The 144,179-nt window shown below is 39.9% G+C and overlaps 1 protein-coding gene across 1 annotated transcript; it reads left to right on the forward strand.

Annotated features, from left to right (window-relative positions):
* Nucleotides 1-35,780: 35,780 nt before the first annotated feature.
* HMGA2 (high mobility group AT-hook 2) lies at nucleotides 35,781-106,765 on the forward strand. The gene is made up of 5 exons (XM_063445139.1): nucleotides 35,781-36,189; nucleotides 38,263-38,352; nucleotides 65,421-65,471; nucleotides 92,981-93,007; nucleotides 105,585-106,765. The coding sequence occupies exons 1-5, from the start codon at nucleotides 36,085-36,087 to the stop codon at nucleotides 105,627-105,629; spliced, it is 318 nt and encodes a 105-aa protein (XP_063301209.1). The 5' UTR covers nucleotides 35,781-36,084; the 3' UTR covers nucleotides 105,630-106,765.
* Nucleotides 106,766-144,179: the final 37,414 nt, after the last annotated feature.

Raw genomic sequence — 144,179 nt, forward strand, 5'->3', positions numbered from 1 at the left:
CTTTGAGCGTTCCACCTATTGACAGGTGCTGGTTCACTAACCACTCAGTCTAATATCATATGTGTTTCTTTTATTGTTTGCTACAACTGAGTTGTAGAGATGTAAAACAGTGATTTAGAAACCTTGCATCATCATATTATACAATATTTAATACTTTAACCTCTTCACTACTAAAATCATATATTCAAAATTATTTTTTACTTTTATTTATTTACCTTAAGATATTCTACAGGAATGATTACCAGTTTGAAGAATTAATTTATCTGCCAGAAGTCCGGTTCACCAATTTCATGTCTGCAAATACCCTGAAAATTATACCTTTCCCCTGCCTTCTATACAGTAAAGGAAAGATCTCTACACTATGGCAGAATGAGTGGAGTGATTTGTCATTCTCATATGCATCTTAGCATTACATAGATTGCCATAATACTACCTTTTAAATATCTTTATTTGCAAATTAAAATGTTTAAAATATTTTAACTGCACTTACTATACGTGGGCCTTACACTCAAATGCAGACATCATTTTGACATTCTGTTGCCATTTATATCTGTACTGCTAGTAATGATAGCTGGATTCCTGTGAATACCTTCAGTCAGGGTATTTATTATTATTATTATTATTATTATTATTATTATGATATTTATATAGCGCCGTCAAATTCCACAGCGCTTTACAATGGGTGGACGAACAGACATGTAGTTGTAACCAGACAAGTTGGACACACAGGAACAGATGGGTTGAGGGCCCTGCTCAATGAGCTTACATGCTAGAGGGAGTGGGGTAAAATGACACAAAAAGGTAAGGATAGTATTAGACTAGTGACAGTTGCAGAAGAGGAATCAGTTGGGAGCTATTAACAGTTTAATTGATACGCTTTTATGAAGAAGTGGGTTTTCAACGATTTTCTGAAGGAGTGGAGACTGGGTGAGCATCTAACGGAGGAGGGAAGCGAGTTCCACAGGAACGGTGCAGCCCTCGAGAAATCTTGAAGGCGAGCATCAGAGGTGGAAGTACGGACAGAAGATAGATGTAAGTCTTCAGCAGATCGTAAGGGCCGAGACGCGACATACTTGTGTATAAAGGAGGATAGATAGGTGGGAGCAGCATTATGTAGAGATTTGAAAGCAAGAACCAGAATTTTAAATTGAGCTCTATATTTTATAGGAAGCCAATGTAGGGGACTGACAGAAGGGTGAGGCATGGGAGATGCGGGCAGACAGCAAGATGAGCCTCGCCGCCGCATTCATTATGGACTGTAACGGCGCAAGTTTGGAGCATGTAAGACCAATGAGAAGTGGATTACAGTAGTCAAGGCGAGAAAGGACAGTGGAATGGACCAGCACCTTAGTCGCATCTGGCGTTAAGTAGGGGCGGATGCGCGCAATGTTTTTGAGATGGAAATGACAGGATTTGCCGATAGATTGAACATGAGACTTGAAGGAGAGGTCGGAGTCAAAGAGAACACCTAGGCAGCGAGCCTGTGTGGTGGAGCTGATGGTAGCACCGTTGACTATTTTGACTATTTGACTATTTGACTATTTTATTCATTTTTGTCATACCACTGGATGGAAGGAAATTTTATTTTTGCTTTTATATTAACATTAAACATCCTGAGTGAAATGTTGCAAAATAACAAATACTTTATTCTCAGTAAATCTTTTCATATCTTCCAAAAAAATAAAAAATAAAGGAAAAACAAATAAAACTATATACATTTTCATAATTGTATTTCTTTATGTTTGTATGAATAGCAACCAGACACAAAATTACCGATATATCATGTAAGTGCTAGCGATGCCACTATATTTTAAATAAATTTTATGCTAATATTTTTTTCAAAATAATTACTTGCTAGCAAATGGGTTCAAATTAATACTACTTCTGAGGGGCGGGGCTTAGCAGCGGTCCAGCACAGACACCATTTCTGGACCTCCGAAAATCCAGCACAGAAATCCGAGCTTAATTCACATTTCTGTCGAGCATCGACTTACCTGCGGACTGGAATCGGCTGCAGGAGGCGAAGAGGCACACGCTGATGCCGTTCTTTCAGACACCGGGCGCTAAACACAAACGCTGGCCTACTAAGGCCTCCCACACGGCCAGCCTGAAAAGCACGACGAATGCCTTTGCGGCTTGGTGGGACAAGGACTGGCTTACACTCGATTCCCAGCAGACACAGCCCTAAGAGCCTGATGAGATGGGAAGGAAGACCCAAAAATCTCGGGTGCAAGCACCCAAGGAATCACAGGACATCGGCACGCTGCTCCAACATACACCGCAGCATAAGGGGCTGGAGCAGGCCGAGACTGAGGTCTATAGTCCTCAGGAGGAAGAAGGGGGAGCGTGGATGCCCCGGGGCCTCCCATAGCTGGGCACCCAGCCACAGATACCCAAGCAAGTATGGGCCCTGCAACAAAACAGGACATTGAGAATTTTCAGTTCGGTTCGGGATTTTCGCAATTCGGGACTTCGCCAATTCGGCACTTCAAGACTTCAGAACTTCGGCAACTTCGGAACTTCCGCATTTCTGCACTTCGGAACTTCGGCACTTGAGCGGTGGGTGGGGGCCCTATAGTAAAATAAGGGGGGTACCTAATGTCCTCCCCCCTGGCCCCCACCCCTGAGCGGTGGGTGGGGCCCTAAATACTAATAAGGGGGGGACCTAATGTCCCCCCCCGGCCCCCACCCCTGAGTGGTGGGTGGGGGCCCTACAGTAAAATAAGGGGGGGACCTAAGGTCCTACCCCCTTTCCTCCACCCCTGAGCAGTGGGTGGGGGCCCTAAATTGTAATAAGGGGGGACCTAGTGTCCTCCCCCTGGCCCCCACCCATCAGCGGCGGGTGGGGGCCCTAAATACTAATAAGGGGGGGACCTAATGTCCTCCCCCCTGGCCCCCAACTTTGAGCGGTGGGTGGGGGCCCTAAATACTAATAAGGGGGGGATCTAAGGTCCTCCCCCCTGGCCCCCACCCCTGAGCGGCGGGTGGGGGCCCTAAAATAAATGTCTCCCCCCACAGGTGACTAGGGGTCCCCAAACCCCTAGTCACCCGCCCCCCCAATAAAAATGATCCCCCTACCTACCCCCTCACCTTTAAAACTAATGAGGGGGGCCTTTAACTAACTACCTGTAAAAAATTAAAAAAAAATTAAAACTTACCATTCGATGTTTTCTTTCTTCTAAAATCTTCTTTATTCAGCCCCAAAAAGGCCAAATAAAAAACCATAATAACCGACGCAATTATAAAAAAAAAAGCGAGCGCCAAAAAAAAAAAGCCATCTTCACCCATGGAGGGCTCCGCGCAGACTGAGCTCTGCAGGGCGGGGCAAGGCTTATAAAGCCTTGCCCCGCCCTGCAATTAGGCTAAGAGCACTCTGATTGGTGGGTTGAAGCCATCCAATCAGAGTGCTCTGACAGGTAAATGAGGAGACTGACAGGTAAGTCTCTACATTTACCTGTCACAGCACTCTGATTGGTTGGTTTGAAATCCACCAATCAGAGTGCTCTGTGTCATTTTACACAGCGTGGGAAAGTTCTTTGGAATTTTCCCACGCTGTGTAATTTGACTCATAACTCTCTGATTGGTTACTTAATCCACCAATCAGAGAGTTATGAGTCAAATTACACAGCGTGGGAAAATTCCAAAGAACTTTCCCACGCTGTGTAAAATGACACAGAGCACTCTGATTAGTGGATTTCAAACCAATCAATCAGAGTGCTGTGACAGGTAAATGTAGAGACTTACCTGTCAGTCTCTTCATTTAAATGTCAGAGCACTCAGATTGGATGGCTTAAACCCACCAATCAGAGTGCTCTGAGCCTAATTGCAGGGCGGGGCAAGGCTTTATAAGCCTTCCCCCGCCCTGCAGAGCTCAGTCTGCGAGGAGCCCTCGCTGGGTGAAGAAGGATAAAAAAAATTTGCGCTCGTTTTTTTTTTTTTTTTATAATTGTGTCGGTTATTATGGTTTTTTATTTGGCCTTTTTTGGGGCTGAAAAAAGAAGATTTTAGAAGAAAGAAAACATCGAATGGTAAGCTGTTTTTTTTTACAGGTACTTAGTTAAAGGTCCCCCCCCTCATTAGTTTTTAGGGTGAGGGGGGTAGGTAGGGGGATAAAAAAAATTTGGGGGGGAGGGGCTGACTAGGGGTTTGGGGACCCCTAGTCACCTGGGGGGATTTTTTTTAGGGGTGGGGGCCAGGGGGGAGGAACTTAGGTCTCCCCCTCTTATTTCAATTTAGGGCCCCCACCCGCCGTTCAAGGGTGGGGGCCAGGGGGGAGGACATTAGGTCCCCCCCTTATTAGTATTTAGGGCCCCCACCCACCGCTCAGGGGTGGGGGCCAGGGAGGAGGACATTAGGTCCCCCCTCTTATTAGTATTTAGGGCCCCCACCCGCCGCTCAGGGGTGGGGGCCAGGGGGGAGGACCTTAGGTCCCCCCCCTTATTTTACTGTAGGGCCCCCACCCACCGCTCAGGGGTGGGGTCCAGGGGGGAGGACATTAGGTCCCCCCCTTATTCTGATTTAGGGCCCCCCACCCACCGCTCAGGGGTGGGGGCCCGTGGGGAGGACAATAGGACCCCCCCATTATTTTACCTTAGGGCCCCCACCCACCGCTCAGGGGTGAGGGCCAGGGGCTCGGGAGGGGGGAACTTGTTTTTTTGGGGGGGGGGGGGTTTAACAGTGAGCAACCACAGACTGCTCACTGTTTAATAGACATGCCCCTACTCGCGGTATAGCGAGTAGGGGCATAATTTACTAATAGTAAGTAATTTTTACTTAGTATTAGTAAATTTGGCTGAAAGACCAATTTAGGTCTTTCAGCCTTTTAGTAGATAGCTCCCTAATACCGTGGGAATTAGGGAGTTATCTACTTATTCATTCCTGTCATTACATTGACTGGCTAAGTAACTTACATTTTATATGAATGTGTGTTACTTGATTGTTGTAAGTGTTGCAAATGCTTACAGCTGAATCCTGGCTATGTTTGTATACTTTTTATTTAAAATTATTTACAATGTAACATTCTTCTTCTTTCACTGGGTAAGTATATTAGTACTTAGGCAATACTGTGCTTCGGCACTTCGGCACTTTGACACTTCGGAACTTCGGCTCTTCAGCACTTCGGAACTTCGGCAACTTCGGCACTTCAGCACTTCGGAACTTCGGCACTTCGGCACTTCGGAAATTCGGTAATTTCGGAACTTCGGGACCTCTGCAATTCGGCACTTCGGCAATTCGGACATTCGGAAGTACCTGAATGTCCGAATTGTCCGAAATTCGTCCGAATACATATTCGGACCGAAACGAATTGCACATGCCTAGTTATAATACACCCTATGAAAACCCGACGAGGCACTTACATCTGACTACACGTCACTCTAACAAGCCCTGTTTACCTGACGACAAGATGATGTAATATGTCTGTTGTGTGAGGCACTGTCTCATAGTATAAGACCGAGTCTAATATAACAAAAATACAGGTGAACATGTCTACAATGTTACAACATGTCTACAACATGTCTACAATGTTAAGAGTATGTAACCATCGCGAACCAAGCTTGTATACTTGTTTTAAACAAATGTGTCATAATGCTTCACCTGCAAAAAATAAAGAATCTAAAATAAAACATTTTTATATTACTACTTCTTACTTGAAGAGGGGGGTGGTGGGAATTTTTAGAATGGTTGTGATGACTTTGGGGTGTTGTGTTCTAAAGCTGTGATGAACATAATACATGTAGACAGTTCTCATAAAACACCCAACTGAAAATAGACTCACAGGAATGCAGGGTAGCATATGGCTAATGTAATATAAATTCTTATGTAGCTGATTACTCAGTGGTGTTTCATCTAGTAAAGGTGTAAGCTATTTCATATTAAGGTCTGGTCCAATGGTCAGGTGCAGAAGACAATACATTTTAGACCATATGCACGTTGATTACATTGATGAAGGACATATTCAATCCATCATTGCACAGTAACTTTCAAAAGCTGTAATAAAACAAAGAATCACAGAAGAACACAGGTTAATAAAGAAAAAAATAACTCAGATATTACTCATACCCACATCTAGTTACAATTCCAAGTGGCAGTGGTTTCGTGTGGTTAATCCTTGGTTAGAAGGCATTGAGAGCATAACACAGAGATTATGACTTACTATGCTTCTCCATTAAAATGTGGAATATTTTATGACATACTCATAGTCACAAAGTCTGTATTTAATAGGTTTTCTTGGACAATTCAGTAGGTTCTTAATTGTTTTTTTTTGTCAGGGACCCAAAATATGCTCATGGGATTAATTTGGCCACCCCATTCTTCTAATGGAAACTCTACATAGAAACTACTTGTTAGAGAAGGCACCTGTCTACAGGTGCTTGACCAGTAGGTGGAGCCTGTTTTCAGCATGTATAATGTGCCTTTTTGAGTTTAAATAAGCTGGTGGGGAGAGATAAGTACCCGGAGTCTTGGCCAGTCCAATCAGCCTTAAAGGAACACTATATTCCTGAACCTGTATTCCTGACCCTTTAGTGAAGAAAACTATTTAGGTGGCCAGACCCCCTTACCCACATGTCCTTGGAAGAGAGCATCAGAATTGACAATCACAGCCAACCAATGCTTTCCTATTGGAAAACATTGGATTGGCTGAAATTGTCAATTCTGATGATCTCACAAAGGTAGTTGACGGGGCGGAGCCAAATTCTGCCCTGCCAATCAGCATCTCCTCTTAGAGATGCATTGAACAAATGCATCTTTATGAGGAAAGTTCAGCATCTCCATCTGAGTGACTGTCTGCTAATGTCTGCTAAGGATCTGCTGCTAATGTCTTGGTGCCAGATACCACAGGACATGTTCAGAGGTCTTATGGAGTCCCATTCAGGGCCGCCATCAGGGCATGACAACCATAACGGTTGTCATGGGCCCGGCGGTCCTGGGGGGCCCCGAGCCCCACATTCATTATGTGCATATATATATATATATATATATATATATATAGCGATTTTCGCTATACATATGTGCACAGAGGGCCCCCTGCTACCTGTACAACGAAGAGAGGGCCCAGCAGCACACTCTGTCCTCCTTTCCAGCTGCTCTCTGTCTAACTTTCCTGCACCCTGCGGCCACCAGAGCATTGCCACGGGTTACTATGGCAACACTCCGCACAGCACGCAGGCCTGTCTCATGAGAGTTAGTCAGAGAGGAGCTGGAAAGGAAGACAATGTGTGCTGCTGGGCCCCCTCTTCAATGTACCACAGCTCGCTCCCTCCACCATGCCACTGGATCAACAGGAAATGCGATCTCCCCCCTCCCTGGCACGGTAAGAACCAGGGAGGGGGGAATAAAATTGAAATATCCACAAGTAAATAAAAAAAAATAATACTCCCCTCCCCCCTATTTTACACACACACTGAATCCTTAAAAGCACACACTCTGCACTACACACACACACTACATTCACTAAACACACTGCACTACACACACACTACATTCACTAAACACACTCTGCACTACACACACACACAAACGACATTCACTAAACACACTCTGCACTACATTCACTAAACACACTCTGCACTCACTACAAACACTACATTTACTAAACACACTCTGCACTACACACACACACTACATTCACTAAACACACTTTGCTCTACAAACACACACTACATTCACTATACACATTTTGCTCTACACACACACACTACATTCACTATACACATTTTGCACTACACACACTACATTCACTAAACACACTCTGCTCTACACATACAATACATTCACTATACACTCTCTGCACTGACTACAAACACTACATTCACTAAACACACTCTGTACTACACACACACACTACATTCACTAAACACACTTTGCACTACACACACACTACATTCACTAAACACACTTTGCACTACACACACGCACACTGCATTCATTATACACACGTTTCACTCACTACACACTACATTTACTAAACACGCACGGCACTACACACACACACACTACATTCACTAAACACACTTTGCACTCACTACAAACACACTACATTCACTATACACACTACATTCACTATACACACTACATCCACTACAAAAACACACACTCTGCATTCACTATACACACCCCTACATTCACTACACACACACTCTGCATCTAATGCATGCATACAAACATTACATACATTACACAAAACGTACAATCTGCATCCACTATACACACTGCATCCATGACACACATACTGCATCCACTATACACACTGCATCCATGACACACATACCGCATCCACTATACACATTCTACATCCACTATACACACTGCATCCATGACACACATTCTACATCCACTATACACACACACACACACACACACACACTTCATCCTTGTGGGCGGACTCTTGAGCTGTGTCAGGGGCCCTAAAATTTATGATGGCAGCCCTGTTCCCATTACATACCTCCTAACTGCAAAATACATTGCATTTTTTGGCATGTTGTTGCAAATGCCTTATTCAACCAGAGCTGTTATCAACAGTCTGTATGTTTTAGGTTTTAATACAGTGATGGCTAACCTTGACACCATAAATGGTTTCTGGACTACATTTCCCATGATGCTCAGCTAGCTTTTTAGAGTCTAAAAGCTAGCTGAGCATCATGGGAAATGTAGTCCAGAAAAAAATGCATGGTGTCAAGGTTAGCCATCACTGCTTTAATATCAGGATTTTCATGTGATTTTGAGAAAGGCCAACCCCCGGAGTGGATAAGGAGGGGGAGCATGACTGCTGCCCGGAGAGGTTGCCATGGTGACAAAAAATTGATACAATGTTTGGGATGAACTTGGACCGGGGTCACTGGGAAATACTTACCAGACCACTGGAGAGCACGCTGAGGGAACCTAGCAGGGCTGTTTCCCGCCCACCCTCCCTGGGTTGGTGTGAACACGGGATATGTTATGGTTATATGTGTTGTGTTTGGTGTGTTTTCTTTTCTGTTTCTTTTGTCACAGCTGCGGTTTGTCCTTCGCCAGCAAGTGGAACTGAGAGCAGTGCCCGGACGGGCTTGGGGAGTCGCAGCCTGGTCTGGTTGAGGACGGACTTCAGGCTGAAGAGGCTCTGGAAGATTTGTTGTGTTAGCTGTCTGCTGGGAAAACCCAGCAGCTGACAGTTGGTTTAAATTATGCTGGCTTAATAATAAAAGCTGTGGCCGTTGCCCTTACCCACAATTTGGTTGTCTGTGTTTTATTGGGGGGAAGGGTAACGGAAGATAAAAAGGGAGAGGGTCAGCAGTCATGTACTAAAACGTACTAGCATGCAATGTTCCATTTCATACAGTATTTGTTTTTTTATTTTGTTTCTGTTTTTTTTTTATCTTAGTGATAATTACTCATCAGCCATTTTATAATTTAATTTCATTTGACTGTCTCTTAAAAAATAGAAATATCTAGGAAACAGGAAGTCCGAAAAGCTAAAAATAACAGGGTTCAGTTCAAGAGGACATTAAGAAAACTTCTAAACAGATTCAAACAAACTTCTAGTCAAAACACTGCCCTCAATTTGCCCTGAGTATGTTAACATCTGCTATTTCTCAGTAACCATAGATACTGATAGTATTACATTTAAGCAATGGCAGTAGTCTGGTGTCTTATTAATGATGTATCAGTAAACATTTGCAGCCATTTCTATAAATTCTGTAATCTAAGCAAAGAGATAGTCTGTACTGTCTTCTGTGTTCTTCAAGGCAATATATAGGCTCACTCTGCAAATCATCTACCACTTAAGTAAATACGATAATTCTCGCCTATACAATACTGTATTTAATAATAATATGACAAAAGAAAAGTTTGTCTGTATATAAGTTGTAATGTCCTTTGCAATGACTTTTTCTTTAAATTATATACTTTTTACATTCATTATTATTTTCAGGTCGGTTTGCAAAAATCCAAATTTTAGCAAATTAAATCTGAATTGTGAAATTGAGGCTAAAATACCTGATTTGGAAATAGTGTGGGAATTCTGCCACCTCCACTGAATCGAGAACTTCTGATATCTTTAGATTGCGCCATCACTGGCGATCTTCCGAAATGGCTACTCTGTTAGTATATCATGCGACTGTTGGCATTACTGGGTAAGCAGCATATCCGAGGAGTGGGCCTGTCGTATGTCTGTGAGCCTTACTCTAGTCTAGGGCCTTAATGCGTCCTGTTAGGGTGTGGATCAATTGCTGGATTACAAAAAGCCTGTTGATGTCTTGCAGGAGATCTTTAATATCTGCCTTAGTTGCAGGAATATTATTTTCCCTCTCAGATTGTGAAGTCTTAATGTCCCCTGTAGCTGAAACTGGGTCTGGAATGTCCATCTCATGGTCCTCAGAGAAATCAGAAACAATTCTGTGTCTTGGGGTTGCCATCTTGGGTCTCTGCTGAGAGTGGAGTAAATCCCCAATATCTTGGAATCTCTCGCCTTTTTCACGTCGGAGCTTCTGGTAACGTTTCCTCGTATTTGTTGGTAATCAGCCCAGAAAGAAATAGAATAAATTTTGGGATGATTCTGACAAAAAAACGGCAAATAGTTATAACAGATGGATCTTTAACCTTAAAAAGTCTAGCAAAAGCTGCAGATCTCTTGTCTGCTGCTTTTGCCAGCCATCCCTTTCTAACCCCACCAGACTTTATGTGGCTGTCCAATTGTAGACTTCCCAAAGCAGCTCAATGAGAAGTCTTTAAAAGGCAAGTGCTCTGAGACATTGACTGCCTCTTGAGTTTAGCTTCACTGATCTACAGTAACAGGACTGGTTGTCTGATTGAAAGCCGAGGGGGGGTATATTAATGTTCATTTTTAAAAGTGCCAATTTTCTATTGAAACCTTTGCAAATTGAAAAAAGAGGACACATGGTTCACACATTAAGCATCTCAGCATGCTAAAGTGCTTTAGGGGTCCGAGTGTCTGTTTAACTGTATAACAACGCCATTACGACTTGCACCATTGACAGCAACCTATAGAATTCTGGAGATTTATTCGCTATGTTTGTGTTCTAATTATTAAAATCATTTTAGGATCATCTTCATCTGACATAGTATCAGTATATGGCAAGCAGGCTAGGCTATCTCCAGCTTGTCCATATAATAGCTGTCCATTCAATCTCCATCATGCTATCTTTGCTATCACTATATTTATATCTGTATCCCCCTTACACAGAGTACAGCATCATCGGTACATCAAATATTGCATGATTTATGGTTTCCTGTGTTTCCTCAATAACAAAACTGCCGGTCCACCCATGGAAAGGAGAGTACAAGAAGGTCACTCAGATGCCCATGCAAGACTTCCAACTTGCAACTTCCCCAGAGATTTTGCTAATGAACAAGGATGTTCTTTGTCATTGTGAAACAGCAGTACTATATTATTGACATATTTAAGACTTCTTACAAATGAGCTCTATGCTAACTATATAATGTAAACTGTAATGGACATTGTCACTCTGACCATCTGTCTCTTACAAATTTTAACATATTCCTACACAGATCATCTTCATTAAGATATGGCAATAAATCTGGCAACGTGAACTTTGCAAAACATTGAGTTATATTTCATATGACACTATATATGATCTTCTGTCTTCCCTTTTTTCTGAAATACACAGATTATTATTGTGTCCTGGGTCTACTGTCTAACCCTTTCTGCGGAATATCTGTTGGCTATGCATCTTTGAAATTACTGATTATTAATTAACACCTCTTAAAAAAATTAAATGGAAAGTAATTTTGTGCTTTTTATCTGGGGTTTGTTTACAAGGCAAATATCCAATTTAGCTGTTTTCACTTTTTAAATTTGTTTTAATATGTTGTTGCCAAGAAGTTTGATATTTTTTATTGTTTTTTTTCTGTATTTTCTGTTTTTAATTTACCCAAATTATAGATCTTGTAACTTTTTTGTTTTGTCTTTTGCAAAATAAAAAAAATGATTTGACTTTGTGATATTGTATACTTTATTTTGAGATCCTATTTAATATTGACATATATTATGATATTATGATAATATTGACATGATATTACTACATCTAGATGTGAAGAATGTTATTGTGGCAGCCACCCCGAGAGAAGAGGGGTTTCCGCCGCCAGAGATGTCCTTTCCCCCTATTATGAGCAATGCTGAAGTATTCCCATGCAGTAATCCAAGCGATACAAAGCAGGTATAGCGGTTCCCTACAATCATGAGATGAGGCTCTGTGTTGAGGGTAAACAGGAACTGGTTTTAATGGGACAACACACGGCCTTTTATGTGAAGAGTTGGTCGTGTCCCCCTCGTTTGGGATTTTGTTTCTACTGAACACCACTCTATTGAGTCGAACTAAACCGAACATACTTGGGGTTGGAAGTCCTAGCGCCGCCGAGTGGCCGATTTTAGTTCCATACACTCGACTCAAACACCGCTGTATGCGTTCGCGAAACCAAGATGGTCGCCACCTCGTGTTCGTCCATAGGAACGACAGCCACCCAGTCGACCAATTAGAATGTTGGTAATTGCGGTTTGCTAAAGTGTAAAAAGAGGTCAAGCAGGTTAATGAGCGACACATGACTGTTCTGGGTTTGTATATCCGTTCGGTATATAGTTCGGTATACGAACCAAATTGGTCAATCTGTTCAAGGATGTTCGTATACCGAACCAGTTAAATGTACAACAATAATCCAGGGGCATGGAATCTGTCACAGTTATGCTAAAAACTAATTATTTCTACTATAATATGATCTCCATGTAGGTTTGTTGTATTTTCTTTTTTTCTACCCTATCACCCCTTTTTGCTTTCTGTATCTGTAAAACTCTTTAATAAAATGCAATTGAAAAAAATAAATTATTAATGGTGATAAACCAAAATGATTAGTCTACCAATACCAATACAAAAAAAAAATCAGTAGTATTATGTTATATATATTTTAGGGGTGTCTGTTTGGGAGAGTGTTACAAAATAAGTTCCCCAATGTCCCTACGAGGACATACAAATCACAACTTATAGTGGTTCTCTGGCCTCAAACTGATCTTTCTCCCACTGTTTCCCCATCTCTTCTTATTTCCAAATCTCTTCTTCATTCTTGCTCTATTTCTCTATAAGACACAAGACAAAGTATGGACTACTTTGTCTTGTGTATTTTTCCAAAGCTTTACAATTGTGACAAAAGGGTGAAGCTAAAGGCAAGCTGCGCTTCCTTTCTCAAGATAACTTTTCCACAATACTTACCTCTATCATGTCCTTCCTTTGTTGTCTCGCAAGATTTTCGAGTGCTGCACATGCCCAGTTTAATTTTCATCACTCATGGCTAACTTGGCATACGCAGCTGTTTCCAAATTACTCCCACGTTACATATTGCGGGCAAGAGAAGGCAGTGATGGGGGCGGGGCCTGACTGCCAAGATGGCCGGACGTGCTTTCTAAGCGCTCCGACACCAGCGGACACTAAATCAATAATCCTGGACAATCAAACAATGTATGCAACACCTGCTGCCCGGAAAATGCAGCAGGACACCCGGCGGATTGCACCGATATGTGTCTCGCGACTACCTGCATCACGAGCGACCAAACCGGCCACGAGGCCTCCACGGGAGCGGAGACTGGTGCCTGGGGGAGGCGGCCGCTCACCCGGCATGGGAACCGCCCGCAAACAAGAAGCATACGCTGCCCCGCTACCCCCCCTCTGGACCGGCGGGGGATATCCCGGTCCCTGCCGGGGCAGACTACCCCCGCAAATCAACGGGAACTAACGACCAAACCTGCGGTGAGGCGAACTGGCAAGGGGACCACTAAGATGGAGGAACAGGCACGGCCTACGACACAGAACCCCCGTATCAAGCCACCCCAACATACTTGGGCATTCTTTGACCGGCTCTGTGCAGGACTCTGGACTGAACTCAGCGCCGGGCGCCGTGCCTTCAAGATGGCGAGAAAAACGGCTGCGGCCTGGATTCGCCCGGCGGTCCGGCGAACCTTGGGCGGTCTCCCGCCAAAAATCATCAAAGTGGCCTCCCGACTAAAATGGCGCCGGAAAACGAGGTGTCCGGAAAAGCCGTCCTGGCCCACGAGCGACAGCACTCACCCATACTCACACCAACGCAAAACTGGCCGGCATACCCGACCTCACTCGGAGACATCCGACCTGCATACCGCACTCACCAACCCCCGAGCTCTAGCACGCAACGGAAGGACCAACCGGCCGAACAGGACCACCAAAAGCACACAAACGCAAAAAGGGGTGCCTCACAAGCACCAACAGCAGCTGAGACCAAGACACACACACAGCTTGATAAGCATGAACCGTGTTACCACTCAAGCTTGGAGCAGATGGAGTAGCAAGCTGCGGAAAACTGGGACTTTCACCAGCCAAGGAGGATGGCAAACGAGACTAGGGATAGGGTGAACTTGTTAATCATTCCAGTTACTGCCTTATTCTACCATACGCATCTTATTTTTATTTGACTTTACTTAGGTTTTACGTTAATTCTTAGGCACTTGCTTCCCTTTTATTTTCTTCTATCTTATTCAGCATGCCTTACCTAGCCGAATGTGACCCCATATAGATAGCCGATCCCAGGCTAGATTGCTATGGGTAACATGCATAGCCTGCCTACACTCCCGGTGTACCTAGGTTACCCCCTCTTGACCGTACCACTTTCAGTCCATGTAAGCTCATTATTAAATATTCCTGATTTTAACACTTCCGACACCCCTATAAAGATTATTTTGATGTTGATAAAACCCATGCTGTAAACTAATGCTATGCAAATGCTTGATACGTATTATATCTAACCTTTACTTAATTCTATCTTACTCGGACAAATCAACCGTTTATTTACTCTGTTTACTATAAAATTTGTGCATATTATCATGCCACTGTCTACCTTGAAAGAAACTTGAATTACGCTGTTGTGGCGCTTGTTTGAAATACTGTGTTTATCTGCACTACAAAAATAAAGAATTAAAAAAAAAAAAAAAAAGAGAAGGCAGTGATATTACGTAGATTGGACTTTGTTGTACCAATTTCAAGACCCATGCAAGGGGTACATTGACCATACGCATGTCAGAGCTATCTTTGAACTATAGTAGAGATTGAACATCTTCAATCCCTAGTATGGGCGAATGGCTCTTCTATGTGGGGATGGCATTATCTCCTGTAGGTGGGAAGAAGCTAGGTCAATTCAGAGAGAGACAAGGATAGTAAGGCATATGCTTGTTGAATGCCTATGCTTCTCAATGTTCTGCAAATAGACCATCTGCAACATGGTTAGAATGGTGATTACCAGCATAAGATGCACTTTCATGTCACAAATTTTCTGAAGGAAAGTCACATATAGTGCCGGAGCACAAGTGTCAGCAGTATCAAGGCATGGATGGTAAATTATTTCTTAAGTCCAGAGAGCAAAGAAGATCATACTAACCATCTGCCTCCAAGAGTGGCTTCTGTAAATCTACTAGAATAAACTTGAAAGGTGCTAGATAGTGTCCTTGTTCCATACCTCAACAAAATCGCTTAAAGGAAAACACTTGGGCGGATTGGAATGGCATAATGGTGAGGAGAATCTCATCACTTGCACCGCCCAAAGGAGGCAGAACTGCCTGGAAAAGGGGTGGGTGCTCCTAAAGCATTGGTAGGTCAGCCGGGCTGACTGCCAGTCAAGCAGATAGGTACATTAAGCGCTATATGCATGGTCCTAGTGCCATGAGCGTAGTGTGAGCAAGTTTTATGATGCACTACATTTTCTGGAGACGGTTTGCTAATGTCCCCCATTTTTGGGGACAAGATCGGAGCAGTGGGAAAGGACCTTATAATGGGAACTGTCAAGCCGAAATCTGGACTGTTTGGAGGCCTGTATCCAGTGACAGAACTAAAGTAGAGAGACTCATGGTGGAATAATTTTTTTGGGCTACCCCTATTGCAAGGATGGCCAAAAGGAAGATCCCTATCTGTTGTACAACTCCCACAATATTTTGCCAAATGGGGATCTACTATTTACCCATCCTTGTAGGGTTGTATTTAGCACTGAGCAGTGTTTGTGTTTTTAATGAAAGAATGTTTTTATTATTATTATTATTATTTCTAAAGCGTCATCAAATTCTGCAGTATGTGTGTGCGATTGTAGGGGTTTATTTGTGTAGTGTTTTCATGTACAATTGCCATTTGAAGCAGTGGTTTACTTGTGTGTAGTGTTTGCTTTTGAATGTAGGGGTATATTTGTGTGTAGTGTTGGCATTTAAATGTTTACACTGATACACACATAGACATAAATGCGAATACAGATATGATGATACAGATACATACAGATACACACAAACATACAGATACACACACTGACAAACATACAGATGTGTATACACACTGACACACAGAAATACACATACAGACATGCAGATACTCAGACACACAAAGACCAACAGGTGCGTCTGTGTATCTGCATGTGTGTCACACACTGACATACATACAGGTATACAGACACATACAGATGCACAGATGCACAGTTACGCACAAGCAGATGCACAGACACACACTAACAGTCCTAAAAATAAACAGACACACACACTGACACACATGCAGATACACAGGCACAAAGATACACACACTGACATCCATGCAAATACACAGACACATACACTAACAAACATATAGATACACAGACACACAAACAAAAAACAGATACACACACTGACACACATGCAGGTACACAGACACACAAAATGACACTCATACAGATACAAACAATGACACAGATACACAGATGCATATACATAGAGGCACACACTGACACACATGCAAATACACAAACACACAGATTCACATACGGATACCGATACAGGCACACAGATACATATACAGGCACACATGCAGATGCACAGATACACATACAGACATACATGCAAAACGTACATTTTTTTAGCCACCTTCTTATTCACAGTCACACACTCACTCACTGACAGACACAAACACACACATCCACAGACATACAAACACTGACAGGCATACACAATCACTCAGACACACACACATTCACTGACAGACACACACGCTCACTCACAGACACACACAATGACTCAGACACAAAGGCTCTTTCACAGATCCACACACACTCAGTCACAGACACACACTGACAGACACACACAATCACTCAGACACAAACACACATTCACTGACATGGAACACACTCAGTCACAGACACACACTGACATCCATGCAAATACACAGACACATACACTAACAAACATATAGATACACAGACACACAAACAAAAAACAGATACACACACTGACACACATGCAGGTACACAGACACACAAAATGACACTCATACAGGTACAAACAATGACACAGATACACAGATGCACATACATAGAGGCACACACTGACACACATGCAAATACACAAACACACAGATTCACATACAGAGACCGATACAGGCACACAGATACATATACAGGCACACATGCAGATGCACAGATACACATACAGACATACATGAAAAACTTTTTTTAGCCACCTTCTTATTTGCAGTCACACACTCACTCACTGACAGACACACACACACTCAGTCACAGACACACACTGACAGACACACACAATCACTCAGACACAAACACACATTCACTGACAGGCACACACTCAGTCACAGACACACATTTACAGACACACACACACTCACTCACAAACACAAACACTCACAGACACACACTGGCATACATACACAAACACACACACACTCCATCACAGACACAAACACTCACTCACAGACACACACACACACACAATCACTCAGACACACATTGACAGACATACACTCACTCACAGACACACTCACTCACTCACTCACAAACACACACTGACAGATATACACACACAGACTCACTGACAGACATACACACACACACACACACTGACAGACATACATACACACACACACACACACACACTGACAGATATACAGACACTCACACACATACACACTGACAGACATACAGACACACACACACACACACATCTCCCCCCCAACACTCACAGATCAGTAGCCTCCCTACCTTTGGGAGAGCTGGGTGGATATTTTACCTGGGGTCCAGTGGGGCTGCTAGCCGGGCTGTTTAGGCAGGCGTGCAGGTAGGCAGGTGTCGGCTCCTGGCATCACTCTGCGGTGAGCTCAGAAATCAGCGCTCCCTCGCCACCTGCCTGGACCTCAACTAGCTGCCTGCCCCGAGGCTAACAAGGCACATGCATGGGCATTTGGGGGGGGGGCCTTTTTTGCCACCCAATGGAAAGTGCCGCCCAATGCAATTGCCTTGTTTGTCTCGCGGCAAATACAGCACTGGGTCCACGACTGCACCGGCGGTGGTTCTTGCTGCCTGTGCAGTTCCCTTACAGTTGCCTATAACATAAAGAGGTGCTCTACACTCTTTTCTGTTTAAAGTTTAGAAAACCAGTTCTGAAACTGGACACTATATAAAACTGATCCATGGATATATCATATATTTACATATACATTATTTTTTTTTATTACTTCCTAATTGCTCTTATTCCTTAAAAATTGTCATAATTAAACAAAGCTATACTGAAGCAAAGCGGTAAACCGTACATTGTGTCAAATGATTTGACGAAGTAGTATTGTGCTGTTATGATGCACAATTCCCTACATTTGCAATATAATGCATTCATGTAAAAAAATAGATATGATGTTATATTTAAACGTTGTTTAAATTGCTGTGTCCTGTGTAAAGAATGGTTCTATTTATATGAATTTTGGACTTTTGCCTTTTGGGACATATGACATCTGGACCTAGAAAAAAACACCAGGGACTTGAGAAAAAAAAAAAAACCTGAGAAAGCCAATACTGTATGATGAAACTCTATAAAAAAATAAGAAATCAGGAAAAAGCAAAAAAAATAGCATTAAGACTGTGTGGAAAGTCGGCTTCTCGATCTGTTTACTAACTTAAAATACATGTTTTTTATGTTCTGAGTGATGAATAACCATCAGTCATGAGCGTCAGAGTCATGAGTCACGTATTTAGTCATCCCAAACAAGTGAAACAAAAACATGTGTATTTCTAATGTGCTGCATTGTTATTCCCGGGAGGCGAAGGTATATGTACAAAGTTCACGGTGGACCACTGCCATTTACTAAGGGTCACATGACACGCTTAAAACAAAATAGAAGGTACGCATCGTAAAAATAGATTTGACTGTTTATATCTATAACGGAGGGTTTTTTTTGTTTTTTTTTTATGTTGTTTATTACTATGGATGAATCATGGAGTGCACCAATTAATTGTTCTTTTCGTTAATCTGAACAAACAAACACTTTCAAAATGTTGAATAAACTACGGGGATTCTGATATTTGGCTAAAAGATAGAGGCAACGTTCTGAATCCCCTGCACATGTATGTATTTATGTCCTTAACGGTTTTTTTTTTTACTAAAATGTGATTTGTCAGGATTCAAAGTGAAATCAAACTGACAGGCTTATTCACCAGAGTGAGAATTAAAGGTTATTTCAAAGTGAATTTTAAAATTTAAATTCAAAATAGCCGAATTAGAAAAATGATCTAAGTTAGCTATGCTATCACTTTGGCTACTGTGTCCTTAAATGCGAAATTCTATTAGAATTCACTTAGAATTCTCACTTTGAATTTGGAATCCTAGGTCATTCTAGGTCAAAGTATCTGATCTAAAAACATAGCTAACCTGACTCATGTTTTCCAGTTTGTATATTTTGCTCTAAATCATGAAGTTTACTTTCAATTCGCTTTGAATTCCTGACGATTGACAGTTTCATGAATAACCGTGTTATAATTTAGGAAATGTTCTTCTCTGAGTAACTTCTGAAAAATTTGAATAACAATAGCAAGCTGCAAATAAAACAGTTACAGGGCTGTTCACTAGACTAAATTAATTCTGAGTGGCATATCTGAGATAATAATAGCTAATCTGACTTTAGTCGCAGTTTGGCTCTGTTTACCTTCATTTTGCCATACAAAATTATTTCACAAAATATCCCTGTTAGTATCCCCTTTCAGTCACCATGGTGATTTTATGACCCTCATATGGTAAATTTTCTTAGCTTCCTTAATTAATTGCCATCTTTTAAACTTTATTTAAAGGCATGATTACACCTTTTCATAAAGAAACAAAACTAAAGGCTCTTGGCATGAGTATATGCTCTCAAATGTGTTCAAATGTGTAACAATCTAATAAAATACCCTTCACGTTGCCCACTTCTTAATATTGACCTTATGCAAAAACCTAGGCTAATCCAATTACAAAACCTTAATACGAAAAAAGGAATTCACCTGATTGTCATGGTTGCCTTTGGAAGACAAATTTATATAACCTATTTTTAATGGATTCGATTTCTTTAAGGATATTTAAAAAGAAAAAGCACTGAGTATGCTTGTGTAACCCCTTACCTACCAAAATTACGTGTACGTCGTTTTAGATTAGCTTAGTACTGTAACTAATCTCACAAATGAAATATTTATCTTAATGGCATGTATGGCTTTTTGGTTTTATGTTTATATATGAGATGATTAAATATTAAGACATTTGTTTTTGGCTGTTTTATTCCTTTAGCTTGGAAAAGGCAGCTATATCCAAATATGGAATCATGGGCTATGAAGCTACGTATTCTGTGGAGCCACTCGACATTTGGGCACCAAAAATTCTCAAGAAGAGGCTAACTTGCTTAAAATGGAGCTGTCAGTCACATTTTCATAATCAATAGATAAGTTACCAATATAAAAGTTTACTAAAAGTTAGCCGTGGATGTGCGTTTTATGTTATTTTTTCCCGAGATCAGTTTTTATGTTTTCATTGATACTGTTATAAATTATTTTAACCCGGCGGTGCTGTATGTGCGTATGACACTGGTGAAGGAATGCCCTAGTTGACATGCACTTGTACAGCATTTTCGTGAAGATGCCTAAGCACATGAGTAGCATCACAAGGTAAGAATGTGGCCATCAACACGAAAGTGATGCTACTCACAGCAACTCACTTCAACAATGTTTACTGGGGCGATGAAATGAGGAACTGTTACTTCCAAGACCTAATCAAACAAGATCACCTCTTTAGAGGTGTATGTACGTCGCTGCATTGGGATGGTTGTTTCTGGATTTGTTTGTTTCCATTGATAGGTAGCTTCTGCTCCCATACTTTCCAAGCAGGTTTATTCTGTAACACAAATATCTATTTGCTTTAAAAAAAAAACAAAAAAACAGAAAGTCCTTGAAACCAGAAGATTCAACGGTTAAGCAAAACATACATGTGTGGCCTGTTCTTAGACATGGAAGGGTGATTTAATTTGAGTTTTCTAGTAAAGATATATGAAACTTGTGCATAAAATCGATCGGCAGAAGAAACAAAATCTATTTCTTTAGTGTCTTAATTAAATTGGTTTAAGCGTTTTGCAGTTGTAAATTGAATTAGAGCCTTGTCTAATAAGGCATTTGGGTGAACAACTTGCTTTCTCAACTGTTCTCAATTTCAGAAAAAACGTTTTCCACTATTTGGTTTTAAATAGCTACAAAAATGTCTGTGATACCATTTTTATTAAATATAACTTGCTGTTTGTATTCATATTTTCTGGCATTATACGTCTGACAATAATTGTCCTGTTTCATAATTTGTATATTACTTATTATAGTCACTAGATGTGCAAAGGTGCCGTTCTTTATTGGCATTTCATTTGGCATTTGCTGTGTCTATAACACTATTATATACACTGTTCATTTTGCCTTTCACACTGGAATGTAATTATGTTTGTTTTTATGTTATTGTCCACATCTTTGGAGAAGAAATATATAGGTCAGAAATGGACGCTCAAATAGTCTTGATTTCAACATTCTACCATAAATCCAATCTGCATCTAACCAAAGCATCTTGAGTATAGTTATGTTTATTCTAGTCAAGTTATATTTTCTCGTACGGTCAACCTGGAGCTACTGGGTTGTCCTATATCATAGCAGATATCATACAAATGTTTGTATTCCAGGTGGTTGTGATTCTACGTCACACTCACCTAGATATCCCTGTTATAACATCTACAGAAGTATTCCACCCATAACTACTTAATATTTAAAGTTTGGATATTTTCAATATCAAATCATACTGGTACTGGTGTTTGTCTCAGTGAGGTGTCTTATTTGAAAACCATTACATTATACAGTTCAGATGATCTGATTTTTATTGAAAGTGATAACCAGTACTATCATCTACATAGCTGTCACATTCCTGCATAATTCTCTTTCCTGTAGCTGTAGGTCAATGAGCCACTAGGTCAAACCCAGGCAGAAGGTTTGATACAAACAGACATTATCCTTTGGGGTAGGTATGCAGCGTTACGTGAACTGGAAATCAACTAGTTTATAGTTTTGACAAACTTGTCCCAGTCAGCTATATTTGAGTTCTATATTCACGTTGCCCAGTAGAACTGTCCAAGGATTAAATCTCTGTTTGCTTTTGGTTCCTTTGCTTCATATTGGACTGAGCTAGATAGCGTACTACATGCTGTCTGCATATTGAAATTAACAAAAAAGCTTCCAGTTCAATGATAATGTGTTTTTACATCTACCTTGCCCCTATCCTAGTTTACAGATGTTTTGTTTTGGATGGATAATTTATTTTGTTTAATATTTATTTTTCCAGCAGGTTTCACACCCCTTACAGTTGTCTTCGCCTAAATTTCTTGATATTCCAAACCAAACCGCTAATTAATGTTTGAGAAAAAAAAGTTTATTTTGGTGCATTTTTGTTTGTGCCATTTCTGTTCTGTTTCTTCTCCATTTCCATATATCAGACCAGGTTGTTGTTATTGCGTACCTTCTGCTGGAGACGCAAAACTGCTGGCTGGGTGGAAGTTTACCTTGTTTTAAGTAGATATTTTTATTGTAGATATGTTGTTTCGTTGGGTTATATGATGTGTCTGTACGATTGAGAATTATGGTCCAGTCATTTATGGAGAAATATTGATGTTTTCATTCCCTGCGAGAACAGTATTTTAATTGACCAGTTTCTAAAGTATTCCTATGTCCCTTGCGGTTCTGGTTTAGCATGTGTATTACGCAATGATTAATGCTGCCATGAGTTTATCAGGAATAAGGAAAACAGTTTTCATGATTGACGGAATTTACTTCTCCTGATTATTTGTCCCAGTGTCAGGATTCTCCCATATCTTCCTTCCGATCAGCATTACCTGTATGACTTCCGTTTTTTTGTCAATCCGACTTCGCCCATGCGTCTGACGTCACGCACTTCCCTTTCAAAAGGAAGCCACGACCGCATCCATATGGCTCGATAAATTTGTGCCTCTCGCATACCTTGTTACTTCGTTGCTGATTGCCGACGGAGTTCTTCTATTTGATTACCTGTGCACCAAACCTCTATTGATTGATCCTGACTATGCTGACTTCTCCCCTCCCAGACTAGGAACAGACTTCACCACATATCCCTCCATACCTCCATATGCTACAGAGAACCATAATCCACACTATTCCGGAAAGGACTTCTATGCTCATCATCCAAAGAAAGCAAGATACGTTCTCAGGTTACTGGATTAATAATTGGTTCAATCCTTATGTTTATTTGGAAGGATAAAAAGGGAATACACTAGTCTGCCCTCTGGGTTCCAGTTACTCCTAAATTGCTCTATTGAAAGTAACCATTCAGCTGATTACTCTTTTCTATTTAATTCATTTATTGCCAGAATCTAAAGGACTATGATATATTTTCCCAAAGCAGGATCCATTTTATTTTGTGTTACTATTGAAGTCTAATGGACATTGTTACTCAATCCTAATCAGGATTCACTTTATTTTTCATTATTGAAGTCTAATTATCTCTGTGAAGCAATCCCAAGCGGGATCTATCATTACTTTATGCATTATTATTTTCAATTCATATTGATGCAGAGGATTATTAAAGTGGAAATACAGAAATTCAATAAATTATATTTTCTTAAAGTGACGGTATCAAATTTATTCTTTCATCTGCAGTTGTGTTCCAAATGAAGTTTATCTAAAAGTATCACACCCAGCAGCATTACGTTCCCACTCTTCTTTTATGGAGTTAGGCAGCTAGTTACTAAGCGTGTTTGTTAAGGAAGGGGCTGTCCTATTTCAGAGCTTTATATCTTGTCCTTTCTGCTGTGGGTGGGCAACGCAAACAAATAGTTAAAAATGCCGCCATGGTGATTGATCAGGAAAAGAAAATTACAGTAAGGAAACTATTTTCCTTTCTATATGCAAAAACACACACACAAAAAAAGAGTTCTTAGCTTTATAATTTGTGTAAAGGAATTGATTTTTTTTAGAGAAAGAAAAAACAAAAATTATAAATCAAAATTGAATTTTTTTTTTTTTTATTACAATTTTATTATTTATGCTGTATAGATTTTTTTAATTAACTGTAGTTTACAATAGCCTCTACAGTAGTGTCAACTTCTCAATCTTTTTAATAAGTGGTGTCTATAATAGCCCCTATCTAAACTTGGGATTCTGATGCTATGAGCTACAAAGAAAGTATTTTTTAGAAACTATATTTTTTCTGGTTTCATACCATTTTGGCGTGTTTCATTTATTACTGTGCAACCTCATTCCAGAACTGATTTTTGTGTGGGTTTGTGCAAAGGCTGTTTTTTGTTTTTAATCCTTGCAAAGACTTTTCTATGTGGTTAAACCTATTCCACAATTTCTCTCTAACTTGCACTGGTTTTAACTACAAACTTCCCTGTTTTGGTCCCTGTGTTGGAATTAGTCATCAGATAAATTAGGACAATTGTCACTTTAAAATTATGTTTTAATATAATAATCCTTTCATTAAGTTTTCAAAGGAAATAGCGTTTTTTTATTTTATTTATTTTTTTATTTTAAGTATATCTAAACAAAATTAGAAAAGGCATCCCTTCCTTTAGTATATGACAGAATCCTTCAGCCATATATATATATATATATATATATGTACCTTGCCACTGTATGGTCTTCCCTGCTTCACTCTCCGCACAGAAATAGGGAAGACTATGAAGACTAAATGTGTGACCCATGTGCATGTATATAGCTGAACGACCCTGTCATGTAGTAAAGGTAGGGTTGAGTTTTTCTAATTTGTTTACATATACTTTGTTTTAAAAAAAATTACAAAAATTCAGAATTTAATGGCAGAATTGGTGTATTAAAAAAATGTTTTGAAACAGTTATTCCTCAAGACCGTCTCTTTGAGGCATTGTTTTGCGATCATTTAAGTGCGTTACCTGTTTAGGATTGTTATGGGGGAGTCATAATTTAGCAAAAATGTGTTTATTTAGTAAGGCTGAAACTGAAATAAATATAAATCCATAATCAGCTTTGAAAAAAAGGCTTGTTTGAGGTTTGTGTTAATTAGTTATTTGTAAAATGGACATTTTTTTTTTTATCAGACACGTGAAGCTATATTCATTATAAAATCCTTGTAAAGAGAATATAGAAGTTTTTTTTAGTTATAATTACTTGGTGGATAGTATCCTCATCCTCATTGATAACCCCTTGTGAGCAGTCAACAGCCATACCGTCATCAATCTATATGACTCTCTTAGTCATATTACATATGGTATTTCTCCAAACTATATATCCTCCTTCCCTAAGTTATTTTCCATCACACATTATTCGATCTCATCCCGATCTCATCTTCTCTCATGTCAACATATTGTCCTTCTCATGTCTCCCCTCAGCATTTTATTTCGTTTTTCATTTTCCTTCACCCATTGACCACATTCTACTCTTGATTTTAACATGGAAAACATATTTTCATGTAGGGTTCTCCTGATATTTTTATAATCTCCATGATCCACGTTAAGAAACATGTATCCAGAAATTCATACCACGGATTGAAAATTGCAACTGCATGTTGCACAACTACCAATAATCTACTATTTTTATTTTAATAAAAAGAAGGTCTTCCTTAAGTCAATCATAAACTATAACAACGTATCTGTTGTCTTTATTCCTGATCTATACGATAAGCTTCATGTAGCAAACTTGTTCTCATACTGGGCTTAATAGGGGCATACAACTTGAAATCATTAAAAAGGCACTCAAAAATAAGTTGGCATTTCCCCTAAGTACGAGAAACGCACACCCATGTTTCCATAAAGGGCTCAGGAAGACAGGGTTATAGCAAGCTGATAGAAATAAGGTTGTTTCATTATTAATAAGGTAATTTGATTGTCAATACTGTACTTATGTCACCCACATATTTCCATGGAAATGTAACGAAAAGTTGGAATGGATTGTGTGTGTGCCCTCATGATGATGATTACCTTTTCCCCCCCTCAACCCTCCCTTTTTTGATTTCTGAATCTCTCTTTTGTTTTATTTGAAAAAAACAATAAAACAGAAATGCAAAAAAAAAAAAAAAAAAGTAAGATGGCATTTAACAGTAAAGAAACAGGGTTTTCTTAAATACTTAGGTCTTCTCTTGGTCACATATATTGAATGTAAAAGTCTTTACAAAGCCCTTTCAGTGCCAAAAGGTTGTCATTTCTGTCATCCCGAATAAAATGCTCTGCTTTATCCTTTTTTTTTTTTTTTAAAGGAATAAATTGTTGGTGAGTGTCATTCCTAATTTTGTTTGTTTAATACCCCGACTGTAAAATTAAACCAGTTTTATTCTTGTTGAAAAGCCAGGCGTCCATATTTCAGACACCCCGGTGGCATCAACTCTGACACTTTTTTTGATGATAATGTTGAAAGGTTCTTTAGAACTCTGAAACTCAAAACAATTTTTAATGGTGTTGAAAGACAAAAAAAGTGATTTATTTATTTCTACTGATATGTGTAGTGCTGTGTTAATTTGTTTTCTGGAGGTGATATTGATATATCTACACTCTTTCTTGAAGGTAACACGTATGCCGAGATAAAAAATTATTGAGTTGTATTTGCTGAATCCAATCTTGACCACTGCTGTCACTATGTCGAAACAACTGAGGGGATAATCTAAAATCCAAATAAAATATTATCGAACTGGCTAACAAAAGTTGGGCACTGGAGGTATAAATAAGACAGACTACATTCATGAGGCTTAAAAAGATTTCATATACAGGATATAAAGGCATTGTATATAATCTGACTGATAAAGATTTAAATAATAGTCTCATATATTTTTATCTGGTTTCACCCGATATTTCACGAGATCTACAAAGGCTTCCAAAGATGTGGCCAACAGCAAGTCAACTCTGCAACCACTGTCTATTTATAGACAAAGTCCTGCAAAAGTTTGTTAGGAATTCTAACTCTGTGTTTCTTGACACTTTCGATATATTGCAGATAGTTATAGATCTAGTTTACACAACTTTAGGTTGGACAAATTGGGACTTTTCTGTACATTATCAGTTTTCTTTTTGGATTTTCCCAGGATGTGCATCTGACTTTTTATTTAATAGAATTTTTGAACAATATTTTAATTACATTTTACATTTATTTGCAATGTTTTTATAAGATATCAAACCTGCTATTCATTGATACCTATCTCATTGAAGTGGTGTGGGTGAAGTTCTCCTGTCCGCTTAACCGTGCAATGTAAAACATTGAAACTGCATATTTACATTGCAGGGTTAAGAGAGAAATTGCAATGTTTACATGGTAGGGTTAAGACAGCCTTTAGTGGCTGTCTTCCAGACAGCCACTAGAGGTGCTTCCTGCATTTTCACAGAGTTTAACTCCATGAAACACTGCTGGATGTCCTCATGCTTTACATGAGGACATCAGCGGTCTCAGTATCCCCATAGGAAAGCATTGATTTAAATACTTACCTATGGGGAAGGTCTAATGCACCTGCAGCATTCACTGAGCATGTGCATTAGTTTTCCCCCTATCAGTGGGAACATGCTTTGCATGAGGACATCCAGCAGCTTTATAATCCCCATAGGAAAGCACATTATTTTTTTTACATTGTTACAGCAGTATAACATGCTTTCCTATGGGGATTTTATATGGGGAAGCTGTTATGTAAGTGAAATAAGTGGTTTTAACCCTTTAGTCACTGGGTGGGGACCGCAGAGGCCACGGGACACTATAGCATTAGGAATAAAATTGATATAAATGGACAACATTGATATAAAGCAACTTGTGTTCTGTGCTGCCTGTTGACAGCTATGACATTTAATAAATTGCTGTGGCTGTATGTATGCCATTCCCATTCTCAGAAATAAGAGTGGGCTCATGCTGCTAAAAACGCCAAGCACTTTGGAGAAATGCCTTTTAAAGACCCTTTCAACTAGAAAAATGTTTGGTGTATCAGTATGATTTTATGATATAACGGTCTGCATTAAAGGGACGCTATAGTCACCAGAACAACTAGAGCTTAATGTAGTTGTTTTGGTGAGTATAATCATTATATGCAGTTATTTTCATGCAAACACTGCATTTTCACAGAAAAGGCAGTGTTTACATTGCCCCTAGGGACACCTCCAAGTGGCCACTCCTCAGATGGTCACTGGAGGTGCTTTAGCATAGGCAACTCTGCTGTTCAGCGTCCCCACGCTCTGCATGGGGATGCAGAATTTTCCTCATCGAGATGCATTGATTCAATGCATCTCTATGAGGAGGTGCTGATTGGCCAAAAGAGTGTATGACCACGCCCCCTTGCCGATTTTGTGCAATTCTGTTTATGTCACCAAGGGGGCAGGGCCAGTGCCATCAAACCCGCACGGCCCTGGAAATAAGGTGAGTTTTATTAATTTTTAATGAGGCTAAGAGGGGGAGGGGGGTAAGCCACATAAATGGTGGGTTAAACACTATAGGGTCAGGCATACATGTTTGTGTTCTTGACCCTATAGTGTTCCTTTAAGTGGCTTACGTAATGGCATGGTGTACAATCGCAGCAAATAATTGTCTTATTCCTAATTTTTGTAATATATTCACAAAGTACCTGACGTCCCATTCTCAAATCATCATCATTTCCACTACTTGTAGAAGCCTCACTAGAGTTAATCAGCAACAAACTCCTGAGGAGGCTGTTCCTTTTATATAAGGAAAATATTTTAATGTTTGGATAGACGTTCCTTGCAGCAACAATCTCTGGGACATTGTATGCTTTCCATTGTCCTTTTACATATCCATCTCCGTCTTTTAAGTAAATATACAAACGGCTTTGAGATGTGAATTGTGATTCATTCTTACTCACTGGTGGTTGGAGAGAACAGAAACATGATTCATTGTTTAGTCATTGATTTTATACTAAGTACAAGACTGCAGGAAGATTGTAGCCTAACATTTATAGAGTGCGACTTGCTGGCATCAAATTGACACTACGGAGTTCTTATCCGCTTCTTTGCAACAGGATATTCATAAAGCGTTTTCAATATTTTTTTTATTTTTTTTTTATGAAGGAAATATTTAATAGCATTATTTCTTGTATATAGAGAGAGAAATATATATTTGCTTTGGAATAACTCATAGCAAATGTGTACATGAGTCAGATGGTTTGGCAAGCCGCAAGCTAATATGCTTCTTAATATATACTCAAATCTAGCATGTAGCGGTGGTGTGTTTTCTGCACATATAATCAAGCACATGAGAAATGTATCATGTGTGTGCAGGACGTGCATGTCAAATTCAAAATCTGGTCAGTGTCACAAAATACATTTTAATTTATTTAAAACATTTTATATATATTTGAATATATAGTCTATATAACAGATATATATATATATATATATATATACATATATATCAGTCTCTTCTCCCCTTGCTCTGATTTTTCCCAAAATGAATTTCTGTATTCTCAAAAAAAGACCATTCTACAAACCTTAATCAAATGTATATGTCTACTTGAGAATAAGCATCCTAATGAACCTGTTCCTTGCTGTAGCAGTGTATAATGTACTGGAAGTGGACTGGAGGAGATGGATATTGGGGTAGGCACCAAAGAAAATTATTTACTTTTCATAACACGTATGTTCCCCTTATGGAGAATATATTAAATCATGCAGATTTTTATTGGAAAAATTAATCACTATCACTGGGAAGGTGATATAGAGTCCTACTTTAGCTACCTGAACTCACTGCTTAATATATAAACATATGCAGTTTCTCTGTAAAAATGATTATTCAATAAACGTCTTTTCTAATTTTTTTTTTCATTTAATGTGTTTTAATATGTTTTATTTTGTGTTTTATTTTTTTTTCATTTTACTTACACAGTAAAACATGTGATTTTAAAAGTGACACCCTCATGACCAAGGGGACTTACTACTCTCATCATCCCCACACCAACCTTCCCCAGATTTTGTAGGGAGAGCTCTTAGGGCTGTAATGTCAATAATGCTCGGCATCACTATTAAAGTAAGGTGGGGATGGAATTAATATTTTTAAATATTTTCTGGGTACCGCTGGTGCTATCTCAAAGGGCAGTGCCACTCACGAATTTGCATTGTGGATCCACCTCTTCTCACGTTTCTAATGCTCACGTATAAAAAATTAAGGGCAGTACCTTACTCATGGTATACCAAATCTTGCTCTAGCCTACATGTCTGCTAGCTTCCAGTCGTTTATGACGTCCCTTAATAGTTATCTCTTGGTATCATCATCCTCCTGGCTAATTTCTCTCCACCAATCTTCCCGTCTCTCCTTGCACAACTGAAACGTCCACATTGCATTTCACTTTGTCACCTTTCCAGTCTACAGCTATCGTACACAGGTTTTTAAAATTATTGTCATACCTAGCAAGTTTTCCTCTCCCAGGACTTTCTCTCGCGCTCTTTTACTCTATTTTGTAAGCTTGTCTGCGCAGTACTCTCCTTACCTTTTCTTATTGTACACTTTCCTTTGCGTGACAATTCTTTACTGCTCTAGATCTCTGTTCAAAAATGGTGAAACTCTGCGGAATACGTTGGTGCTATAGAAATAATAATATATAGCTCAAGAGGCAAACGCAAACAGAACAACATTTCCGGGTCAATACCCATTTGTGAAGAACTAAAAAAGTCCACTATTGCACACAGATTCCTGTTTGTGTAACCTTTTATATGCTCCTATACCAGGGATAGGCAACCTTTGGCTCTCCAGATGTTGTGGACTACATCCCCCCTAATGCTCTTACACACATAACGCTGGCAAAGGATCATGGGAGGTGTAGTCCAAAACATCTGGAGAGTCGAAAGTTCCCCACCCCTGTGACCTATACTATTACATTGATTGAGTTGATGTGCGAGTTAATCAACTGCATCGAAGTATGAATGCTCCATACAGTCAAGGTATAAATTGCACATAATATAACACTACCTTTCATAATTTTTCACAGATTGATAATCTAGAATACGGTGCGAATGTCTTGAAATGATGGCTCATTCTTTTTGTCTCACTTGCAAATTAATAGATTGGTATAGTTGGGACATTAATTTGGTTCATTAAGGTTTGTTTTGTTACATTGCCAAACACAAAGTGTTGACTCATTTGTCTGAAGAATATGATGGTAAATCCAGTATCCCATTAATATATAGATACACAGCTCAATTAAGTTGTCTGTGAACACTTTTAGCACTAAAAAGTAGATATATATGTATGACAGCATCTTAGTATGTGCTAAATATCCAAACACACTAAGGAGTCCAGGCTAGAGTTGGTTCTTTTTGTTCAAATTCATTATAGAGATAATGAATTAAAAATATGATAGAAAACCTGAGGCCACACTGCTCACGCTGATGGAGTTATTACTTCCGTTGCCATTTCTAATGTTACCTAAGACATCGAAGTATGAATGCTCCATACAGTCAAGGTATAATTGCGTGTCCTATTTTCCTGCATTTTGATATTGCTATTGAACTCTAATAGAACTTTAAATCACAAAAAATAAAATAAAAAATATGATACAAAAAAGAAAATTTAAAGAAAATATTTGGTCTTCTTTCACTTGCTGCAAATCCCCTTGGTTTGCATTTTCCTGATAGCTACATACACAGTTTTTTGAAGAGAGCTGCTGTAGACTAGGCAGTGGATCTGGATTATTCATAGTAAACGGTGAAGCATCCTTTATTTGGAGAAGGGAACTTCTGGAAGGGGCATGTCATAGAATCTAGCCAGGAAAAAAGAAGAATAAAATTCCTTCGGTGACATCGGTGAGTGAGAAAGTAGGAATATAGCTACAAACATCTCTGAAATGAAGACACTGTGACAGAGATCCTCGTTCCATAATACACTGTGCAGGGAACATAGGTTGTGTTGGTGCTTTGAGTGTCTCTTTTTGTTTTACCTACATCTTTCAGTAAAGCGTGCGCTTACCTTATACTGTATGGAAACTACGATAAACGTACATGAAAGTGCACTGTGTCATCTTAAGGCTCGTTCTTTGCATTTATCTACATATTTTCTCCATTGCTGCACAACAGACAGACAGAGGCTACCTGAAAGAAGATAGAAGCTGGAACAAAAAAATAAGGAGAAATTGTCCAGAAGAAGCGATATAGGAGATGAACCAATCACATCCAATCTGTCTTCACTGTATTGTGTGCCTACCACAAATGCAATGGTAAAAATGATTAGTGATTATATAATCTGCTAATTCCTTATTTCAGAATTGATAAAATTGTGCATGCTGATCTGTGAATTAAATATCCATGTCATGCACTTTGAAAACCAATAAAGATTATACATAGAAGAAAGAAAAAAAACAACAACAAAAAAACAACAACTTATTGGCCGCTGCTTGAGTGATGCTGTAATAGGTCTGCATTTATATGAACAAAGCTTTGTTACATCTCTATTCTAAATGGAGCTGATTTTCATGTTGCCACTAGGGTTAATGAGTAATTAGGGTTATAGTAAAATTGAGAGATTATTTAGGGAGGAGGGTATATCCTCATTAGTTTCAAGGAGGCCTGCACTCGGAAAGCTATTGAGGGTAACATCAGGAGAATCTTGAATGAGCGAGAGACGAGCAGCTGACGCTCTCAGTCAATCAGCGGCATCCCTGTCCGCAGCAATCCAAGAGGCACAAAAACAGAGGCAGAGCTAAACAGCGATGGGGAGAAGACTTAGGGATTATACATTTGTGAAGGGTATAGCCACTAAAGGTAAGCCGGCGCCAGGGACCTCCTGGCACCATAACTTCATTGCAATGAAGTTGTTAGAGTGCCCAAAGGTTTCCTTTAAAAATCAACAAACACTCTGTTTTAAGGTTTGAGTTGTTCTTTGGCCCCAGGTGACCCCCCAATAAATGTAACAATAACAATTACTTACCCTTTTCTCCACGCTGGAAGGTTATCAGTGACCACAGTCTTCCTTCCTCTCCAACCAAAAATGTTCACACGTGCAGCAATTGTTGAAAATTTGTAGATCGCCCAATAGAATGCTTCTCACAGTGAAGAATTAGACGAATCCATGTATGGAAGCTCTCACTTCTCCTTTAACAATTGTTCAAGCAGAGTCACGCAAGAAACCCTCCTGGCTGTCAGCTTGATTAATGGGAGGAGGCATTTCTAAATCCATTCATAAAAAAGTGCAGATTTCTTATGATATAGACACTTTTATGAATTGGGACAAGGGGAACCTCCTGTTAACCCCTAAATCCCTTTAGCAAGTTGAAACGCTTGAGGGGTTTTTATTGTCCCTTTAAGTCTCTATTTGACCATGGGGTTAATTCATAAACATTCCAGATTAATCAATATGAGAGAAATAAAAAAAACTAAAATTTGAAAATATTATAGACTTTATTTTGTATAAACATACTCCTTAAATAAAATATATATATAAAAAAAATTGATGCAGTGGATGGTCAAAAATAGGATGTGACATTAATGTCTCTCGGTACCGTTAAATTAATCACCCAGCATCTAATTGTGACAACGCCATGTTTCTGTAAGACATCTTTCAGTATAAGTTCAAGGAAAGATGCTATCTAAATATCTGTGTTTTTTCTATCCCTTTTATTGAGGAGACAGTGGATACTTTGCATATGTTCACAGGAAACGCAAGACATATACAGGGAGATAAATGACAAATGAGAGCAGCCCAGGTTAGATTTGATCCCCCATTCATAACATGGAAAGATACGAGGATACTATTTCGTAAGCTGAAAATGAAACCTATTCCCCTGTCTTTCCTTGTGCATGGTATGTAAACATGTCTGAATGGGCTTTATACATGTGAAGGAAAGAGGAGAACATTTTTTCAACACATGTAGGCATGTACAAACTAGTCACAACTGGGGGAGTGGGGGGGAAATACACACACAAAAATGACAAAGTCACGTCAATTGATTGTTCTATTTATTTTTTATTTTATTAAATGTGCACTTCTAGCAGCCAAAATTAAAATGGCTCAATATATAACCTATATGAAACCATGCTGCTGTGATTATTTAATAATTTAAAAAAAAAAAAAAAAATGTAATATAGATGAACACAAAAACTATCACTATGCCAACGTACCCTTACATTACGGAAAAAAAAAAAATATATATATATGAAATTCTAAAATATTCTAACAAATGTGCTTGATTAGTATATTAATATTGCTGATAAATGCAAAAAAAATATTTTATACGGAGTTATTTAGTGTCACTTTATGCACAATTCCATTTTTACTCATTTTATACTGAAATGTGATTTGTGACAACATTCATACACCTGATATAAGTCAGTGTATATCATTATTAGTAAAATGTTAATATTACCTATCACATAGAGGCTTTTTTTTATCAGTACTTTACAATTTCCCAGCAGGCCTATAGAACAACAAGTAATTGACAGACAAAAATAAACTTGACACATACAAGAGGTGAAAGGGCCCTGCTCAAACAGCTTACAATCTAGGAGTTAAATAACAGACAGCTATTAACTTACTGACTCATTTCACTTTATTTTTATGAATGAAACTATTCAGAACTACATAACTTATAAACGTTTGCTGCAAATGGCTTTATGGAATATGCATCACACTTGTGTGAAAAAAGGAGGACCAGGATTGGCTGTAACTTCCTGGTATATGGGGTTATCTCCAGTTGATATGTTACATGTGGCAGAGCTGACTTAATATACACTCACCCCATAGTATTTCAAGGGATGTTCCAAACTTGTGATAACACCCCCTCTTTAATGTAATGAAAAGCCAATACATAACCAAATGCAAAATAAAATAAAATCACAAAAGAAATGCCACTTTTTTTTTCTGCAAATCTTCTAAAGACCAGAAAGTGATTGTGTTTCTTCAGCCAAACCTGGTTGTTTTCCAAAGCTTTGCAGGTTATGAAGTGCAGCTTGTCACAAATCGGTTGATTTGTAAAAAGAACGTGAAATTGCTAAATCAATAAGCTACACACCGACATTTTAACTGGTGCATTCCACCAGACCAAACATTGTGTTACTGCAATATAATACAACATTATATATATTTATTATTAATCAACATATACACATTTAATCCATGTATGCTCAAACAGCATCCTCTATGCATCATTCATCCATCCAGGTGTACCCATACACACACCTACAGGTGAAACGTGGGCCGATGGGCACTAGGATGATGCTAAGAGAGTCAGGGATTCCCCAGGCTGTCCCTTTAAACTCTCCTGGCTCAAGGCCACTCTGCTAGCCACGTGGGTTTGTCTCCATGTATCCTCTCCCCCCAGTGCTGCTGGATGTCTGCTCTATCTGGCTGGGCTCCAGCCTCTGATCGCTGGCTCCTTCGCCCTGCCTCCTCCTATTTTTTCCACCCACGGGTAAAGGTGTTTTTTTTTCGACCCATCCCACTTTATTAATCCGTGGGCTGGCCTTGTATCACATGCCCTACTCACACCAACACAAGACCTCCCTTACCCCCAATCACACACGTGTGGGCATATAGCAATACTTATACGTTGAAATAAGCTCTGCTAACACTATTGCTGGAGCCAGTGTAGGGAAGGAAGGGGTGTCACTGTTACCTCCAGTGCCCTATGACCTAGTTTGTCCTTAATCCGGTCAGATCACACATTGTTCAGGTCTGCCCCGAGCATCCCCCTGCTGCTCATTGTATAGGGGGAACCCCGCTCTCGCCCGGGCACTAGCAGGACCCTATCCGGACGGCTCCTCGTGTGGATTCCTCCAGGTGCAGCAAGTCGCTGGGGCTGAGCGCAGCATGAGCTCGAGGGAAGGAGCCCGCCAGTCCTCCTCGGTGGAGCAGCCTGCCTCCCCTTCACAATCACCGAAGAGGGGACGAGGGAGACCCCGGAAACCGCAAAAAGTCAGTACTGGATCTTCAGCCGCCATTCACAAACCGCACACAATGAGGCATGACCCTCCCGCATGCTGCAGCATTCCCATACCATGACCCCCCCATGCATGCTGCAGCACTCCCATGCTGTGACCCCCCATGCATGCTGCAGCACTCCCATGCTGTAGCACTCCCATGCTGTGACCCCCATGCATGCTGCAGCATTCCCATACCATGACCCCCATGCATGTTGCTGTACCCACACCGTGACCTCCCATGCATGCTGCAGCTCTCTCCATGCCGTGATCCCTCATACATACTCTAGCACCCCATGCATGCTGCAGCACTACCACACTGACCTCCCATGCATGCAACCGCACTCTCATACATGCTCTAGCACCCCAATGCATGAAGCTGCACTCTATACCGTACCCTCACCATGCAGCCATACAATGAACTCCTTAATAGACTCTTGCAGTTGCACCCCCTTCATTTCACACAGCTGTACACTTGCACCCCATATACAAGCATGCAGGGAGGCTATTGCACCCCCTTAATGCGCGCTCTATGCCTGTGCCCCGACTCCTGCTCACCCGCCACTAGCACCCTGATAAATTCCCATTCATAAAATCCCTCGCATCGTGCCCAGTCCAGTGCCACGCCGTGTACACACAGATCTGCATTGTGTGAGCAGGCACCATGTGAGTCAGTGCGCTCTCTCGGGGGTCTCCTCCATGAACTGACTGAGGCTTTCCCTCCGCTGGTGGGGGCTATGCCGGCCGGCAGGCAGCTCATAGAGCAGACCGACCTGATATGCCCCCGGATCCCAACAGCCTCTGGCTTTGTGGATGAGTTCAGCCCCGCGCCCACACTGCACACAGACCGGATCTCTGCACGTTCTATATTGGAACGTTCATTGTATCCCTTAATAGCTCCACTCAAAACAATGGCAGCTATCAGTCAATTTACATAGCATTGAAATCACGAGAAAACGCAAATCCTTTAACCCTTGCAGTGTGGGTGGCTATTCGAATGATTTTGTTATTTACAGAAAATGTTTTGCATTGCCTCTTGGAAGTGTTTTTATTTTAATTTTTTTTCCTTCGTGCGAATGCAAGCTATTTTTTTTAGATCTCAGTCTGTGCATTTGATGGGTGTTTTTTACCCATATTAGATCTCTCAATATTTGGTAATGGCATTTTAATAAATAAAGTGTTTTTTACAAACAGCCCAACACGTCCATTGGAAGCACGTGTGGGTGTTTTGGCCACAGCTAATTTCTATCAACATCACTAGCGATTGTAGTCGCTCTTATTGTTTTGCTTTGAACCTTTTGATTTATATAATTATTAAAAAAAAAAAAAAAATAAAGGAGAAAATCAGAAACCTAAGTTTTTTTTTTTTTCTTTTGTTTTAGTTTTTTTTATGCTTATTCTTTTAGGAAGTGATAAAGCAGTCATAGGAACAACATTGGGTCAAGTCATCTTCTCTAGTCAGCACAACTATAGTATTTATCTTTGATAATCCATATTTTCTGCCAAAACCACATTCCACGTGATTCAATCTAATCTATCCAAACCATTCATTCTTAAAAATGAGAGCCCCTAGGGTGCTTTAAAAGGGCTCTCTGCCTAGCAGTGTGTTTTTTTTTTTTAAGAAAAATGTTATTATTTATATGTACATTACTTTATGTTAAGAAAAAAAAAATGACTAAGGTGTTCGTCTGTTTTTTTTTTTTTTTTCTTCTGATTTGCACGTACATTCTTCTTGTGTACTCTGTTATGCAGAAGTTGTCTTTAAAGGTTTGTTTTGATCAAATGTGAATGCATGCATTTCAGGATAGAGTTGTTTTTTTTTTTTTTTTTTTTTTTTTTTTAAATACATCTAATGTATTTACAGGTCAACTTTAAAAAATCAATTTTAAGTGCATAACAGCATTTTATTGCCTATCTCAACGTGCAAATGGTTTATTTTCCTGCAAGTCGTTGGATTTGTAGTAAACTACAGGAAAAAAAAGGTTTAAGTTGCATTTGGAAATCAAAGGGCATTTTTTTCCCTATATTGCATTCTTTCCACTTTATCAAGTTTTATTTCTGTGTTTAGGAGCCTGTAGCTGGGGAACCCTCTCCTAAAAGACCAAGAGGAAGACCCAAGGGAAGCAAAAATAAAAGTCCCTCCAAATCCGCACAAAAGGTGAGGTCTTAATAAACATGTTCAGGTACCATGTGAATGTGTGGTCACAGTGTGTTCTCTGTGGTTGTTCTAACCTGAGTGCTCCTCAATGCTCATGACCCATAAAGGTTTGTTCATGTTGTGTGGATTTTGTTAGATCAAAAATATATCATAAAGCAAACGCAGCACATGTTGGTAACTTTAGATTAGTTGTTGTGAATGACTATGCTCCTTCTGTATTAGGAGGAAACCGGTGGATTTCCCACATAGTCTGCAAAAATTCAATAGATGTTCCATGAACCACAAATGGTTTGCATTTGTGGAACCTCTCACTTCTTGAATGTTAAAAATAAAATCATGCATATAAGTAATCATCATTCAGAGGTCTGGCTTGCTATTGAATGGCAATCCCCCTCCTCCCAATGCAATTATGCCAGTTTTAAGGAGAACAAGAACGTGTAAAACCTTACATGCATGTTCATAGTTTTGTAAACTGTTTAAAATAAATAAATAGAAAAAGTAGTGTAAATCCAAAAGTGTTCTTTGTTCATGTGTAATATAGAGGTTTTAGGAGGCAATAAGTAGAACTTGTTTTTTTGTTATAATAGTGAGCCATGAAGACATCTGTAAAATGTTTGTGTGATTCACCTATCTTCTAATTCTTCATTACCCTAAATGTTGAGTGGACACTATTAACACATGTCCTGTAATCAATATAATTGCTATTTCTGAATCAACGATTGCATATACATGTTTTAGATGCCGATCGGATTTTGCTTTGTAAACGTTTAAGACCAGTTGATATACGTCCATGTGTATGTATATCATGGTATCCATTCTGTAGGATTTGCTGTGTATGAAATATAATATGTTTTGAGTGTAGATACATTTATGTCTGTTCTAAAAGTGTATTCATCTTAATCTGACTTGCATTTCTAAATTCAGAGGGCATCTAAGGTCGTGTGTGTGTGTGTGTGTGTGTGTGGGGTATTTTTTTTTTCCTAGTCTACAAATCTCTGGATGAGCAGTTATGTGACTTGTTTTACTGAGCTACTAGTAAAGTAATGTTTCAAAGGATAATCTAATATAGATATTTTATACTATGTATATATATTTTTTATTTTCATATTTTCTTTGCAAATTATGATTTTTATTTTTTTAAAATTTTAAATACATTTTAAATTCCCTTTTATGAAGATCTACCAAATTTTCTTTAGCTGTGATCTGGTATTTGCAGAATGGATCCATAGCTTTCTTTGCATTTTCCTGATGAACCATACAGAGAGGTGAATTGTGTGTGTGGCCTCTGCTCGTGAGATCATTGGAATGCACAGCAATGTTAACAAAATATAATACAGTATAAAGTTGCACCTCCAGAACCCACCCAGCAAAAGTAAAAAGGCATTCATGAAAACAATAATTGGGAGTCAAATGACCTATCCAAAATCTGAAATTCCTTAAAGTATTAGACATTGTATCTGCCAATAATCAACCTTTTAAATAAATTGTTTTTTTTTTTTTTTAAATGTTTTTGCAGTTTGAGTACTTTTCATTGTTTGTGGGGTTGTTTTGATGTGTTTTTTGTTCTTGTTAGTCAGCTGTCCTTGATGTTTTCCAAGAACAATATTTTGCATGTTAAAGAAACTGTGCCAGTGCTTGCATTTATTTAGTGACTGATAAGCTGCCTTATCATAATGCTAACCTCTGCTTTAACAAAAAACGAAAAACATCACTTTAATTATCTAACCATACATCATGGAATATGTTCTTTAGTTGAGCAAACTCGTAATTTTAAGGAAATTGGAAAACGCGGATTTTAAGGTAAATTAAGGTAAAAGCGCCCAATATAGTTAAAAGGACACTATAGGCACCTAGACCACTTCATTAAGATGAAGTGGTCTGGGTGCAGTTTTAGATAAACTACAATGTTTACATTGCAGGGTTAAGGCTTTTCACCAGAGGCGCATCCTGCGGTTTCACGGAGTTTGACTTCGTGAAACAGCGCTGGACATCCTTACGCTTTGCACGAGGACGCCCATCGTCTCGAAAATCCCCATAGAAAAGCCATGCCTCATTGCTTTCCTATGTGGAAGGACTAATGCGCATTATACTCCCCCACCATTAGCTTGACGTTGGTGGCGGAGGAGCTCAATGCCGCGCAGAGGGACATTTGCGCTGGAATCGGGTAAGGGTAAAAAAGTTTCCACACACTTCAGCACAGCTATTGTTGGTTATTTACTTTTAAAGCGAGAATTTTGGAAAATATCCCAATGGATTGGCAAATTTATTACCACAATAGCCAAATTTCCAAACTTGGGGGGGGGGGGGGGTCTCTCCAGACAAGTTTCCAGCACGGCTAGGTTGGGTTTAAACAATTTAGTAAAAGGTGGATGCTCATCTTCTAAAAGGTGGTCTGAGATGGCACCAGACAGAACAAAGTCAAAATAGTTTTTGAAGTCCAAATCCGTTCTCCGCAAGGCTACAAATGTATCATTTTGTATTTAAACTGTAATCCATAATGCACACATAGGTAGCATTCTAATTCTGTGATGTAAAATATATGAATGCAGCTATATGTAAATACAATATTAATACAGAATATCCATTTGTGTATATCAATTAATTCTTGCAACCAAAAGAAATCTATACAGATGAGTTCTGACCACCAAAGATAGAGCTCTCTTCTAAGAGGGAAACTGGGGAAACCGTCACCAATACCTTTATAAAAAAAAAAAAAAAAAAAAAAAATCAGTTGCCTTTTATCCTCCATTAATAAACCATGACATTTTGGGGGTATTCGATATAAGTGACTGCATATTCCAGTACACCCCTTACAAAATGTTCTCTCTTTAAGGGCAGTATGCATTTATATTTGTATATATGTTTCTTTAATATTTATTTTGGTTGTAAGGTTATATGTATGGATATGCTTCAGTCCTATGTAGCTGGAATCTACTTGTGGATTTATATATTTGTGGTTTAAGGTTTGTTTTGGGGCTATAGAAGAAAGGATATTGCACTATATGTCTCATATGAGCGCTTCTTTGATATTCTACATTGTATATCTTGAACTCGCAGTTACCTAGTCAATTCCACAAAGTTAGAGATATAGTGACATTTTCTTTTTGTTTGTCCCTTCAAATTCACTTGATCCCAATCAAGTGAGATCTATCATTTACTTGAATACACAAGTCTGGGTTGCTTACTAAACCGAATAAGCAGCAATTGATAAGAAAACCTCAAATTTAGGCAAAAATAGCCAAAAATGGATAAAGTCAACAAACCTATTCCTCCGGCTTTGATATTTTGGCTAAAAAAACAACAACCCTAAAATGCATGCACATATTCTAGACTATTCATTTACTAACTAAATTAGCTTCTCTAATAGGCGAGCTGGTTTATTTGACACTTTATCCATTGAGATAATATTGTATGGAATGTTGTTTTTACCCCCTATTTCTCATTGTGGAAACACATGCAGTGTATGTCTGAATTTTCATGTTCAATAAATCCATGTAGCCAAACCTCTAGCCACAATTACTACTTAGTGTTTTATCATGTGTTTTTAAAGAAGGGAACTCATTCTCTTTTGGTACATATTTAAAATCTATAAAAAAATAATTGAATCTACCGATGTTGACTATACTTAATCTAGGTATACAGACATCATATATTTAATAAAAATGATTCACTGATGTAAATATATTGTGCTGACTAGTTTATGTAGTTCTGGGTGGTCTATTTTGACTGTTAAAGGAGGAAATCCATTGAAACCATATATAGCAAATGTAGGCTAGAGCTGCATACATCTAACCCACAAGAGATGACCAGATGTGCCAAGTTACTTGAGGGTCGCCTGGTTAAAAATATAATCAAACTGGTATAAATGCCGTTTTTTTTTTTTTTTTAAAGTTTAGCTCCTCGCCACCACCCAACTGTATCAGAAGTCAAACACACTGTGGTTTCTTACCTCATGGCCTGAGGAAGGTAGGGAAGCGCACACAAATGTCAAAGGAAACAAAAGTAAAAGTTCATCCTCTTTAGTACAATAAACATGTTTGTTTGCTTTTTTGTGCGTCTTCGTTAATGCTTTCTGACTATACAGACAAGTGTGAAAATACAGTGTGCCCTTTAAAGGATACAGGTCCGGATTGCCGTCACCCTATCTTGGCGGAAACACTGGGGCGTATACTGTCGGCTTTGCCCGTTGTCTGCGCATCAGAGTTCGCGTCTCCCTTCCTTCTGGTGGCCTTTCCATTGGGGGGGTGAGTTAGTGGCGCCTAAATGGCCACTGTCTCTTTCTGAGGTGCGGTGGTCTGCGTCATCGGTGGAAATCTTTGTGCGGCGGTTCAAGACGGAGCGGGAGTCTCATGGTGCGTAGGTACGGATTAGGGCGACGTCTGTCCGGTTAGTGCCTTTCGGAGGTGCGTTCAGTCGGAGAGGTGTGGCCCCCTGTTAGTGCATTTGGGCGGGTTACTAATCCACTGCAATGTTACTCAGGGCGTTGTCCTCCTGGGAGGAGGATGCTCACAGGTACTCAGCACATTCCTTTCAGATTGGAGTCGCTGCTCAGGCGAGTTTGCTGGGCTATTCGGCTGCAGAGATTAAGCGCATTGGTAGATGGGAATCTGGGTGCTTTAGGTCCTACGTTAGGCCTCATTTGTTGTAATGTTCTTCTTGTTGTAGGTTCAAGTCCCCGTTATGTCTGCATAGTGGGACATTCCTTCATATATTGGGCCGCTCATCGAGCGGAAGAACGCACATATGGACGGAATTTGGGTTTTGCCTTCGAGGTAGCACAGGTTAGATGGAGGGGCATTAGGGGTCTCCTATGGCAGCAAGAATATCTAGAGTGTGTTGCGCTGCGCAGATTTGTCTTGGGGTCAGTTATTTTGGTTATTCACGCTGGCGGTAACAACTTAGGGCGGGTTAGGACAGTAGATCTTATCCACGCAACCTGGCTCGGTGTTTAGCACTTTTTTCAGATCTCAGTGGTTTGGTCGGAAGTGGTCCCCTGGTAGTGCGGGCGTGCATTGGTTGGAGAGAAGCCAGCACCAGCTCAATATAACAGTGGGGAAATTTGTGCGGCGGCTGGAAGGAGTGGTGGTCAGACATGTGGAGTTGGAAAGCGACAACCTAAATTTAATGCGCAGGGACAGGGTCCATCTCAACTTAATCGGGTTGGACATCTTTAACACTGGCCTTCAGGGACGAGGGATAGCAACTAACGTCATCATTGCGGTGGCGGGAGTCCTGGCCAGCGCAGTCATAAGTGGAAGAAGGTGCCGAGTCGACTTGGGGAGAAGTGGCCTGCCGGGAGCTGATGGCGGGGGCAGGCTGCTCCGGACTTATTGTTTAACGGGTGTCATGATCTGTTCTGATGTCTGGACTTGACTGCTGGTATCCAGTACTCTTTTTGCTATTCTTGCTTAGTTTTCCTTGTTTTTTGGTTTCTAGTCTGTCTGGTTTTCTTTATGCTGGGATTTCTTGGGTTCATTCCTATAGTTGGTTCCTGGATTTCCCAGTCTCCAGGTTTCCTTTAAATGTTTGTTTTATGTTGCCACACCCGTTTGTTTTCCATCATTCCTTTCTGTATCAGAGCCCTGCAGGCAGCTGCTCAAAGCTTCTGCCCTTTCTTGCTGGTAAGTGCTACATATGTCTACTTAGGATGTTTTAGCATATATTAGGCAGTGTAGGACCTGCCAGATATGGGGTACATTGGCGTTGTTGGCAGGCTTATGCAATGTATGATCATATAGTGTGACTAAATCCCCATGATTTTCATATGTAGTACTTGGTTAATTCTCCTCTTGTTTTGCCTATGTTGTCTTGTCTTGTCTTGTCTTGTTTTAGTTTGTATCCCAGTCCATGTACACTCCTGTCTAGTCATGCCCATGTTATGTTTGTTTTCCTCATGTTGTGTATATGTTCTGGGTTTAGCTTACTATCCTTCTCTGGTTCTGGGTTCTACTAGTTCTGTCTTGTTTTCATGTTTGGTGCCCATCTCTAGTCTAGCCTTGTTTCTAGTACTGGATACAATCTTGCTGCAGAGCCTCCCTATTCAGCTCCTGGGAGGTCTGCTTAATTTCCAAGCTCCTAGTTCCTGGTATCCGCTGAAGCTGATTCAGGGTCTTGGTATGTGGCTGCACAAACGCTGGTGCTCAACACCAAGGGGCGTGCGGTGACCCTGCTAATCCACCTCCACACTGAAGACTCCCACTTAACATCAGGCATATTGGGTCCCGGTCCATGCTCTGCCGCCTGGACACTGTGTCTGGGTTCCGGGCACCGGACCACCACCCTGACAACGGGAAAGATCTGTCTGTTGGTGAAGCATCCCAACAGCCGACAGTGGTGAATAGTTGCTGGCATTGATTAATTAATAAAGCTGTGGCCATTGCCCTTACCCGACAGAACAAGGTCTGACATTTCTTATTGGGCAACGGGTGGGGATTGTTTCTGGGGGGTAGTTATAACTAGTCCACTGCAAATATTAAAATTATTAAATGTACTTAAAAGAGGAGAGGGAAGCTGTGATGTCCCATCCTTGGAAGCACTGGAAGTACTGTGATCTGCTTGTTGCCAAAGGTATCCAAACATTTTAGAAGTAGACTATTTTTGAAAGTTTCTATATATGGAACACATGCCACCTCTAGACACCAATCTTCCATTGGTGTCCTATTTCCTAACTTGTTTAATTGTAGTCATGACCTGGTAAATTCTTATCTTTGTTTGTCACTGCTGTCCTTTCATGGTTCTCCTAATGGCTCAAAACCAGAATACCTGTCTCTAGAAATGTGCTTGTGTATCACTGTTTTTGGTTCCCTTTATAGTTTACTGCTGAAATCCCATGGAGGCCTGTGATCTTATGGGAACTCTGTAAATCTTGTCAGGGAAGGCTCAGTGGCTTCTTCTTACAGAGAGCTCCTTCTCTACCCCAATATCAAGAAGCACAGCAGGGTCAATTATTCTTGCATGTTCAAGTTATCCCGTCTATCTATCTGCCATTACAACGTGTAACCTGACTGGCCTGATAACGTGTCATCAGAGTTCTGTAGCCACAGGAGTGATCATTCAAATTCTAACAGCCATGCAAACACACCGGTTCAACCGGAGTGGGAAATAATCTATTAAGATGTAGACTGTTCTGGAATGTCAACCTCTAAAAAGAGGCGAGGCCAGAATAAACATGCTGTCTATATTCTTCTTGGCCCCTCTCTATTGAGTAGAAGATATGTACTTACAATGAGACACTTTACTGATGAAGGTATTCTATAAAGTTGGATTCCTTACACCAGTGGTTCCCAAACCAATCCTCAAGGCACCCTCACCAGTTCGTGATTTAGGGTTTACCCAGTTGTCTAAAATGGTTTTAGAAAGGGGGGGGGGGGGGAGAACACACCTTGGACAACTGGGTAATCCCTAAATCCTGGACTGGTTTGGGAACCACTGCTTTACTCTATGGAGACCTCTGGTGTGTCCCCCACCCGGCTCATAAACTCTTTAGTTACAAACCGGATTCCAGTGCCGATGGCAGTCTGCACTCCTCTGACAGGGCTGGGGGGGGCAGCGTGCATGCACGGCGAGCGAGGACTAAGTGTGATTGGGACACTGCACCCAGATCACTTCAATGAGGTCTGGGTGACTATACTGCCCTTTAAAAGGTGCCTCTGCTGTGGAAATTCTTTAAAAATCTTAGACAAATGATTTCTAAATTTGAAACTGGATCCAGAGATCTGTGTTTATCATGAACCAGAGTCTCATTCCTTGTATCATATCTGAAAGGAGTGATTTTAATTTGGGAAATCTGCTGGTGAAATGTATTTTATTCCTGCTTGAAAGTCTCTTGTCCGTTACCTCCTTAACACATTTGCTAAACCGTCTCCTCTCTACAGTCTGATCCATACATTATGGGATCATCATGCTTGACAATCTCTAGTCGATTCAGATTCTTCTTATTGAGATTTATTGTAACCTGCGACACGTGGGAAATTTCTGCACTCTGTCGATCCTTTGATCCTAGAGAAGCATAGAATCCAGTGTATCTCTGAGAAGTATTGACCTCTGCTGGTGTTATGAACATGACCAACTTTTAAAAGCTCCCCCCCCTTCAGGTTTTGCCAAACAACTCCAAGGATATCATACTAACTAGAGACTGCACTTTAAAGTTATTTTGCGTCATAACCACTGCAATAAGCTGTAGTGGCTATCATACTTGGATTGCTCCTTAAAAGTGGCACTGTAACTGCTTCATATCACTAAAGTGGCTATGTCTCCTAATGCTGTCCTTCCATTAAAGGGTTATTATAGGCATCAAAAGAACCTTCGCTCAGGGGCGTGGTCTGAACGCCGTTGAAGATGGCCGCATAGAGCGCGAGCTCCGCACCCCGATGCTCAATTAAACGGCACTGTAATCCGCTATAGTCCCAAGACTACACCGACAGACCCTATCCCGTAATACCCGCATAGCTAGCGGACCACGGGACCGAATGTCCAGCCGCAAGCCCGCCAAGAAGAACCTTAAGGAAGCACCATCGGTGGCGGACATGTTAACGGCCCAAAGGCCTCCAGCACGCGGCGCTCGCTCGGACTCGAGCCCTGGGGCATCGGAAAACATGCGCCCGGGGAGAGTTGGAGACACCTCGCCGGAGGCACCAGCAAGCGCTATCCTGCAGTCCCTGGCCGAGGTGAAGGGGTACCTGGCTGAAGAAATCAAGCGTACGGCAGCGGAAGTGAAGGCAGAGATTGCCGCCATTGGGGCTCGCACGACCAGCATCGAGAAGCAAGTGGGCACCATAGTGACCGCGCATAACACAACGACTCACCTCACCAACAAGCTCCTACACAAAATCACGGAGCTAGAGCTGGAGCTAGAGGACGTCTCCAACCGCTCACGGCGAAATAATCTCCGTATTCGTGGCTTACCGGAGACGGTGGAGGAGACGGACCTCGAGGAGGTTCTGATAACGTGCTTTAAGAAGAGCCTACCTGGTATCCCCGAACACCTTTGGCTGGTGGACAGAGTCCACCGGGCCTTACGGGCCAGAGGACCGAAGAATAGCCCCCCCAGAGATGTCATCATGAAGTGCCATTACTACAAGACCAAAGAAGCCATAATCAGGCACAGTAGAAAGGCGCCCTACATGCATGAAGGGGTTTCCCTCCAAATTTACCAGGATGTGGCGCCGGCCACCCTCCTCAGGAGAAAAGAATGGAAGCCAGTCACTGACCTGCTCCGCGACAACAACCTCCGCTTCGCATGGGGATACCCCTTCAAGATCCTCGTGTTCAAGGGTCCGAAGCCGGCGATACTGCTGCCGTCGATGGATATACCCACCTTCCTGTCTGACCTGGGCATTGAACTGCCAACGGACTTCCGAGCTCCGACCTGCGGACCGGAGGCTCTTTCCATGCTCCCAGAGATTGGAGACCGGAGCCAACAGCAGCAGGACTGATATGGACAAGCTGACACCACAGTGGCCTGGGATCAGGCATCACGCAAGTTGTCACCCACTGCCTGATGATATGAGGGCATCGGTGTCTGGTGTTTATTTTTTATTCAGCACTGTCTTTTATGCTTGACACAGTCTGATTACCTTTACCAGTTTAATATACACAGGGTCTGTTTGGGGATGGGGGGGGGGGGGGGGGGAGAGGGGTGTCGTGCCAGTGACCGTAACTACCTAGCTGGGGGTGGGGAGGAGGTTGGACAGGCAGGACACGCAGCAGCCAGGGGTGCTGGGAGACGGAGACGCAGCCTGGGTGGAAATTAAATACAGAGACACAAATGGGTATGGAATACTATGTTTATGTGTGTACATCTATAGGCACCTTTCGACTTAACTAAGGGTACTCGTGTCAGAATAGACCCTGTTCAAAATTTGAAACTGGACGTACGGGCGCAAGGCCCTTACACCTGGTCCCCGTTGTTTGTTTGTTTATTAAAATGCACGACAACTAAAAACGAACCCTGGTAGGCAACGCGAACAGCGCCACCTAAAACTGTGAGGGCGTCTTGGCACGCGGCTCGGAGCCCTACAGCCGTCCCCATAGGCCCAAAGTTTGAAGAGGACGGAAAAAGGGGAGAGAGGGGACATGTAGAGGGCACACATCCTGGCCCGGTAGGGCCTAACCCGCTTCGGCCTACACGGCAGTTCCCGTTCACTAGATGGTAGAGAGAACCCACTACCTCTCATATTAAGGCATAGGACACTGGCAGAGGCAGGGGATCGCCCACCGGGGGTGCCCGGTGTGGGATGCTCTCCTCCCCCTCCCTCCTGCCTCCTCCTCCCCTTCTGCCGGCGCCATGGGCGCTATGGTCGGCGGGGGTGGGGGGGGGGTGGGATGGTGGGTCGGGTGGCGGGCCGCGATTCCCCCCAGTCTGCTCTCCCTGGCTGACCCCCATAGTCGGATAAATCGGGATTATATGTCTAGGGCTTGGGCATTGCCGGGGTGCTGTTCGGCTGTGTTTCCCCCCCGTTTAGAGGTGATCCCCTCGACGCGGTGGATGCCCACCCCCATAGCTCCCGGCAATTGGTAAGACCTGGACAACGTGATACCTTGTTGTAACACAACTGTATAGTACTGTATAGTATTTTGTTATATATTGATTGTTTAATTTTTATCGTTTATCTCACTTTATTTGAGAGCTGTGCTTCTGTACACTAAGGCGCACTTGGTGGAACACATACCGTTTTATTGCCCCCCCCCCCCGCCCACCCTACCGGTCCTGCCACAGGGGGTGGGAATCTCCTTGCGCCTAGAGGTAGGGAAAACCCGCACCTCTTGGGATCTATACCCAGACTAGTCACCCAATAACGCGACATGGAACTCAAAGTCACTTCACTCAATGTGAGGGGGCTCAATAGTCCCACAAAACGTAGACTCCTATTCCGAGAACTCCGGCGGCAGAAAACAGACATTGCTTTCCTCCAGGAAACCCACCTACCGCGCACCTCAAAGACACTGCTCCAAAACCATATCTACACTAGAGCCTTCGCTTCCCGAACGCTAGGCAAGAGACAAGGGGTTGAAATACTAATACACAAGAAATGTCCGATTAATATCACCCAGGCACACACTGACTCAGATGGCCGGTACGTGGTCCTTACGGGCACGCTTCACGCCACCACTTACCATATGATTAATGTCTATGCACCCAACACCCCCTGTAAAGAATTCTGGACGGAACTGGAAGCGCTGATTTTGGGACTTCCTAGGGGGTATGTAATACTAGGGGGAGACCTGAACGCAACACCATGCCCGGCGGCCGATAGGGGAGGTGGGCTCCGCCTCCCTAGATCGCAGAATAGAGGTGGACAGGACAAACTCTTACACAACTTCCTCAACCGCACGGGAATGTTGGACCCTTGGAGGATCCAGCACCCGAGTGGGCGGGATTATACCTTTTATTCGGCGGTACACGGAACGTACTCCCGGATAGATATGTTCCTCGTCAGCCCAACAGTCATGCCATGGGTTAAAACTGCAGACATTAACCTAATCTCGTGGTCTGACCACGCCGACATTGCGCTCACCTTAAAACTCCCCGGCCCACGTGCCCCCTGGAAATGGAGGCTGAATGCCTCCCTGCTTAAAGATCCCCAAATAAAGCCGGCAATACAGCAAGAATTGACCCGTTACTTTTTAGAGAATGACACACCTGACATATCCCCCACAACGTTATGGGCAGCCCATAAAACAGTGGTGAGGGGATTTCTGATCAAAACTGCCACCCTATTAAAAAAGAAAAAAGTAGAACAACTCACTGACCTTCAAAAACAGCTACGTAAAGCGGAAACCAAAAACAAGCAGACCATGACACCGGACACGGTCAGGGTCGTGACCGACATTAGACGAAGACTTAGAGAAGTCATGATAGATGAAGTGAGCAAAGAGATGATTCGCACCAAACGCTTATTCTATGAAAAAGCGAATAAAATGGACTCATTATTAGCTCGGGCCCTTAGACCCAAACGACGGGAGACAAATATCACAGCCATAAAAGACTCACATGGTAGAGTCTTAACCAACCCCAGGGACATATGCAAGGAATTTACGACGTTTCTAGCCCAGGTATATGACCACTCCCCCACACTCACGACCACAAACGGCACATACATGGCGCAAGTTGCCGCCTTCCTGCAGCAGGCTAACCTGCCGCGACCCTCGGTCGATGTAACATCACACCTAGGCACGCCCATTGATCAGGATGAAATCAATAGAGCCATAACAGAACTGAAGGGAGGGAAGGCCCCGGGCCCCGACGGGTTTGACGGCTCATATTATAAAACCTTTCGAGAAGAACTTATACCTCATCTAACCAACATGCTCAGGACATGGATGGATAACGACTCGCCAAACTCTGACCTCTCAACAGCTGACATAGCCCTTATCCCGAAACCAGATAGAGACGACTCTAACGTGACGAACTACCGCCCTATCTCCCTAATCAACTTTGATCTGAAGGTCTTTGCCAAGATACTAGCTACGAGGCTCAACCCCATTCTTCCAAAGCTCATACATGCGGATCAGGTAGGCTTTGTTCCCACTAGGCAATTATATGAAAACACACGGCGAGCTACTGACTTGATATGGTGGGCTACGCAAAAACGAATGCCTTCTCTGGTCCTTTCACTGGACGCAGAGAAGGCGTTCGACCGAATCCTGTGGCCATATATGTTTGCCCTACTTGAGGAGCTGCGGTTCCCCACTGTATTTGTCAAAGCGGTACAGGCACTTTACACTAGCCCGATGGCCCAGGTCATGGTGCCGGGAACGCAACAGACCCCCTTTGCACTGAAAAACGGCACTCGACAGGGCTGCCCCTTATCCCCGCTGCTGTTTATAATAGCCTTAGAACCCTTACTCCATCTGATTAGAACGCACGACAATATCAAAGGCATACGGGTCGCCTCCGACGAATTTAAAATTTCGGCGTACGCAGACGACCTATTGCTTACCATTACAGACCCAAGGGAATCTCTCCCGCACGTCCTTGACATCCTGGCAGACTACAGGCAAGTAGCCGGATATAAAATAAACCTCGCTAAATCGGTGGGTATGCCGCTGGGGGTCCCCGACACTGATGTCCAGTGGCTGCAGGGCAGGACACACATTAAAATAACAACACAACCAATTAAATACCTAGGTGTTAAACTCACGTCCTCCCACACCGACCTGTACACTGAAAACCACAAGAAACTGCTCAGTACGTTGAGAACGGACCTAGACAAATGGCACGACAAGCCGATCTCGTGGCTAGGGAGACTGCATACAATTAAGATGAACGTCCTCCCGCGTCTCCTGTTTCTCTTCCAGGCCTTACCGGTGACGGTTTGTAAAAATGACCTTAAACCCCTGCAGACAGCAATTGACAACTTTGTTTGGGCCGGAGGGAGACATAGGGTAGCACGACACACGTTATACACACCAAAGAGTAGAGGGGGCCTCGGACTCCCCAACCTATACCTGTACTACCTTGCGGCCCAATTGGCGCAGATAGTGGAGTGGCACTCCCCACCGGACGCCCGCAGATGGGTTGACTTAGAGACAAACTTGATGTGCACTGACCTGCCTCAGTTTTGGATCTGGGTGCCTAAACCAGACCGGCCGGACCTCCATACAACCTGCCCAGCTATCCTTAATTCCATACGAGTATGGAATTTAACAGCACACAAATATGCACTAACGCACCCTACCTCACCCCTCACACCGTACCTTCGCAATAAAGCGTTCCCGCCAGGTATGACACCTAGAGACTTTCGAGGCCTGGAGGACACCGGAGTTCAACGGTATTACCACCTATTTCAGGCAGAAGAGTTCCGCACCTTCGATAACTTAAAGACTTTAGCGCCCCTTACTACCACGGACCACTTTAGATATCTACAGCTTAGGGACTTTGCCAACAAACCCACCATTGCCAAGGCAGCCAGAGCTAGGCCCACATTCTACGAAACACTATGTATGTCTGAGGGACCACGTGCCGGCCTCATTACTCGCCTATACACACAACTGAGCGCGCCAACAGGCGAGACTCAAACACCTTCCTATATTCAGCAGTGGGAAACAGACCTCCAACAAACACTAGAAAGTGGGGAGTGGCAGGACGTGTGGGAGGCTGCAGCCAAGTCCTCAGTCTGTGTCATTCACCAAGAACAGTGTTATAAAACACTCTTGCGATGGTACACGACCCCAGTTAAGCTGCACAGAATGGGAAAAACATCTACTGACGTATGCTGGAGGGGATGTGGGGAGAGAGGCACATATCTCCACATGTGGTGGACATGCCCCAAAGTTGTCCAATTCTGGAGTACCATAGCCACACTACTAACGACAGTCCTACACAAACCAATCAAACCAGACCCCTGGACTTTCTTGATAGCAAAACCAATCGATAGCCTAACTAATAGGGAACAAAAACTAGTGAATAAAATCAATCTGGCAGCCAGGCGTGCCCTAGCACAGACTTGGCGTCAGATGGACACCCCTCATGTGGAGAGGGTGCTTAGTAATATTAAAGAGGCACACTTAATGGATAAACTCACAGCACAGGTACGAGACACATACCCCCTCTTTATCAAGGTGTGGGAACCATGGGAGGACTATGTCAATACCCACTAACCCTGCACTCTCTCCCCCCCCCCCCCCCCCCCCTGTGGCGGAGCCTATCCCTCCTTACACGCTCCTAGTTTTTTTTTTTTTTTTTTTTTGTTTCACCACGTTTTTACGTCACGGTCATGTCACACAATATGCAGAGTAACGCACGAATCCCAAGGGATACTTGTAGAGCATGACCACTGTGTCCAGCCTTGGTGCCTCAAAGTGGGATGAGCACTTTTCTCACTAGGTTATTAAGTTATTTCTTATGTCATATGCTCTCTCTTTCTTTGTTCTCTACAAAAAACTGAAAATGTGACAATGCCAAAAAAGTAACTGTCGTGCAAGACACGCCCTGTAAACTGCGGCTTCTGCGTAAGCCATTACTGTGTGCGACAAAAGATATTGAACAACCTGTCACGATATAAATAAAGAATTAAAAAAAAAAAAAAAAAAAAAGAACCTTCGCTTAATGAAGCAGTTTTCGTGTATAGATCATGCCCAGGGCCGGCGCTACCATAAGGCGGCCCAGGCGGCTGCCTTAGGGCGCACCGGACCTGGGGGCGCAAAATCAGGCTGACCGGAAGGAGGGAAGCGCACTGCACTCCCCTCCAGCCGGTTAATACTTGTAGCGTGGCCGAGCGCAGCCCTTATCGTTCCGCCTGCGGATCCCAGCCTCCGCCCACCTCCTACCCTGGTGTCTATAGACATGTATATTATGTCTATGCTGGTGTCTTCCGCAGGCTGTGTGGAGGGGGCGGGAATATGAATGACATCATATCCCTGCTCCCTGTGTCCCACACAGCGCAGCTGGCGCCCTGTGATGAGGCTGGGCTGCAGGACAGGATGCACCCAGGGGACACGCTTTAACAGATGTAGGTATGTAATTTTGTATGTATGCATGTCTCTGTATGTTTGTATGTAACTGGATGTATATTTGTCTCTGAATGTCTGTATATATGTCTCTGTATGCATGCATGTATGTAACTGTATGCCTTTGTCTCTGTATGTATGTGTCTGTGTGTTTCTGTATGTATGTATGTATGTATGTGTCTGTATGCCTGTATATCTTTGTATGTGTGTTTCTGTATGCCTATATGTCTCTGTATGTCTGTGTGTCTGTATGACAGTATTTCTCTGTATGTGTGTAGGTCTTTGTATGCCTGTATGTATGTGTCTGCATGCTTGTATGTATGTATGTATGTATGTATGTGCCTGAATGTCTTTGTATGTTTCTGTATGTATGTGTCTCTATGACGGTATGCCTCTGTATGCATGTATGTCTTTATATGCCTGCATATCTCTGTATGTGTCTGTATGTCTCTGATTATTTCTGTCTTTTTGTATGACAGTGTACCTGTATGACTTTGACTGTGTGACTGAAAAATTATGCATGTGTGCCTGTGGCTTGGGAGGAAAGACACACAGGTGAAGATCCATTTTTTTTTAATTTTTTTTTTTTAAGGAGGGTGGGGGGCGCAAAAATGCATCTTTGCCTGTGTAACTAAAAATCCTAGCACCAGCCCTGATCATGCCCCTGCAGTCTCACTGCTGAATTCTTTTAGGAGTTAAATACATTTTGTTTGTTTATGCAGTCCTAGAAGTTAAAGGGGCACTTTGATCACTATAATAACTTATTCTAAATTAACAAGTAGGGAACTCTTCAAGTGGAAATCCTCAATAGGATAAAAAAGTATATAAATAGAGTAGTACTGTTAAAATGTAAAACAATTTTATTGCACTTACATTCAGGTAGCAATCAACAAGCACATCTCCACTAGCAAGTGGAACAGGATGGTAAAATAATCTGTGCAGAAGGTGGAACAGCAGCTGGTCACAAACCACTAAGTGCCAAAAATGATAATAAATAAACAAATACAATCAAAATAAGACGAAAATGTCTTTAGAATACTCAATCCAACGCGTTTCGTCAAAGGTGACTTCCTTTTTGTTTTTTTTGTTTTTTGTACATAAAATTATATTTAACTAATATTAACAAAGTTAATTTTTATGTAGCCAACATGCTGAGACAAATATCATCTGTGTGATAAAGCAATTGATTGTAGGGATCGACCGATATTAATTTTTATTACATTTTTTAGAGCCAATACCAATTCATCTGTGAACTTTCGGGCCGATAGCTGATATCTTACCGATATTCTGTACATTTACCGTATTTTTTTTTAAATTCTTTTTGCAAATCGTTTTTTTTAAGTGGTAAATGCACAAAATATACATGCCAGTCAGATTTTTTTTTTATTTCAAGAATATTTGTGTGTGTAGTGCCCCCCCATTCCTCTCCCTTCTCGTTTAGTGGTCCCTCCCTACCCCAGTGTTTCTTTTCCTTTCCCTCCCCTGTACCTTAGTGTCCTCCCTTAATATTCCTCTCTCCCCCCTAGTGTTATTTACCCCCCTTCCCTGTCCCATAGTGTTATTCACCCCCCCTTCCCTGTCCCATAGTGTTATTCACCCCCCCTTCCCTGTCCCATAGTGTTATTCACCCCCCTTCCCTGTCCCATAGTGTTATTCACCCCCCTTCCCTGTCCCATAGTGTTATTCACCCCCCCTTCCCTGTCCCATAGTGTTATTCACCCCCCCTTCCCTGTCCCATAGTGTTATTCACCCCCCTTCCCTGTCCCATAGTGTTATTCACCCCCCTTCCCTGTCCCATAGTGTTATTCACCCCCCCTTCCCTGTCCCATAGTGTTCTTCACCCCCCTCCCTGTCCCATAGTGTTCTTCACCCCCCTTCCCTGTCCCATAGTGTTCTTCACCCCCCTTCCCTGTCACATAGTGTTCTTCACCCCCCTTCCCTGTCCCATAGTGTTCTTCACCCCCCCTTCCCTGTCCCATAGTGTTCTTCACCCCCCCTTCCCTGTCCCATAGTGTTCTTCACCCCCCCTTCCCTGTCCCATAGTGTTCTTCACCCCCCCTTCCCTGTCCCATAGTGTTCTTCACCCCCCCTTCCCTGTCCCATAGTGTTCTTCACCCCCCCTTCCCTGTCCCATAGTGTTCTTCACCCCCCCCTTCCCTGTCCCATAGTGTTCTTCACCCCCCCCTTCCCTGTCCCATAGTGTTCTTCACCCCCCCTTCCCTGTCCCATAGTGTTCTTCACCCCCCCTTCCCTGTCCCATAGTGTTCTTCACCCCCCCTTCCCTGTCCCATAGTGTTCTTCACCCCCCCTTCCCTGTCCCATAGTGTTCTTCACCCCCCCTTCCCTGTCCCATAGTGTTCTTCACCCCCCCTTCCCTGTCCCATAGTGTTCTTCACCCCCCCCTTCCCTGTCCCATAGTGTTCTTCACCCCCCCTTCCCTGTCCCATAGTGTTCTTCACCCCCCCTTCCCTGTCCCATAGTGTTCTTCACCCCCCCTTCCCTGTCCCATAGTGTTCTTCACCCCCCCTTCCCTGTCCCATAGTGTTCTTCACCCCCCCTTCCCTGTCCCATAGTGTTCTTCACCCCCCCTTCCCTGTCCCATAGTGTTCTTCACCCCCCCCTTCCCTGTCCCATAGTGTTCTTCACCCCCCCCTTCCCTGTCCCATAGTGTTCTTCACCCCCCCTTCCCTGTCCCATAGTGTTCTTCACACCCCCCTTCCCTGTCCCATAGTGTTCTTCACCCCCCCCCCCTTCCCTGTCCAATAGTGGTCTTCACCCCCTCCCCCCCCCTTCCCTAAGAAAATCTGACAGTCTCCTCTTATGTTAAACCACACTATATTATATTATATAGTCTTTACTCTATATCTCAATTATGCAATGCAGTATCACTATGGGGGTTTATTTACTTCATGAAGAATTGTTTTTTACAACCCTATTTTTGACTAATATTTGCAATTGTCCTGTCAATTTCTGCTATTTAGTTTAATAAATAAAACACTATATTTATGGGTGAGTGCAATGTAAAGCCTTGTTCAGGAATGCTCAAAACCTTTTGTACAGACGGAGTATGTTTGTTTGCATTAATGTGTGCGTATGCAAGGTAATGTTCTTCATAAATGGTGTGTGTCTGTCCCAACTTTTTATATATTGAATATGTGCCTGTTCCCACCCGCTTTCTCATTTCCAGATTTTGTTGTCTCCCTCTGCCCCCCATTTTGTTTTTTCTCTCCCCGACCCTTCCTGTTACCTGTTTACATTTCTCTGTGCTGTTGCCTCCATTTTCTTCACTAGCCCTACCCCAGCCTTGTCACATGATAGGAGTCTGCCTATAAACAGTGTGAACACTCTACTACTACATGGGTAGGCAACGTTCAGCACTTCAGATGTTGTGAACTGCATCTCCCACAATGCTGGCAATGCATCAGGGGAGATGTAGGCCACAGCATCGGGAGTGCCGAAAGTTACATACACCTGTTCTAAACCAGAACAGGTCCAGAAGGTTTTTGATTATATGTACTCCAGTCTTTAACCCATTGCCATGCTCCAGTGGTGCATGCTCTTGATAAATGATTAGAGTATGTTCCTCAGAGTCTTTATCTATCTAATTTTGGGAAATTCATAATGTAGATGTTGGGTTTTTGTTTGACCGGAGTCAGGACACATGTAAGATGTTATCTGTTTTTAGATGATTCACAGGTCTGGATGAATTTTAGGGTAAGTGTCCTAATGTAATTCATGAAATCACCATCACTCAGAACATCACCTGATATCAATTTAGATCAAATAATCAATATGTCTGATAATACTCAAACTGTGGGGTTAGTTCACTAACCACAGAACTGCAGGATTCAGGGTAAAATAGCCATGCTAGGACTATGGGTGAATTAAAATGGATAAAATGCATTCAGCTCCTTGTCAGTTTGGGGCCACTAAATATGGCCCCAGTTAGAGGTGAGCCTCGGTTATCAACTGATACCTGGATCTTCACGGTGCAAGCAAAATGCAAGGACTTTATATTTCAGGACTGCATAGAAATCAAAACGTTGTAAAGCTGTTAATTACGGCTTTTATTCCTGCCAATAGCCACAACTTTTTAAAATTGCTTCCTGGCATTGTCTAGCACTCATGAACTCCTTCCCAATATATCATGGGCAGGGACGTTGCTAGGTACGAAATATACCTATAGCTGGAGCCCAAAGCAAAATTGAATGTCCTCTCTTCAAAGCCTCCAATCCTGTGCACACCCAAACTCCACATTTTCCACACCCCACTTCATTTGCAATCCTATCACTTCGATTCCTTTCCAGCCCAACCCACTTTAGTAGCATTCTTAATACACCCCCATCCCTCTCCCCTTGTATGAATGACTGTGTGAGGTCACCGCCCCCCCCCCCCCCCTCCACTGACTGGCCCTAGAACAGCCACATTATTGGGAGACTAAGCAGGTTTGGAGAGGCAGGGACTGCTACAGGACCACAGAGCTAGGCAAGCCAATGGCTGTCCAGGGAAGGGTAATATTTGACAAAACCTTTTTTTTTTTTTTTTTTTTTTTTACAAATTTAGTTTGAGTGGTGTGGGTTTTTTTTTTTTCTTTTTTAATTTTCCCTTTAAAATCCTATATTTGTTATATTAAAAGGGAAACTAGAGGGAAAATGATTTTTTTTTTTTAATGCATTCTATAGGTAATGTACTAAAATGCAAAAAGAAAATTAAATATACTTGCCTTTTAATCTACACTTCAGATGCAGTGGGTCTGTCTGCAGCTACTTTAATAATATACAGTACAGCCTTGCGCTTTCCATGTGACCTGTTGGGTTAGACCTCTGCCTACAAATGCCCTCCGTGTCTGTAAAAATTACACCTATATCTACACTTCATTCATTTTAGTGATTTGTGAACTCATGCATTTCACAGAGCAGGGAATATGCTTTTACCACCTTGATATAGGAACATGCAAAAACATTTTATAAATCACCATTTAGTAGATATGCATTTTTTTCTGTTGGGGTGTATATCTAAAAAGTGCTAGCAAAAGTCTGCTGCCTTTGCAATCCTCCCCTTGTAACCACGCCCAGACTTTTGGTTGTTGTCCAATCACACACTTCCCAATGCAGCTCAATGAGAAGTCTTTGCAAGAAGCAGTTGCTCTGATAAATTGCTGCCTCTTCGGTTTATCTCCACTGAACTAACCAAACCAGGAAGTAACAGGACTTGTTGACTGGCAGCCAGGAGGTATAACAAGGTTAATTTATAATAATGCCAATTTATATTAAAACCTGCACTTTGTAAAGTGATACAAAAATAAGAGGGCACACCCTTCACCCATAAAGCAATTCATCAAGCTAAACAATATCAAACACTCTCATTTATTCTTGTTGTAGTCGAAACATTCAATTTTCAACATGCGTTGGTTCAGATGAAGATAATTTTACTGTTTATGTGACTCATTACAACAATTCATGAAAAACAATAGTTAAAGGGACTCTCCAGGCAGAGTCTTTTACTCACCTGGTTCCAACGCCGGGAGCCTCATGAAGCCGCGCCCCCTATTTTGTCAAAATGACGAAATAGGCGGGAGCGAGCAGGGAGCAATCAGACGCTTCCATTTGGAAGCGTCATTGCTCCCTTGTGCGCATGCGCGGCTTCGCCGCACTTGCGCACATACTTCAGAGGGCGGCATTCATGCCGCCCTCTAAAGTCCTGAGCGCACTACTGCGCGTGGTGTGCGCGGCCGCGAGCTGAGCTGATTGACAGCTCAGCTCGCGGTCTTTGCCCGCCCCCCTCCTCTGCTGACAGGCTGGAGAGAGAAGGAGCGCACACAGTGCCTTCTCTCTCCTGCACACGTCAGACGTATTTTAATACATCTGACGTGTACAGGGCCTTTTTAGGGCCCTGCATTATAGGAAGTCCCTCTGGTGGCCGTCTGAGTGACGGCCACTGGAGGTATTCCTATCAATTAATGTAAACACTGTATTTTCTCTGAAAATACAGTGTTTACATCAGATTGCCTGCAGGGAGCTATAGATCATACCTGAACAAATACATTAAGCTGTAGTTGTTCAGGTGACTATAGTGTCCCTTTAATGTGTTCCTCGATCCCTATGGCTGTATGTAACGTTAAACTGTCTGGCAGACTTCTCTAAAACCACTACCAAACTACCAGCTAACTGCAGTGAGTGGCCTGGCGTTTAGTGTGGGGCACCAGGGCACTCATGCCTTCCCCATCTGTACAGAGATTTGTTTTTACTTCCCTTACTAAAGCAATCATCCTAAATTATACTGACTTCATTACCAGCGCATTGGTGTCCGAGTGGAGTGGCATCAATCACTTTTTAACTTTTGCTCATTTTACTATATTTTCAGATTCTCCAGCTTCACGTGCTGTCTAGGGGGTAAAATTAGCAACCACTGCGCACGCACTTTACTTCCTGTGTCAGAGAGCAGGAGAACCCCCACGTAGAATTGTTCTTCCCCTCCAGCTTGTCAGTCAATTGTTGACTCGGTGCTTTACTGATTGCTTGCTTTATGGCAAGGAATTGATGGACAGGGGAAGGATGTGTGTATGTATTTATGGATATAAATTATCTCCCTCTCTCATACATTTACGATCCATTCTTCTAGCACATAACTGGAAACGAATGTACTTTTTAAGTTACACTTGTGTGCGCCATTACGGTACACATTCATTGTATTGCATAAAGTCAGTGTATCTGATGTTTGCCTAGTAGGTTTATAAAATAGTCTCTCTTCTTACAGAATAACTTTTTAAATTTATGCATACAATCCTTCCTGGACCATGTTTTGTTTTGAAGCCACTATCCCTCTACTTATCGTTTAAAACCAGTTGACCATAAAACAGAAATTTTGAGGTAGTTTTTTTTTTTTTTGTTTTATTGCCATAACAATTATGGAAACATTATTTTTTTTTTATTTTTTTTTTTATTTCCTCCATTAAAAGTTGCTTACAATTGTAGACTCACACGCCTGGCATATTTGTCATGTGACATGAAGTCAGGTCACTTTGCATAGCCGGTAAACCCTAGATTGTATTCCACTGGCGTTCCTTTTTGGCAATTTATATCTTCTACTTTTATATAAACTTCTCTTGTTTGGTTAATTGTTTCAAACTGTACAGTTTTAGTTTCAATCCTGTATTAAACACCCCTGTTTCAAGGGAGAGAGGTAGCCAGATGCAGTTTGCACAGCTCCTACACTTGGGTTCATTAACTACCAACCACACAATTAAAAAAAAAAAAAAAAAAAATATTTTAATTTTATTTTTGCAGTGCAGATTCAAAGACAAGATGCCAATATGCCATATAGCACATAACGTAATAAGACCTAGTTATGAGTAGTCATGAGGTACTGAACTTTTCTTGTTTTAAAAAAAACAAAAAGAAACATGGGTAAGTAATAGGTAGCCATATCTTTAGCAGACATATCTAGATGTGAACCACCCCACTATTTAAAGCAGATAACATTTATGGTAATACTGCAATCCCAGCATATGCATTAAGAGCACAGTCTCGTGACATCACTTCACCCTATACCCTCAATGGGCCTGGCACTGTCCATCCCCATGGAAGGGGGCCTTCGGGACCTTGAGCTCACAAGGAGGCCATCTATGACGAGTGGTAGTCAGGAACATCACCCTCCGCACCATATCCAACTCCACAGTGGATGCAATTGTGGTCAGTGTTGGCACCTGCCTCTGTGTCAGTTTGCTTGTCGCTGGACCTCGCCGCTTGCCTAGTCTCCATATTGGGAGCTTCACCCCAGTCAGTGCTGATGGCTCTAGATGGTGGTGTGTGGTATGATGGTGGTAGTGCAAGCGCATCCTCTTACCCGGGCCTCTCCTCATTTCCGCCTACTGTGTAAACCCAGGGCTCTTCGGCTTTAGAGTGGGCTTGTTAGCTGCCCTCCTTGAGTGGAGCCATTGCGGTCTTTGATGCTGTGGATGAACTGTTGGGGGGGCCCAAGACCACCTGTTGGGCCCAAGGGCGGTTGGTTGGCTTCGCGGGTAAACATGTTGGAAGGGTGGGTGGGGCACATGTGTGAATCCTATGTTGTAGCTTTACCCAGAAGAGGCTATGGCTATCTTACCCTTACGCCTACATTCCTGTCTTTGTACAGGCTATGAAATAAGCAGGCTTTGTACTTTGTTACGTTGATGAATTTTGCGGTTGTGGTGTTTTTTTGTTTTTTTTATGTTAAAATTTCTATGTAATCTGTCATTTATTGTGTCTAACCTATTTGATGGTATTGTTTCTTCCTTTTGTCTTTTGTATTAAGTAATGTAGACCCGTTGTTGTTGGGGGGGGGGGGGGGGGATTTTTCTCCTTTTCTTAATTTTGGGGTTTTTGTTTTGTTTTTTAACAAAAGTAAAATAAATTGCTACTATTTGTGATTTCATGAATATCTGTGTTTGAGCACCTTGTCTCCGAACTGTTGACCTATAGTGATGCTGTGATTTCATAATGGTTCTCGAATAAATACCCCAAGACACTGTGTATAGCATTAGCAATACTGAAATGGTTAAAAAGTCTAACTTTGCTATAGGAACACTGTCTAGCCAGGAAACGGCAGGAAAGTCAGGTGTCTCCTCAATCATTTGGAAGAAGGGAAACCCATTATATACTATGAGGAAATGGGATAGATGGTGTAGTAGTTATCTATAAAGTGTGTTTTGGGTTTTTTTTTTTGTCTTTTGTTTTTTTTGTCTCTAAATTGTAAGCACATTCAATCATGCTAATTTTTTTTTATACATTTTCTTTCTCCTATTCTTTCTTGGTTCCATTTCTATTCCATTTTGCATGTAGATAGAAGTTGCATCTCCTGATGAGTCCCTTTTCATTGCTCTTAATAATTTTTTTTTTTTTTTTTTAACACTGAACAATTAATGGCTACAGTTGTCGGTCCACATAGTACCCAAATGAGAAATGTCCTTAATCCATCAGCATGGGCTGGCCCCACATGCCAAGCGATTCTCTCATCTGTGACAAACCACAATGTGGAGCAGTTGGCCTCTCTAGTCCCAGGAAACAAAGGTCCAACCCTGCCCTTGGTCATGACCCTCCTAATGATAACCTCATTATTGCAATACAAGAAGCTGCTAGCCATAAATAAACCGAACTTGATAATTTGCTCTAGAGGAGCAGAGGCCTCTCTGAACTGTCCTTGGGAAACTTGGCTGTTGAGGTCAGGACCCAAGTGACGGCACCTTTTTAAGTAGCATGACATTCCTTAACGAGACCATAACAATATTTGATCATTACCTGACCACAAGTGGTTTTTCAGCAAACCACTGCTCTCCCCCCCCCCCCCCCCCCCGCGATTACTTTAATTTACAAGTATCAAACTCCCTTTGATATGATTCGTTACATTCTGTAGTGTGACACTCTTGCAATGTTCAAATCTGAACAAGTTGCGTGCATACACAGACCAAAAGACTAATGTTTAATTCACATCTGGTTGGCATGTCTCTCCTGGCACCAGTTCTCTTCTAATTGGCAGGGAAAATGTTCCCCCTACACCCCCCCAAAAAAAAAAAAAAAAATAGTCCCCATGCCATAATTTTAATATAACCTTTAGGAGTAAAAGTTATGATGTTATGTGTAAAATTTCACATTTAGGAGAAGACCGCACTAATGTTGTGCTCTTAATGACTGCAGCTCAGGAGGTTGTGTTTTTTTCTTGCTGGAAAAGAAAACCACTTCTGTTTGCAGTTTTCAATTAACACTTACAGTGTGAATTTAAATGACAGCTCAGCTGTAGGTTAGCGGCAGCATATTTTCCACTCCAGTTAAGCAGACGGCACAAAACTATTTCGTTCTATTAAACATAACGAACACTCTGTTACTACACTATCTATTCAGAGCGCTCTTATAAACTCTCCTACTCTTTATACAGAGATTACAGTATAATTTTGAGTAAAATCCACTTTCTCTTTTCGTTTTCAAAAGCTTTTAAACCAAATAAGTTGCTTGTACTTTAGTATTAAACCCCTCTTTAATAAACCATCATTATTCTTTACAGAATAAGATTACTAGTTTGTGGTACTTCTTAACCTCAGATTCGTGTATTCTAAATCAGAGATGCAAAACTGGCTCTTCTAGGTGTACTAAGAGCAAACCATTTCTTAGAAAGGGCAAATTGCTTTTTGCACAGCAGGGCTTAACTCAGTAGGGCCTGCTAAAGCTCCTACCAGAGGCTCTGACTGGCATTTGCAGGCTCTAGGTAAGTTGTCAGATTATACACAAACCATTTATTACTTACGATGGGAGAGCACATTGGCACCATGACCACGGCAGTGTTATGTAGTGGTTATGGTGCCTGGCGTGTTTTTTTTTTTAACAATGTATTAAATTCGGCATATGCATAGAAATACCGAAAGATAATGCATTCCCTTAAAAATGGTATATACCACTGTGCAGGTTAAATTAAAGAGGCAATCTAGGCACCTAACGTTCTGCAATTTGGTTTTCAATTCCCTACATCTTAATGTAGTGGTTTTAGTGCTTAGGCAATGACTGTTTTGTCTGGCAATGTAAAACTTTACTGTTGCTGTGAAACTGCAATGTTTTACATTTTTGCATTGGTTTGGTGGAGCATGACCAATTTGATGCACCTTCTCCATGTGATGTTTTGTGTGTGTGTGTGTGTGTGTGTTTGTGTGTGTTTTTTATTTTAACAATGATTGGTGCCATAATCAAAAAAGGGGACCGAAAAAACAACCAAATGTTTTTTTTTAATTTGTATTACTTAATACTGGAGCACATTAGTAAAAGTGGAGGGAGGCAGCATTTCAATAGAACCCTAACATTCTGCTCTAATAACATAATGGTAATCAAATTTTTCTCACATCCAAGTAGCCCCTTGGGTTGGCTTCTCTCCAAAGTTGACATTTTGCATGGAAATTGTTTCACCTCACTCGTAGGGCTAAATTTACCTTTTGTCCATCTAGGTGTACGTCTGTGGATTGTTTAACACTGTAGACATCCTCTCATATTACAAGACACTAGCTCTCCATAATGATGTCTTTTTTAGTTACAGGGGTTTGTTCACTTAACAGTAATTCATGGTGAACTGAAAACTGGCAAAATTTAGACTAAAATAGCAAAGCTGTGGTTCTAAAAGTGCCTGTCTTGAACCAAGGAGTGCCTGGACCTCTTTTACTTCTACTATTTTGGGAATCTGGTGTTTGGTTCCGGTACAGCAAGCACCCTGGCTCTGACTGATGGGAGTGAGTGCAGTTCCCTACATATTTCAATAAATTAGCAACGCTGTCACAATCGCTGTACTGGAGAATTTTTCCAAACCCACAATTTTGTGTAAATGTTTCAGTTTCTTATACCTTTCTATTTAGCATATAACTTCTCTGGTGTAACTCTAGCAAATTTACAATGCACCTATGGAAATTGCAGAGGAGTGTTTATTTTTTATTTTACTTTAATATGATATATACAAATTAGATAAACATATTCTTCATTCCCCCCAAAAGAGTCATTGTTAATGTTTATCATATCTGTTGCATTCAGCAAATTAAAAATCATTCTCGCTTTTTTTTTTTTTTTTTTTTTGTAATCTGGGCTAACCTGTGCATGTTTTTACTTTTTCAGAAAGAAGAAACCAGCGGGGAAAAACGTCCAAGAGGCCGTCCAAGAAAATGGGTATGAATCATATTTTTGCATGTATAATCTCCATTTAAGATATTGGCTTCGCTCATCAAATGACCTTATTTAGTAACAAAACTCCGATTACAATGATGCTTGAAGTACCATAATAACTGTAGCTTATTTTAGTGGTACTGCCAAATGGTTTCGATGCGGTTTGAGAGAAAAAAAAAAAAAAAAACCTGGTCTCTTACCGGCATCCATAGACCAGATCTCTCCTGCCCCTTTAAAGGAAAATGTGAGTCTTTATCAACATAACTGCTAAATATCTCTATTGGAATCTATTAATAACCCATTGAACTTGTCTTGGGGTTTCTTTCTCCAGGCTCTGTATATGAGCACGGTACGTGACATTCTACTTATTAGAAATGCTGCCTATGCAAACATTAAATAGTCTGAATTTTGATCAGAACTACCAAGAATTCCCTGCCAGATCTCCATAGTCTATCCGCACCTAGAGCGGGGATGCCAAAAAAATTAAATCCCAGGTATTTTAAAACTACTGCTTTCATGATGCTTTGCCATTCTAAAGGCATGCAAAGCATCAAGGGAGTTGTAGTTCTACAACCGATTTAGGGAACTCTGGTGAACATCCTTACCTTCTTACTAGGGGTCCTCCAGGTGCTACTTCCACCTCCGCCACAACCAACAGTCACAAGCTGACTATCTCAGCAGGTGCGTTAAGACAAACAGCTACTCCCACACAGCTAGATTTGGCTCAGGTGAGCGAACCAAAGTTCTTAAACAAGCGGATCTCTGTTGGCTGTAGTGGAGGTAAGGAGTGACGTCTGACAGACCTCCGGTAAGAAGTCAAATCATTCTAAAACGGTTTGATTACTTCCAATGGAGAGTAGGGACACTTGGCACTACCACATTACACTGTAGTGGTTATGGTGTTTGGCGGGTTTAATTGGGAATCGAACAGGGGAGGGGGGCAAAATTTTAGGGCAAAAGAGATTAACTGGAAACCCTTTCCAAATGTGCTGTATTTTAAATTAAGCTATTTTGTTTTAAATTTTGAATTCCTGTAAATTCACACTATATAGTAAATAACTCTGAGTAGACTTAAACCAACTCACCATGTGCAGACTTCGTTTTTCATTGTCTGAAAAGAAGACACTGTCCCTGACATTATCATGCTTTGGCAGTGGGCATATATTATATTTTGGTTTCTGTTTTCAGATGTGATTAAAATGGTTAATTGTAAACTGTAAAAACGCTTTTTAAATGCCCAACCTCACTTGATGACCAGACAATGCTTTTGTAGCGGTAACCGTGGCTTTATCAGCCAGATCACATGCTCCATTCCTATCCTAATCTGTGCTATAAATCAGACCAAAGACCTTATTTGGCTCCATCAAAAGACAAAATACAACCTGGCAGGGGAACTGACAACATAAATACCTTCTTCCTTTCGGGGAACACCTTGTAACAATAAACAGAGGGGTATAGGGAGAGTGCAAGCCATATGTAGCGAAACATAATATTGGTTAAAAGTCTTCCACTTAAATGGATTGTTCTGGTGTGTTAACCCATTCAGTATCAAGATTAGGCAAGTCTTATTCTGACAGTGCCGACCTCGTTTGTATTACTGGAGTTACTCTGTAAGTATATTGTGTCTCTCAATGTCATACTTCTTATCACACATTCTTAAGAAGCTTTCTCGAAGCTAAAAAGTTATTTGAATTATTCCTTTGAAAGATCCAAATGTAACAGGACTTATTAACGTCCTATTTAGTGCCATTTATTTTACTTGTTTTTTGGTAAGATTATTTAAATTATTCACGTAATGGGATATTTTTACTAGGAAAAACTAGTTGCCCATTAGTGTTTGTTTGTTTTTTGTTATGGTTGTAAATCTTCAAACGATAATCTACGACAAAGAAACAAATTAAACAGATTATCATTTAAATGAGACGTTTCTATCGAATAAGGTTGATGGGTCTCCAGCTGGGGTTCCAGATCTCTTGCTATCCTTGGGAGTATGATCTTGCCATCTAACAGCCATCCCTTTTGCCTACTCCTTCGATTAGGCACACACATAAGAGCCCAGGATCTCCTCGCTAGCAATCTAGTTTTTCTCCGCATGTATGAGATGATGGAGTGGTTAAGTTGTACATGGTAATTCAAAAGGGAAGGGGAGGGAGAATTTATCACAAAAGTTTAAGGAAAAGATGTATTCAGCACAAAGTGGTTATTTTGTGGGACAAGTGCTCAACTTCAACAACTCTGCTGCATGTGTCCCCATTCCGTTCACATTAGCGTCTTACCTGGGCTAAAGAAAAACAGACCTGGTCTGTTGCTCAGTGGTCCAAAGTCCTCTTTTCTGATGAGAGCAACTTTTGCATCTCATTTGGAAATTAAGGACCCAGAGTCTGGAGGAAGGTTGGAGAGGCACACACTGCAAGATGCTTGAAGTCCAGTGTGAAGTTTCCACAGTCTGTGTTTATTTGGGGAGCCATGTCATCTGCTGGTGTTGGTTCACTGTGCTTTATTAAGTCCAGGGTCAACGCAGCCATCTACCAGGAGATCATTGTGCATTTTTTTAGAATGTGACATGATTGTTTGTCTTGCTTGTTAGAGGTTAACACCTTGGACGTGTCCTGTAAATTCTAACTTCACCCAGTGTTTTTCTTATTGTTGAGTCATGAACACGGACTATAGCATAGATTAGACAGACCTGCAATTCCGTAGATGTTCCCCTGGGTGTTTTTTGATACTTTTCAGATGAGTCAAAACAGTGTTCTAGGAGATAACTTTGAAACCATGGTAATTATTCCTAGGAGTGGCCAGCCTACCAAAATTCCTCCATTTGCATGTTTCCATTGTGGTTTTGAGTCCCTTAGCCTTAGAAATGGCTTTCTGTTTTAAAACTGACACTATTTTGCTGTTTTCTTTCTTCTCGTATCATCCAGAATTTATTTTGCTTGTTTTAACTTTGTCACCAACTTTACATTGATGGTAAGTTTCTGTATAAGTGATGTTTAGATCCACATGGGCTCTCTGTAATCAAGACTGCATGTGTTTGCTTTAATTCATAGCCATGTCTCCTTAAATATCCAGTATATATGGATATTGACAAACTGTCTGATCCATTCACTGATAAATTGGCATTTTATATAGCAACAACGCTTTCAAATTCTATAAAGATGATAAAACAACAAATAAACTATTACAAATGTTAACAGAGGTTAGCGAGTGCCTTGCTCAAACGAGATTACTCTTTAGAGCTAAATGATCACAAAAAACATATTTAACTGTATAAATATACAGTATACTGAACAGTACAGAGGACTGCTATATATTAAGCAGTTGGTAACTCATTGTTTTTATTCCTTTTTTAAAATTTATTTATTTTTCCCTCAACCTTGTAGATATAGGCGCACTCAACAGTCATAGCATTCTGACTAGCCCTTGTAGTAGGTTTAACATATGTCCTAGTGAATTGGAAACGTGAGTAAGATTTTGTGATAAACTTCATTATGTTTAATAAGAATTGTAGTCAAAAATTAATTATTTTAGGTAATAATCGAAGTGACTTGTCCTTATATTTAAGTGTTCGCTTTACTCACGAAGTAAAAAGGTCCTACTTGCAGAAGAACTGACCAGTAAAACACCAATAGTAGTTAGTAATTTAAAGGAACTTTTAAAGTCACACCATTTCATATCACTGAAGAGGTCTGGGTGCAGCGTCCCTGTCCCCTTAACCGTGCTATGTTTTACATTTCAAGGTTAAGTCCTCCTCTGGTGGACGGCCACTAGAGGCACTTCACTACACTGATCGAGTAAAACTTGGTCATGTGATGCAGAAGCCCCGTTGAAAAGCATTAATTCAATGCTCTACTATGGGGAATTTTGTTCACGTGGATATCGGAAGAGGAGTTCATGCCTTCAACACGGGGGGCGAACAGCACTAAAGACAAACCATAAGTGTCTGGTAAATCCACAGCTGCTATGGACAAAAGATAAGTGCCCATTTTTATATTTCTCTAAATTGGTCGCCCTTTTTGAAAAAGCAAAACAATGGTGGCAATATAGAAACTGCAAAAATGTCTAGGTGACACAAAATATCATATAAATGTTATGCATATAAAGACCCAGTCTGTATTTATTTTAAAGATTGCAGTTTTTGTCTTTGTGTCGTAGAGATGTGTAACTTATCACTTTGCCAATGCTGTAATGTGTACATGCATTCCTATTTAAAGTTTCTAGCATGCCATATTGGATCAGTGTGCATAGACGCACTCACACCATCAACCCAACTATAAAATCACCCTTACCATTTCACTTGCCTGTTGTATAGATAGTATATAATTGACCCAAGTGTTTATCCATAAATGTAATCCACCCCTGCTTCAGCCAACCTTGGTGCATGAATTTGAACCTGTGGAGGCATTATTTTTTTTTTTATTATTTTTTTTTACTGGTTTATAAAGCGCCAACAGATTCTGTAGCGCTGTACAATTAGTCGATCACGTACAATATACACAGACAAATACAAGCGGTAGAGAGAGCCCTGACCGTGAGCTGTTAACTACCTATTAAAGCGCTTTTATACACAGTGCTTAGCTAGATAGCCCGTGATCCTGATACACGTTCTAAATCTCTGACAAGCCCTAGAGGCTGCAGTCTCATGGACTGATCTCACAAATTTAGGGTTAAGAAAAAATGGTTAGTCAAACGACTTCTTGATTGATTAATTGTTGTGTAGAATGGGAAATGTAAAAAATGGGGGGGGGGGGGGGGAGTTGTTTAAAAAAAAAAAATTTTATACAAAATTCAAAGCGCTGAAATTTTTAGTTTTTATAAACAAAAAAACAAAAAAGCAAAAGATGAACTTTTCCTCTTTCATTCGATGTAACAAGTTCACTAGATAAAACCCACTTTACATGTAAAAGATTTTTATCATAGTTCAAAGCATTCCTTTTTGTATGTTTGTGAAATATATTGCAAGGTCAGGTCACCTAAAATCTGGTAGTCTTTGTAACGTGTTGTCATTAAGCGGTTACCTCCCAGACCCACTTGCTGTGTGCAGGTTTGCAGCAACGCTGACCGTACCAAAGTTCTATGCTAAATCATAATCTACTGCCTTGTTAAAAATGATATATTTCTCTTTAAAGATTAATCGGAAAGCTGCATTCAAAACGGAGCAGATTTATTTCAGCATTATCTGTGATAGGAGTTTCCTTGTTTCGAAATGTTCAATTTTTTTTTAAAACAAAGCGTGAAGATGAGTTCGTAATGGTATGTTTCCAATAACACACTCCAGAAACATGCCCTCTGGCGCTTTGGTATGCACACAAGGTGTAAGATTTAGAAGTGTCAATATAAGACAATTGGATAAATAACCTTGGTAACAAATGTAATGTTCCTGATGATTCTGTAGGTTTCTATGGCGATTACTTGGTTTTTACAGCTTTGTTTCACTTGGCAGCAATTTTACAAACACCCCTACTGTGTACACAACCTTTTTTTTTTTTTTTTTGTACTGTAATGATCGTTTTGGATGAGCAAGTAAAGAAATTTAAGATCGGTATCATTAAAGGGTCTCTCCAGCATCAAATACTGCAGTGGGGTATTTTGCCAATCGTGTACCTGCAAGTGTTCTGTAACATAGATACAAAACAAAAATCTGGAGAGTCCATTTTTATTTTTATTTTTTTTACTTAACCCCTTAAGGACCAAACTTCTGGAATAAAAGGGAATCATGACGTGTCACACACGTCATGTGTCCTTAAGGGGTTAAAGGAACACTTTATAGGGTGAACACAAACCTGGATCCCTGACCCTATAGTGTTAAAAACACTATCTAGCCCCACCGTCCTAAATATAGTAAAAATCTTTCCTTCATTCCCGTCTACTAGTGCTTTCTCTGCCCCGATCTGCCACCTTGGCTGACATCAGAAATATCCCATCGGAAGGCATTGGATTGGCTGAGATTGTCAATTCTAATGATCTCAGCCAAGAAAGTGGACTAGGGGCCAAGGCCAAACTCCACCTGGCCAATCAGCATCTCCTCATTGAGAGATTAATTGAATCAATGCATCTCTGAGGAAAGTTCAGTGTCTCCATGCAGAGACACTGAATGTTAGTGCTGCAGTGGAAGCACATCTAGTAGCTATTTGAGCAGTGGCCACTGGAGGTGGGTTGTAATGTAAACACTGCATTTTCTCTTAAAAGGCAGTGTTTACAGCAAAAAACCTGCAGGGACTAACTATACTCACCAGAATAACTACATTAAGCGGTGTGTTGTTCTGGTGACTATAGTGTCCCTTTAATTGCTGTATAGGGTGTGAATACAAATAGATTGTTCTAGTAGTTAATAGGTAGATTTGTGTATGCTTTTGGTAGCAGTGTGCCCTTTGTGTGTACAAAATCCCCCATTCCAACCAATCACCGGTCTAGCAAAGTTACAAGAATGGTTTAGAAAAGTTACTTGAATAGTTACGAAGTCTCTCCATTTTGTGTTTAAATTAAGTGCTATATTCTGAAAATTTGCGCAAAGTATGAATGGTGGAACAATCCCTGTGGAAGAAACAGGAAAACTGAATTGCTGGCTTGTACACTTTTTGTGTACCACTTTTCAGAAGGTGGCAGTATGATAAATCTCCCCCAATCCGTCCTACAGACTGCATTAATAGGTTTTCAGATGGAAAAATTGTCCAGAATTGATATTTATACACAGCCGCAAATACTGGGCATGGTTTGTATCGGAGTTCTGTAAGAGGTGCATTCAGAAGGCACATTTGTTGGATTTGTTGGCACCTTGTCACATTCTTGAGAGCTAGAGGAATTCATTGTTCTTGTTTGAACTGATAAGAACAAAAAAGGATTTTCTGCCTGAGACCTTGGAAAGCAGGAGGCTGGAATGTTGACACGGAGATGCTGGGCTGCATTTTCCCAAGCCTCCTTCCTGCATGGTTTCTTCCATAGCCGAGCAGCATTGACATTAGGTGTGCTGATTAGGTTTATTTGCTTCCAGGAGCATATCCAAGAGAAATGATGGAGTGTGTGTGGTAGATTCCTGTGTTGATCACAATGCTGGGAACAAATTATTAAACTTGAGGTGACTTCAGTTGAAGTTTGACTTAATGCATGATTGCTCCTTGGTAATTACTCATCTGAATATAGTTTCACTTTTATGTCATTCTCATAACCTTTTTAGGGGTTATTTTTAAAAGCCTAAAATAAAAGCCGTCTTTTTTTTTTTTTTTTTCTTTTCTTTATTCTTTAACCTTTTTAAACTGCTTTAATCAAGAGAGACAATAATCCTGGCATGCCCTTTATTCCTGCCCTGAATACCCACAACACACAAATATTGTGTACAGAAATAGACAAAATGCACTCTTGGCACCGTAACCACTACAGCATGGTGTAATGGCCATGGTATTTGAGTTTTTAACACTTTCTGTATTAGTAGGTATGTCTCTATATTGCTTGTAATATTTTAATTTGTCAGTTTGACTTCACTGTTGTACAGTACTATGAAAATCTGGTTGTACTTTGCTAAATAAGGACCCACGCTATGCGTACATTTTGTCTATTTCTGTACACAATATGTGTTTGTTGTAGGTATTCAGTGCAGGAAGAAAGGGCATGCGATCGATATAACCGTTTAAAAATGGGGGAAAAAACAGCAGACTTTGCTTTTAGGATAAAAAATGACAAAACAAACCATAAGATACCACGCAAAGAGGACTCAATGATGCCCACTCTCCCCCGGGGAAAATCAAAATGGTGGAAGGTTTAGTGTAGACAACTTAGTAGATAATGTTTTAAGATCTATGGGGGATATTCACTAGATTAATTGTTTTTTTCCGAAGTAATCTGCACACGAACTACAAAATAACGTATAAAGCAGAAGAAGGTGCGGACACTGCAGTGGTCATGGTGATAGGATTGCCCATGCGCCCTACATTTTGACAATTTACCTAGGGTCCACCAAGCTGATGCTCTCAGACAATTAGCAGACCCTGCAGTGCAAGGTTTAGATTCATAGGGGCTTCCAGCTCTCCTGCTGGCTTTGACCCTTTCCCATTGGGCATCAGGTAAGTTGTCAAACCATTTGTTGCTGTAGTGGTTATAGTGCTTGGAGTGTTTAAATTGTGTATTCTTGGTCATACTTAATGGGTGTGTAAAGTAGAATCAAGGTGTGCGTCTTGAAGAATCAAGATTAAGCAAGCCTACATATCCCAATGATGAATCACTCAAATACCTGCTTAATGGAGTGGCCCATGCTTATTACTAAGTACAGTACACATATCTGGTAAAATACATTGCAGTAACTTGATCCTAAAATTGTCTGCAGTGGTGATTCATAATTAATAATACAACTGTTTTTAGGAGAGCTAATATTCAGCATGCTAAAACCCATTTCTAGTTTTAAAAGCCAAACCCCTTTTTTTAGGTACTTTCCAAGGTTTAATGAACAGTTCCTTCAATTTTACACGCCTCCTTACAAGGTTGTGCATGCCAAAACCAATCCCTGATACATCCCTACGGAGTTAGTGAGCGCCTCTGAGGACAGAGTGGTACATTAAACAAGCTTTTTTTTTTTTTTTTTTTTTTAAGCAGATTTATACTTATACTCAGAAATACAGTCTAAAAAAGTTATTGCTATTTTGTTAAATAAGGCAGTTATATCACATCTGTACATAATGTCATTTAAAAAAAATTTATTTTAAAGAAATGGGAAAGTGATGGAATGTAGCCCATGGACCCGCAAAGCTAAGGGAGTGTACTTTGACAGAGCTAGGAGGCAAGCATAGAGATGGGTGGTTGCTTAAGGGTTCAGCTAGTTGTGGGGGGTGGGGCCTGTCACTGGAGTCATATAAGAGGAGAAGCCATTTTAGTTTAGGGGCCATTTTAATTATCCAGACTTACCTGTAGTTGCCCCACCCTCCCTGTAGTGTTTTGGGGTGATTTTTTTTTTTTTATTGATTTTTTTTAATTTCCCCGTTTGGTCATGGCGGTGGGGGCTGGATAAGAAACTGGGGGGTAGGTAGGATTGGTAGTTGGTATGTTTGAAGTTTGGTAACAATATTCACATGGTTGAATTTGTTATTTGGTAGATTGGGGCCGGTTGGGGACTTTTCAACCTGGGGTTTAGGGGTATCTCAGTATACCCCTACAATGTTAAAATCAGTTTGGAATATGATGCCTGTTGTGGCTGTTTTATGTTTTGTGCTAAGATTGGGACATAACCCCGCCTCATTTTCCAGGGATTCCTTTAGAATTGGGGAAGCCACCTCAGCCTACAGTACGGACACACCAGCCCATATCATCAAAAGACTGGGCAGATGGAAATCCTCTGTCTACAGCACCTATATTCCACACCCTGAGAAAGAACTCAGGAAAGCCTTTAAATGTCTAGCATTGTAAATTATGCAATAAAGTGTGTTTTCTGCAATATCTTTTGCCCTCTTTATTACAAGCCTAAGTTGGTTTCGGCAAACAACTACCAACTTTCCCCCTCTTCTCTATTTTCATATACGAATTTAAGTTCCGACCACAAATTTATTTATTTGTTATGGGTCATTGCCAAGGGGTATAGTAGTGGTAACCTTTGGGGTAACTATGTATACATGATATTATTATTTTATTATTTATATAGTGCCATCAGATTCTGTAGCGCTGTACAATGGGTGGACTAACAGACAGGTAATTGTAACCAGACAACTGGATGTACAGGAACAAAGGGTATGGAGGGCCCTGCTCAATGAGCTTACATGCTAGAGGGAGTGGGGTGTAGTAACGGAGAGGGTAAAAGTAGGGGTACGAAGTAGGTTGTTAGAAAATTATTCACGGAGTGCTTGGTAGGTAATTTTTGACAGTTGCAGGAGAGGGGTGATGGGGGATAAAAACCTGCTAACAGTTTAATTGATATGGGAAGGGAGGGAGTTCCACAGAAGAGGTGCAGCCCTGAAGAAATCTTGGAGGCGAGCATCAGAGGTGGGAGTATTGACAGAGGATAGACGTGGGTCTTTGGCAGAGCGCAGGGGCCTCGACGGGACATACTTGTGCATTAGGGAGGATTGGTAGGTTGGAGCAGCATTATGTAGGGACTTGTAAGCAAGCACCAGAATTTTAAATTGAGCCCTAGATCTAACTGGAAGCTAATGCAGGGACTGATAGAGCGGGGAGGTGTGGGCAGTGCGAGCGGACAGAAAAATTAGCCTCACCGCCGCATTCATTATAGATTGCAGCGGTGCAATCTGGGAACACGTAAAACCACTGAGACGGGTATTGTAGTAATCAAGGCGAGAGAGAACAACAGCATGGATCAGCACCGTAGCCGCATATGGCGTTAATTAGAAGCGGATGCACGCTATGTTTTTGAGATGGAAGCAACAGGATTTGGCTATTTGATTGGACATGAGGGGTGAAGGAGAGGTTGGAGTGAAAAAGAACACCCAGGCAGCGAGCCTGCGAGGTAGAGGTGATGGAACCAGAGGGAGACAGACACGGGAGTAGCAACACTTGAGGGAGGAAAGACCAGAAGTTCTGTTTTGGACAGGTTGAGTTAAAGGAAGTGAGCAGCCATCCATTTGGAAATCGCAGAGAGGCAGTCAGAGACACTACTCAAGAGGGACCGGGAGAGATCAGGAGAGGACAGATAGATTTGCATGTCATCTGCATAGAAATGATAATGGAAGCCAAAGGAGCTGATGAGTTTACCATGGGAGGCAGTATAGATAGAAAACAGTAGGGGACCAAGGACAGAACCTTGGGGGGATGCCGACAGAGTGGTTGGGGGGGCGGGGAAGAGTCAGAGTCAGAGAAAGAAACCCTGAAAGAGCGCTGGGAGAGGTAGGAGGAGCACCAGGAAAGAACAGTATCTCGTAGACCAAAATTACAGAGAATGCGAAAAAGCTGTTGATGATTAACAGTGTCAAAGGCAACGGAAAGATCAAGGAGAATTAGGATAGAGTAATGGCTGTGAGATTTAGCAGCAATTAAATCGTTGGATACTTTGGTTAACAGCTGTTTCGACAGAATGACTAGCGTGGAATCCAGACTGAAGGGGGTCCAGCAGAGAGTGTTGGTTTGGCAATGACCCATTTGTGTGAATTTATATATTTTATTAAAGCGTTGATATTTAATTCCACTTTAACTTGGTGTTGGCCCCTTTTTTGGGGGGTTGATGGTTATAATTTTAATTGACATATGCCAAATAGATGACTATGCGCATGTCTTGAATTGCAGGTGCACTTAAGCAAGGGATTCCAAAAAGGTAGATCCCCCAAATGTTTTAGAACCAAAACATCTAGTGATTTTACTTTTTTGGCACCTCTGATTAAACATAATATGAGCACGGCCGTCAAATTTGGCTGCGTTTTGCACAGTTCAAGCTTATTCAAAAGATCCAGCTTGTGTACTGCAACATGTAAAATAATGTGTGGCACAATACCGCAGACATGGCATTATTCAGTCCCCCGTCTCCCCCACCCCTCCCAAAACGACTGACTCAGAGCACTACATTGAGATTGTCTGGTTGCCTATAGCGTCATGGGACTGCCACAAAATCAAATAAATATAGAATATTAATGTTTTACTTTTGGCACCACAGACTGAATGCAGATTTATGAATTAAATTCATATTTGTCCATTGTCTGTTTTTTTTTTTTTTTTTTGTGTGTGATACTTTTTATATGGTGCTTTGGAGTTACAGAATTCAGGTGACCCGCCGATCATCGACAATTCGGACGAATTGACAGAATGTGAATGGATACTAGACTCGTGCATTCCGTTTCAAATTATTTGTTTGGTTCTTGTTGTATTAAAGGGGAGAGGGTGTAATACTCCGGCATAAAACTGTCCATTGCTGTTTTGCCAGATTACAACCCCCCCTATATGATTGCATCTCAGTGATAGACATTGGTAGGTAGATGGATGGATATATTGTTCTCTCATCTTTAATATATGTTCCCATGTCTGGGAAGCTGTTTTTCTTTCTCATGTATGTAATACACTGGTAGTGTTTCACTGCTCTCTGCTGGTGAATGATCTCTGTAGTCTCGTACTGAGCAGCAAGGTCATGATACTTGTTTCAAAAAGAACAGGTGCATTGGATCCACAATTAACCTACATGCTTATGAAAATCAAGCAAATTTGCATGAACTTGTATGCATTAGCTAAACAGCAGACAGACCATTTATAGAATTTGTTTATACCAGCAAATTATTTTGATATTCGTTTGCCACATTGTACTTCAGTTAACTTTTACCTACCATGTTTAGAAAATCTGTTCCTTCGTATAAAGTTAGGATTTTCTTTTTTAAAAGCATAATATAACTTTTTTTTTCATTTCTGTGCACCACTGAAGTGTTCTCGTGTGTATATGTATGTGTTATTGTTATCCACATTATCAACAATTTAGCACAATGATTACCAGTAAATACACACAGTACTTAACTTATATGGTGGCAAAGATTGAAGCTGCCTCCCCAGAGACTTTTCATCAAGTCTCCTAGATTTTAGCCGTACTCCAATTTGTTTGGGGTGTTCTCATGTTAACAGCTTTATGAACACAGTACATTTAAATACAAGGATCTGTATAGAATATTGATATTCAAGCAATATGAATTTAAAGGGACACTATAGTCCCCAAAACAAATACAGCTTAATGTAGCCGTTCTGGCTTTCATGCAGGCCTTTTGATGTAAATACTGCACATTCAGAGAAAAGGGCAGTGTCTACATTACTGGCTAGTAACCCCTCTAGTGGCAGTCACTCATACGGTCACTAAAGGTGCTTCCTGTGTCAGTGCTGCACAATGTGAACACTCCATAGAGTTGGGTACTCAATGTTACTTTTTTAGGAGTACTGGATTGGACTATTGTGGAGGGGGGCATGCTTCCTTCATGACCCTTACTGGAGAGTGAAAGCTGAGGAGTGCTGAGGGAGTAGCAACACTGGAGTAAGGTAAGTATTACATTCCATTTTTTACATTTTTATTGCACATTGGGGAAGACTTGGAAAGGAGTAGGGACAGTGAATACTATAACATTATGAATACAGATTTTTTTTTTTCATTCTTTAATATCACCACAATAGTTTTATTTATTTAACTTTTTTAATGGTTTTTTGGGGGTGGGAGGAGGGGGTTGTATATATCTATCATAACCCAAGAATTGATTTGGAAAAGGCATCTATGCTGAAAAAAAAGAAATCTATGTTAAAGGCTTTTTAACTTCAGTGAAAGTGTGAGTGGCCACTTGTGAATTTTACACTTATGGTTCATTCATATACACAGTTATACGCTATGTTCTTTTCTCATTATTAATTTAGCAGATTATCCCCTATTTTTGTACATATTTCATTGAAGACAAGAGGAAGTCTTCGGGGAAGTTCTACCCTGTCCAGGGAGGTTCTTTTCTGCTTATATCCTATTGAACACTTATTGCACTGTGGTTTGTGTACACACACATTGTATTTTTATAACCCAATATCTGTTTGTTGTACTTTTAAAAAAAATTCTCGGGGATTTATGCCTGGAACAGCCCATATACAATGTATATTTATGTAATCTCTGTAATGCTGTGTGTGTTTATATGCCTATACAGCACTGTTGAAGAAAGATGTACTATGCACACACTATGTATGTCTGTGTTGTAGAATGGAAATTGGACATACCACCCACAATATCAATTTTCATTCACTGAATGTTTTTCCCTTTAAATCCTCTCCCCTACTCTTGCCATTTAATACATGTTTTTCTTTCCTACTTCTTAGTCAGTCAGATGATTATTGCATTTTAAGCTCCTGCCTACTTACTTCCTTGTATTTATTTTTTAATTTATTTATTTTTTTATTTTCATTCTACAACTTTTCCCTCCCACTCAGGCTCTAAGCCTGATGCTCTTGGCTGCAGGACAGATACTGTTGGCAGAGACCAGAGACACTCTTATTGGTAGCAGCAAATAAGAATTTGGCAGCAATCTGAGCCCTCATGATTGTGATTCATGCAGTACTCATGAAGCGAGGATAGTTCGTAAAGGCTTCCACATCCAGAGCACTGCAGATATAGTCACGATCTTTTTATAGCACACACATGCCTCGAATGCAAAATATTGAACTTCTTCTCTCAGCCCACCTCTGATCTCGCTGTGCGAGTCACCTACTTAATCAGTGAGCGCTTACTTGTAGGAAACATTTAATTAAATATTCAGAGACCATTTATTTTCAATAGACTGTCCTCATTTTATGTCTGCCAAACCAATATAAACCAATATAATATAATTTTATTTTTATTTTATACTGGGTAAATGGTTTTATAATGGATGAACATTGCATTTGTGCCTCCACCATCAATCCAACCATTATTTCTCATGCAACTTCACTCTTGAAAATTCCGTGACCTGCCTTGTATGTGCGTTGTTGGTAATTTTGAGAAACTATAAATGAGGATTCTCTTTACTCATTTAGAACCAATGACATTTCGTCATTAAAGGGAACAGAATCACTTATTTGGAAATTACACCATTCAATAAAATATTAAAGCAATCATTAAAATAGCCTTTTACTTTATTTTTACTGGAGCATTGACTCTTTGGCTGAGATAATCAGTCCTCATAATCTCAGCCAATCCAATGCTTCCCCCTAGGGGAAAATCGGGAGGCTAGTGTGTATGCACAGCAAATTGCCGAGCTGCGCCAATCAGCCTCTCCTCCTATAGATGCATTTAATCTGTGAATCTCTGAGGAGCATTCAGTGTTTCCATGCAGAGCGTAGAGACGCTGAACTTCATCCAGGATGTCCTCCTAGTTGCTTCCGATTAACAACCAATAGGGGTGGACTAAGGCAGCAAAGTAACAAAACATCACAGTCGAGCGTGCACTCAGGAAATGAGCTTGAATGTCCGAACAGCATGCACCTTCCACTCCTTAGGTCAGCAATGTAAACTCTGACTTGTATTAATGTCTCTAGCGCTATGCTTCTGGGTAAATAGATGCATTGTGTCTTACATTCTTGAAGTTATCAGAATTAATCATTTATTTTTTATTTGTGTGTTTTTTAAAGTGTGTCTGTCACTAAACTTACCTCAACCTCAGTCTATGTATGCCTCCCTCCAGCAATGTTTAGTGGCCCTGGGACCAGTGCTACTTAACTTTTTTAAAGTGGTGCTGGTCTTGCCAGATCTTCATTCACGATTCTACAATCTTAGCATTTTCAAGATGGTAGCAGTCGAAATTCTCCTTCAGTACCCTTCCTAGAGCACACAGTGACCATCGACGAATTGACGTTGCCAGTAGTGACCTATTGCTGGAGAGAGGTGAGTATTAGGTTGATGGCAAGTGACAAAGTTGACTAAAGCTCCACCCTTAGACAACTTTTATATTGCTATAAAATATTATATATTTAAATATTTTGCTGTATTGTAAATATTACAAATTAACTTGTTAGTCACCTAAAGGTTACTAGTTTATCCTTTGCCTCTCTTCTGTGTTAATATATAATTTTAAGGTATCCTTGGGAGAGACACACTGAGGGGATTGCATTTTTTATGTGTTTTTTTTTTTTTTTTTTTTGAATGGGGGATTAATATAATAAAGAGATACAAAAAGGAAAAAAAGTGACACAGCCACTTAAACTGCCGTTGGGTTTATTGTGTTCAACACACCTCCATTTCGTGAATCGTAACATTGTAAATAAATACCAAATTATTATTTTTTTCCTTTTTCTCCAAGATGAACAAGAAATGTCTGTATTATGTGTTTAATTCAAAAATTCCTTTTCCTCTGAGTACGTATTTATATTGATAACCGTGGTGCACTGCAGTCAGACTTCTTTTCAAGCTATGCTAACCTAGCCTGTTTCCTGTTTAAGGTGAGAGAAGGTCTTGAATGAACCAGGGGTAAAATTACAGCTGAGCCTTCTAATTGATGTTGCTGCAGGACTTTAAGACATACAGTTGTGCAAGAGCCTTTTTGTGCAGCTTTCTCCACAAAGTCTATAGAACAGTGCAATGGGTGAGCAGTCTGTTTTTTTTCATGATTGCTACAGGATGCTCTGTTTGTTTTATTTATAGAAGTAAAGGTAACCCGAGTCTAAAATAAATGCCCTGAAATGGTACAAAAGGAACAGCATGTCTGACTTAACTCCCAGAATTTCCAAACCATTTCAGCATTGATTGTTTTGAATGGGACTGCTAATGTATCTTCTAAATATTCAGGTTCAGGTTGCGGTGTTAGCCTGATGATTTGGATACAGTTTCGAACTGTTTGAGGTTTTGTTTTAAATAAAATTCCTCCGCATATTCCACAGTGCTGTACAACAGACAACACCAACAGTTGCAACAAGGCTATTCACAGTGACGAGATATTACGAATATCACGCTCAAACTGATACAAGTAGATGTCTAGACTGTACACCACTGTAACTGGCAAATTCTTGTGGAACTCCATAAAAAGTGATATTCCTTAGAAAATGTAGATACAAGGCAGAAGATAGATCTCACACACACGTGGACTCCAAAGAAGTAGCAATTTAATAAACTCTGCAAATTTTATCACTAGGTAGTGGTTGTCTCTACTCATGACTCCTTTTTTCCACAGCTTTATGGAAACCGGTAGAATATTTAGTTTTGAATGAAAGCAAAGGAGGGAATTGATGTTCTAATTATGAACAAACTAAAGCCTGTAACCCAGGTCAGTTTGCCATTCCTAGAATAACCAGTTAGCTTTTGTACTACGCTATTGATTTTTGTTCCTCGGTGATCTCGGGTAGCATTTGACCTTGTGGGTCAGAGGAAATGATATTCAAGAATCGTATTTTTTTTGTTTGTTTGTTTGTTTTCTTGGTAGTGTGTGAATCTTAATAAGGGATAGCTTTAGTGTGTCATAACATTTTGATGTAGCAAAGTCGATGATCATTGTATTGAAGTGACGGACCTAGACACACATCTTTCTGCATGTATAATACTCTGGCAATTTGAATAGAAAGTATGACGCTTCCACAGTTCTAACCATCTGTAGTTTTCATACAGCATGATAAATCACGGGTTGGTTTTTTGCAGGCACTGCATATTTCTTTGAAGTATTTTTCGAGCTGATAAATATCTTTTTAGAAGATGCACTTAGAATGTATGCAGCTGATGATAATTAATTTAGTGCTGCTTTGCACAGATGTCCACTTGGAAGAAATGTTTTATAATTTTTAATCTGGAAAAAAAAAAAGACTTAATAATTTGATAAAGATGCAGTTTTTGTGTGTATCTGTGTATATATATACATTTTTTTTCCTTCTTTATTTATCCCCTTATGACAATAAATTGTCATCTTCTACTTATGTGTTTCCAGACTTGTGGAAAAATTTTGGTGCTGTCATACCTCCCAAGAAATCTGGAACTTGGAAAGGCGTGAGCTGAACATCTTGGCCACTCTCTTTGAATGATAGCAACACTGTCTTTTCTCCTTATGAAGGAAATATTTGGTGTACATGGACTGGAGGTACACTCATTCAAGAGAGTGTCTAATGAGATCCAGGAAATTTTTAGGAGGTATACCTTGGGGGGAAAAAAAAAAAAAAAGTCAAAACTCATGCGTTAATCAGTCTTCTAAAGATAGACGCATAATGATCCCGTTGTACAGCGCTACGGAATTTGTTGGCGCTATATAAATAATAATAATCTCGTGCTTGCAAGGTTTAAAAAAACAATATAGTTTATGAAATCTTTGGTCTTGGTCAGAGTAACCATTCCTATACACCACCACTCCAAAAAAATAATAAATATAGCTTAAACTTGCCTTGTTCCAGTACGTGACAAAGTGCTTCCTGCAGCCCGATTCTCCTCACTGGGGGGTGTGGAAGGGGCTCCCATTCTGCCATTGGCTGTCTGTCGCCAGCATGCTATTGTGTTTGTCAGACCCCAAATTTGCACACAATTCACATTTTGGGCTAGCTAATGATGCGGCTGGAGGTGCAGTTACACCTCCAGCAGGAGAGGCTTTAAACTTTATGTGCACAGTTTAATAGCAAAACACGGCACATACAGACTCTATGCACCATGACCACCTCAAATCACTGAAATGGTCATTGTCACGAACGCACCCTACTTCAAGAGTGTGCGTGACGTAGTTGTTGTGGTAAAAGGGTTAAAGTTCACTATTTGTCTGCTCTAGACCGGAAATAATGACAAAATCCCCCTTAACATCCACCCACACTTAAACATAATAATATTACTATCTTAACGCTGCCACCGCCAAGACAATTTTATAAATGGGGTGCCTTGGTCCCCCAGGTAAATCAATAATAAGAACCCACCAAATACAACTTGACACAATATCTAAGCAATTGCAAAATACTAATTAGTCTCTTCAGGTAACGTGATTCTTAACCAGACAAAGGCAGAACTTTAATAAAGGAATATTTATTATGAGCAATAAAGTCACAGTGCATACAAAAAATAGATATCCTGTGGATTACCACGCCTGGTCTAGAGGTGGAGTTAAGGTGTGTGTGTGTGTGTGTGTATATGTATATATGTATATCTAAAAGACTGGTATATATTATTCATCCAATTTGGGACTTATATATTTATACTTGGACTATTTGCTGCTATGAAACATAATGCTGTGATTTTATACTGAGTATAACTTTGTCTGCCTGAGTACACACATTTGCATTTTAAGAATTTCCTCATTTTTAGAAATTAGAATTTTATTGTGTAACTATAAGGCATTCTCTTCTTTTTATTGTAAAAGCTCCTGGATAAATTGTATCTTTTCTACGTTAATCCTTGGGATTTGGTGAAACCCCACTCACTCCAGTTTTCGAGCTTCCACGTATTACTCTGTCTTGTTCCCTCTTATTTTCTGATAGCCATTACTTTTGTCTTTCAGTTTTGTTTAGTTATATATAAATGAGTGACCACCCCTTGTGTTCCAGACCAACCTGAATCCAAATGGAAACATTTAGTTATATCTTCTCTTATGTACCTACCACAGAAATAATAATTGCATCTACGAATGTGTTATTTTCCCATTCTAGACATATGTCGGACACCTTACTTGCGACCCAATATGGGGGACATCACAATTCCTTCCCCTATGGTTAAGTTATGCCAATCATGTTTGGGCTTGTTTAGAAGATGGCGCTTGTCACATTCCAAATATAACAAATGAGGCTTAATTATTATTCTGTGGGTGAATATGAATGTTTTTAACTTTTGGATATGATACTGGAACAAGGCTAATGGCCATTAACATATCAAAGAGATTGACCCATCAATTAATAAGTACAGGCCAAATGCCTGAAACCAGACCTTCAGGCTTTTCAGGTGTAGAATCTCACACATTGCAGCTTTCACATTCTTATGCAATTTATTTTACCCCTTCTGTCATCTGACCTCTGTGGGGGTCTTGGCTTCAAAAGGAATTAAGGCTATAAACCTTCCATACTGTCAAATTAACCCCTTTTGACATTGACAATATTCCATCTCTACCAAGCAAGCAGATTATCTATGCACTAAACAAATTACATTAAAGGACAATATTCCAAAGTGCAATAATGAGTTTTGCAGCCTTGCCGTGACAGTCGTGGTGCTTGAAGTGCCCCTTTAAAAGGTCAAACTGAAAAAAGGAAGCTAGAGGAGCACTAGTATAAGGGGTTAACCCAAAAACTGGAGAAATGGTTAAAAGGAGAAAACGTGAGTGCCCTGAATACATTCAAACATAACTTTTAATAGTAGTAATAAAACCTAGTATAGGTGTCCATAATAAGAAAAACACTATATAATACACTAAAGTACATGCGCACTCTGATAGGTGACTGTACAAAATAGGAAAATATGTATAGATATCCTGTGAACTCTAAAAAAAAAAAAATTCAGGGATAGATAAGGTTCTGTTTCTAAATATACAGAGACCTAATAGGTGTATACATATACACTTACTGAAGTATACAATATAAACAGGTTCTGTTTTCAGAAACCATCACTAGGTGGTGTAAGCAAAACAAAGTTTAGCAATCCCCAGAGCCTGCATACGAAATGGGGTTTATTTATTATGCCCACTGTTTGGTCATATCAGGGATATTTTTTCCTATATTTGATAAGTGCTAATAATAGATAAACGTATATCCTAGTAGTTAGCAGGTCCTGTTCAAAAGTTTGCAGGGACCAATGCTTACGTCTGTGTGCAAAACTGGTGTTTTGCAATTTGGCGTGAATCGGTTAGACCTATTGGTTTAATACATATATAATGCTGTGATCTGGATAGATCAGGCGTGCAGGTCCTGTGTTTCTAAACAGGGCACCTAAAGTGCGTACAGCCCTGTGCTATACAGACAAAAGAATTGGCTCCACAGTCAATGTGCATCCACCTTAACGCTTCAAAGGGAATATGAACAGGAGCCGCAAGCACTCCAGGAATATGCGCTAACTACAGGCTCCGTGGAAGAAAAGGAAAGTATGATACCGCTACAAGTGAGGGAATTACTAAGCTATCCAAATAAAGCTCATATGGACAAATACACTGGCTAGTACAGTAGCTAGATATTAGTGGTGAATGCTTAAAGCGTAATCCCCGCAGGAAAGAAAAATAGTTATCGATAGCGGTAAAATACAGCTCGGGATCCGAGACATACAACTAAATTATAGAATGAGATGTAGTAAATACTGTCTCAAGATCTCCGAGAGCCCCTGACGCGCACGTTTCACCCACAGCTCATCAGAGGGGAACCGATGTGCGGGAAGAAACTGAAGTTAAAAATAGAATGACAGTTCATTATTGGTGGATTCGAAAGTAGTCATCTTAGAATTGGCCAATTAGTCGTATCTATGGATGATGTCATCTCAAGCTCAAACTTCGACCTTTGTTGACCTGAAATCCATTTCCACAGGCACGAGGCAGTACGATTTCTTAGCTCATATTCTTCTATCAGTGGGGTTGTTGTACATATCATATGATCACTGACCAGCAGCAGTTTGATATGTTCAAGAGAAACTTCATTCATGGTGGGGATGGGGGAAGAAACTGAATTAAAATGCATAGCAAGCAAACAAGTTCCAGCCCAGATTCTATTCGCTTATGTAGTTTCACTCCTAATTTACATGAATGACACTTGTGACGCTTGTGCATTGCTGCTGTACTGGTGTCTTACTAAATGTCTATGAAAGAATCCACAAAAGTCCCTCCTCTGTGCTTGTGGGTGTGTGTGTGTGTGTGTGTGTGTATGTGTATATATATATATATATATATATATATATGTATGTATGTATGTATGTATGTGTATATATTGTATGTGTTTGTAATATATGAAAATAAGCAGTGAAAGATATGTAGGTAGTTATGGTACTGGAGTTTTTTTTTGTTTTGTTTTTTTTAAAGAATGTCTAATGCCAGTAAAATGACAAGTTATTTTTGTTGTGTTGCACAAACAAAAAATATAAAAATTTAAATCTTAAATTACATTAATTTTTCCCCCCCCCATGGTCTTTTACTCGTATTTTGTGTGCCGTAAACTGCTGAAAGATTAAGATGTTAAACACATCACATATGAGTTATATGGGCTGTATATTATTCCAAACCGATTCTGTTCTTTTTTTTTTTTTTTTTTTTAAGGAATGTTTAAATGAAGCCTTTGAACAGTTCGCCCCCCCTTCCCCAACATCACCCCAAATAATTATTGCCTCTCATATCCCTTTTGAGCCTTTATTTGCTTCAGAATACCACTAGACTTCCAACAAAAGGCGACCTGTGCTCCCAGGAATTCTCTGCATTCCATTCTGGAGTAGGCATTTTCTTAGCTACAAAGGCCCTTTGGCCAGCTCTCTAATCACTGGATTTATCCTAGACTCTGATAGGTGCCATTCATGGGCATAGTCTGCTGTGTGATGGGGTAAGGCATTAATGGGTTCTTTTCATCATAAACAAAACTGTGTAGTTACTGACGGTGCTGAATCACAAAGCAACTCTTGCTTCAGAGGGAATTGCGTCCACATCTAGTTTCTTCTGACTTGTTTGCTGCCATACATCACTTCATGTCCTTGACCAAATGCCTTTTTTTTCTCTCTTTTTCGATGCTGGAGTTTTGGGACCATGTGACCTGTATTCACCCAGCTAGTCAGTGAGCCAGTTCAAAGCAGATTATTGTAGGGTTTTTTTTTTGAATGAAGCATTGCCTACAGGGGAGGTCTGCATTTTAATTGTCCATAAAAAAAAACTGCAGATAGTGACTATACAAGCAAACTATGTGAGTGAATATAACTGCCGGTAGCAAGGGTGGCTCACCGTAATGCCGATAAGACCGGGGTGGGTTGGAGCCACTGGAAGTTGATTGAAACTCTGGTAAAGCAGAAATCGGGGAGTCACATGTTGGAACTAATGAGGCATGCTGGGAAATGTGATGGGTATAATCAAAGTCTGAGAGGGAATATGATGTAAAACTACACGAGTTAAAATGTGTTTAATATCAATATATTCAAAATTAGTTTGTATGTTTTTATATATTTATTTGCATATCTCAAGCTGGACTTTGGAAAGCCTATCTCGGAGGACAGAAACCTAAGAAATCAGATTCCCTATCTGAGCATTCACGCCTTGACATGCAAATTGGCACAAACTGGTATTATGTTTCAGACCTCACTCTGCGTTTCTGCAGAGGACACTGACAAGACCGTAAAGGTCAAAACTATACAGTCCATGGCTGGTTTATGGTTGTATCCCATGCTATGGACACAAGTCAGACAGGCAACTTCATTCTATTGAAGTGGTCTGGGTGCAGTGCCCCCAACTCCACCTCTCTGGAAGACCCTAAATGCGCATCTTGATCTCAAGTAGAGTTTTATGTCTCTATCCGACATTGGACGTCCTCACACTTTGCGTGAAGACGTCTAACATCTTCTATGTTCCCCACAGGAAATGGTCGATTCGGTGATTTCTGTGCTCTCTGCACATGTGCATTAGCTCGTACCATCACCAAGACATTGCGGGAGGAAGAGCTCAAGTCGGCACCAAGGGAGCCTTGGCGTTGGAAAGATGCAAGGTTTAAAAAAGGTTTTTAACCTTTTAATCGTCAAACGTTTGTGTGGGGACCTACAAAAGTAGGGACAGGGCACTGTAGCATTAGAAACACGGGTTTTGTATTCCTAATCCTATAGTGCTCCTTTAACCCCTTAAGGACCAAACTTCTGGAATAAAAGGGAATCATGACGTGTCAGACATGTCATGTGTCCTTAAGGGGTTAAGCAAATTCTTTTATCAGGGAAAGGCAAAACTACATATGGGTCAATGTGTCCGTCCAACCACAAGGACTTGATAAAAAAAAAAATAATAATAATTATATTATACACAATCCAGCGCAACAATGATTTCAAATCTTAGAGATTGTAATAGTTTGATTTAAAAACACCTCACCTAGGCAAAAATGAATGGGGGTTGAATTACAGTATATGATCATATATTGCATAAGCCTGCCACAACGTCAATGTACCCCATTCTTGGCAGGTCCTACTCTAGCAGCCTAATGCCCCAGCAGCACCCTATGATGTATGCATGTTTAGGTGAGTGCAGCCCTCTTTGTTTCATATATATATATATATATATATATATATATATATATATATATATATATATATATATATATATATATTCTCAATCATGCGTTCAGACTTGCTTTATCCAGGGTGCAATCTGTTACTTGTGGAATTTACAAGGTGGTAAGGTATAGCACAGCCTCTAGGCAGGAAGCTAAATTGATAGCTTTCCTTGTATAAATTATACTGGGGGGAAAACATGTTATAGAATAATGCTTCAAAATCCTAAATGCATGTTTTATAGCAGTTTACAAAGTCTCTTTTCAAGAGAAAATGCCGACAAACTTTTATGATTGATGATTATTTGGCAACACGTTGACACTGGCTCTTTTGCCTAAACATCAGTTTTGTTCTTATTCAGGTTTTTGTTATATTCCTTAGACACCAAAATGTTGTGCGTTAAAGGACACTGTAGTCACCAGAACAACTACAGCATATTGTATTTGTTCTGGTGAGTATAATCATTCCTTGCAGACTATTTGTAGTAAACCCTGTCTTTTCAGAGAAAATGCAGTGTTTACATTACATCCTAGTGATAACTCCCCTGGTCCCTCCTCAGAAAGCTACTAGAGGTGCTTCCTGGGTCAGTGCTGCACAGTGTGACTGACATTCAGTGTCTCCACCTTCGAGACACTGAACTTTCTTCATAGAGATTCATCCCTGAGGGGATGCGGATTGGCCAGGGCTGTGTTTTACTTGTGCTGGCTCTGCCACTGATCTGCCCCCTTAACCATCTTTCTATGGGAAAGCATTGTGAATAGAGTTTATCACTTCTGAAGATGTCAGCCAAGCAGGCAGATCAGAGGCAGAGCCAGCAGACTGGAATAAAGGTAAGAGTTTACTATATTTAGGGGGATAAAAGGAGGTCAGATTTTTTTTTTTCTTTTCTTTTCTTAACACTATAGGCTCAGGAATATGTGTTTGTGTTCCTGACCCTATAGTGTTCCTTTAAATTGGCCATGCTTTCAGTTTGGTTTCTCTGGTCTTTAATTTGAAATTCTCACTTTTGTAAACGATCCTTACAGTTAGTTTTGGTTTTAGTTTGTGTCTATTCCCACCCAAACTAGTCACATTGTATCCTGAAAAACACTTTCACAAAGACAGCAGCTATTTTTCAATAAGTCATGTGATCTATTTGAAACCATACTTGCATAGGAGTATTGGAGGAAGAAATGTGTTTGTAGAAAGTGCAGTGGAGATTGCTAGCATTACAACAATTTCGTGTCCAGAGATTTTCAGTTTTTCTATACTTTGTATTTGCATTATTAATAGATTCCCTAAAAAGCACAATTTCTCACTCCTAATCTGAATTGTCGATTTACTGTAAGAATTGGACAATGTGTATGTATTGTGAAGGGAACCCCTTGTTCCCAAACTGCATGGGACAGTTGCCAGGGACCCCCTGCTAAAGATGGTCACCTACCTAACAGTTGACGGTGATTGTACACTGGCCTCATGGAATTTGCAGCCTTATTGTAGCCCCTGGAGCAGCGCAGCTAATGTGAATTGACATGGCTAGGAGAAAGGCAAAGAAGGGGTGTAGTGTAAGGGATTGGCTAGTGTTATTGCAGGTGGGGTTTCGCTAGAGGAGTATATATATAATATATATATATATATATATAGTGGCCATTTTAGATTAGGGGCCCTCTTAATCCTCACTTACCTGTTTTGGGTAGATCAGTTAGGGTAGGTTGTTTGTCCTGATGTAAAATAGTTTAATTCGCTAAGAAGAGTTAGGTTTCGAAAGGTATTGGTAGGTTCGCGCTCATTGGTCGCTCCAATCCTGGTGTGTGTAGGGTGTATCTTGGTATGCCCCTACATGGAAAAAACCTGGAAAATCATGCCCTCGGTGGTTCTGTTTTTATGTCCATATATATATGTTATAATGTGGTTTTAGGTAGTTGTCTGGGGTAGTATTGTTAAAGGAGTTATGGTTATGTTTAACATGTGGACAATGACCTTTAAAAACTTTTAAGTACTATTTTTTTTTATATTTTTAAAGCTGTGATAATTTTCCCAAAACAAAGGTGCCTGAGTATCTTTGGGGGGTTGTGGGGTTTGTTAAGCATATGCCGTAAAAGGCGACTAAGTATATGTCATGGAAGACTGCCTTGGCCTAGTCCTAGTTGGACCAAGACATACCTGGGGGGGGAAGGGAGTCAGCCCAGACACAGAGGCGAATTGAGTCTGTCCCTATTGTTTGACAATTACCCACTGCGGTGCGAATATGCCATTCTTACTATATGCAGCGCTTCTACTGATAAAAGCTGCACATGTTTTAGCAACACCAACTCTCATCTAGTTTATGGAGAGTTGGCTATAATCCCTGCTATACCGGTGCTAAAACTGCTCTGGTCCAGAGCTCTGTAACATGTATCTATTCAACACAGCGTAAACATATATAATGGTAAAGTATTTTATGAGAAAAGGTTCTGGATATTTTATAATCTAGGGATTAATGGTTAGTGTTAGAATACTGTATGGGTTAATAGCTAGCGTATCGTAGGAGTTAATGTTTACTGATAGTGTGTTGTGTTGGGCTAAAGTAGGGATTAATATTTAGTGTGTGTGTGTGTGTAGTGCTGGGGTATTCTAGGAGTTAAAAGAAGGACTTCGCTGTAAACGGCACTGGAACATACATTTTCCAATACTAACCGAGATTAATGGGGGATACAGTCCTGGACATCAGCTATATCTGTGAATAGGGAATAAGAGCATGTCTGTCTGCATCAGCCTTTTAATGTGTGTGTAATTCTAGAAACATGTAACTTAATTTTAATTGTGCAAAATATATATCACCTCTTTATACAAAATTCAGTTGGAGAGCTAAAAATGGTATGGTGCCTTTTCTCATCAGCTTTATAGAAAAAGCTAGTCCCCACATCGTGTGTGTGTGTGTGTGTGTGTGTGTGTGTGTGTATATGTATATATATGTTGCAATATTTCTTTACGCCACTAGGTGGTATTAGCATAGATTTTATCACTGTTTAACCGTGAACTTGTCCTAAAATAGAATCACTAAGCAGAATTTTCATTTTGAACTCGTCTTATGTTCTATTATGTAAAGGTCAGACTTTCACTCTTGTTTCCAATGTGGTTAAAACATTAATATCAGATTTCAGCATACTTAAAGGGGCTCAATGTAATCAATTAAAAATTGTTTATCTGAAACCTGTATCTTTTACCTGGCTGTGACAGCCACTAGGTTGTCATTTCATCCTTAAGACCTTCGATTTTAAAAAGGTCTTTATCTTTTCGGCGTCTTGTACAGCATGACTCAAAATGCAGCTGCAGCGTCTGTATGATCACTGGATTCGTGGAGCGCAGCGATTGGTCCACATGCACTGTAGGTCTACAATGCTTCACTATGTGAAGCATCTGATTGGATCAGACATAATCCATGGTGCTCTCACAGTACACAGATCAGGATTACAGACCAAATGCACGCACTGCACATTTTAGACATACATGGTTGTTTATTTGTTGAGGTATTTGCCTCCTCACCCCCATGCATTAATGTCTTTCATTAGCCTAACTTAGCCGGGATTTATATATAGTAAAACATTTTTTATAGATCAGTTTTGGAGTTATTGATACAGAAGTGTAAGCTAGATGATATAAAAATATCTACAATACTTTGTAAATACATTTTCCTGACATATTGCTAATCATGGTTGCCTTTCAAGCAATTAAACACTTTAATAGGTCTGCAAATATAGCCCATTTTTTTGCACTCCCAAAACATAAAATGTGGAGCATGTTAATCGTAAATGTACACTTTGGATACATATTTTCATAGTTTAGGCTAATCGTTTGTTACAAATTACAATGAAGCATTGTTTTAGAATAAATGTAACACTGTCTTCTAATCTAATATTGGTGTACAGAGTGTTTTTTAACAATGCAATTTTAATATATAATTGTCTGGTTATTTCAAGTACCAAATTAATGTTTTCACTTTTCGTTTTAGCCACAACAAGAGAAAAAATCTGGTGAGGTGAGTGATCTTTTCGACATTATGTGTTTATGCTAAAATGTCTGTTTATTTGTTTATTGCTGCTTAATCTTGTCATTATACCATGTGCTTATGCTGCAACTGGGGAATTAAAGGGGTCTGCATAGTTAAGCAAGAACATCTACGCTTAAAAGAACTCGCCACTGCAGTACAAAAGATCACTATTTAGTAGATAATCTGCACTGAAACCATGCTTGTATTTACTTATGCATTTTTTTTTCATTGGGCGTATATCTAAAAATCGCTTGCAAAAGCTGCACATCTCTTGTCTGCCGTTTTTGCAAGCCACGCTACCCTTCTTCTTTAGCCCAGACTTCCTGTTGCTGTCCAATTATAGACTTCCCAAGGCAGCTCAATGAGAAGTCTTTGCAAGGCAGGTGCTCTGGTCACTTCCTCCCATTTGAGTTTATATCCACTGAGCTAAACAAGGAATTAACAGGATCCGTTGACTGACAGCCAGTAAGGTGTAACCGAGTTAACAATTTCTGCACTTATAGTAAAATGGGAAAGGACACACTCTTCAGACTCAAAGCACTTGAGCAAGCTAAAGTGTTTCATGTGTGTGTGGAGTACTCCTTTAAAAAGATTAAATCTATCGTCTAATTTATTATTAAATAGGGTTGGTCCAGTTCTATTTGGTGTAACCTATTGCACACGATCTTCCACTTACTAGGTTTTTTTTTTTATAAATATTTTGTTTACTTATATACCTATATTTAAAGGGAACACTATAGGGTCAGAAACACAAACCTGTAGTGTTAGAAACACTACTTGCCCTTCTAAATATAGTAAAATCTTACTATTTGTCCAATCTGCCAGTGTTGGCTCTGCCCCGATCCGCCTTCTTGGCTGACATCATTAGAAGTGATGATCTCAGTCAATCACAATGCCTTCCCATTCAGAAAGCATTTGTTTGGCTGAGATAATCAGTTGTGGTGATCTCAGCCAAGGAGGCGCAGCCGGGGCGGGACCAAATCCGTCATGGCCAATCTGCATTGAATCAATGCATCTCTATGAGGAAATTTCAGCGTCTCCATGCAGAGAAGCACCTCTAGCAGACATCTTAGGAGTGGCTACTGGAGGTGTCCCTAGGCTGTAATGTAAATACATAAATTTCTCGGAAAAGGCAGTATTTAGAGCTAAACGTCTGCAGGAACTGACTATACTCTCCAGAATAACTACATTAAGCTGTAGTTGTTCTGGTAACTATAGCGTCCCTTTAACAATGTATATATTTTGAGGTGTGGGGAAAAAAAAAATCTTGAAATTCACACCTGTTTACCCCGTAGATAGACCCCTCCATCTTAGCCCCTGTCATTCGTGTTTATAAGCTATGTCCTTTGCGTCTGGCAATGAAACAGTGTGTCTACATTTCCTTATGTGCAATGTTTGCCCTGGCTTTGCCTTGTCGGAACTGAATTATGGTGTCATTTGCTAAATCTTTTTTAACATGACGTTTAAATGAAAACTGAGCATCTCATGGGAAAAAATGGTTATGGGTGATGTTTTATCAATGGTGTAAATTTCAGAGAGACGGAACAGTTCTTTAAATTATGTACAGTGGCGCACACCCCCGTATATCTTTTAAGAACACATTTCTTCATCGTATGATGAAATCTGCATTGTTTTGATCCATCTTTTTTTTAGCTCTGTCTAGAATATAAAAGGCAGAGCCCTAATAAAACTTCCAAGCAATCAATTTACTGTATGTACAAAACCACATATGAGGTAATACAATCTTAGATGTCTTATCGTGAAGTTCAGATGAGGCCAAATACAGTCTCTGCTGTTGTGTTAAGTGATGCTAAGACAGAAGAGAAGATTAATCTTGTATTCCTCGTCCTTACAAAGAATTGAGGTGGAATGAGTTGTGAGGACTTTTTTTTTTTATATTATTATTGTTCCCATCCCAAAAGTAAATGTACGTAGGGGAAGGATCCCTGTCTTATATTTGGAGAGTTAGGAAAGCTGCATTTTATCTCATAGTTGCAAAGAATTTGTGCTAGTAAGGAGTCTGGTCTAGAGAAAACATTTATCTTTAAACAAAAGCAAAGAACAATATGCCAATGCTGGTTTGTCTGTTTGTTCTTGTCATAGTAAATTGTTTGACATTATTGATATGCAGTAGTTTTCATGATGGCTTTAGATTTTTGGAAAGCTTCTAAAACTAGTTTTGTTGAAAAATAAAAAAAAAACTTCACACACACAAAAAAAAGATTTAAATAAATTTCTCTGTGAGAACTATGGCAAAGATGCGTCTATAATTCAGTCCTGATAAATGTAGGGCAGAGGAAAAAACATGCTAGTATTTCAGAATGTTAGTTTGTAGGAGTGTGTTTGGAGGAAATAGAAACACGGGAGTTTGGGAGGAAGGGGTTAAAAGATGTTTCCAATGCTTTGGAAAGCAATGCAGGGCTCGCAGGGTTAAACTCACTATAAATATGTTCAAATCAATATTAGGTCTCCCAATAATCTGATTTCAGCAGGACAGTCTCGATTTTCTCATCCTGTCCCGACTTAACGTGATGGCTCACTTTTGGGGACACCAGGAAACTGTCCCTAACAAGCATAGTGTGAGCTCATCATCAGATGCGCATGCGTTATACTCAGGGCATTAGGAGCCTGCAGAGAGCACTGAAATAATGCTCTTTGTGGTCTGCATTTGGTTCCTGGGTTCCACAGGATTCCGGTCTCAGCCTCCGGGAGAGCCAGAGCACTGTATCCACTACAGAACACTTTAGTATGGTGCTCGGAGTGTTCTTGTAATGTTGGTGTCCTCGTTTCACCCTACGTGTTTGTTCCTGCATCCTCTGTCACTCTCCATTCTATCTCAGAACCTCTAGGAATGTGTGATGTTTCATTCCAACAAATTTCATTCCACTCTCTGGGACTAATTCAAATTTAAAAATAAAGTTAATCTGGCTGTACCAGCCCGATAAATCCAGTCTCTTAATAGAAAGTAAAAATTTGACTTTTTTTGAAAGGGTATTTTCTTCTTCTTTTTTTCTTTCTTTTTTTTTTTTTTTTTGCAGGACAGTGTTTATTCTAACCTTACATATGTAAACTATGTGAGACTAAATAGTAGGATGTTTGCCTTTAAACATCTATTCTCATTGCAAAGCTCGGGGGTCGTATTTTGTTCAGTCAGTCCCTCTGTTTTTCTTTTCTGCACTAGAGAATTTCCCTTTAAAGGAGAGGAGTTTAGGCTGAGAATTAACAACAAGCACATGAGCTTATGTGGGTTTCCTAATCTGAACTGTCTAAGGAAATAGTGATAAATTATATAAACATGGGGACTACATGGAAGTTCATGGAGGATAATGTAAATCTTAAACTACATTCACAGGAATCTCTTCCTTTTCCATCTGTTTCCGTCAGAATATCCTCACTGATGGCTTTTCCATGTGGCATTGTGAATTTGCTTTGAAAGGTATCCTTTCTCTAGCAATGAGCCCTGGGGGAGTTTTCCGAACTACATCTTCTGTTCAGCCAGAAACCCTTCAGTTGGGACGATATGTGTGTTGGTTTTGTTTTCCCTTTAATTTTAAGTGGTACTTGCCTTAAACCTGAAATTTCTATCAACGAAAGGTTTAGCTCCAATTTTGACTTTGGTGTGGTTGTTTTACCCCCTCTTCCAACACATGGACATGTTTTATGGCACTATAGTCACTATTACCTCGAGTGCGGGGCTTGACAAATTCCAGGTGCCAGGTCGCCATGACGATTTTTGTCCTGGCGTCTGGGATTTGCCAAGCCGTTCAACCCGCTAGGTGGCCAGCTGAATGTGAGTGGAGGCGGGTGGTGTGCTGGAGAGGATGCTGGTGGCCGCCCTGCTCTGTAAGAGAATGGGCGGGCTGGCAGCTCATGCAAGCCTGACTGGGGCGTGCAGCAACGTAGCTGTAATCTCCTTGCTCTGCTCTCTTGCGCGCCGTTTAGTGATGCTGGGAGCCGGAATATGACGTCACTCCAGCCCGTCATCACTTAACATCGCTTTAGGGAGCAGAGCAAGAAGATACATCTCCCTTGCCTCCAGCCCGCCTGCATCAGCCTTCCACGATGACAGCAGTCCCACTGGACCCCAGGGAGAGTCAATCCACTCCAGCTTTCACAAATGTAGAGAGGCTGGGTAGACACATTAAAATAAAAAATAAAACTTGTGAGTGTCTGTGAGAAAAAGTGTGTGATTTTTTGCAGTATCAGTGTGTTGTCTATAACTGAATGTGTGCGTGTCTCTCCAGGAGTGTCAAATCAGTGAGTGTGTGTTTCTGTCAGAGTATCTATTTAGGTGACGGCCCCCTTTAATCACATGAGAGAGGTGTTTTTATTTACTTTTTTTTTACCATGCCAAGGCTGGCCCCACCTCCATGGCAGGGATCATCAATCTTGCAGTATCAGTGTGTTGTCCCTTGAAGCACAAATAAATTTGCACACAGCACCTTTCTACTGCCAGAGCAGGTTCTTGCCAACTGGTGCATAGCTGGGGGTGCTGCAAGACCGGTACCTGCTCGGTGGCTCTCCTGGAGTTGCTACTGGGTCCCACCATATTAACTACAGAACACAAGTATACTTAAAAGATGCTTAAAGTACACAAATCGGTATATATTTCTCCCTGTCCTCACGATACCCCTCCCTTCACTGATTAAACCCTCACAGCTCCCTAGGAGTAGACCGGTGTCATGGTCTCTATCTCTATTCTTGTCTTCTCATGAATGAAACTTCTGCTGACTACTGCTTCATATCCTGCAAACCATGCTGAGCAGGGGTATACAGTGTATAATCAGCAACCCCATGGAATACATTAGGAAGGTTTGGATTAGAGAGGTTTTGACTTCTTCCCAAGTTTCACTGCAGAAGCTGAAAATTCCATGAATGGCGAAAAAAATAAGAATGTAAGAAAATGTGTTTAAGTCCAGGAATGCTTCTTAAATAGAACCTTACCTTCTCCCTCTTGTATATCCCCCTACGAAAGAATGTGTAGCCATCCATGTTGGTTGTATTTGTGAAGTGGTTATGGAAGTGACTAAACTGTTCAATGTTAAGTAACCCTCATGCCTGGTACTCATAAAAATGTCACTAAGCACTTCCACTTTGAAAGGGCCTTTTTTATGTTCCTTTCCTGAAGCCTTTCCAATGGCTAAGTAACTTGACCTGGAAGTTGCATTCTTGCCTTACCACATAGCTGGGCCTTAATGAGGTGTGTATGTAGGTCTCCTGGCTACAGATTCCACCCTTCATTTACTATTTAAATTCTCCATCTTGGAGCTCTTCACATAATGCTGGTCAGTATTAGTGTGTGTGTTTTTATTACCGTAAACTGAAATTTAGGAACACGTGATCCCTTCTGTGCACAGATAATATAGTATTTAAGTGAATATTTTCTAAGCGTGATGCCTATCCTGTTGGCGTGTTTTTATTTGCGTAAATTAACATTTAAAGTGATGTTTTATTTCAGGGCTGTCCAAAAGGTAGATCCCCAGATGTTGTTTATTTTTATTTTTTTTAAACTACAGCTTCCATGATGCTTTGTCATTCTAAAAGCATCATGGGAGTTGTAGGTTTACAACATGTGCCAATCTACCTTTTGGACAGCCCTAAAATAAAAGATCACTTTAATGTTGATTTATGCAGCCCTGTTTTTTTTTTTTTTTCAATCAAGACATGAATTAAGATTAGCAGAACTAAGACTACAGCCCTTGTCCATTTAAACCAATAAGATTTCAGTTATTTTTTTATTTTTATTTTTGTATTTAGTTACTTCTAATGAACACATGTAAATATTATTGATCCTTTAATTCATTTTGCTGCTAGTGCTACATTTTGAATAAATGGACACTCTAAGCACAATAACTACTCCACAGTATTGTAATAGTTATGGATCTAAGGAGTCTTTGGGCGCACCCCTTTCCCCCATTAAACTTTCATATTATCACACACGAGGGCAGCAGAAGGGTTGGTCTTTAAATGCTGGGGTCTTTGTTAAACCACTTTAAAACAAGATGTCACCCAGAGACCCCTTGGTCCTTAACTATTACTGTAAGCTGTGGTCATAAAGCTTGGTGTCCATTGAACTGTTTTAAGTAGGGTCACTTGCATACTTCAGAGATTCCCATAGCTATCCAAACTAAGTATGCAGAATCATTTGGATGGTTTCCAGAACAATGCAAACTTTGTTTATGCAATCCTAGCCACACCTACCCTGGCAGTCTGTGGAGGCACGATCTATACACCAAATCTGCTTTAATGAAGTAATACCATAACATTAAAAGTACAAATAACGCTATAGTACCCTAGTAACCAGATTTAGATGACCGGGCCAGTGCTGCCATGGTTAAGAAGGTGATTTACTTACCTTTCATCCCTCTATGCATCAGTCTTCTCCATGTAGCTCCGCCTCTTTGGCTAAGATAATCAATGTTGATGATCTCAGCCAATCCATTGGTTTCCTAGGCGATGCGCCTATAGGATCGATTTCTGAGACTATGTGACTAAATTACCAGAGTTTTTCTCTATTTGCACGGAAGTGCCTCTAGTGGCTGTCCTATTGTCCTGCAGAACGGTAATCTTTTCAACAGCAAATTTAACGTGGGGGACACGTGGCACCAAGACCACTTTAAGACGAAGAGGGCTGAGAGCCTATAGTGTTCCTTTAAGCTAAAGTTGTTTTGGTGCTTGGTGTACATTTTTAAATAAAATGCCTGTTCTGGATATGAAGTTGCTAGTGATATTGTTGAGCTTAGTAGAATGCATCATACAATCTCTACCATGTTGCAACCTGCCTTGAAGCAGCCATGATTGGCTGAGGCCCGTGTAGGACGTACAATGTCCACAGACCACAGCAAATAGGACGAGGCTGTTTGCAAACCTTGGTACAAGGCCTCTAGCAAGCAGTGGCCTGTGATTAAAGACTTGCATTCTTATCCTCTCCACGCTGCTGTTGTACAGTGGTGTCACACATGGTAGCAGTTAGAAGTTAATTCACAGCTGAAGTGTTTCAAATGCTAATGAATGAAAGCTTAGTCGTGTAACACAAAGTTTAAGGAATGCTTAGCTGAATGGTGTACTGTAGTGGCCTGGGAAAGGAAGAGGGTTATAAATTGTCTGCCACCCAGACAAAATGAAGCCATGTGGAAAATTAAATCTATTAAAGTATGAAGCCTGTTATAATCTGGTTTAGCTGTAAGAGGTTTCGTTTTTCAATAGAGGTAAAGATTTACCTATGATTGTAGGCCTTTGTATGCAGTGTCAGACATGACGCTGGGAGTAAATACTGGTTAAGTAATCCATCCAAGGAGAAAAATTAGAATGTATTTTTTGTTAAATAACTTTGAAGAGATCATTATAATATACCTCCCAGCAGTCCTAGATCTGACAGGACAGTCATGATGTGGGTCCCCTGTTCCTGGGTTGCTTTTTCTCTGTTGTCGTCCTGTGAGTACCAGAAAAACCACATCATACATTAATCCAATATGCTGCACAAGGATCTGGAACTCTGCCTGCCCCCCTACCACCCATCCGAAGTTAATGGCCTACAATTCCCAGAATTCTTTGAATGCAATATATTGCCAAAGGATCATGGGGGTTGATGTTTAGCACCATGTAATGCAGGAGTAGGCAACCTTTGTTGGCCCTAGATGTTGTGAAATACATCTCCCATAATGCACTTATAGCCAAAATGTTGGCCAAACCTCATGGGAGGTGTAGTCCAAAACATCTGGAGAGCCAAAGGTTGCCTAACCCTAATCTAGGGGGCTGGATTATGTGATACCTGCCTTAGCTGGTGTTCCTATCCATGCAGGAGTATTTGCAGCAATCTTACAGGCCCCACAGGCTAACAAGGCAGTTTGTCAGCTCGGTGTTCATGGTTGCCAGACCACATCTAGCTACATTGCCTAATTGTATGTGTTCTGCAAATATGGATATTCAGATTTTTCCCTGTCCCCTAACATTATTAAAGTGAAATGGACCAAGAGCAGTTTACTTAGCTTGTTTAACCCCTTAAACTGTTTTACTGTTTTACTCGGAAGACTTCGCTGAACACAAATATTAGTGTTTCAAAACAGTAAATATATTTCAACGACTATATCGTCAGTGACATATTTTGCATTTTTCACACACAAATGGCACTTACACTGCCGATATAATTGTTGTGATACGTTTTACTGTTTTGAAACACTAATATTTGTGTTCAGCGAAGTCTCCTGAGTATAACAGTACCCCTCATGTACAGGTTTTATGGTGTTTTCAAAAGTTACATAGTCAAATATAAGGTTTGCGTTTCAGTTTTTTCACATTAAAATTCGCCAGGTTGCCTTTGAGACCGTATGGTAGCCCAGGAATGAAAATTATCCCATGATGGTAAACCATTTGCAATAGTAGACAACCCAGGGTATTGCAAATAAGGTATGTTCAGTTTTTTTAGTAGCCGCTTAGTCACAAACACTGGCCAAAATTTGCGTTCAAATTAGTTTTTTGCATTTTCAAATATTAACACTAACTTTGGCCAGTGTTTGTGACCAAGTGGCTACTGAAAAAGACTGGACATATTCCATTTGCAATACCTTGGGTTGTCTACTTTTGCAAATGGTATGCCATCATGGGGGTAATTCTTATTCCTGGGCTACCATATGGTCTCAAAGGCAATGTAACCAATCTGGCGAATTTCAATGTGAACAAACTGAAATATGCTATATTTGACCCTGTAACTTCCCAAACCACCATAAAACCTGTACATAGGGGGTACTGTTTTACACATGAGACATCGCTGAATACAAATATGTGTATTTTATTGCAGAAAAAGCAAACAGTATTTTGACATTCACAGTTAAAATGTCACGTAGAACTAAAAAGAATTTTTACATTCTTATTTTCTCCCATTTTTTTATATTTGTTTCATATTAAATTATGTTTCATACCTAAATATTTGATTTTAAATGAAAGCCCTGTTTCCCCTGAATAAAATGATCTATAATAAGGGGGGTGAATTTAATATGAAAGAGGTGAATTACGGTTGGACAGACATATAGTGCAAATACCAGGTTTTGTTTACGTTTTTTTTGGATCACAACTTGTACATTTGGCTGCGGTCTTAAGGGGTTAATATTGTCGGGCAAGAAATTCTAGTCTGTATATATATATGTGTGTGTGTGTGTGTGTGTGTGTGTGTGTGTGTGTGTGTATATATATATATATATATATATATATTTTTTTTTTTTGTTTTGTTTGTTTTTTAATAATCCTGAAGCCTGGTTGTTGTTCACGTTCCAGCATTTTCAACTAAGCTTGTCTCCTGACATGTATGGTAACTTTGGATATTTTTCTCAAGTATTTTTTACAGTTCCACTCAAACTGGACCCAATAGGTTTGCTCACCTCAAAAAAACATTATACTGACTATTAGAAACAATATTGACTCATAATGATAGTGTTGTTGAAAATGTATTTCTGAATTGTATCCTTGCGCTAAAAGTATGATAAATCACTCCAGTCTCTTGCCAAGTTTTTGAATTGTTTTTTTTTTTTTTTTAGATGAGTAAACGTTTTGACCACATGGTTAAATTTGTATTACTGTTCTAAACAGGGCATATTCAGACCTTTTTACAGTTCTGAAAGTCGTTGAAAGTGCCAATGCAACCTCTTTAGTTGCCTCAGAGGGGATATGGTAACAGTATATAAATACAAAACATTGTGTGGAAATCTATTCACAAACAGGTCTTTACATAGGACACAAGGTCATGTGTTTACTCTTGGGGGAAAAAAAGATTTTGTCTAAGGCAAAGGAAAGGGTTTTTTACCGTAAGTACAAGAAGGTTATGGAATTTTCTGCCTGAAGAAGTGGTTTTATCAGAGTCCGTACAGATGTTTAAACAGCAACTAGATGCATACTCTCAAAAACAGAATATTCAAGGATATCATTTTTCAATGTAGGTTAAATGCTTCTTGATCCAAGGATTAAAGGGACACTATAGTCACCCAGACCACTTCAGCTCAATTAAGTGGTCTGGGTGCCAGGTCCCTCAGGTTTTAACCTTTCAGATGCAAACATAGCAGTTTCAGAGAAACTGTTATGTTTACATATGGGGTTAAGCCAGCCTCTAGTGGCTGTCTTCCGGGCAGCCACTAGAGGCGCATCAGCGACGCTGGAGGCATGTTATGCCTCCCATCGCGCAGAGCGTCCATAGGGAAGCATTGAGAAATGCTTTCCTATGGACACTTTGAATGCGCGTGCAGCACTTGCCGCGCATGGGGATTCGGCTCCGCTGACATCGGCAGGGGAGGAGAGGTCACCAGCGCTGAGGGAGCCCGGCATTGGATTAAGGTAGGCTGCTGAAGGGGTTTTAACCCCTTCAGCGCCACGGGAGGGGGACCCTGAGGATTGGGGCACCTTCAGGGCACTATAGTGTCAGGAAAACCACTTTGTTTTCCTGACAATATAGTGATCCTTTAATCCGACTGCCATTCTGGGGTCAAGAGGGAGTTTTTTTTTCCTAGTTTGTTGCAAAAATAGAAGTGCTTCAAACTTGGTTTTTTGCCTTTTTTTTATTAACAGCAAACCGCAAATGTGAGGAAGGCTGAACTTGATGGACACATGTCTCTTTTCAGCCTATGTAAAAGTATGTAACATACAAAAACTTATAAGTAACTTATACCAGAGTATTTTCTAAATTTACATTTGTCAGTTGCTTGTTAGATGTTTTTTTTTAAATCTGAATTTTATCATGTGTTACGTCCTGGGATGTTGACGGTGAATACCTACTCCATTGCCAGCTATAGATGAAAACATTCTCAAGTGCATTTTGCCCTTAAAGGAACACTATAGTCACCAGAACAGAACAGCTTATTGTATTTGTTCTGGTGAGTATAAGCACTCTCTTCAGGCATTTTGCTGTAAACAGTCTTTTCAGAGAAAATGCAGTGTTTATATTACAGCCTAGTGATCACTCCACTGACCACTCCTCAGATGGCTGCTAGAGGTGCTTCCTGGGGCAGTGCTGTATAGTGTGCAGCACTGCCATTTAGTGTCTCCACCCTCTGCATGCACACACTTTCCTCATAGAGATGCATTGGTTCAATTAATCTCTACGAGGTGATTCTGATTGGCCAGGGCTGTGTTTGACTTGTGCTGGCTCTGCCCCTATCTGCCTCCTTGACCGTCTTAACAAATTCTATGGGGAAGCATTGTGATTGGTTAAGACCACTGCTTCTGATGATGTCTGTAGACAGGGGCAGAGCTAGCAGCTGCAGATTTGAACACAAGTAAGATTTTACTATAATAAGGGAGACAAGTGGGTCCCACGGGGGCTAGATGGTGGTTTTTAACACTATAGGGTCAGGAATACATATTTGTGTTCCTGACCCTATAGAGTTCCTTTAAATTCTTTCAGGGTTATCCACTAAAGTGAGAATTCAAAGTGAATTTCAAATTGAAGGTCAAAGTAGGTAAACTGGTAGCTAGCTGACTTAGCTCACGTTTTAGATTTGGCTATTTTGGCCTTGAATTTGAAATTCACTCAGAATTTTCTCTTTCGTGAATAACTAGGTCTTTACCAAATGCTGAAGTGATCATCTGATACAAAGATCATCATTTATAGATTGTTTCTTAGAGGGTCTTAGAGGGTTTGAATGCAAAAGATGTTATACATTTTATGTGAAATCTATTTTATTTGAAATAATCTATCTAGGACTTAAAGAACACTGCAGGCACCAAAACAACTACATATAAATTAAGTTATGAGGCCCCCGGAGGCAATCTTACCTCAAGGGGTTAATTGTTCTTGAACGGTCTAACACCTAAGTAGCCTCAAGCGCTGGACTCCACTCCTCCCCTGGCACCATCTGTCTTCTGAATTTTGAGATTCATGAGTGCTGGTGGGCAGGGGTGTCGCTGATTGAGAGTGGTCAGACTCCCAATTCACTATATTAGCTTTCAAAAGGTACGTTCATTGTTTTACTAAGCTGTACCAATTCCAAATTAATATAAAAATATATATATATATAATAAATACTGAATAAAACATGGAAAAGTTAACACTTTAAGGACACAACTTCAGAAATAAAAGGGAATCATGACGGAATATTTTTTCGTTAAAATGAAAACTGCCCTGATATTTATATCAAGTTAAAACTTTGGTTTTGCACGCATCTTTGTGTACAAAGCTTTTTCAATTATAGGTGGCAAGCACATCTATCCTAAATAAATTCTTATTCTATAGGCGGTTACTGCATTTTAGCTCTTCGGAACAATTGCCATTTGTAAATGACATGGCCCTGTTCACCAACAAATGAAACAGAAGATAATTAGTGTGTGTAGAACTTACCATCAGAAGAACACCATTAACCCCTTAAGGACACATGACATGTGTGACATGTCATGATTCCCTTTTATTCCAGAAGTTTGGTCCTTAAGGGGTTAAAAAGAAGAAAAAAAAATACACAAAATACAAAGTGTTTAATCTCCTCTCTATAGTTTGTAGAATTCATACCTTTAAATCCTTAGCTCAATCCATTGTATAGATGGATACATAATTTGTTGAAAACTTAATGTATTTTTTTTTTTTCATTAGGAAGAAACTGAAGAGACCTCATCACAAGAATCAGAAGAAGACTAAACGACCACCAAACTCAAGCTCTACCTCAACCAGCAGTTGGGTTTCGTAGGTTCAGATTCAGCACCTTCAGTGCATCTGAGCCTTGGAAAGGAAAATACGCTGCCTTGACCACTTAATTTCTGCTACCAGTCTTTTTGTATTAACTTTTTTGTTTTGTTTTGTTTTGTTTTTTTGATTTGCCATGGGGATGGTGGAGCAGAATCACACAATTTTTTTTGAAAAAACGTTTGTTGATCACTTTCTTTTGTAATCCCTTTGCTGTCCCAGGTTTAAAAACTGCTGTAACACAGGGGATACAAATTGTTTGGTTTTTTTCCTTTATAAATACAGTTTGGGATTTTTTTTTCTTTTTCTTCCTTAACCTACTAATAGCTAAAGGTGTATGGGTGAAATTATCTTAATCCACTTTAGTCATTCACTGCACTGCATGCAGACAAAGAAACCTGCAACAAATTGTATGTTTTCAAGGGCATTCAAATGGGAAAGGCTTGGTGTGTGAAACTGTGTGTAGGCCTTAAATTAAAACACACCAAACCTCTCTAACATGGGGAAAAAAACTCCCTTTTATATAGAACACCAAAGATAAGGGATGAAGTCTATATTTTTCCAAGTTTTTTTTTGTTTGTTTGTTTTTGTCTTTTTATTTGTTTTTTTTAATTTTATTTTTATATATGGCAGAAATCTTCCTCGGTTCACATATCACATTAGTCTGCATAGGGAAAAGGAAACATAATTACCATATCTAATTTGCCTTTTAAACAAGATTTTGCAGCATTATATTAATATAGTGTAGAACAAAATATTGGTACAGGTAAATAAATGAAAAACAAAATTCAATAGGTATAAATTTTCTGAGCTGTGTGTGAACAAAGCCAAAATTTGATAAAGTTAGTTGGTAGACCTTAAGAGTAATGCATCTACATCATTGCCAGATTGGTGAAAACTATACTCAAGGACAGTGTTTCCCAACCCAATTGTTAAGGTGTACCAGCCATCCAGGTTTTGTCGGTATCCCCATTGGAAAAGAACTGGGGAAAAGCCCAAATCCTTGACTGTTGGTGTACGTTCATGATTGGGTTGGAAAACCTTGCTCAAAGTGAAGTCTGCCTTCTCCCAAAGAGTGTGTACAAAGCCAAAAGAACATCTAATTTTTGTTTATCATAATGTGCATGTTAAGGGAAAAACCTGACTCATTAGAAGAGTACAAGTGGCTTGATTTGAATATCTTCATCAGAAGCCGCTCGTTAATTAAATATTCAGTTGTCCTAGGATTTCTCTGCATATATCTGAATTATTCTCTAAATTGTATCAATGCAAATGTAACCAAATTGTGCAGTTTATTATCCCCTACCCCTCCGAACGCATTGTTCACCTGCTCTTCCCTTTTTAAAGGCAGATTTTGGTTTACCAGACTGTTCACAAATAGTAAATACAAAGAACAGGACACGAACTGCCTTAAAACGTTATTGACCACCTATAAAGTATAACTTTATAGTTACAGTTTAAATATGCTTGAACAATATCTAAGGGAATGGACATTTTGCAGTCCTCTGCAATTAATACGTACCTCAGCTATATCGCTTGAATTTACTTCCGGCAATTTTATTTTACTGATTTATAGTTCGTGGTTGCATTGCCTTGCGTTAAAAGCCACCCACACTTCTCTTATATATAATTTTAGGCCACAGTGCTCTACAAAGTGTCCCAGATGCACACAGACATGGTCTTCAAATTATGGGGAAAAAAAATATATTTAAAAAATAAAATAAATAAAAAATTCCCATCATTTTATAAAAAGTGTGGAATTTTTGGAAGCTGGGCCACATGAACAGTTCAGGGTAATATGGCTGATGCTAGTCACAGAACCACACATTTTCAGCAATAGACCTTTTTTCCTCCACTATTCAAAACTACCTCTGATTTTTATATATATTTTTGTTTAATATATTTTTCACATTCATATTTACAGTCTGATAACTGAATGCTGCTATTCTAAAATTATAATAGGGCAGTTAATTACCCACAATGTCATAATTTTATTACCTACATAAACACCTTATCACAGCTATAAGAGCAATATCCTTTTTTTTTTATTTTTTCTTTTTTTTTAGCATGAGTATTATGTGTCTTGGTTTTCAACTTTATTACTAGATTTCTGTATAATGAACTGTTAACTTGAATATATTTTTGTACTGAATTCTTCTAGGTTTTAAGAATAAAACATTTTGTACTTTACACAACACAGAACATAATTAGAACTAGTACTTACAATGTTACTGTCTGTTTTCGTACCTCAATTTTGTGTTAAGAAATGGACTGATTAACAGTGCCTCCATAATATGTATTGCCATTAGGAACATCTTTATAGAAATGCTCATTTCATTTTAGGACTGCATTTAATCCCTGTTCCAAGTCATGTTCCCTCTGCGAGCAGTTCAGCATTCAAATGCTTAAAAGGGATTTATTGTTTCATTTCTGTTTGTCATGTTGTGTTTTTTGTTTTTTTTAGAAGGCAATCATGACATACAATATATAAAATTATAGTTTGGGAACTATGAGTATTGGAAATGTGAGAAAATTAAGAAACTTTATAGGAACTATAGATGCTTAAAGGGATAATATAGGTACAACAACTTTAGCTTAATTTTTGTTGTATAAGCCATGCTCCTGCAGGCTCATCCTCAGCCATTTAGGAGTTATCACTTAGTTTACACAGCCCAAATGACACCTCAAAGTATGTGCCTTCCTGAAAAGGAACCTGGATTTTGTAGATTCCTTTATTGCACATTCTGTTTAATTTAGAATTTTGATTCTCCTGCTCTGTTATTAGTCTTTTAGAGCCTACCAGAGCCTCCTGCATGTTATTACATTTAATTTAATTTACAGAGCATGAGATAAAAACATCTAAAGTCTGTTAACATCTGACTGGAAATGTAACCATTTATACAGTCAAAGGATGTGTGGCTAGGGCTATATTAACAGAAACAAAAATGATTTAACTCCTAAATGGTAAATAATTGATCAGCGAGACTACAAGGGTATAATCTATGCACCCAAACGGCTTCATTAAGCTAAAGTTGTTGATTTTTATAGTTTGTTTTTGCCTATAGTGTTCCTTTAATGACATCTTGTATCCCTTTAAAGTGACACTATAGTCACCTGAACAACTTCAGCTTAATGAAGCAGTTTAGGTGTATAGAACATGCCCCTGCAGCCTCACTGCTCAATCCTCTGCCATTTAGGAGTTAAATCCCTTTGTTTATGAACCCTAGTCACACCTCCCTGCATGTGACTTGCACAGCCTTCCATAAACACTTCCTGTATAAAGAGCCCTATTTAGGCTTTCTTTATTGCAAGTTCTGTTTAATTAAGATTTTCTTATCCCCTGCTATGTTAATAGCTTGCTAGACCCTACAAGAGCCTCCTGTATGTGATTAAAGTTCAATTTAGAGATTGAGATACAATTATTTAAGGTAAATTACATCTGTTTGAAAGTGAAACCAGTTTTTTTTTTCATGCAGGCTCTGTCAATCATAGCCAGGGGAGGAGTGGCTAGGGCTGCATAAACAGAAACAAAGTGATTTAACTCGTAAATGACAGTGAATTGAGCAGTGAAATTGCAGGGGAATGATCTATACACTAAAACTTAGCTTTATTTAGCTAAAGTAATTTAGGTGACTATAGTGTTCCTTTAACATTTTTGTGCTGGTCTGCTCAATCTAGGGTGAACAGAGTCCAAGTATTTCTGTAGGACACCATAAAAAGCACTTGTATTTCTGTTTTTACTGAGCGGTGCTTGCATTAGATACCCTATTAGATATGGGTCTGAATGCCCACTAGTACGATCCTGCAAAGAAACTTGAAACATTGTTGGTGGGGAAAATGCAATGTTTGCTCTTGCAAATGCAATCAAAAGTATGTGTTTTAAATGGAGGGAATTGACATGCATTTGACATTTTCATGTATTTTACACAATGTGATGATGATTTTTTTTTTTATATATATATAAATATATATATATTGAGTTTCATTCAGATTTATTTTAAATGCTCAAGTAGATTCTTGTTTTTGTTTTCATAGCCAGTATCTACACACATTAACAATGTATTAATATCTGAATCAGAGAGAGTTCTTCAGAAATGCTTTTGTCAGTGTAATCGCAATGAGAACTTTTTTTCCATAAAATGTTAAGACTTTATTTCAAACTGTTTTGCTGCTATTGGCCTGTTTTGTCCATGCCAGAAAATTTGAGGAGAGGGGCAATTGATTTAAAAAAAAAAAAAAAAAAAAGTATAAATTTGTAATTGGTGCAGCACAGTTTCTTGAATGATTTGAGATTTGATTTTTCAATTACATTTGTGTTTGGACATGGTTATATGACCATCGTCATGCTTTTTGCTTTTGTATAAAGCTACAATTACTTTGAATTACATTTAAAGTATGCAATTTATTGGCAATGATTATACCTGCCAGTACAAGCTATGTGGCATATCTAAAATTGATATTTCAAGAGGGAAGAACGTTACTCTGACATTAAGCACTTAGAGGCTCACTGCTCTGAACTTAATCATGTTTATTTTCTATATATTTTAGTACAATCAGAAAAACACATTACTACCTCTTAGGGTTTGCTATACCTCATTTGTTTTTGTTTTTTAATTGGTTTTGTTTTTCTTCTGACTGAATAAAAGCAGCTTGTGGCCATGCCGACAGAAAGAACATTATAAATTTTTATACATATAGTTTATTTTTTGTGGGAGATAATTTTTATAAGACTGTTCTTTGCTGTTGACAGGTCACTGCTAAATAAGACTGGACATTTTACTTTCTTGATATTCCTGCATCGAGCGTGAGGTGTGCAGAACAGAAAGTATCAAAATGCTTAACCGAAGTTTGCTTTTAATTCTCATCTTTGAGTGTATGATAGCTTTGCCTTGCTCCCTGCATAGACTCCTTGTCTGTGATTGTACTTCTTGAATGCTTGCTTGCTGAACGTTTTTCTTAAAATGGATTACCACAGTCTGTTTAGCACAATAAACATAATAGCCTCTGTTATTTCTATGTTGTCTTTATGACTTTGCAACTCTCAATAAAGTTTCTGATTGTATTGTAAATACACAAATAATTCATTAAAACCAAAACACTTTCTTTTTTGATCTTTTAAGTGGGGGGTAAGTTTTAAGCAAACTTTTAATTTACCCCCCCAAAAAATCACCTTAACCCCTTAAGGACACATGACATGTGTGACATGTCATGATTCCCTTTTATTCCAGAAGTTTGGTCCTTAAGGGGTTAAAGGGACATTAGTCATTGAATGAACACCATTTTATGAACTGTCTACATAAGGTATTTAAAATAAAAAATGAAAATGCTTAGTCTATACTCCAAACCAGAAAGTGCCCCAGCCAATCCTAGTTGTGCCGTTGCTTTCAGAAGGATAGTTGTAGTTCAGCTGTGAAAGCTATTGGATTAAGGAAGTTTGCACTGGGTAATAGACGTCAGCTGTAGATTTCGATTAATTTGTAATTACCATGAAATTAATTTGGCTGCAGAAAGCCATTGTAAGTCTCAAAGAATTATACAGCAATATGCGATGTCACGCTGCAAACTGAAAAATAGTTTTATTTTTTATTTCCTGCAAAGTATTTACCTTCATTCAAATAAAAATAAAAATTGACAATGTACAAAACATTAACTGTAACCGCACAATCCACACCACATGTTTTTGTATAATAAAACCCAAATCCCACATATGTAACTACTTGCACCGTATTTCCAAGTCCCCTTTACAAAATGAGACTAAGGCTTAGAAATAACAAGGAGTCAAGGAATTTGTTATTTGAGGTATCTAGAAAAACAAAACCTATTTAATGGTATTCATTTTTATTAGACATTGATTGGATCTTTCTACCTTACAAGATGTGACCGAAACAAATATATGTATCTGGGTTTGTTTGTTATTGGTGGGTTTTATGTTCTGTTTATGCTGGGTCTAAGCTATTCATATGACCCATAAATCCATCCTTTTAATCGCAATATATAGTTTGTGCATGGTACCCTGTGCTTCCAGGATGATCTAGCTGTGTTACTGTGGGGATGATTAGTATTCCATCCAATTTCATGCTAGAGTCAGGTCGAATCCAATTTTGCTATATTGTCACTAAACTTTGAATTGCAAGACCTATTTTATTTATAAAAAAAATGTTTTTTCCCATTTCCAATATTGTAACTTATTGGTAAAGGAACCTTAATAAGGGATCAATAAGTTTCCCAGGTAGCCACGTTTATATCCGTAGACCTGCTGCCCGCACCAAGCATAATTATCTGTTAGTCCTTTGTCACTGCTGCTTTGTTCTTGGGGGATCTAGCCATCATCTAGTACTGAGTACCAGGTCTCGCAATCTACAGGATCACATCGGGGGCTTAACAGCGTGATTTATTGAATATTTTGGATGTAGCTTCTTATACATGCGTAGCTACATCCAAAGTACACTGATCAGCCACAACATTAAAACCACTGACAGGTGAAGTGAATAACATTAATTATATTGTTACATTGGCATCGGTCAATGGGGTGGGATATATTGGGCAGTCAGTTCTTTATTTCATATGTTGTAAGCAGGGAAAATGGGCAAGCACAAAGATTGGAGTGACCGTAACAAGGTCGAAAAAGTGATTGCTAGACAAATGTGTTTTTTTTTTTTGTTTGTTTTTTATTCTTGTAGGCTGTTGGGACACAAACTTCTAACTCTGGGTATATGGGGGTCAATTGATCTGTGTCCATGTATATTCTTGGACCACTAGGGACTCCTATGATGGGTACTAGCAAAATGAGCGTTAACATAATCGATGACATTTTCCTCTTTTGGCATAATATATTAAAGCTAGAAAAAGGTATTAGGTGATAGAAATCACTTGATTTGACATTTTATTGATTTTAATTTTAGTACACTCTGGTCCATAGTAAGTGTTTGGCAGACTGGACAGTAGGTAGAGATGTATCAATAGCGATAAAACAATTTGATTAAAACAAAAAAGTAAGTGTCTAATCATAAATTATCGTTTTTCTTGAATGTCTGTTTTTGCCAATCAAGTATGACACTTCCTTCATCTGAATCCGGCCACGTTGTTTGTTTGTTTTTCGTTGTGCCAGTGAAAAGGTTTTTGGCACAATCTATGTTAAAAATAAATCTTATTAAAAAAATTCCCTTTGTGCCGACTAAATCTGGAGCAGACACAAACCTCATTTAGTCACTTGAAGGAAATGGACACAGATTTGATAGAAGAAAATAGCAACTGGGACAGCATTGCCATTTTGTAGTGGCAATGCTGCTTAATCCATATTGTCAGCTGTGGAAAAACCACTGTTCAAAACTGACTGCACTTATAGCACAAATTAACACCAAGGAATGTCTGTCTCAAAACAAAATTTCTTGAGCATTAATCTTCAAGCTGTAAATGCTATAAAAGGAGGCTGGACAAGGCCAGCAAATACGTGGATATTTTAACTCTTTACTTTGGAAAAACTGTTGTGGGACATTTGAAGGACACTCTTGTAGTTGAAGAACTGTGGTGCCCTCATAAATGTGCTAGGAGCAGAACTAGGACATACCTAGCATTTGCTAAGGAAAAATAAAATTGAAAAGAGGAATGGAAAATGAGGACGCTGAAGGTATGAGGGTACAGACAAAGGTTATGATGCCACAAGGACAAAGAGGCCTGGTTGCTCGTGGCTTTGCTGATAACCATTTCACCTGGAAAAATTGTGACTGTTTTAGAGTTTTCAGTGACCCTATAATTTCCCTCCATTGTAACAATCAAAGGAAATCAAAATTTCTTAAGATGAAGTCACTTTAAGACAAGGGCAACAAGCCACATGAAATTGTAATTCTTCATAAAAACCATTATGTGAAAAAGAAGTATTGCAAACTGGTTTGATACTGTTCTTTGGGGTGAAAAAATATTTTTAATTTTTTTAAAATTCAAAATGTAAAAGCGGGTCATGTGCCATTAAGGTTTTTGGGTAAAAAAGGACTCCCCGCGTGGTTCTGAGATCAAAAGAGAAATCATAGCACTAGGAACTGGAAATGTGCAATTGTGCCAAACGTACCAGGGATTGATGAGTGTCAGGAATAGCTAGTGATCCCTACACACTAGTAAAATGGCAAGAAAAGTCAAGCATTGAGGTCAAAGAAGAAATGCTGCTTGGGCTAATGAAAGGGTAGCAGGTATATGAGATTGTAACAAATCCCAAATCACTGAAATGTATCATTAATACTATAACTTGCACTGCAAGTCGCCTGAATTTTGATCAAACGGATGATGGATTGAATTCCCGAACTCCAAACCGAAATGTATCTGACTCCCAAAACAAATGAAATGCCCAGTGGCCGAGCATATTAGTTTTGATTCATGATTCTGAATTCCACCTCTTAGCACCAAAAAAAGAGATGAATGATTGAGAAGAAAGAGGATTGACAGCTGGGGGACTTTTCCTAAATGTTGATTGTATTCACAGATCAAGTGAGAAGTAACCAATTGAGGGGAAAACAAGCAGTAAGAAATTTAAATTCTGTATGAATCTAGATTTATTTTTTTAATCGCTCCTCCACTTTTTACCTCTATTGGTTACTTTTTCTTTCTGGGAAAATTCTCCTACTAGTGTACTGCAAAATAGTTATGTAAAATATTATGTATATTATTTACAGTACACTGGCCATTTTCATTTCCTTTTAGTTTAACTGATTTGTTTCCAAATTGGGCATTCAGTACAGAAATTCTGTGGAGCCAAACAAACGTGTCAAACTTTGGGTGCCACAATAAAATTCTAGATTTTTCCAACTTTAGTCACGCCAGCTGGAGAGAAACTTTTAGGACGTGTATTATGCTTTAACTTTCTTTACTAATCAAATAGAAGCAAAAAGATTAAAAAAAAAAAATAACCGTGAAAACAAACCTGAAATGAAATAACATGGACAAAAACATATTGAATAACAAAGACGAGCACAGTCTATATACATAGCAACCCAGTCCTCTTTATTTGACTGCAACAGTCAACAATGTAGTAGAATGAGGATAAATAAGAAAATGGTAAACTGGATTCAAAAAGTAATCCAGAGGGCGAAAAAATTATCTTGAAGAAATTTTCCTTAAAGGATATGTGAGAAGAAGAAAAAACTCGGTGAGAAAGATTCTATCCATTTATGCTAAAAGAAATAAGTAAGCATAAATAAATCCGTGTTCAGAAACAAGGGAGGGTATACAAAAAAACAATGAGGAGTGGTGGGATAAAACTCGACTTCTGTCTTCATAAAATCATGACTTTAAGTCACTAATGTTAAAAAAAGCTAGAATTTTAATTAAAGGGACACTATATTTACCTGAACAACTTTAGCTTAATGAAGCAGTTCTGGTGTATAGAACATGCCCCTGCAGCCTCACTGCTCAACCCACTGCCATTTAGGAGTTAAATGCCTTTGTTTATGAACCCTAGTCACACCTCCCTGCATGTGACTTGCACAGCCTTCCATAAACACTTCCTGTAAAGAGAGCCCTATTTAGGCTTTCTTTATTGCAAGTTCTGTTTAATTAAGATGTTCTTATCCCCTGCTATGTTAATAGCTTGCTAGACCCTGCAAGAGCCTCCTGTGTGTGATTAAAGTTCAATTTAGAGATTGAGATACAATTATTTAAGGTAAATTACATCTGTTTGATAGTGAAACCAGTTTTTTTTTCATGCAGGCTCTGTCAATCATAAACAGAAACAAAGTGATTTAACTCCTAAATGACAGTGAATTGAGCAGTGAAATTGCAGGGGAATGATCTATACACTAAAACTGCTTTATTTAGCTAAAGTAATTTAGGTGACTATAGTGTTCCTTTAATGTTCTATAGGTGTACATATAAGACAGGAGGCTCACATTATGCTAGTTGGAAGCCAGAAAATCAATTACTTTAAAACATGCATAGTGACATAAGGGGAAAGCTTCAAGTAATAGTGTTTGTAGGTGGATTCTACAGACCAATCAGCTGTGTTGAGAATGTCGTAAAGATTACCTCCAGTAAGATATGCTTTGTTAGCCATAGCTGATTGAGATGAATGAAATCCAAAAAGGGAAATGTCAATGCATGCAAGATGAATGACAGATTTTAACAATAATGACACTATCTGCTGGAAGATAAGGTTTCCGAAAAGAGATTAAAACTTGGAGTTAGAAGAGTTAGGAGTTCTTAATGTTTTCAATTTGGCCATTTTTAAGCAGTAAACAACACATAGTTCAGGGTTTTGAGAAAAAGCAGGATAAAATACTAAAGACCGATTAGTCTTAATGCGCCATATGGAGAGAAACTTTAATTATGGATATCAAGTGCTTTGACATCTGAAACACATTTGAAAGGTATGAGACAGAATAACATGGCAAGTTTCAGATATTGTTATTGGCATTTATATAGCAAAAGGTCAGTAGTTGGACCCGCCTAGGGGGATGTGCCTTGACGTTGGCAGGCGGGCATTCCTTCCAATAGCCATTGGAGTAACTAAATGACCTCCATTTGTTTAAAAATACATAGAGATTCCGGAGAGAGCGCAGGTAACTTTTTCTTTGGTTTTTACTGTATATATTGGGGCTGATGTGTACTGTGGTCATTGCTGCCGCCCAGGAGTGATGGGAGTGAGCGCAGGACTTATCCTTTTGTATTTTGTTAGCGACAACAGATTCTGTAGCGCTTTATAATATTTTAAGAGGGGGAGATTTAACAATAAATTAGACAATTACCAAAACTTACAGGAACAATAGGATGAAGTGGACCCTGCCCAAACGAGCTTACAGTCTATAGGAGGTGGGGTATAAAACATAATAGGACAAGAAATCGCAATCAAATAAGGTGGGAGTGAAGCAGAGCTGGAGGAGAGAGTAGAGTGCTGTCCTTTAGGAGAGAGCAAGGGGCGGGTATGTGGGTTACCCTGGGAGGCTATAAGGCACTTCTTAAACAATTGAAAACGAGGGGAGAGTCTGATGGCGGACGGCAGGCTTTTTCAAAGGAAGGGACATGCCCACAAGAAGTCCTGCAAGCGTGAGTTGGTTGTGCGGGTGCGAGCAGCAGACAGGTTGTCATGGGCGGGGCGGAGAGACTGAGAAGGGGCATACCTATGGATCTGTGAAGAGATATGAGGGGCTAGAATTGTTCAGTGCTTTATAGGTATGACTTAGTACTTTGAATTGACTCCTATAGGATACAGGAAGCCACCATAAGGACTGACAGATGGGTGAGGTGTGAGAGGACTGACTAGAACGGAAAATCAGTCTGGCGGCAGCATTCATTACAGACTGTAGCGGGGCAATAATAGTTTTTGGGAAGACCAATTTGTAATGCTTTCCTATAATCCATGCAAGAGATTACTAGAGCATGGACAAGCTCCGTAGTAGTATCTTGCGTAAGAAAGGGGCGGATGCGGGCAATGTTTTCAAGGTGGAATTGACCAGATTTGGTGACAGACTGGATGTGAGGCTCAAAGATGAGGCCAGAATTAAGTATAACGCCAAGACAGCGTGCTTGCAAGGATGGGCTGATGTGTGTACCACTAACTTGAAAGGAGAGTGAAAGAGGAGGATCAGTATTGACTCTGGTACCTGGATGTCAAGTTTCTGATCAGATGTCTTGAGTTGAGTGTGAAAATGCATTTTGAAATAAAGATTCCCCAAAACTAGCCAAATGACAAGTGTTAACTGACAATCCAGAATCAATGGATGGAATTGATAGATTTGATTCTCCTAAAACGGTATGATTCCATGAAAATCCATGATTAGTTCCAGGAGATGGTGAAACCATGGTTTAGTTGGCCACAATGGGGTTATGAAAACCAAGGAAGCCATCTGGCATTCCATCTGAATTAGTCCTCTGGGAATCATTGTGACCAGTCTTCTAAGAATGCATCCAATGCTAAAGCTTCTGGATCCAGATGCCAACTGAAATACTTTAGTAAATGCCCATATTTGCCAAATGGGTCCCATATTTGTTGAAAGTCTGATTGTTTAACTTCCAGTTGCTGGGATCATGTAGATGTCTGGAATTTCAATCCGCTACAACATTGGACAGTCCTTGTAAGTATTCGGCTTTCAGAGTAATGCCTCGGTCTAGACAAAAATGACAAAACATTTTTAACAACTCTGTCAGATCTTTGGATTTGGTACCTTCCAACCTGTTGATACATTGAACTACAGAAATGTTGTTTATGCGTAGAAGAATGCAGCAGTTGACTTGGTCCTTCGCAATACTTTTGAGTGTAAAGATCCTGCTACTAACTCTAGACAACCTGTGTAATTTTGATTCCTGCTGCGATAATTTTCATCCTGTAGTGAGATCTCCTGATTGGGCTCACTAGGCTGGCTCACACAACCTCTATGGGGAAAAAAAAGAGGTTTCAAATTTATGGTATACTGTCTTGTAAAAGTTCTTACTTCCTGCTCTGTTAATTGAACTTTAATCACACACAGGTGGCTGTTGTGGGCTCTATCAGAGAATTAACAGAACAGGAAATGGGAAATTCAAAATTAAACACACTGTGCAATAAAGGAAGCTAAAAAGTCCTTCTGGTACTTAAGATGTCCATTCTAAACTTGCTGGAGACCATCTTTTTCTGTGTGATCCCAAAATTCACTGTACTTCTATTTATGCTTGTGTGCATGTTTGTCCAAGTCAGACTTTACTCAACACCATTTTTAACCCTTTCCCATGACCAGGTCTCCATAAGGCGATTAATATTGAGCCTATACTTGGCACCCGCTTCTTTAAAAATTAGAAAGATGGAGTAACTTTTACTAACCCTCTATTTGTTGTACTACACTAGTGTGTTTTTTTGTTTGTTTGTTTTTTAGATACAAGATTATAGGTTTGGAGAGGTTGAACATTTTGTAATTATTGGATTTTTTATTCACTGTACATTATTCTAGTTGGGTGTGTGAAATATTTAGTGTGTATTGACACAATTATTGCTTTTTTAAAGTTTGTGGTGTGGTGTGGTTGTGGGGAACATACACTTGCTTATTTTGTTACTTTTGGCTTGACAATAGATGCATGCCGGAAAATTTGTCTTTACAAATATATACTCTTGAGCACTAGTTTTGAATTTAGTGGCCACGATTAAATTTACAGGTTCAACATACCAAATTTTCAAAACCTCTGTCAAAGGGAAACTATGGGATAAATTGAACCACCTATTATTACTGATTTACAAAGATAGTGCGTTGAAATACTATTTTAAAATAAACTTGTTACTCCCTTTTGAAGTTCCCAGTGTCTCATTCCAGTCTATGGGGGTATTCCAGAAGTGGCCTGTGAGGCAAGTAGTTTATCCCTAATGTGCTAGTCACTTCATCTCTTAGGATGAATAGAAGTGCATGTGACACAAACTCAGCCAAGGTTCCACGGAATTCTCACTCTGGGCTGCTTGATTAACTTCTTTTTTAACAAATCGTAATTCTAAACCTTTCTCAGAGGTGAGAGTTGGTTCAGGATGCTCTATGCACCATCAATCTTGCAATAATAAAGTAGTGATGGTGCTTAAAATGACTCTTTAACCTTGGAAATGGGATGTCCTTCTTTTAATATTTGAACTGTAATTAGAATAGATAAAAAGCCAACCCGTATGAAGCATTCCCATAAACGGGACAAATAAATGAAAGCACTAAGATGCATTTTTTTTTAGCTGCAATAATTATTTCTTTATTATCCATCCAAACTTTGACAGCAATAAAAGACTGCAGGTAGTTTAGGGGCAACAAACAGAGCAGGTTTGATTGCGGAGGTGTCCCCATTTTTTGGTATACCACTCAAGCAGTTTAGTTAAAAAGGGGGCTCTAGTCATAAGGACTAAACCACATTGTAGTGGGTATGATTCTTTGAGTGTCCCTTTAACCCCTTAAGGACACATGACGTGTGACATGTCATGATTCCCTTTTATTCCAGAAGTTTGGTCCTTAAGGGGTTAAAGAGTAAGGCTTGCATATAACAACCAAAGAGCAATTTACTAAAATTATATCAGATCATTAAAATGATATTTCATGAAATGTCCAAAATATAATTACATTTTTTTTAAAAAATGTATATACTGTCTGCATTCTTGATCAAATAAATATAAGGTGAAAGATTAGACAATTAGTGCAGTACATATGGACTTGAGTCAGTGAAGGGATTGTCACCAGGAGTGAGCATGTCTTCCTGGGACAAACCAACTATAGATGCCACATCTATCAACATTTATTGATATAACAGCTGCAAGATATTCTACCAGGGTTAACACGTCTTGCTATTCTGTAATGATCCAAGATATGCCTTTATTCCTGGCCACATGCTATGACCACTACCCAGTAGACCTGAGCGCTTATTACTGTGAACCCACAACAGATCAAGTGAGGGGAAGTTAAAAAAAAAAATGTTTTCAAATCACATATATATATATTTATTTATTATATAATAGAGGAAAAATACAGGCACTCTAGGATTTTCATATAGTCAAATCTTCATTTATTGCGAAGAGAAAATCAACGTTTCAGCTCCTCTAGGGAGCTTTCATCAGATGTCCTGATGAAACGTCCCTAGAGGAGCTGAAACGTCGATTTTCTCTTCGCAATAAATTAAGATTTAACTATATGAAAATCCTAGAGTGCCGGTATTTTTCCTCTATTATGGTTCAGCCACCAGAGCACCAGGTATTTTTCTTTTTGTTATAGTTGGAGTGCAGGGGTTCTCTATATTTTTTTATTTTTATATTTATTATATATATATAATATATAAAATAAACAACAAAAATAAACATATTAATATAGATTTTGTTACTGCTTCTCCTTTTTCCCCTCTATTGACTAGTTCCTTTCATCCCGCAAGACTTGAAGCATAACAGCTTATTACTGTTAGCATGTTGGGGTTTCCCAAATACAATATAAAATAAAAATAGGCTCCATACGCAAAATTACTTATTCACTAGATTTTGGATTGCAGCACATTAAGATAGTTGTTACTATTTATTTTGACAAATATATTTTTATTTATTTTTGCTGCAATTCTGATTTTTTTTGTAAATAAATTGGATAACTAAATTTGGATACTTAAGGGGGGCGGGGCCTGACCTGCAAGCTGTATAGTCGCATGGCGGAGGAGCTCCCGCAACACATGCTACTTTTCGGGGGAAAACTCACTGATACCAAGCCTGAAATGAGACCGGGGCACGCTACCCAAGCTGGGGGCACCCTGGTAATCTTACCGATACCAGACCCGAGTTTCTCCCGCAATCCTGGACCTCAGGAGGCAGGCTGCGGCCTAAGGCCGATGGAGCTGGGGAGAGACGGCCGCTCTCCTTACCCAAAGGCTGGGGGTACTGAGCCATTGCCTACCCGCTCCCCCCCCTTGGGACCGGTGGGGGTGATCCCGGTCCAACCTCTCCAGGCAGCAGGGCTACAACGAGTGCTGAAAGCAGAGCCTCACAGGCAGCCCTTCGCTACACAGGCCTATACAATGGCGGGCGACACGTGTGACCACAACCTCACTGAAAGGGACCACTTCCAGTACAAGCTTGATGCCTTATTCGAAGCCTTCTGGGCAAAACTGGCAAGCAGAGAGAGACAGAACGCAGAGTCAGTGCACTCACCCAAAGGCGAACCCGCACATACCCGCCGCAGCCGCACGGGCTCCCGTCCGACGAGACCAAGAACATGGCGCCGGAGATGGAAACCCCTCCTGCCTGCACTTAAACAAGCGAGATCGTGCTGCGCAATGCTGCCAACCCGAAGTGAGCTACACGCTCCACACAGACACAGCATGAAGCCGAGACCCACAACGCCACCAACTACTGGCAAGCTTCCCTCACAGCTCCGGACCCACCCGATATCACGGAGAGCCCCAGACTATCGGAAAGGGACTCCACTTGCCTGTAGCTTTGAAGCAGGCCCTCACAGCGACGGGCGGACGAGCCAGCCCCTGGAACCAGCGACGCTGCACCATAATATGCCCCAGGAGGACTCCAAAGTATCCCCAACATCTCTCCCGGTGCTGGGCATAGGCTGACAGTAAATCACTGAGGGACATACTTAAAGCCTCTGCTGCTGAGGACGCTGTCTATGCCACACTGCAGCCTCCTAAACAGAGACTCCCTAACAATGTAGGACTTTAAAGAAATATTCACTGTTCGACTGTTTTGATTTAGCATTCCCATAATATTCTGTTCATACTTGTGTAATGCCTTACTGTACTCATCTATCACACTCTCAGATAGCCTGTCAACTTCTCATTTAATGAGGCTAAACCTGCCTGCCTGGCAAATACTATGTGTATTTCTTTTTTCATACACTTGTGACTCGCAAGCATATACCATACCAACGCTCTCACATAGCTGCACACACCTGAATAACGCATGCTGACCACACAAATTAAATACTAGCATTCTTAGGACACGCATAACCAACTTGAACCCAAACTGTATTAGTAAACATGTGTGTAGCTGTCTTAAACGTACTTTAACCGCAACATAAAAATGTGCCGACTCAGCGTAATGGAACAGAGCAATAGTTTTAAATGTTTAACACCTCATGTCATATGTTTCATTGTGAATGATGCCTATTTTCTGCACTTGTTTATTGTGATGATGCAGGAAAATCTGTTAACTCATGCACAACAAAAAATAAAGAATTAAAAAAAAAAAAAAAAAAAAAATTTGGATACTTAAAGTGCTATTCACTACAGTGAGAATTCCTAGGAATTCTAAGTGAACCAAAATTTAGGCCAAGAAAGCCAAATTAGAGAAATTCTCCAAACTAATTCTGACTGTTTTGGTCTTAAATTTGAAATTCACTTTGTGCAATGCTGAGTTTAATTAACCTGAGAAGGATTAATTGCTGAGTAAACCTTATATAGTCTATAGTTAAATATGAAATTCTGTTTTACTGTGCTGGGGCACTAAACACTGAGTTATCTCCGCAGTTTATAAAGCAGGAATCTCATACTTTGACCCCCATATGTTGATGGCTTACAATTGCCAGCATTATTTGAATGCAATAGATGGCCATAGAATCTTGGGAGTTGCCGTTTCGAAACATCTGGAGGGCTGGAGTTTGAGATGCCCGGTATGAAACTATCTGTGGCATTAAAACAGGGTGGAGAAAATGGGATCCGTGCGGTTTTCGCTACTCTTCTTTTTAACCAGAAAAAGATTCAATTTATCTTTTTAATTTATTATTTTATATTGTGCACGAACAAATGCTGTGATAAACATGAGGATGATAAGCACTCCATTGTAGAACATCTTTATGTTCTTGAGCCAAGTGTTCTGTCTTGAAAAGCATTTTGTGCTATAAAAAATTGTATAGTATCATTCACACATCATTATTTGCAAGTATTTTGACATGAAAAGATGTGAACATGTATTTTTTTCTGAAGTTTAACTACAGTTTCCTAAAATCCATAATCCCACTTATAAAATCCAGCGTCATCATTCATAGTAATATCCTGTGTAATTTTTCCCCATAAATACTCTTTTGGGATAAATCCTTTTAAATAAAAAAATGTTCCTTCAATGCGAAACAAGCAAATATTCAATAGAATTGTACACATGCCACATAAATACTATAGCAATTCTGCCTCTCTAGTGAGAAGGAAAATGACCGGGCCACATTCTGCTTACAGAGGTCAACAGAAAATTAATATATGGGGCTTAAAGGAATAGTTGTTAAATAAGTCCTAGTACTATACTTTTTTCTGAACTTCGACATGTTTCATTTTAACTTAAGTGTCATAACTTGATCTGCCTTCTACTTAAATATTAGTGAGCTAGCATGTGTTCAGATTTCTCCCATAAAAATGTTTTTAAAAAGAAGTTAAAAATATAGATTAGCAACTATTTTGATTCTCCATTTCCAATTATATCCAAAAATTTAATTTGATAGGTGAACTCTGGACTGAGCATTTCATTCACCCTGCAGTCGCACAGCATGAATATTTAGCTGGGAAAAATAATAGTATAGTAACGTTGTTGACTTTTTCACAATACAAGAAATATTATGGATTTTTAAAAAAATTATTGTACTTTATCCACTTTTTATTTTATTTAGTTTTTTGGTTTGTTTGTTTTGTATTTGTTTTTTTCTGAAGGAGAGGGCATAGAGTTTGAAATGTAAACTCTTGGACATTTTGATATGTTGCCAACCTTGGAATTATTTGGGATAATGGAATATTGGGATACAGTTTGAGTAATCCCAAACTCTCTGGGATGGAAGTAAAACAAAAGAAGTCTCAGATGACCCATTATACCCGACAGACCTCAAAATGTTTGTGGAAAATTTCTCTCAAGGAGTCTAGTCTATATTATGATATATATTTTTCCTGTAAACAATTATTATTCAGTGCATAGAATTATTTATGCTCTATTACCAAATAAAACAAAAAGCACAAACTAATTCTTGTACCTTTTGATGTTAAAATTTATCCTGTGTTTTGCATAATGATTTTTAACAGCTGCAGGACAAAATGTTGTTTTTTATCTTTTGGTTGACATATTAAAAAATAAAATTGCACAAAAATCCTGTAAAGGTAACAAAATGGACAAAAACAGGGTGCGTGTCCTGGGCCTCAAACAGAATGGATGCATGAGAAAATAGCTCCGCGCTAAGTTGGCCACTTTAGAAAGTGATTCAGCTGGACCCACGAAGAGTTACAACAATAAGATTCTTCAGAGACTGATTACAAAGGGAGGCCCGAATCTCTCCAACCTGTGAGCTTACCCCAGAGCATCTCTAATGAGCTCATAGTCAACTTCACAACTTACTCTAGGGATGTGCATGAGCAAACAATTCGGTTCAGACTTCCGAAATTCAGCAATTCGGGACTTTGGCACTTCGGTTTGGTTCAGCACTTCCAAAATTCGGCACTTCGGCAATTCGGCTTGGTTTGGCACTTCTGAAATTCGAGACTTTGGCAATTCGGGATTTTGGCAGTTCCCTAAGCCTAACCCTATCCCAACCATACCCCCAACCCTAACCTTACCCTAACCCTATAACCCTAACCCCACCCCTAACCCTACTCCAACCCTAACCCTACTCCAACCCTAACCCTACCCCAAACCCCATAACCCTAACCCTACCCTACCCCTAACCGCACCCCTACTCCAACCTACCCCAACCCTAGCCCCACCCCTAACCCAACCCCTAACCCTACCCCAACTCTAACCCTAACCCTATCCCAACTCTAACCCTACCCCTATCCACACCCCTAACCCTACCCCTAACCCCACCCATAACCCCAACCCTACACTACCCTAACCCCACCCCTAACGCTACCCCAACCCTACCCCTAAACCCAACCCTAACCCTAACCCAACCCTAACCCCAACTTTGCTCTACCCCTAACCCTACCCATAAACCTAACCCTACCCCTAACCCTTGAAGGGGTAGGGGTAGGGGTAGGGGTGGAGTTGGGGGTAGGGTTAGATTCCTGTCATCATTCCCTTAATTTTCCCTCCCTCTCCTGTTTTACCACTTTTCAGAAATCCAAAGCACTTCGTCACTTCCGAAATTCAGCACCTCCGAAATTTGGTAATTTGGTAATCAGCAAGTTGGGACTTCAGCAATTCGGTTTGGTTTGAATCGCCGAAATTCGGCCGAATATAAATTTGGACCGCAAAAAATTGCACATGTCTAGGAAACACCTTAACAGCTGGCCACTGAGTAACATTGTAATTATCCTAGTGGCATCCACTACATATATGGCTACCGAATAGAAATGTCCGAGATGCTTCTAACTACAGACTCTGACCTGCAAGTGTGGGATACTGTGCACAATTCTCTCTGCACATACAGAGTATAACAGACAGGCATACAGTGACATTTCACATGAGAATAGGCATAGTGAGGTTGAAAGATGTCAAAATACTGCACTTTTTTATAATAACAAAAAACGAAATGAGAAAGCAAAGACTTGTCAGGGAAGAGAGAATAGAATAAATCAACAGGCTGCTCTAACTGACAATGTGATTGTATGTTAATACCACTGGGTAGACAACAGTGAGAGAGAGATCATGAGGCAAATACAATTAAAGCATAAGGCACACATTTTAATCAGAACTCTCAGCAAAAGAAGTTGGAACAGAACATGTGTCAAGGTGTCACTGTGGTAGATCACCCTATGCCACAAGCAGGGCAAACTCTGCATTTCAGTGTCTCGTCCGGGCTGCTATGTGACCCCTCCACCACACTACTGTGCCGAATCTGCCTGCTAACATACTGCATTAGGTGGGGTAAGCCTTCTGGGTTACTCCACAACTAGAGCACCGGGCCTTGGTGAGGGCTAGTGCCTTGTGTCCATTGATCTGCCTTCTCCAAGAGGCTGGATCTTAAGCCCGCAGGGTCTCTGGGACTCCTCCTTCCGGGCCCCCAACCCAGAAGAAGAGCGGGGAGCTGGGTTAGCAGGTGTGATTGTTAGGAGGGGTGAGTGCCTGACGGGCTTTGGACTCCAAAGGAGGGTGGTGGCCTGCTACAGTTGCTTGCTGTAGTAGGACTGTTAGCTTAGCAGGGTTGCAAGAAGTGCTGCCGATGCCGCGCCAAAACTTTGCCTTGAATTGCTCCCTCCATTCCCGGCTCCCAAAGCCTGTGTTAACTTGGTGAGATGTATGCATGGAGGCTACCTTGAGTCCACCATGTGGTCTTCATTGGAACTTTGTTCAAGGCCTGTGGAGATGTTAGCTTCCCCAGTGGGGACCGGGATAACCCCCACTAGTCCAGACCGGGGGGGTGGGATAACGGGTCGGCAATGAGCTGTGATGTGGGACTCTCCCCAGGCCAGGAGATCAGCCTCTTCCCCTAGCCGTCGGACAGGTGCCCCAAGTAGGCCGCAGAGCTGGACTTGGTGAGTATGTAGGGAGATTTGGTGTGATCCGGGTTTTTGTCAGTGTAGTTTACCTAGTTGTCGATCAGCATTCATCATCGGGCACCAATGGGCAAGGTTTTAGGCCCAAATCATAAATCTGGAGCTAAGGAGCAGCACGTCCAGCCATCTTGGGTGTAAGGCTCCGCCCCCCTAATTAGGGCTTTGATTACAAGATATGGATTACAGGAAGGCACTCATCTAGGACAGGGACAGCAGGACAGGGACAGAGAAAATCTATACCATGTTTACAAAGGGGATACCATTTGCAGACATACAAACTAGTTTTAGCTTATCCAATAAAGTGAATTCTCATATCTGCAACTTAAATCACTTATATCTAAATCAACAAGGCTTCAAGAGCCTGAGAACCTGGATGTTTCTCTTTTTACATTTGCTTGCAAACGCATCCACATAAGAAAGTATTTTTTTTTTCCATATGCTATGGTCAGAAGAAACAGGTGGTCCAGGCACTTCATCAATTCAAGCAGCTTTATTGGACATGAACAGACATTGCAATATTTTGTCAAGCTGAACAAAGGCTCTGTTGCGGGCAGAAACATTGAATTGACGGAGTGCCTGACCACCTTTTTCTTCTGACTACATGACTTTGAGAGATTGCCAGCCCTTGATCAAGAGCACCCTCTTACTTAGTGCAGTTTCCAGTTTCCTTTTCTACTGTGGACTACAATATATTATATGGGTCACAAGACCAAAGTCTTCACTTTATTTATTTATAAAATATTTTACCAGGAAAGATACATTGAGATTTCTCTCGTTTTCAAGTATGATTACTAACCCCCCTTTAGAAATCGAGGGCTAGTTAAACCACAGGTAATATAGGGACATGGAACCTACTGAATAACACCTCCTCCCTCCCTTTCCTCTCCCTTTCAGTTACCCACCGTGTTAAATGAACCTATTATTTAAGGATTGTGTTCTGTAAAATAGTATTAAACCAACTGTTGCACTATTAAGTGGGGTCCTTTGGGATATGTTACAGTTTGATTGTTATAATCCACATACTCATGACCTAATAAGTGTTTTGAAATGCACGGCGGGTACCACCTTGCAATTAAGCACATACAAAGACAATAGATGTCTTACAACTCTACTAAATGAACATGACAAGGGAATGTATGTGAAATATATCATTCTGATATTGTACTTGTACCCCGTTGAATGCGGCCTACTATGTGTGATTGTTGTTTATTTATTCTTAATGATGCTCTATCGTGAAATACACATAACTATTTGAAAATATATTTTTACAAAAAAGATTCAAAATGTTTACAAAAACATTATACATAACAATGAATTCCCTAGTGATGCTTGTAAATTTATTGCGTTAGAAAAAGGGAAAAGGAGGGTTTTACAATGCATGCAAACTTCAATAGGCATGACAAATTACAAACGTTACTAAATGATAAATTGTGCATTAACCTATTAGTCCAGCCTTTTGAAAGTATGAATCATACAGACGAAAGAAAAAATCAAAAAGGGCAAACTATGTTTCATTCTGTAACTATACACATTTGCTACAGCACCACCTACTGTTCAGCCGTTTTCTTACACTTGTTGTATACAATGAATGATGTTGCTACCCAAACATATCCCTAAACCCCAAAAAGTCTGAATTATGCAGTTACAATAATATTTTATACAGAATTCAAATGATTGTGCTAAGTTATCCTGTAACTGCAAGTGTACTGTTGCAAATATGATGTTGCTGTAAAGTTTTAGAACTTGCCTGTGCTGTGTAGAATGATCTTGCTCAATAATGAAGAATCAGGAAAGTATGTCAAATTGTAGCACTGTAACTAATCATACGATTGTCCTATAATTGGAAGGAAGATCATCTAGTGACATTTTTTCCATCTGTTGTTATTCCATTCCTTCCAGAAGATATACAAGAAATTGAGGACAGAGCTTTGATTTCTATTTAAATTTTAAATCTACTCTTGCAGGAATTTTCTCATGTTTCCTATGTTCCTTGCTCTGCACATATAAAACACAATAGCTCCACTGTTTTATGAGCAAGAGAAACAAAGTTTTGTTTAGGCTCATTTCACCACGTGTATACATTCATGATATTCAATAATTTGGTGAAATTCCAACATGATTAATGTACCTGATAACCAGAATTGGTTTGAATATCATACAGACACTCACACTAATGAGGAATAGTAGAAGATTACCAGTCAAAGAATTAGAATTGTAATTATTAAGTCACGCTAAATAAATTAGTGCTTATAGAGCAGGACTAACCATAAGGCAACCCTGGACAGCTGGGCAGCTCAAGGGTTTAAACAGGAACCCTGGAACCATGAATTTGCCATTACCGTCCCTTTGTGAAGAGTGACGGGAGCCCCAATTTGGTAACCTGCCTTGGGCTCCGTGGGGTTTTAATCTTTCTCTGACTGCTTAGGCCATTGATCGCTAAACTGGCACCACAGATATGAATGTTTGAACTTATGATGTTGCCATGTCACTTGGAGAAAGGAGAATTGCATGCACTGTGACACTTGCCACTCAGGTTAGTAGTCTTTACGGTTATGCCCTTAGATTATGTCAGTAAGACTTAGAGACCATATTATTGTATCATTGAATGACGATACATTTTCAAGCACAATGGTATTAAATAAATAGTTTTCTCTCTCTACAGAGCTTGCCTAATCAATCCCAGTGACTTGAGTGGCAGGCTTAGACGCTGTCACTAGGCTTGATTATCCTTAAATACGTTATAAAGTAAATTATTGATACACAACAAATTCTTATTAAAGTGCAAATTGCAGAGAATTTCTTTCCATACTTTTGTCTGGAACAGTTCCAGAAGAGGACAGAATGTACTGTTCACTTTAATAATAAAGTTACACAAACTTAGTTTAGAAATGTGCAGCAGTCAACGTACTCAGGAGGACTTCTCACTCTTGGGCCCAGTAGGACAGGGACAGAGAAAATGGCAGGCAAGGAGGAAGCGGCTACCGCTCAGCACTGTCACCCACGAGGAAGAAGACACCACCAGAATCTAGCTATGCATGTCACGTAGTATACTAAGACATGTGTGCTGGACTCTGTTTTTTCCCTCATCGGCTGGGTCTCCTGTCACAGTGCCCTCAATGCAGAAGTGATGTGCCTGCTCTGCTCCTCCGCATCTCTTGCACCCTCCTAGAAACTTCACTGGTTATCTCTGTATTGTACGCAGCTCTGTGTATTTATTAGATATCATTGTGTTGTGCACAACTTGTTTTACTGTATGAACATCTCTGAATAATGTTCATCTCTCTGTATTGTACGACTATCTCTGTACTATATAGAGAGGAGTAAAATTCTGGGGGAGAGGTGTGGTGCACCACCATCTTAAACCTTCACCGGACACCACTGGTCATGACAAATGATCATTAACTTGTACTTATCAGGTGAAACACAAGGAATTTACATGGAAGTAGTTCAGCTATTATTTACTTAACTATTACAATTCACATGTCGATACCTCACAATTCTCAGTTCAGTTAGAAAACATTAAAATGTTTCGGTTTGGGTCTTTTTTTGATCCATTTTAGCTTGTAACCTAAGTCTTTATCCTGTATTCAATGCCTCTTACATTTTCTTTCCTTTTCATAACATCACAGTTTCCTTTACTTAAGCAATGTCTTTTTATAAATGTAAAAAATATAGTCCAGATAAACAATACACCAACAAGGATCCTGTAGGGATATATTTATCAAACATTCCTATCTTAAACAATGCCCGTGATCTCTGTAAAAAGGATGGCTATTTTTTTTTTTTAATTGAAATTAATTTAGCTATTTTTAGAACTACAATGTAGATATGTGTCCACTTAACACATATTCATTTCCTTGAATACAAGAAGTGTCTACATTTATGTTTCATCTCTAAAAATATATTGCATCACCCATTTCAACACCCATAGCTCCAGCCAGGAAGCAGCACTCATCAATATTCCATTATAGTCTAGACAAGGTTACAAAGTGTTGAGTCAAATATCTAACAGACAAGCATTGATAAAAAAAATTATATTTTTTCCATATTCTTTATGTTGATTGCTTCTAATCATGACCCATATTTCTATGTTTTTCAAGTAATCGATGCACACGTTTGCTCATACAATTAAGATTATACTGCATTGAAATATCTTGACTACATATAATTTCTCTGGTCAAGAAGAAGGGTGATAATTTGGAAGACATCCATGTTAAAGCAGACCTATTTCCCGTGGGGTCTCTGGGCTTTGTACAAGGACCCACCAGGTAACATACTTGCTGGATGATGAAACATGGAAAGAGAAGAGGTCGATATGGTCAAGTGAAGTTATCAGTACCATCTTTAAAACTTGAATTGTGCGGTCAGGGTTTCTTTGGTAGATGTATGATGGTGACATCCCTTAAGCACAAATAGGTTTGGGAGCTTTATTTAAAAAGTGGAAGCCCAGTCAGTCCTGGAATAAACCAAGGGTTATAAGAAACATTAGTTAAAGAGGATACCATGTTCGACAAGCCCATAGGGTTTATATGTTGTCTCCAGATTTGGAAAGTTGGTACTATGATCGGGTGCTCTTTAGGGCAAAGGGAGGTTATTGGTGCACTTGGTGCCAGATTGTAGTAAGTGGTACCTTTATTTGTGCTTGCTCTATCACCTTCCATTGTTTGACCACATTGGGCCAGCTACATATTCTGTTAAGTATGATGGCCAGATATTAATAATACAAATTTGAAAGTGAGAGCCTGAGCCCTCTTCTACATTTAGGATGAGTTAGGGTGATACATTTGAAGACTTTTTGTAAACCCAAATAAAGGTCATAATTATAGAGCGATGTTTGTGAAAGAGACCCATCGGTATGTAAATATTGAGTGTGTAGTAGATAAAAATTGCGAGGGAGGACATTCATCTTTATAATTTGGATCTGGTGAATTAAGTTGAAATGGGGTAGATTCCTGAGTTGCAAATCCTGTTTAATGTTGGTTAGGAAAGGTAGGAAATTGATGTCATAAAGGAGGGTTGATGTAGCCGCAACTTCTATCCCTAAATAGTTGATGGGTTTGGATGCTAATATAAGCAGAAATGTTGTTTTCATAACCTCCACCTCTCTAGGGTGAACAGTCATATTAAGTTCACTTTTTTCTATGTTTACTTTGAACCCCCGAAATGTTACTATATTTCTCAATTTCTTACTTTATTGCTGTTGGGGAGTTAGTGGGAAAGATTAAGGTACATTTGTACTTATTTTGCCATCTGAGTATCTCTAGTATGTTGGGGTTATTTCAGACGGCTTGGAGAAAAGTTCTGAACTAAAGAAAGTGGACAGAGCTAGAAATATACCACATTTGATTCGATGGGCATAGTATGTATGTTTAAGCATATGTAGATCTCGTTTAGCCTTTGAAAAGAGCAGTTATATTAATTCAGCTCTAGCTGAGACTAGGAGTTTATATGGTCAATTGAATGGAGCAGACCATGTTGAGACTCTAAGAATTGGATATGAGAGTTTAGCTCAGATATATGTTGCACCTGGCGCTTTTTCACTTGCGTTCCAATTTGTATAAGGATACCACAGTGGACCGCCTCGTAGGCCTCCCAAGTAACTGCTGGCGAAATATCCGGGGTTGTATTAAGTTGGAAAGACGTTTCAACCAATTCTTTTAGGTCTCTTTTCTAATAGACGGAGTTGTTAAGTATGGATTCATTAAGTCTTTATTTCCAGTGTCAGTGTCTTGGTGACATGGTCGTTATCCACAGTGTTACAGTCAGTGGGGATCCAACCAGGTCACCGGACCGATAGATGCTTCCTGCAACAAGGGCCTATGAGAGAGAAAGACCATTTCTTTTTTTTATATTTATAATATTTATGAGAAAGACCATTTCTATTCGTGAAAATGAGCTATTAGGAAAGGAGTGGAAGGTAAAATTCTTGACTGAAGAATTAAGGACTCTCCAGCAGTCTATCAACTGAAATGTGTGAAGGGTAGCTGATACCTGTCTACGTAAATATAGAGATTGTTGTGTAGGACATAAGACTGCCTCCAAGGGCCCATCCAGAAAGAAATTGCTATCCCCTTCCACCACTAACACTCCTTCTGCATAACTGTCACAGATTGCTAAAACCTTTTTAAGCATACAGCTGTATTAGTTAGATAGGTATTTGCCAGTGTGAATAAGGAGTCTACTATCTTGCTCTTTACTAGGAGATATCTACCTCCATGGTCTTCAATGTGGGCTACATACATGAACAGGAATGAGGGTGAGATTCATATGGCAACTCCCCTTGATTTGGATTTAAGGTAGTTACTAAAGTATCCAAGTGAGTATTTAGCATTTTTAAGAGTATGAGCCTTCACTGCCTTAAAATTAGTTTCCTAGAAGTATGTCAGCTTTTTTGCCTCTGAAAGTTGGAGTGGCTGGTGCTCCCCTTGCTTTAAGTGACCTGTGAATCCTATCAAAGAGTGGTTTGCAAACAGTAGTTTGCAAAGAATGGAGTTAAAAAAAACATTGGACAAAGGTTGGTAGATGTTATCCCTCTGCTTCGGGGTATCCGTGTTGCAGCATCCATATTTTCTAATGTCTTCCAATGATTGCTGCTAACCAGCAACCTGTTGTTTAAGAGGGCTTACTTGAGTATTCAGGGAGGTTTGTTGGTCGCCGACATGTGCTCGAATGTGTTGTATATCTGCATCCATTGCAGAGAGTTTTGCCTGAAATGCTGCTTCTAGTTTAGCAAGCATCTGGGCCTTGTTGTATTTCGATGGCAGTTGTAGAAGAATGTCCTTTATGTCGGCTTCAGACAAGGAAGCCAGAGCATCTGAAGTAATTTTGTGGGCACCATATTGTATTCTGCTCTGTTGTCTTCAGCCAAAGTGTGATTGTGGAAAAACTTAGTGAGATTACAGTGGACAGATTCACGTTTTTGTTGCCAACAGTGTTGGTGAGACTTGCGAGATTGCTAAATTTCTTGCTGTGAGCGAGGAGCTTTAGAAGGACACGCACGTTAACATGCACCCCTATAATTTTGCTTACATACAGTGCCCACCTATAGCAGTGAATAAAACTCCTGAGTAGTGTAATTGAGTGATCTCTAAGATACTAAAAGTGGCCCCCGGGGGGCGGGGCCGGTCCGCCATGCTGGTCGGTCGCAAGTTGGATGAGCTCCTGCCTGTTTCCCACCTAACGGACAAAAATCACACGGAAAACCTGCCTAAATTCACTGGAAAATCTGCCAGCTACCTCACGACGACAAACGGCCCACTCTGCAGACCTCAGATCCGACAGATGAGCACCCCAGCGGGGAGATCGTGTGCCCGGGGCCTGCGGCCTGCTGAAGCGGGGAGCGGGGTGGGCGGCCGCCATCCCGCTCGACCGCTGAGAGTTTGGTGCGGACCCCAAGCGAATTGTTCCACTGGCCTTGTCACCCCCCCCTTTGGACCGGTGGGGGTTATCCCGGTCCCCGATAGCCCTGCACGACCACCCTCATGGCCCTCGGCAGCTCAACAAAGCTCCTGCACTTCAAGCGAAGTCCCTAATAAGATGGCGGTGGGGCCTACGTCGCTCCCGCCATCCTCAACACACGATGAAAACACTAACACTGTGGCGGAGGGTATACTCACCCGAATTGAGAAAAGCTTTCAACGCTTCTGGGCACTACTGGAACAGCGCATGACCTCAAATCCAGCCCCAGCAGAAAAGGAGAAGACAGGGGACGGGCTGGGGACGGAGCGACCGCTCCCGGGCGCTCCTACTTACCTACCCAGGCTGAGGGCCCAAAGGAGAAAGCCCTTAAAGCATCGCCCACCTCGCAGGAAGACCGCCCGCCGCTGGCGGCGGATGACCAACTGGGTCTCCCACTGCACCCGATATGGGAAAGTCTCGGACTCTCGTAGCCACCGAGCCTGTGGATTAATGATGCAGCCCTCTTTAAAGGCCTGGGGCCGGAGGAAGATCCCGATCCGCATGCAGCGCTCTGCCACCTCCCGTGACCTGAAGGCTCCTGCAGCCACTCTGCCGAGAACAGGCATTGGATGACATGGACTGGTCTCCCAGCCGTGGGATTACACCGAAGCTGGCATCACTGTCATGTATATCCTGCCCGCGGCAGTTTACAGCCTGCCTCTGACTCTCACGATACCGTTCTGTGTCATACTTAATTTTGATGCAGGAGTTTGCTTGAATCCCTTGAGGTTACACACTGCTTTCATTTTTTAGTTCAAAGTTTTCAATGTTTAGACCACTGTCTGGCTAAAGCATGCCAATATATGTCGCAGTTGAGTGTAACATAAAGTTTAAATATCGTCACATGCTCAGCTGCCTATTACCTAAAATGTGAAGCTAACTAGTGCATTTACTCAGCAAGTTTTCTTCCACGCATGCCCTAATCATGCAGACATGTGTACCTAACATTTTATTTTGTTCTAATTATATCACCATATTGCAGTTATCCTGGTCACTTAGACAAATCATTAGTGCAGGTACTTCAAGCATGCGTCACGTAAACAGCAACCAGAATAGGGTGCCTGCACATGATTTTAACTATAAGCCCACTTTGTCGGGAAATATGCAATGCCTAGCAAATACTATCTGTCTAGTAACCCACTCGATACTTTTAACGTGTACCTTCCAGCGATGTTAATTTACGTTAAGAACACGCCTATGCAACGATACTCTATATTGTTTATAGCCATGCTAGCCACAGAATTTAACCGTTAATATCATAATGCTACCGCAACCTTTGTACTTTTGTCTCTCTCTCTCACTTCCTGCTCTCCTCATGTACTCGCTTATCGCTTATAACAATTATTGAATAGAGCAACGCAAATCTCTCACCTGTGTAAGCTGAGCTATCTTGATTCAGATATGAGACCTAACTGCCAATAGACTGTAAGTTGTGCCTAGCTAGATAGCCTGCTTCAGCGTGATTATATATAGGGCCGCAGCTAAAGAGACAACGATTAATGCACTTAATATCCATAAGATACCGTTACCAAATGTCTGTGTAATTAATCTTAGACAGCCAGCATGTACTCAACCTGTTTTATCATTTATTGTTTAAAAACAAAAAACATGTGCGCACTTTCTAAATGCTTAACAACTGTTTGAACTCTTGTATGTTTATATTACCTAAGAATGCTGTTGTGGCATTACAGTCAAGCGAATGTTATACATGCACATCAAAAATAAAGAATTTAAAAAAAAAAAAAGTGGCCCCCAGTTTGACATAAACATAATTAACAAAAAAAGTTTTAAAAAATATTCTGTTTTTTGCAAAAGACAGAAAATAGTAATATACAAGCATGTTTTGAACCAGAATTATAAAAGTTACGTTAAAGCTGCTATTATGTCTATATAGTAAAAATGTTATACAATAACAAATAGTACAAAGTGTGGAGATAGTACCTTTTGGTTTATTATTTGTTTTCTAAAGTGCTTTCCAACCACAAAAAGTTTGACAACTACAGCAATGGTCAATTATTGCTCGGTTTAACTTGGGTGTTCTACGAGGGTTATTTAGGAATGTCCTCTATGCTTGCTTGGAACTGATGCCAAACCCTAAGCAGGAATTCATTATTCATTACTATAAACAGTAACTAATAGTTACATTAACAACTTACAGGGTTGACTACTCTAGGCTACCAATAAAATAGATCAAGGTGAGTTTCAAAGTTCAATAGCTAGATTTATAACAGGTAACACCATAAAAAAAAAAATATATACATATAATTGTACTTTGTCTCACATAACAACATGTTTGGTAAAAAAATGTATTGGTACTTTGTATAAATGTGTGTGTTGTTTTCCGTGGTTTTCATGTGCAAACAGAAAGTTCTAAAAATATTATGATTTTTGAAAGGATGTTGGAAATCATTAGATTAACGTCGACGTACGTGCCAATGAGGCATTTAAAATATGGGAGAGGGGTTTGACTTTTTTCCAGGAGGAACTGCATTAGACATATCCTAGCTCGGGACATACGGAGATGCCTATCTCTCCAATGATGCTTATCCAGGAGCCATAAATCTTCTGATATAGGAATAACTGTAATACAATGTAAAATAAGTATGCCTAAATAAAAATGGAAATACCTTTTTGTTTCATCTTCTGGTTAAATAAACCATAAATTAAAAAAAGTTAAATTCATGACCTTGCATATTATTTGTTTTTCTACTTTGAACATTGCTGTTTTTTTTGGAGTAGTATGCAAAAGTACACATTAAAAAAAATCTTTAAAATGAATAACACATTTTACTGAGAAGTTTAAAAAATAAAGTTTCATATTACCGAAAACCCATTTGTCATAGGCAGATATGATTTGCTAAATATCTGCTTAGAACTAAACCCTTCCTCCGACTAGTGACATCTCGGAGAATCTCAGGTCCAAGTCTCCTACATCAGCAATGTCCTATTAACTGTCCATAACTTGTCTGGTTTCTGCTTTCTGCATTTCCATTCCCTGCCACTCATTCAATGTGATCAATAAATAAAGTTAAAAAAAAGACTTTTGTTGGTGATAATATTTCTCTAGTTCCCCAAGTTTCTATTGAGTTTAGAGTCGTTATTTGGAAAACAACCCAGAAGCACAGTTTGCTTAGAAGACACTCACATACGAATATACCTATCACCAGTCTTAAACGTGTGACTTTGATGTTGCAACATACTGAAGAGATAATGTTGCTGTTGTTAGCGACATAGGGTGTTCAGAAAAACATATTTTTTTAAAGGAATACTTCATTTAAGTCTTTAAAACAAGAGATGCGATTAGAGTTTAAAATAAAATGACTTCCTATATTGTTGATTGCAGTACTGTTTTGATGTTAAACAGAACTGCAATCAATCTGGGGTAGTCCACTTGTGGCATTTATTGTGATCTATAAATGTAACATATTCCAAACAGTGATGTGAGCAGGGATGTGAAGTTTGCGTTCACCCTTATAGAGTACAATGTGTTACTTGTTTAAGGGGCTGTGGTTTGGAATGAGGTAAACTGGAGGGGGATATGTTCCAACAAGCATTGGTTATCCACTTGTGGTTATTTATTTGGCTGATGGGACATCCGCGGGTCTGGCCTGATATCACATACACTGGGCTCCCTGTTAGAATACAATTAAGATAGCTGAACATACAGTAAGACATATAATGGACTGGCACAAATTCAAAGACCTGCAGGTTGCCCTCTCTAGTGTCATTGCGCTTGAATTAATGTTTCTTTAAAATAGTGCAGCATTTTCCTTTATGACGCTGAGTTTTTTAGTCTGGTAATCAAGTTAAATAATGAACTAATAAATAGGACAATGCAATAATGGACTTGCAATCCTAAACAACTTCCAAAAGAAAATGCAGCGTTACATAGTGTGCTGCTGTGTAGCCCAGATTCTAAGTTTAAGGAGACTTAGAGTTAGGGAGACTTGAAGACAGTATTCTTGGTTAGCGGGGGTATGGGAGGATAGGTAAGGTATAAAAGCTAAAAAGCTACTCCAACCCTAATACTCCATAAACCTTACTGACTCTGCCTGGAAGACAATCACTGGTGTTTTAGTTTAGCAAACATTGAAGGTAAGCACCCCAGGTCTAAGCCCTTCTAACCCTAAGTACCTCTAACCTTTACCCAACTCTCACCTCCCCCCCTTCCAATGTGTTTTTTACAAAATTTGCAATGGTTTAATTATGCTGCAGCCATACAATCATAAGATCAGTAGTAGTCATCCTATTAATCAGGGACATTACAAAGACACCTTTTTGTAGACAACATTTTCAAGTATTCTGGGGGAAAAAGTCTTGAAGTTAAGGCTTCATGCCCATCCAATGCCGTATCTTCCGTATTTTAACAAGAGCAAAGCACAGTTAACAGAACATTGTTTGTTTCATTGTTTGTACATTGTGTACCATTTAGCCATACCACAGATACACTGTGTATAGAATCTGGCTATGACAATCATTCCACTTTCCAAAGGACACCCATTGCGTAAGTGCCAGTTGGAATAGAACACAAAGTTCGAACCACAAGAAGCATTGGACTGCAATTCCTTGTCCACATACACATTATTTGTAAGATTCTTTTTATACTATTTATTTACGTTAAAAGCCGGAGCAGGGATTTCTTTGCTTATCATTCCCACATGCAATGAGTGGTGAAAAGAATCATAGAAATCATTTTTATTATCTTCATATGTTTTCTTTAGCTGTTGCTATAAGAGCAAAACATCATATTATCTATCACAATACACTATTGTTTAACTTCCAACTTTACAACTTGTTTTATTAGCACTCAATCAGTTTAGCCTAGACATTTTCTCTTATGATAAATTATACGCTGAGACCATGAGACCAGATATTTTTTTTTCCTTTTATTTTTAGGGAACTAACATGTCATAAAAGTTAGATGCATTTATTTTTAAGAATTATATGCCTAGCTTTTTTGGTCCAAGGGATAATATTGTCGTCTACGGAAATTAAGTCTCATTCTTTATGGTCAAAAGGAGACATATTGTGTACGTTGGGAACAGTTTCAATGCTTCCGAGTGATCACAGTAATACTGGGTTTAAAGATACCCCTAGGGGCTGTATATTAAAAAAAATCAAATAAAAAAAATCAAATGTGATTTGTCCATTATTGCCATGGACACACAATGTATTTATAATATTCATTATATAATATAAAATATATATTGTATTTCTAATATTCATTATATAATATAAAATATATATTATATAATGAATATTAGAAATACATTGTGTGTCCTTGGCAATAATGGACACATCACATTTGAGATATTATATATAAATTCTGTCTAAATATCTGTTGTATAGCTCCTGAGTGGAAGCGTTTTAATTTTTGTAGTTATGTGAGTGAGTGAGTGAGTGAGTGAGTGAGTGTGTATGTGTTACCTTTAAATTATATTTTAAACATATACTGTCAATATAATTCATATTTCATCTTGTAATTTTGCCATAAATAAAAATTGTAAAAAAAGTGATTAGCACTAAAAACTTTGTCGTACTAAAAATATATCATTTATAAATGATAGTTCAGGAAATATAAAGATAATTTACTTTTTTTTCTGAACAATTCTGTCCTATTCCATCCTGATGTACGCTTTATAAAAAAAATGTGTAAATATGCTTTTTTTATTTTCTTTATCTACAAAGAGAGAAAATAATAAGTTTAAGGATCAATATAAGATTTATGTATTTATTAATCTTTCTCTGACTTGGAATGTCTAAATCACTCAAATGTGGCCCCAGATGACAGATGGGAGCCCCGGTTATTAATTGTTTCTAGATGATATAATGAACTAAATAAACCTCTTAGTTTAAGCACTGCATACAGCTCTTCTGTCAGCCTGAGGCCACTAAAAACGGTCCAGCCTACAAAGGGAAGTCCCAAGTATCTACTGATACCTGGATTTCCTGGTGCTAACAGGGTTTTAACTCTTTTCACACTGCATTACAGTCAATGTTAAATCCCCATTTAAAGAGCTCTATGCACACTTAGTTTGAGCGCTGCATGTAGCTCATTTATCAGTCATGGGCCACTAAAAATGTCCCTAGCTGACAGAAGAAAGCCCCAGGTATCAATTAAAATTTGTGTCTCCCTGGCCAGAATGTTCCATGCCTTCTTAATGGCTACTCTGTGGAGGACTACATGGAATGTCCCAACATATATTTCTATATACTGTATGTTGACACACACACATTAGAACTTAAGGCATCTGTTATCTACGATACTTACGTGGGAAGGACACGAACACTGGAGATTGTCTCCTCTGCTGCATCTTTACTGGTCTCTGTAGTCACCACGGATTCACTTTCCCTTTAATAACCCTCAAGTTATCATGAGTGCAGATCTCTAAACATGAGCAATTTGGAACACCACTGCTGTACATCAAAGCTCTCCAAAAAGATGTCCAGAAACTGCAATGATCCTGCTTCGTGCTTTGTCCTAGCAGAGAGGATCGGTTCCTGAGACTACCCCCAGATGAGGTCCAGAAAAAGACTAAATGTACGCATTTAGTATAATCTGATGTAAATACAGATTTAAAGACAAAACTGTTTGTGATACTGGGGAATTCTGATTATACATCTCGTAATTAATACCATCGTTTGTCTCACAAATTATAGTTATGTAGCAGCATATTCAAAAGAGTTCATCCACATTATTTTTTTTTTATTTGCAAGATAGAAAATAAAACACCACAAACACCTCTTCTCTGAACTGTCTTCAATAATTAACATAAAATAGTTTTTAAGCTTGTTTGAAAATATCCAGTTTCATTTCTTGGCTGCTTGTTTACTGCTGGTCATGAGCCTGTGGCTTTGCAGGAAATGCAAGCTGTTCTGGACTGACCTAAACTGTCTGTTGCTACTACAAATTTAGACTTTTGGATCGGTTCAATAAATAGTATGTCATAGTGAATGTGACAACCAGTTTGCAAACTTTAATAGACTTGTGCATCCGGAATAAAGCAGAATTTGGGCAAATTGGCTGTTAAGACGAATTCCGTAACTAAGTTCCATGCAGAGAACTAGTGCGATGGCAGAACATTGTTGTTCGATTCAGTAATCGAAGTTCCATCCTGGAGCTAAAACAAATAGAGGATTGATGGGAAAAAAAGATGATGGATGGTCAGGGGACAAGTCATAAATATAAATTTTATTTCCAGATCTTCATTCTTCCCTCTATTGGTTAATTTTTCTTCATTTCTTCATTTCATCCATATTAGTTACTTTTTCTTTCTTGATAGACGAATTAAACGTTAGGAAAATGCACCTAATAGAGTACTGCAAAATATATACATTATATTTATATTATGAATATATATTGCAGTATACTGATTGACCCATCTTCGCAACCTTTTTGGTTTGTTTGAGTATTTCTGCAAATAATTTTCCATGGATGATATTTGTCCGAACCACAACACGAATGAGTATCAGACAACCCGAACAAAATTTAAATTTCAGTGAAAATGATTTGGAAAACCAAACTTTACCACCATCCACACGTATTTAACAAAGGGGAGTCCCAAGTATCTACTGATACCTGAGTTTCCTGGTATCAGTAGACTTGTGGATGGTGGTAAAGTTTGGTTTAGCCAAATGTTTACATTGAACAAATTTACATCTCCACCAAGTTTCCAAAGCTAACATATAGGCCCTGAGAGTTTTGGAAAATGATTTAATATGTTCGAAAATATTTTAATATTGTAATTTTTATATATACATATTATTATTATTATTATATTTATATAGCGCCAACAAATTCAGTAGCGCTTTACAATAGGTGAACTAGCAAACGTAATTGTAACCAGACAAGTTTGATGCACAGAAACAGAGGGGTTGAGGGCCCTGCTCAATGAGCTTACATTCTAGAGGATATATATTAATATTTCAATGTATAATTTTTATTGAATTTTTCAACATTCGAAAGTAAGACAGTGGTTAAATAGTAGTTTGGAGTCAGTAATGAGATATACAAAGTAAAATGATGGATACAGAAAATACAGTGTCATATCAAAGTTGTAACATAAGCAATTTAGTGCGTCGTGGTATCCATTCAGTCATCTTACCATTTACTACAGAATTTAGTATTTTCTGAGAAAACAATAGCGTGAGGGAAAATCAGAAAAAGAACAAGAACACAAATAAAACAAATATGAAGAAAGATAAGGAAATTAAGCATTTCTGTCAGTGATATACCTGCACAATGCCTCTCTTGGGGTTTCAATTTGCAAGAACGGGACAACTCAGCATACGTGTTACCATCCAACTCCTTTATTATTCCCATATCGTTTTTTTTGAGCAGCGTTCATGTTTACTTATTGTAGGTGGACACCAATTCAATAGGCACATCTCACATCACGCACCCAATTCCAAACCTATTCTCCACCATATGCCATTTGACCTATATGTGGGCATGTCGCTCATGGGAGCCTGCCTGTCTGTGTGTCATTTCTTAGTATTTCATAGTTTTCTTCAGTTTATCTAACACCATGGAACTTGTGGGAGGCTCTAGTGATCCCTGCCCTGCTATGCAACTTTTTGCAGCTATTAAAATCTGTTTGATAATGAACCTCTTGGTATGTTTGATTGTTATTGTTAGTGTGTGCAGTAAGTAGGTCTCCGGGAGGAGAGGGAGGCCCTGTCCTGAAGTTAACCTTATAATGTTTTTAATCTGAACCCATAATGAAAATAGTTTGTGGGATGACCAAAATATATGACTAATAGAGCCTACCGCTTGTCACATCTTTGAGGAGTCAAACTCCAGCATGACCACAGCTTGTATGAGGACTATAGTTGGACTAGGCAGTGTCCACCTATATATGACCACGGCTTATATGAGGACTATATGTGGACTAGGCAGTGTGCTGCTGTTTGTGTGTGTGATATTGCCCTTTTCCATTGTTCCTCTGTGAATTATTTGTTGAGATCAGGTTCCCATTTGAGCATGTAAGACAGTTTTTTTGGCTTGGCGTGTTCTAACAACGCTTTGTAACATGCAAAAGGATTTAAGCCCTCTGGATTTACCTCTACAAATGTTGCCAAAGTCAGTTATAGTGGCTATGTTTGGTTTCTGTTATTTGAGTTGCAAGGGTATGTGTTTGATCCTTAAGTAGGTAAAGACCTTTCTACTAGGAATTTTAAAAGAGGATTGTATGTCCAAAAATGGGAGCACACCCGGCCACCCACCTAATAATTAGGAAATGTTAGTTATGCCTGTCTTTTGACCTGATGAGAAAACAATATATTTTGTAAAGTACTGTAAGCATTTCAGCGTTTTAACAGGGTACAGCAATTTGGCAGACCAAGTATGCCACATATGTAATGAGATTTGGTTCTGGATAAAGGATTCAACTGTTCCAGCTGTAGACGTTGGGGAATCCAAATCAAGTCAAGTAGAGAGTGCCGACCAAGGTGTGCATTTTCCAGCTCTAACTAGATAGGGGGTTCTGATGTAACGTGATGAACTTCTATTTCGGCCAATATGGTAGCCACACATTCTTTGCTAATTATTGGTATCCCCAATCCCCCTCTAGCAACCCATAACCCAAAGTGTTGGTTGAGACCCTAGTGGGTTTGCATTTCTATTTGTGGGGACTGAGAGTTGTTTGGAGGCTTGTCAAAATTGTCTTGGGTATTTCTATGGGTAGCGTTAGAAAAATAAATAAAATTTGGGGTAAAATAATCATTTTTATACATCCCAACCATTTTACCTCCTTTTTAGTCCAGCTTTGGAGTGTTGATTGTATGTGTGTAATAAGTTTGGCAGGGTTAGTCTGTAACAAGGAGTGTTTTGTAGTGGTCAAATGGATACCGAGGTATGAGAGCAACTTGTCTGTCCAGTCAAAGGGGTACATACTTGACAAAGATTGCTTCATTTGTTTGCGATCATTTATTGTTAAAGCTTGGGTCTTTGATACATTATTTTTATAGTATGAGACCTCCTAGTATGAGACATTAGGTTTGGCGGTGATTTAATTGGGTCCGTTATTAAGAGTAAAATGTAATCCGCGAACAATGCAATTTTTTGTTCGCCATAGCAAGTGTGTAGGCCCCTAAGGTTCGAATCTTGTTGTGTATGTTTGACCAAGGGCTTTAAGGCTAAAATGAAAATGAGGAGTGATAGAGGACAACGCTGCCGTGTGCTGT

Source organism: Pelobates fuscus, chromosome 3 (genome assembly GCF_036172605.1).
Source record: "Pelobates fuscus isolate aPelFus1 chromosome 3, aPelFus1.pri, whole genome shotgun sequence".
NCBI classification, from domain to species: domain Eukaryota; kingdom Metazoa; phylum Chordata; class Amphibia; order Anura; family Pelobatidae; genus Pelobates; species Pelobates fuscus.

Bases quoted from the DNA above. Each gene is read 5' to 3' on its own strand.
- HMGA2 (XM_063445139.1), top strand. From the start codon at position 36,085: ATGAGCTCGAGGGAAGGAGCCCGCCAGTCCTCCTCGGTGGAGCAGCCT. The intron at 65,472-92,980 runs GTATGAATCATA...TTTTCGTTTTAG, and splicing joins GAGGCCGTCCAAGAAAATGG to CCACAACAAGAGAAAAAATC. The intron at 93,008-105,584 runs GTGAGTGATCTT...TTTTTTCATTAG, and splicing joins AAGAGAAAAAATCTGGTGAG to GAAGAAACTGAAGAGACCTC.